Below are 144,179 nucleotides of genomic sequence, written 5' to 3' on the forward strand. Positions count from 1 at the left end.
CTAGACCCCAGAGGAAACCTAGAAGACGGACGCATTCCTTACGGACAGGTGACTTCTCGGAAGAATCCGTATCGTAGATGTAAGTGAGGAACAGGGAGGAGTCGTGATTCAGATACTGAGCGATGGATTTAAAGCTCGGAGGTAGGGATGGCTTAAGTGTCTCGATCAGAGAGCTTGTTGAGGCAGGTAATGACACGCTGTTTGAGATCCTTAGTGGAAGCATTTTGGGGTGGAGTCTGGGATGATCGTTCCAGTTAAGCCATTGTCGAAGATGGAAAATAATGGGCGTTGGAAACCCACATTTGTGAGAGGTGGGCTCAGGTTGAAACCAGTGGCACAGCTGATATCTCTACATCATCGTTGTCGGACTTCTTTGACGTTCCTTCGGACGGTTAGTTGAGATGCTCGTCGGTTGCGTAGGTTCGTCTTACTGACTCTGAAGCTGCAATTGAAGATATCATCGCTACAACATTCAGATTTGAATCGAATCGTAGCCATGTGGTTCAGATACGCCTCCAAGCTCTAAGATGATCAGAAATTCAAAATAGTGCTATGAAGGGAAAAGCTTGTGACAGAGGACAGAATGATAAAACGAGTACTCTTTAACAAGTTTCAAGTTCAATGCTTTCTGCGCCAAATGTAATAGCAGGGTAGCCTCTTCTCCTAACTCCAAACGGTATTAATTAGAAATCCTGGCCCTTGAAATCATTGGAGGTTCCCATGAACCTCTCTGGTTCAAAAACTTCTGGGTTCTCCCATGACTCCCGATACCTTCCCATTGCGCAGGCATTGACGAAGATCTGTGCTTTCTTCGGAATGTCATACCCATACCCATCTGTGGTTATGTGTTCCATTGATTCTCTTGGGACTAGTACTGGAAGTGGTGGACGCAACCAGAATCTCTCTTTGATTACAGCCTTCAAGTAGTGAGCATTTGGGCCAGATCATCCTCTGTAGCGCTTCTTCTGTCCCCAACGATACTTCTTATTTTAGCCTGTGCTTTTCCATCACTCTTGGGTTCATCGTCAGCTCTCTCATACCCCAGTCCAGTGTTATGAACGTGGTATTTGTTCTGTAGCAAACATATCCTAAAATCACCAACAACTATTTGTATCTTTGCTTCCCTTCCGTGCATTTCAACCTCTGTGAGTGCTCCGACGTTTCTCCATCTTCAGTGGCCGGTACTCACCGGACTGAAGTCCTTACTGGATATCAATTGGAAAAATCCAAGAAAAGAAAAGGAAAGGCCATCATAGATCGGAAAGGGGGTGGTTACCGATAGCGTCTGTGCAGTGTTAGTGGCCTAACTGAAGAAGCCAAAACGCTCGTCGAGGGGTCATTAGACGAAGAGGGTAATATTGGGTTTAAAAATAATTACGCGTCACGTGGTGTCAATTGTAGAACTGAGAAATAATAGTGGAGTTGCAAAACAATAGTTAAACAGGGATATTTTAAGAAATTTGCCCTTTTTTAAGGGGGAGAGTAAAAAAATTATAGGTTCCAAGAGTAGACCATCGAACCAACCCCAAAAGTATAGGTTCCAAGAACTGACCTTCACAGGGTTGGCTCCAAGTTTTTCCATGAACCAAAGGGAAAATTGTCATCCCTAGGAGAGAGACTTTACTTATATGGATCCAATCCTTTTGTATACAATGTAGAGGGGATTTATTAATTACTTTTACCAAATCGATATTAACTCCCTTATAATTAACATTTTGCAAATAATGATATCTAATAAATAAATTTTTAGGATTCCAACTCAATGTTTTAAGACTTGGATTGGATTAAAAATCAGAAATGCTTTATGAGTTCGGTTTTACTAGTTAATTGGGACCTGGAAAGCATTGTTTTAAAAATCAAACCAGATTGGATGATCGAACTATTTGACCTAGGAACTGGTTGTATATTCGTGTCTGTTTTTAGGTTTGACCACTTTTTTGAGAAAAAAAACCATTGAATTGATCAGAGAACTATTGGTCCGAACACTTGAAGGTTGAAGCACTAAACCTTCTACTCAGGTAGGGGTGCAACTTGGGTGAGCCCAACCCAAGCCCAAACTAGCCCAGTCCAAAATTTTACACAGGTTGGGCTTGAATTTTTGGTCCTCAGGTTGGGCTCGGTCCAAGAAGTCAAGATTTTTTACTTTTTAGGCCAGACTCGGGCCTAGCCCTTAGGTAGCCTGAGCTCGACCCAACTATACACATTTGTACATACATACATATATATATATATATATATACATAAATATTTACATATATACATAAATGTATGTAGACATATTTGCATAAATTTACATATATATGCATAATTTTTGAGTGGGTTCATTGACCAACTCAAGCCCGAACCCAACCCAAGTGCATCATATTACAGTGTGGGCCAGGTTCGGGTTGGGAAAATTGGGCTTAAACTCAGGCCCAATCCAAGCTCGGGCCTTAAGCCCAAATTTTAAGACCGGGCCTGGGTTGACCATAAACTCGACCCAACCTACTTGACTTGCACCCCTAGACCGTTCGATGTAGACGATCAAACCACTGACCCAAAAAACTAGTGATAAAAGCGGTTACATTTCCAGGTCGGTTTTTAAAACCTTGCCAAAAAGGCCACCAATTTCCAATTTTTTACTATCCATTGTCGGTCTAGATCGAGTCTTAAAACATTGATCCAACTTGGTTCCATCACTATAACAATTTAGAAATTTTTGCTAAATATTATTTTTAAGAAAAAATCGTATATTTTTAAGTGCTAGAATACAATAACGTCCTTTTATATTTTATCCTTGAGCATAGCTGGATTGGTTGTCAGCATCCCAATTCAAAGTTGAGTGTGGAGAATTTTAAGCTGGATCCCAATTCAAATTGGTTGCCAGCATCCCAATTCAAAGCTGGATCGGCTGGCCCATTCTTTGTCGGACTTAGACAGGATTTTAAGCTTGTGGACTCAGGCTCATGCCCAAAACACTATGCCCAACTTTTCTTTTTGCCAGACTCGAGCTTTTTGTTAATTTGTTAATTTGTTCTTCTTTCTCTTTTCTCAAGCCATTATAAGATCTTTATGTATTTTTCGGTTTTGAAGTTATTTAATATAAATAAGTCAGTTTTATTGGTAAGTAAAAATCGAAAATCTTTTTGCCCAATTTGAAGGTCGGGCTTATGGCTTGGACCCGGGCCTGGGCTCGGGCTTAACAAGTTCTGTTGATATGGAGGCTAAGCTCGGTCCGAACCCGGCCCGTGAACAGGTCTACATAGAAGACAGAACAGAACCGGTCTGCGGGTCGTCCGGTCGGGCTCTGAAAGTCTGAATGACTCATGACTACACTTGGAGTTTAAACCTTAGAGGTTTCAGTTTTCCAGAGCTCGAGCTCTGTGAAATTGTGATTGAAAAACAGTGAGGAGACAGCCAACGAATAATGATGGGCCGTCGAACATCCGATGCTGTAAAGATTTCTATCCTCTTCTCCTTTCGGGCAACCAAAGGTACCAACAACCAACCACCCTCTCTCTCTTTCTCTCTATGCCATTCTTCGTGGTTTACTAATCCTATTGCTGGTTTGCTCCAGTGTTTTCAGGTGAACCCTTAGCGTATCCATCTCCGGCTTTCTTCTCTACCAGCATAGTTGGCGAAACTCCCATTCTCGTTAGTCTCTTTTTGACTGTAAATAAATGTCCCTAGTGCTTCTGGGATTAAAGTGATAATTTTCCTCGGCATTTCAATTGTGTGCAGGTTCGAGATTTTATTCGTTCTGCATTATATGATCCTAATCATGGGTATTTCTCTCAAAGATCTGGGGTAGTCGGGATGCTCGAGAAAAGCATCAAATTCAATCAGCTAGAAGGTACTCTACACATTTTCCATTTTCAAGCTTGTGGTATATCTGTCTCTTTCTACTTTGTATATTTGAATACTAAAACCATAAAAGTATTTCCTGTTACATGCTTGAATGTGACTATTGAATATTAACTCGTCCTAAATATTTAGAAATGCCTAAGCTAATAATTGGGGATCTTTTGGTCTGATGGTTAACCAAGTTACAAGATTGGGATTTTTAGATGCCTAGATGGTATTGGACTCCTCTAATATGCTGATTGGGATTGTACCTACTACCTAGAACTTGATTTTTCAGCATGATGGTTATTTGACAAAGATTTGGAACCTGGGAGAAGCATGATGAGTTTAATGACAAATAGCTTGACCTTGAGGAGGAGGTTACTTTTACTTAATTAGACGGAAATAGCAAGTAAATGTTTGAATTATCTGGATTGAATTAAGACTAGATTTAGGTAGGATCTATTAGGTTCAAGTAAATATTTTACTTCTTATATATGTAGATGCTATATGGCTGAAAGACAATAAAGAAGCATAATCTGAATTGAGCTCTAAGTTTGTGAGGCCCCCATCCTTGAAGTGGTTTTTCCATCTTGTTCTTCTTGTTTTTGCTAATATAATTTATCTTTTATAAGAGAGGATCTTTACATAGCGTCCTCCAATATACTGATTGAGATTTTAACCAGAACTCAGCTTTTCAGCATTTATTCTTATTTATTATTTATTGAGGAATTCGATTACAAAAAAATGAGTGTTGTAGAAGTGTGAAAGTGGAGATGGATTAATGGAAACATAGGAATGACAGGATCAGAAATGAAATTATTTGAAGGAGCCTAGGAGTAGGGGTGCAATCGTATTGAGCTTGAATCGAATAGTTTGGGCTCAAATTCAATTAGGCTTGGAAGCTCGCAATCCTGGCTAGATATATATACACGTATATACATATATAAAATAAAAAAAGATAACATACAGGAAAATAGAGTTTGAATTGACCTCGAAATTAGGTTCAAATATAGGAGTATTTTAGTTGAACCAAGCCAAGACATGCTGAAGTTCGTCTTGGTTTAATTGCACCCCTACCTAGGAATTGCCCCAACAGGTGGTAAAATGAGAAAAGTAGATTTATATGATATGGTCACATTCAGAGACCATGTACAGCACCTATAAGAAGAAGTGTAACGTTACAAGTTGAAGGGGCTAGAATAGCTAGCGGCAGACCAAAAGGGGCATTGATTGAAGTTAGGGATGGCAATTTCTACCCTACCCAGTGGGTACTTGCCCCTACCCTACCTGACGGGATGGGTTTTTTTGCTTGAAGGATGGGTTTTGGGGCGGGTACGGGCAGGGTACGGTATTAGGCTAAACCCGACCTCCCCGACCTGCATATTGTTGGAAAGCATATAAATTTTATGTACCAAGTGTTGAATTTAATAATATTTTGAATTTTACGTGAAAGATAATTGATAGTTCGTGTGTTTTATACATATCTTAATCAAATAATTGGAAATTTTGTTGTTTATTCGTGTTATTTTACTTATTTATTGCTTACAAGAAATAATAGGAAATTAGATACGGGATCTAAATCCAACCCTCCCTATCTTTGAATGTGGGGAGGGTAGGGTCAGAGAGGGTTTTGCATTTTCATGTGCAGGTAGGGTTTGGATTCTCAAAATCCAACTCACTATGGGTTTTGAGGCGGGTACGGGTTGGGAGGTTTAGGGAGGTGGGTAGGGTCTAGAATTTACAAAACCCTCCTTGAACACGTCCTGTTGCCATCCCTTATTGAAGTAGTAAGAAATGATTTAAAGGTTCATAATTTGACAATGAATATGGCACTAAATAGAACAAATTGCGGAATCTATTAAACAATGAGTTTATGCAACCCTGTGAAGGTCAAGTGGAGCTCCTGGAAAAAAGATTTGAGGAAGGGGAAATTAAGGAAGCAATTTTTTCAATGGATAAATCTAAAGCTCTGGGTCCCGATGGTTTATACAATGGTTTTCTATCAAGATTGTTGGGAGATAATCAAAATTGATTTGGTCAAAGCATTCAATGAACTCCATAGCAGGGGTAAAATTAGCTCGGGGATGAACTCCACTTTCATAGATTTGGTCCCTAAGAAACCAGGTGCTACCCATCCAAGGGATTTTTGACCTATCAGCCTAGTAACCAGCATATACAAGATCATTGCTAAGGTTCTATCCCATAGTGGCCTGTTGCAAGTTGTGAAAAAAATTGAAAATATTATGAGAGACTTCTTGTGGGAACTTGGGGAAGGGAAGAAAGATCACTTGCTTAGTTGGGAGAAGGTGATAAAGTTAAAAGCAAAAGGGGGGGGGGGGTCGGGAATTGGAAATTTGAGATTAAAAAATAGACATTGTTGAGTAAATGGCTATGGAGATTTCCAAAAGAAGGTCAAAGACTTTCACATTAAGTGGTTGCAAGTGTGCATGGGCTGCCAAGCAACAGATTGGATGCTGGTTGTCTTCAAAGAGCTAACATGTCTACTCCTTGGAAATCCATCCATGACTCTCTTCCTATCTTCCTCAACCACATCAGGTATGACTTGGTCTCGGGTCAGAAGATTAGGTTTTGGGAAGATATTTGGCTCGGGGAGTCCCCTTTGAAGGAAACTTTTCCCTCCCTTTACACTCTTTCCAATCTCAAAGGTAGACCAATGTCAGAATTTATTTGTCCCTCTCTCCTCTCTTGAGTTAAACTTGGGCTTCACTAGAAACCTTAGAGAATCTGAAATTCCTAGTGTGCCTGCTTTACTTACATTGCTGTTGGGCTCTTCACTTGTAAATCTGAAATTCATGTTGAGCTCTTCGCTTGTAAATCTTTGTTTAATTCACTTGTAGCCTCCCCTTCTTCCCATTCTCCTTCTTTCCCTGTTAAGGAAATCTGGTGTTCCCCCATTCCTCCTAGAGTTAGTGCTTTCTATTGGGAAGTGTATCACGGCTGCATTAACACATATGGTGAGCTCCAAAGGAAAAGACCAAACTGGTGTTTGTCCCCAATTGGTTCTGCTTATGTAAATTAAATGGTGAGACTGCACTTCATTTCTTAATTCCCTGCCCCTTTGTCGGCTTGGAAGGATTGTTTAGCCCTTCTAATTGCAGTTGTACAAATAAAAGAGGCGGACTAATGTGGAGATGTACCAGGGCAGCAGTGGTTCGGACAGTCTGGGAGGAAAGAAATTCAAGAATATTTGGGGATAAGGAGAGAAACAAGGAAGCCTTGATTGAGATCATAACCCTAAGGGTGGCTCGTTGGGTTAAAGCATTGGATTTGTTTTTAGACTTTTAGGTCAATGATTTTTTCAAATCTTGGGGTTAAGAAGAGAGGGTACCTCGAGTGTAATTTGTAAACTTGATATTGAGAAAGCATATTATCATGTTAACTGGAATTGCTTGGATCTGGTGCTGGAGAAAATGAATTTTGGGCAGAAATGGAGAAACTGGACCAGAGTATGTGTTAAGACCCCAAAATTTTCTATCCTAATTAATGGCCAATCTATGGGGTTCTTCGGTAGTTCTAGAGGTTTGAGGCAGGGAGACCCACTTTCCCCCTTGCTGTTTATCTGTATCATGGAAATCCTAACTCTTTTCAGTAAGAAGGCTGCAGATAATGGGTATTGGGATGGATTTGCAATCTCTCCAGGAAAGGAAAAAGTTAATATCCTCCAGTTTGCAGACGATACCTTATGTTTTGTTGATGCATCCCCGATTTAGTTGGAATTAGTGCTTGGGATTATGAGTTGGTTTGAAGTGGTGTCTGGACTCAAAGTTAACTTGAGTAAGAGTCAGATCATCCCAGTGGGTCTTGTTCCAAACTTAGAAGAATGTGCAGAAGTGATGGCTTTCCAAACTGCTTATCTCTCGGTTAAGTATTTTGGCTGCCTCTTGGGGCTAAATTTTCTTCTTCTGCGACTTGGGTTTCAATTATAGAGAGAATGGAGAGAAAATTGGCTTTTTGGAAGGCAAAATATCTTTCATTTGGGGGCCGAGTGACACTGATTAAGAGTACTCTTTCAAATCTTCTTACTTACTTCCTTTCTCTATTCCCCATCCCAATCAAAATAGCAAATAGGCTGGAGCAAATCTAGAGGATTTTTTTATGGAGGGGATGGGAAGAGGAAAAGAAGATCCATATTGTAAAATGGGAGCAAGTGTGTCTCCCAAAGAAAGTTGGTGGGCTGGGAATAAGGAATTTGAAGAAATTTAATTCTGCCCTTCTAAGTAAATGGTTATGGAGGTTTGCCACTGAAAGAAATGCATGGTGGAGAAACCTTATTGCGGAAAAATATGGGGTGGAGTGGGGTGATTGGAGATCCAAGTGTCCTCGTTCTAGAGGGGTGAGTTCTCTATGGGCAGGTATTTTGAAGTACCTTCCTATCTTCTTGGAAGGGATCAGATTTAAGGTGGGAAATGGGGAAAGAATTTAATTTTGGAAGGATCTCTGGTGTTCAGAAGTGTATTTGAAAGAAGTTTTCCCTCTTCTGTTCCAAGTCTCTGTAAATCAGGATTCTTCTATAGCTGAGAATTTTAATGCATCAGGTGATTCCATTATTTGGAATCCGCTTTGCAGGAGGAGCTTGTTTTATTGGGAGGTGGAAGAGTATGTGGCACTGTTGGGTTTGCTTCAAAATCAGATGATTGATTTAAGTTTGGAGGACGAATGGAGCTGGAAATGGAATGCAGATGGTTGTTTCTCTGTTAAATCTATGTTTCTCAAGCTGTTTAGTTCAGGTCAGGAGAATTTCCCCGCCAGGCAGATTTGGAATTCAACTAGCCCCTCTAAGGTTAATTTTCTGGTTTGGACAATGGTTCTTGATAAATGTCTGACTAGAGTTAATCTGGAGAGACGTGGTATTCAGATTCTGGATATCTCGTGTGGCTTGTGTGGTACTCTTGCAGAAACTACTGAGCACTTGTGTATCCATTGCCCAATTTCTTCCTATGTCTGGGGGCACTTTCTTAAGGCCTTGGAAATTAGTTAGATAATGCCAAATTCAGTGAAGGAGCTGCTGAACTGTTGGAGTATTGAGGGCCTCAGCAAGAAAGGAAAACTGGTTTGGAACACCATTCCGGCAGCTGTGCTTTTGTCTATTTGGACTGAGAGAAATAGCAGAATTTTCTGTTGTAAAGCTAAAAGCTTAGATGAAATAGTTCAGAGAGCTGTGGGCAAGTTATTTTCTTGGGTGTTGGTGACGGAGGAATTTAAACATCAGAATTTGTGTCTTTTATTTTGTTCTCAGCCTTGGATGAAATTGTAGTCTGATGTGGTCCCAGGCAGCCTTTAATGGCATGGGCTTTATTATAATGTTTCTTTGATGAATAAATTACCTTACATTGATCAAAAAATAAATAAATGACCTTACCTTTTACAAAAAAAAAAAAATCTTGGGGTTAAGAGATTTTACTCCTCCCTCCTGTTGTATCTTCCTTTTTAATCTCTTTATTAATAAAAGTTTCTGTTATTTATAAAAAAAGTTGCTTCATTTCCTAGAAGACAGATAGCAACAGTGGACTGGTGGTTGGCTGAAGCTGAATTTTGATGGGAGTTGTGTGGGCAATCCTGGCCCCTCCAGAATTGGAGGTGTAATCAGAGATGAGGAAGGAAATATACGTGCTTTCTTCTCAGGTCCAATTGAGCAAGGTAATTTCTGAAGTTGAGAAAGCCAAAGAATTGGGTATTGAAAGAATAATTATTGAAGGCGACTTGAAAATAGTTGTAGAATGGCTAAAGAAGGGAGAAGGAATATCTTGGAATCTAAGGAATGTTCTTAGGCGTTTCAACTGGTTCTCTAGGGGCATGTTTATTCAGGTTAATTGGGTTAGAAGATTTGCCAATTGTCTGGCAGATGGTCTAGCTAAGCAAGGGGTTCAGAGATAGAGTATTTTTGGGCTCTGCTGTAATATGTTTGGGGGGTTTAGACACTTGGTGTCTTCTGTATTTCCACAATGTCTTGTTTCTCTACTTTCTTTTAAAATTAATAAATTCCTTTTGAGTTACTGATAAAAAAAAAGAACATGCAAGTATTATTTGTTTAAACATTTACTTATATCTGTTTCTTCATTAATGAATTTCTATTTTTTCTTTATTTTCCGGTAACGAGTAAAACTTTTGTTAATTTGTAAAAAGAATGATTTAAGTACAAAAATGCCAAGCATCCCTATGCATGGGCAAGTCAGCATCTGCCTATCCTACTTATAGTAGTTATCTTAGAACTGAGCCCAAAAGAATTGATCCCTATGTATATCCCTTCTTTGGCCAAACTTTTTTCTGGTCTTCTGACCCACTGAAAAGTCTGATCAAGTATTTAACTTCTCTTTGAATCTGTCTGAACTGCCATATTGCTTATTCTGTTTCCAACCAAGTTCTCTGATCAATGAATTCTAAGTTGTTTTTGATAAAAAATTTAGGTTTGCAGTGCTGCATAGTGTCAATGATAGATAAGAATATGTGCTTTCTGTTAGTTGTACTTCTTTATTTATTTTTTTATTTTTTTGCATTCTGAAATTGAAATGAACAATGTTACTTATTTGATGTTTTCTTATGCTCCTATCTGCAGTAGGTTTGTTTTAAAGAAATGTTATCATAAAACTGTAACTGGATTATATAAAGCAAACATGTGATTGTTTCCGCAATATATCTCCGTTTTTTTATGTATCCTACCTTTTTGCTGTGTTTCAGGGAGGAAGGCTTACATGCGGCACTTGGATAAAATTTACAAGCAACATGACATAGCATGGTTTACTCCAGTGGAGCTTTTTAAGGTAGTTTCTGTTTGCTTTGAATGAAATTCCTGTTAAATGCATTATGGTGGAAATTTTCTATTCAGATGTCACCCAAAGTGTGAAACCATATGCTTTGAAGTTAAAGAGCCCAAGGTCTTTTTGTCCAAACCCGGATACAATTGCAAAAGCCCCAACAAATATCACGAATATCCCTCCTACCAAATATGAGAATAGAAAAACAGGAAACTGCAGATCCACCACCCTTCCAACCCCTGCCAAAAAAACACAGAAGAAAACACCCCAATGAGATATGCAATTCAAGCTTTATCCATTTTCTCCATGTATCCACTGTCCAAAACATAGCTTGGAACTTCTCATCTGAGAGACTCTCTTTGTCTTCTTCCCCTTCTTCTTTAGTCACGTCCCAAATACTCCCAACTTTAACCTGGCAAAAGCTTTTGAGACTTGCATCATTTGATTAGTTTTCTGTCTTCTAAATCTTCTAACTGCATTAGGAATTTTCTCCATCTTCGTATAAACCTTCCTTCTATCAATGATTCTTTCTAATTCAAATATTGCATTCTTTTCAAAAAATTGAGCTGTTTTCAAACCTTCTCTCCTGACCTTTCCCTCCCCTACATCTCCATCAACCTTCACAATCCCATTCTCCTCAGCCCTCCCAGAATCAGAACCACCCACCTCAACGTCTGAGTTTAATGTCCCTTTATCCTTCTTTTCAACTGAGCTCTAGACTCTTCTTCCACCTCCCTAAAAGCTTCCTTTGCAAAATCCTCCACCCAAGAAGAATAATCCCAATATTTTACTAGTCTTCACCTCTTTGTTCAGAACCATTTTCATATCCACGACTCTCTCAACTTTGTGAGTCTCATCTATGACTACTTCTTGCTCCTCTGCAGCTGATGTTTCTCCACCCTCATCACCTATTTCCCCAACATCTTGCAAAGGTCTAGTTCTGCATTTTTGTTTCCTTTTGTAGACTCTTGGCCATGGCTTTCCTTCCTTTTCCTCCTCAACATTCTTCTTTACTGTTTCACTATAGACCTTGCGATCAACCTCTTCCAACTCGATCCCTGTTCAGAATTCTTTCCTCTCTCCCCTCTTCCATGACTCTTCTCCCCCAACCCGTTCTCCCTTCCAATCCCTTCTTTTTCAATTTCTGCCACTTTCATTGATTTGGTATCAGCTTCTCTAGCTTTGTCATCATCTTTTGTACTCTTTTTCCTACTGAAGACACTCCACAGTCTTGGTTTCCAACCTCCCCACTCTGACTTCCCCCTCTAGATCTTCCCTAACTTCTGATTCGATACCTCCTGCGGAAGGCATAGATCGTATAGCTAAAGATTTGGACCAGGCATTGGAGCTCATGTCATTGTGATGGGGATCCTTAGCATCTCGTTTTAAATTTCTAAGAGAAGACTTGCCAGGATTATCCAGCGAGTTGCTTAAAGTCTTAAGAATTCCACCTGGTTCAGAGCACTCACCCCTGATACCCGACCCACTAACTTTTCCTGAATTATCACCTAGCCTAAATTGGGTTACACAAGGTATCTGCAATTAAAAAATCCGCCAGTTCCATCATTATCACCTAAGCTACTAAGATGTATCCTAATGACCCGAAGCACACCCTAGTTTGTTAGATTGAATCAATTTTTTAAAACTTGGAGGAATAATGCGAGGTGTTCCACTACTTGGAGGCATGAGGCATAGTTCTGAACATAAGAAGCATAAGCCTCCCGAACACAAGGTGTAAGCCTTCTAAAGAGGAGGATGCCTCCTAATCCTTTTGCATGTGCCTCAGGGTGTTTTGGGGGCACCTTGCCTGGAGACTTGTCTCTCGGCATGCACCTCCCACACCTTTTAAAACATTGGATTGAATTTAACCATGGTTCCCATAATTGGGCAGAATGGCTGATAATCAGGTTGATGAACTATCAAAAATATTCAGGTAATTGTGACAGGGTTGGATTCTTCTTGTCAATGAGTCTTTTTGCCATTGTCTAGTTGAAAAAGGATGTTATTAATGGCTTATATAATGTTCTGAAAATTGTTATTATACTGTATATCCTAAACTAAAGGGTTTTGAATCAAATTGAGGGTAGGCCTTGGTGCAATGGTTGGGTTGCTCCATTGCAACCTGGGTGACCAGGGTTCAAATCTTGAAAACAGCCTTTCTGGTTGATTTCATAGCCAAATGAGGAGTTGATAGAGAGCATCTATTCTGGGGTGTAGTGGGAAACTTGTAAAAACTGTATATATAAGAAGTGGGGAGTCTAGATGTCAACTTCTCAGGGTGCATTACACCTATACTTGTACAGATTTCTTATTTTTTAAAAAAATTGACTGTTACTGTTAAAAATGACATTAAATTTCTTCTCAAAAATTGCAAATCATCATATCTAAATGACAATAGTATTTTAAATCTATTAATTACAATATTTGCAAAATTAATTATAATACAAAAAGTATTTAATACATGTAGAGAGAGTAGTTATAGAAAAAAAAGAAGAAACCTATTTTTCTGTTCTCTTCTTTCTTATCCTCTTTCAAAGCCCTTGAATATTTTATATTTCAATAGTAAAACCTTAAAACAACCATAAGTGATATATATGATATGCAATAGATGTATGATGTCTCCACGTAATTACTAATAAGATGCAGCTATAGCATTAATATCATAATAAGGTGTCTGTCTTGTGATTTTTTGCTTTCTACAAGGGTGACTTACTGACTTTTTTCATATAAGTCAAGGCACCTAGTCACCTAGGTAATGCCTTGAACAACTTTGTCTCTTCTTAATATTCTTGAAGGGGTTTTTTAAGATCCCACTAAACCTGATAGCAGGGTATGGACTTTGTCAGCCTCTGGGATTTTTTTTTCTTGTGCATCCTACTTTAAAGCTCTAGTCCAACCATCGGATCAGTTAGGGCAGCCCTTTCCGGTAAAGGAAGTTTGGTGCAAACCTAATCCTCGAGGGTCGAGAGTTTTTGCTGGGAAGCAATCCTGGAAAGAGTCAACACTTATGATCTACTTCAGAGAAAGAGGCCTAATAGCTACTTATCTCCTCATTGGTGTGTTCTCTGCAGGGCTGAGGGTGAGACTGATTACCATTTACTGATTTCCTGCTCTTTTGCTAATCACATTTGGGAGTGGTGTTTATCTCTGTTTGGGTGCAGGTAGTCACCCCCATTAGATGTACAAAGTCTATTTTCGTCCTCCATGTTAAGCTGGTCAAAAAAAAAAAAAAGAGGAAAAGTCATGTGGAGATGTATCAGGGCTGCTGCATGCTGGACTATTTGGGAAGAAAGGAATGGGAGAGTTTTTTCAGATAGAGAAAGAAGTCTTCCAGATGTCCTGGAGGTAGAGTTGTACGTTGGCTGAAGTCCTTGGATCTATTTAAAGATTTCTCAGCAGCTGATTTGTTCAGAAATTGGAAGGAAATTGCAAGCTCAGCCCCAGCTAAGGATACTTCCCTACCTAATTGAGGTTGTTAGAATACACAAATCAGGGGTATTTTGGTCATTTGGGTTTATCTATCTGAGAGTGAAAGGTCTATTTTGTTTAAGTTTAAGTTATGTGTCCCATCACTTATGAGGGACAATATGGTCTTTCTTGTAATTATGTTATTGGAGATAAATACAAGTGGGTCGGCTAGAGGTGGACTGATTTTTCCTAATCTGGCCGAACCCTTCTTCTTCTCTTATTCTTCTTCTCCTCTTCTTCTCTACTTTAACCTAGAATCGAATAGGGGTTTCACATGGTATCAGAGCAATAAAACCTAGTTCTCTTTTCCCTTTTTTTTTTTCTTTCCTCACTGTTTGTCTTCTTCCTGGGTTCGCCACCAACTATTTCAGCTTTTTCGATTTTCTTCTAGCCTGAGTGGAAGCTCGACAAGAGGCCAAAAAGGAGTGGTCGTTTTGTGGTTTTGGAGGTGAGTATGCCTCCAGTTACTGTGGTGGTGGTCGTTGAGGTTGTGTACTAGATGCCCTCTATTCTGTGATACGAAGAGGGCTGTTTGTGGACAGGTATGAGCAGTTCTGTTTTTTGCCCAAATAGTGGACTGTAAATGCTGTGTTTTGGTTCAAAATATTTTTTTTGTGGAGGTTTGAAGTAATTAGTATGCATATCAGCCTTGTTCTTCACTGTTTTTACCTCATGTGTGCTGAAAGTAGAGTTTTTCGACTGCTGAAGTTCACGACAGCAGTGGTGTGGTGGTGGTTGTACTGTGTTGAATGGTGTGTGGGTGATTCTGAATAGTTGAAAGTGAAACCTTGTGTCGTGTGGTGGTGTTTATACTGATTTTTGTGTTTGGTTTAATGGTTGAGTGACTTCAGCCCTTGTATTTGGTGTGTGAATGGTTCTGCAGTGTGCAGTACAGGTGTTTGATTTAATGACTGAGTGATTTCAGTTTTTGTATTTGATGTGCAATGTGTATTTGAAGAAGTTGGTGGTGCTGAGAGTGAGATAAGTTTTGTGAAGTGTGTGAAGTTGTGCTGAATATTTGAAGGTGAATTAGTTAAGATGGCATCGATTGGAGATGAGAATGACAATAAAACAGGTGTTATGATTTCTCTAGATTACCTAAATGTTCAAATGACATTTATTAAGTTGAATGGTGAGAATTATGTGTCGTGGGCAAAATCTGTGGAGGTGTTTTTAAAGGCCAAGAAAAAAGTAAAACATGTGAGAGAGGAGAAACCCTCCTCTGATTCTCTGGGGTTTAGTGACTGGGAATAGGAAGATGCACAAATAATGACATGGCTGTGGAATAGCATGGAACAAAAAATTAGCGTGAACTTTATGTTCCTAGATACAACTAAAGAAATCTGGGATCATGCTAAGAAACTGTACTTCGGCAAGACAATACAACTAGGTATCAGTTGTACCAAGAGTACTTTAATATGAAGCAGGGCAGTCAAAGCTTGGAGGAATACTATGCAAGTCTGAGGAATATCCAAAATGAGCTCAATGTGTATCATCCTCTGACACAGGATGTTCAGATTCAGCAACAACAGCGTGAGCAACTTGATGTGACAAGGTTTCTGGTGGGTTTGAAGGCTGAATATGAGACTGTCCGTGCACAAATACCGGGGGGGTTTGCTCTTCCCTCACTTGAAGAAGTTTTTGCTCGTCTCAGGAGGACATCTTTTGAGTCTATAGAGCATTCTTCTCTCTCAGACAGATATGGTTTTGTGGTGACTAGAGGGGGAGGCCGTGGAAATAGAGGTGGTGGTGGACTTCCAGGTAACCGTGGTGGTCCCATGTTTAACCGTGCTGGTGGCCGGAGTGGAGGTCGGGACTTAGGGGGAGGTTGTGGTAAAAAAAGAAGTAATGCCCCTAGGAAGTGTACACACTGTGGATTAGAGGGTCACACGGTTAATTTCTGCTATGATTTACATGGTCCACCCAACACTTGGGCTAACCATGCTGTGACTAAGGGTAGTGGTACAATTACTGAAAGTCAGCAAATTGACCCGATTCCCTCCACATGTACTGGTGCTTCTGGGAAGGAGATGGTCAATGTACCCCGTGCAGTATATGAGCATTTCCTTCAGACATTTCAGCAGAACACAACTACCCTTGCCCATTCAGGTATGGCTTGCTTGGCTTCCAAGCCTTCACCCTGGATTATTGACTCCGGAGCCTCGAACCATATGTCTGGGACTCCTAATGTATTTTCTTCTCTTTCTCGGTCCTCCACATCTCAAACAGTTACTCTTGCTAATGATTGTACATCTCCCATCTATGGTGTTGGTGTTGGTGATGTTGATCTCTCCTCCTTGTCTTTATCATTTGTTTTATATGTTCCCAAGTTCCCCTTTAACCTTATGTCTGTTAGTAGATTAACCAAGTCACTTAATTGTTCCATAACCTTTTATCTCTCTTTTTGTGTGTTTCAGGATCTCAAGACGGGGATGAAGATTGGTGGAGGGCATGAGGCAGGTGGATTGTATTACCTTGATGGTGGTGGCCCTCCAGTAGCTTTTCAGTCTTCTCTTACTCATCTTCAATGGCACTGCAGACTTGGTCATCATTCTCTCAAGGCTCTGAAGTTGATGGTTCCTTCTTTGAGTCATCTATCATCTTTGGATTGTGAGTCATGTCAGCTTGGGAAACATCATAGAGTCTCTTTTAGTCCAAGAGTTGATAGTTGTGTCTTGAGTCCTTTTTCTTTAGTTCATTCTGATGTCTGGGGTCCGATCAAAGTGATGTCATACAATGGCTATAAGTATTTTGTAATTTTTGTTGATGACTTTTCAAGGATGACATGGATTTATCTTATGAAATATCGCAGTGTGAAGTGTTTTCTATTTTTCAAAAATTTTATGTTGGAATACGTATCAAATTTGGTGTTCATATTAAAATTCTTCGCTCCGATAATGCCAAAGAGTACACCTCAATACCATTTCAGCAATACTTGGAGCACCATGAGATAATTCATCAAACTTCTTGTGCCTACACCCCACAACAGAACGGTGTGGCTGAACGGAAAAATCGACATCTCCTTGAAACTGCTCGGTCTTTGATGCTTAATATGAATATCCCAAAGCATTTTTGGAGTGATGCTGTCCTCACATCTTGTTTTCTCATCAATCGGATGCCCATGTCCATCATTGGAAGTCAATCCCCCTTCTCGGTGTTGTTTCCCACATTGTCTCCGTTTCCTCTCACCCCAAGAGTCTTTGGATGTGTTTGTTTTGTTCAAAACTTGGGGCCTGGTTTAGACAAGTTAGATGCACGAGCTACTAAGTGTATTTTCCTTGGCTACTTAAGGACTCAAAAAGGGTATAAGTGCCATAACCCTAATTTCCATAAGTCATTTGTGTGTTCCGATGTCATCTTCTTTGAATCAGTTCCTTTTTTCTTGGATACTGTGGTTTCTTCTCCTTCCTCCGTAGTTCCTCTTCCTGTCCCTGTTGCGGATCCCCTTCCCGTGGTTCCCATTCCAGTTGCAGATTCACCTCCCATGCCAGTTACTACTGAGAGGCCACCAATCAAACACGTGTATACTCACAGAAGAGCACCGGCCTCTCCTCCAATTCAGCCCTCGTCGACAGATCCTGTCATTGCTTCTTCTCCCTTAGACCTTGATCTTTCTATTGTCCTGCGGAAAGGTAAACGCACTTGTACTTCTCATCCTATTTCACACTATGTTTCAACTGCTCACCTTTCTGCTTCTCATCGCAACTTTATATCATTGCTATCATCTGTTTCCATTCCCAAGACTGTCCAGGAAGCCCTTACCTCCCCAGGGTGGCAGCAAGCCATGGAAGAGGAACTCTCTGCTCTACAACACAATCACACGTGGGAACTGAACTTACTGTTCTTCTTCCTGGTAAGCATGCTGTTGGGTGTAAGTGGGTCTACACATTGAAGTATCTTCCAGATGGCAGTGTGGAGCGATTGAAGGCCAAGTTAGTTGCCAAGGGCTATTCTCAGCTATATGGTGTGGACTATATGGAGACATTTTCTTTTGTGGCTAAAATTGGTTCAGTTCGGGTGTTGATTTCATTAGCTGCTATGTATGATTGGCCTCTTGTGCAATTGGACATCAAAAATGCTTTCCTACATGGTGATCTCATTGAGGAAGTGTATATGGAGCAACCGCCCGTGTTTGTTGCTCAGGGGGAGGATGGTAAGGTTTGTAGACTCAAAAAGGCAATTTATGGACTGAAACAATCTCCACGCGCATGGTTTGGGAGGTTCAGTGAAGTAGTGAAAGAATTTGGGGTGAAACAGTATCAGGTAGACCATTCTGTGTTCAGCCATGACTCAAAAGATGGGAAAATCTTGCTGGTGGTGTATGTGGATGATATTGTCATAACTGGGAGTGACAGTAACGGGATTGATAGGCTGAAGAAATTCTTACAGGACCACTTCAATACGAAAGATTTGGGTAATGCTGAAATACTTCCTGGGAATAGAAGTTGCAAGGTCAAGGCATGGAATTAACTTATGACAAAGAAAATATGTTCTTGACCTACTTGAAGAAATAGGACTGTTAGGTGCTAAACCAACAGAGACTCCTATGGAACTTAATGTCAAGTTGAGTGTTGATGCAGGTGAAGAGTTTGATGATCCTGGAAGATACAGGAGGTTGGTGGGAAAGTTAAATTATTTGACTATTACCCGACTAGATATATCATTTGCCGTGAGTATGGTGAGTCAGTTTATGCAACATCCTTAGATTCCTCAGTGGGAAGCAGTTCTAAGAATTGTTAGGTACCTGAAGGGTGCTGTAGGTCGTGGTTTGCTATACCGAAGTGGAGGGACTCTTGAAATAGTAGGGTATACAGATGCTGATTGGGTTGGTTCTATATCAGATAGGAGATCAACTACAGGGTATTGTACCTTCCTTGGTGGCAATCTTGTAACTTGGAAGAGCAAGAAACAAACAGTGGTGGCAAGGAGTACTGTAGAAGCTGAGTACAGAGCTATGGCTCATACCACATGTGAACTAGTATGGTTGAAGAACTTGCTACAAGAGATGGGGTTCTCGATTGACAAACCCATAAGACTACACTGTGATAACCAACCTGCTGTTCACATCTCTTCCAACCCAGTCTTCCATGAGAGAACCAAACATATTGAGGTCGATTGTCACTTTGTGAGAGAGAAAGTGAAAAGTGGAGTGATAACCACATCTCATGTGAGCTCAGGAAATCAGTGGGCAGATCTCTTTACAAAGGGATTGTCTCGGGGCAGAGTAGATTATATTTGTGACAAGTTGGGACTATATGACATATACTCTCTAGCTTGAGGGGGAGTGTTAGAATACACAAATAAGGGGTATTTTGGTCATTTGGGTTTATCTATCTGAGAGTGAAAGGTCTATTTTGTTTAAGTTTAAGTTATGTGTCCCATCACTTATGAGGGACAATATGGTCTTTCTTGTAACTATGTTATTGGAGATAAATACAAGTGGGTCGGCTAGAGGTGGACTGATATTTCCTAATCTGGTCGAACCCTTCTTCTTCTCTTCTTCTTCTTCTCCTCTTCTTCTTCCCTACTTTAACCTAGAATCGAATAGGGATTTCACAGAGGTCCTTCAGGTATGGAGGATGTTCTAAGAAATGAGGAGAGTGTGGTAATTGCTCTTTTTTCGGGGCCAATTGGAATGAGTGATTCTCTCTGTTTCAGCTGTTCTTGAAGGAACTCAAAGGGCTAATGAACTGAATATCACCAAACTGGTTATAGAGGGAGATTCTAAATTGGTAGTTGACTGGCTGAAAGATGATGCTGCTAGTTTTTGGAACTACAACAATGAGAAGAGGAAATATAAATGGTCGACTAAGGATATTGAAGTGAAGCTGAACTGGGTTAAAAGGAGTGCTAACTCCTTTGCCGATGGGTTAGCCAAACAAGGGGTAGCTAAGGATTCCTTGTTCTGTGCTCTCTTGTAATTTTATTCTCTTTGTTATTTTATCTTTGGGTGGGAGAGTTAAGAGAGGTTATCTCCCCTAAATCTGTATCTATTTCTCCTTTTTTAATGAAAGTTGTGAGTTATTGATCAAAAAAAAAAAAAAAACTGAGAAAGAAATGATGTATATCAAAATATGATAAGATAAAATATATAAACTCTAAAATGAACCTCAAGTAAATTGATTAATCATAACATGGCTATTTGTTAAAAAAATTTCTGATTCATTTAACTAAACCTTTTTGTATTATTATTATTATTATTATTTTTTGTTATTTGTTTTACCTAAATCGATGAAACCTAACCTTTTCTCACTACTTAAAAATAGATATACATTAAGGCTGTGTTTGGCTTGAAGGAAATGGTAGAGAAGCCTATACAAGGCTTTTATATGTTTCCCTTCCTTTCCCTACCTTTTCCTGTAAACCAAACACAGCCTAAGAGTGAAAAGCAGAAAAAAGTAAAGAAATAAAAAGAGATTTCATATACCAATCTGGCCATGCAAAAGCTATTGTTTAACTCTATAAGTGTACTAGAAACCCATCATCAATGGTTTTGTCTCACTTGGTTCTGAATGTGCTCTAGGTAATTCCCATGAATTCTTTTAGAACATAGGACTGGCATTGTAGTTTAGTCTCTATATTTTTCCCCATTGCCTTGTTAAAACTTACAAGAGAATCATTTCTCCGAAAGTATGGTGCTTTCTTTCTATAGGCTCTAGAAAAGCAAATTCCATAAGATTGTGGTGCCTTCTAGAGAATCCTGTTCTGGCTGATCTTAGAGTATTTCTGATCACCTTGGAGTTTTGTTGTTTCACCATAGATAGTTAATGAAGCTAAATGGTGTTTACTCTTTGGAATATAATTGCTTCTTTCTAGGGCTGATCATTCTTGGCCTGGCCCAGAAACCCAGCCCACAAATTTCTGGGCTTGGGCCCAGATTTTTGTGTACAGCCCAGCCCAGGCCCAGGCCCACAATATATATATGTATTATTTTATATTAAATATAAAAGTTTTACATTTTATTTTAACATATAAATAAATATTTATGAATTGAAATGTATTAACACATGTCAACAATTGAGTAAATTCAAGTATGAGAATTGTCCTCTTAAGCAAAACCTTATATAGGTGAAGGCAAAGCCTTCATTCTCATTCCCTAACCAATGTGGGACTTGGAAAAACACTCATTGGTTGCACTAATTATTTAGTGTTGTTCCAAGTCCCACGCTGCTCAATAATGAGAATGAAGGCCTTGCCTTCCTCTATAAAAGGATAGATAACCCAAGCCAATTCAAGTCTAACAATTGAGTGAGGCTCATGCCTTGTTTTTTGTGCCATAGGCCTAAAGCCTAGCCAGCCAAATTTAACTTTGGCTTGTGTAATTTTTTTGTATGTATTAAATTTACATATTACTTAATTTAGAATTTTAAATAAATTAAATTTTATTATTTGATTTCATGGGCTTAAAGTCTTTACTCATTAGGCTTGGAAAGCGCGTAAGCCTGGCCCAGGCCCGTGTAGGGCCTGGCTTGGGCTTGCAATCTAGGCCTGGGGTGCAGGCTGATCCGGGCCTGGGCCTAGCTTAAAGCCCTTATAATTGGTGCTAACCCAGCCTGGCCCGGCCTATGATCACCCGTACTTCTTTCCCTAGATCATGCTTTTTTTTTTCAAAGAAAAAGGTAATGTATTCATAGAACAAGAAACTCTAAGATCATCATCATCATCAACAGAAAATAACCAGTCCAAATACAGAGAGGGACTGTACAAATGAATGAATGATAGCAAGCCAGGTGAATCAGAAGAAATACAGTAGAAACCATAGATCATGTTTCTCATTTTATACATCTTTTGTGCAGCCCTGGTATGCCCACGGGATTGCAGAAGCGATAATGCGTACTGCTAACCTCTCAATTCCTTTACAGGTAAGCACCTAACTTAATGAAAATTTTACTTTCTTAATTGTGTTGGTTATAAGTGGATCTTCATATTTGTTTCAGTTTTGATTTTATATTTTGAACTTATCATTTTGACAAAGCGGCAAATTTGACATTTGATAGCATAGATGTTCTGTACTTCTATAAGATAGGTCTAAGCATATTGTCTTATCTTTTTTTCCTGCCTGGTTCTTTAATTGTTCTGCATGTACTGGTGTATTAAAAGTGCCATATATCTAGGTTATATTTTTACTTCATTCATCAAAAGGTCACATTATCCCATCCTTCACTTCATTGGCTCATTGTATCTAGACAATGACTTTGATCTTTCTACCATGTTTACTCAGATATATGAAATTGGAGGTGGATCGGGAACCTGTGCGAAGGGCATTATGGATTACATAATGTTGAACGCACCTGCGAGAGTTTACAATAATATGACTTACACGTATGTGAATAACTTGTTCCTTTGTTTACTTAGCAAATTAAACCTTTTTCTGCTTTTATTAGGCTTGCCCATTTAATTCACTTGATGCCAATCCGAGGCTTGTCAAAGGAGCAAAGCCTTGAATATTAGAAATAGTACCAGACAGGTGCTTCATGACACTATCTACTTAAAACAGGCTCTGTATCTGTTCTCAGGTTGTACACTTTCAGAAAAGCACTGATAAATTTGAGCTTCACGTATTGGAAATACCATGGTTTAAATACATGGAAGCAACAGCTTCTCAGGAATTCAAAGTTTCAAGTATTGTGGAGATTTTTTCTCACTGAAATTATATTACTAAATCTGTGGACAATTCTCTTAATTTTACTTAGAAAATGCATTTCTCATTCTCCATTGATGGAGTTAACACCAGTAACATCTTTGCAAATTTGATTTTGAACCCATGTATTTATTTCTAAATTCTTTGCCCAGCTATAATAATTTTCTTTTTTTTTATATTCTTTACTCATATATAGTGGCCATTGCTTGGTGCAATGGAAAAATCTTTGTCTGACAAGCATGACAAAGCATGTTTGAGTCTAAGAGTGGCTACTTTGTTCCAAAGAAATGCCCAAGGTTAGGTCTACTCTACATCCAATCTACCCCTCCCAAGACATTGGATAGCCATGATAATCATTGGGTAAATGGCCCTTTTCATTCCTGGTAAAGCATGTCCTTCTCTGTTAAAGAATATTTCTATTAATTGCAGCTCAGTAGAAATTAGTTCTTCACTGGCGAAGAAACAGATAGAAACTGTTGGAGAAGTCCGTAGTCACTTGTCGAGGTTTACAGTAGAATGCCGTGATGCTGCTGACAGAAGTGGATGGGGTATGTCAACTTTAGCTTCATGCATATTTTCAAAACTAAAAAGTTTCTTTGAATTCATTGCTTCTCCAAATTACACTTGCCCCATTTATCAAATACCTTTTGAATCTTTCACCCATGTGATAAGATGTTATATCCTTAATTCTCTTCAGACAGTAACTATCTGTAGGTCAGTTAAGTACAATTTCTTACTTAACCGAAATGGTAAATATACTTTATATTTAATTCTAAACTACCACATAAATGAGAACATGTGTATTGCATAAGAAAATAACAAATTTACTCAAAAATTAAAATGGTTGTCTGGAAGGAAGGGAATGAACTCCTGCCTCTCTCTCTCTCTCTCTCTCTCTCTCTCTCTCTCCCTCCCTCCCTCCCTCCCTCTCTCGCTTTTCATTTTCTCTACCTTCTTATTTTGATTGATGATGGAGGTTCATAATCTGTTTGTGGATGACTGCACTCATTTTACTATCTAGAGAAATTCCACATGCTTGTATTTTTCACAAGAAAATACTCATGATTTTGACCAGCCAGATCAGAACTCCCAAATCCGATGGTGCATGGGAATATTTTGACAAGGACATTAAAGCTTATCTTGAGGACCCTGACCACACACTCCACAGCAAAATAGAGTCCTTGAAAGCAAAAACCATTATTTAATGGAAGGGTCTTATGAGCATGCATTTGTTGAAAAAATATGGGGCTGAGGGAGTGCTTACTATTTCCTACTTGATTAATTTTTGCCATCTAGAGTTCTTCAGTTCAAGGATCCTCATCATTTTCTCTCTCTTGACAATCCCTGGTTTAATATCCTTTTACATGTCTACTTATTTCTATGGTGTAGGATGGGTTGAATTAGGAGTAGAACCTGTAGTTGTAGTGGCAACCAGCAGGAAAGAGAATTATAAGCCAAGAAGAAAATAGGAAGAAATAGAGAATGCACCAAGATTTAGTTTGGCCTAGTAGCCTACATCCATGGGAAGAGAGGGAAAAATAACCATTATGAGAACAAAAGATACATGATTGACCTCAGACTCACAACAAAATGTCCACTCTAACACAACTTAATCCACACAACAGATAACTTAAATAAGCAAAAAACCCAATTATATCAGAATTTCACACAAGCACCTCTTCCTCCCATAAATACGTGTAAGTCCCCAAAATTGATCAACATTACAAATATACCCCTATTATCTTCCAACACCCTTCCTGAAAGAAAACCCAAATACAATATATCTCTCTACACCCTCCCTCAAAATCAAGGTGGGGAAACCAGCTTGAGTTTTTAAGTAAGGATGTTGAAGCAACCTCCATGAAAATAGGTGTAGTATTGAAGTAGCAACCATGAAACTTGAGATGTTGTAGTAGCCTCATAGAGACCAAAGTTGGATGTTAGAAAGCTGAATAAGGTAACAAAGTGATATGAACTCATGTCAGAAGGCCAGAATAGAGCTAAGTCATGATCTAATAATCATCAAACTGAAGCTGGCCAATGGAAAACCAACACATATCATGTCAAAGGATTGAAGCTAGCCATTAAAAGGCCAATCAAAATCATTGAACTGAAGTACCAACCATGCCAAACAACTAGATTCGTAGAAATGCTAACAAAATTATTTAAAGGAGTTGGCTAGTGGAAAGCCAACTATGGTGAACTCCATAAACCAAAGTAAAGAATTAGAGTTGGGCAACGGAAAGCCAACTGTGAACGCCATAAACCAAATTAAGGAATTGGAGTTGACCAGTGGAAATCTAACTAGATAGAGTGGATCAAAATACCAGGTCACCTAAGGAGATCAAAACTCCAAGGATTTCGCCAACAATAACTCAAAACTGATGAGCATAATAAAGGATCATTGCTGAAACATTTCATCAAACATCTTCCATGCAAAACATTTATAAGGTAAACAAACCAAATAATAATTGATGGTCAACGGATCAAGGTTTAAAATGTCGATGTCGGTTGTCCAAATATAAGAAACATGTCGGAAATGTTGGAAACATCGTATGAAAATACTGTAAAAATTATAGACATGTTGGAAACATTGTAAAATATGCAAAATATACAATGATAAAAGAAGCATAGGCACAGTTTTTTAAATTATTATCTTGTTCCAAATCATCCTCTTCTTCCTCCCCCTCCTTCCTCCTCATTTCCCTCTTCTTAAGGAGGCTTATGCCTCTTACATTCTGAACTACACCTCACGCCTCTAGGTAGTGGAACGCCTCGTGTCACCTCCACATTTTAAAACATTGGTGAAGAGTTGGTGGTCTGCTTGTGATAAGGAGGGGACAGGGTCCCATATCATGGCAAGAAAGCTTAAAGAAGTGAAGGATAAGATCAAGGCCTGGAGAAGCTCAACCTACAGAAGCATTGAGAGGAGAGCTTTTGAATATAATTTTGGAGGTGGACACCAGGGAAGAAAATGGTAGTCTTTCTTCTTTTTTATTTAATAAATTTTATTTTACTATAAAAGAAAAGGAATAAAAGGGTAGTTGTCCTAAAGAAGAGAAGTAAAAGAGAGCAAAGGCTAAGGCCCTCTACAACAAGGAAGCATTAAATGTAGAAATCAAGTGGCACCGGCATGCCAAAGTGTCTTGGTTGAGGGAGGGAGATGGCAACACAATTTTTTTTTCACAAACTTTCTAATTCCAGACACAGAGAACTTTATTTCAAGCCTTGAAACTGAAGATGAAAGAGTTGAAGGTGAGAAGGAGATTAAAGACACCATTACAGGTTTCTACAAGAAGATTTTCAAAGATCCTCAATGCAATGGACCCAATGTGGAAGTTGACCTGTTTGACAAAATCTCTGATCAGCCCAAGGTCCACCTTGAATGCCGATTTGATGAACAGAAGTGTGGGATAGATGCTGATAGGGCCTCAAGTTTGGACTGTTTCCCCACCTCCTTCAAAAAAATTGTTGGTCGTTTATTAAGGGGGACATTATGACTCAGGTTCTCACATCAATGTAACCTTGAAGAGGAGCCTTAATGTCACTGCCATTGCCCTTGTTCCGAAGAAAGGTGGTGCTTTCCAACTGAAAGATTTTAGATCAATAGTTTCACTGGGAGCTTTTATAAAATAGTGTCTAAAGTTTTGGCAGAGTGGATGAAACTAATGCTACATATTATTTCATGTTCTCAAGGTGCTTTCTAGTTTCTTCCTTGGCAGACAAATCTTAGATGGGATTCTCATTGCTAACAAGATAATTGACTCCAGGAATTGTGATGGTACTCCAGGATTGATTTGCAAATGGTATGTGACCATGCCAATTAGGGCCATGCTGATAATGTCTTCCAGAAAATGAATTTTGACAGTAAGTGATGTACTTGGATTAAGGTGTGCATATCGATCATGAGCTTCTCCATCTTAGTTAATCTGCCCCCAATTTTTTTTTTAATAGTCAGAGAGGCCTTCAGCAGGGGATCCCCTATTCCCCTCCTATTTATTTGTGTTACCAAAATTTTGGCCAAATTCACTAAGGGCTTATTCGTTTCCTCCTCTTATCTCTTAAGAGGAATCTTTTAACTTTAAGAGAAAAATGGTTGTTCGTTTCCTCTTATCTCTTATCTCATAAAGTGCAATCATACAACTTTTTGTTTTCCAACGATACCCCCAAAAAGACAAACAAAAACTCTAATATATGGGGTCAAAATAGATATTTGATAATTTTCAGAATTCAGAACAACATTCTCTACATTTAGAGTTCAGAGGAAAGAAAAGTTCACCAATACCAATATACCTCTTAATGTAATTATTGCACTTTCAGATGTCAAACTTCAGAGAAAACGAACAAGTCCTAATTGAGCTACAGGAGCAGGGCTGATTTCAGGCTTTAGGGCAAACCTGAGTAGCAAAGACCAAAGAGTTCATTCTCCTCCAATTTCATGACATTTTTTCGAGATCTTGTAGAATTGTAAAGTTGTACACTAGCATTCTGAGACCTATTACACTATTTTTTAAAGAGAAGAAAAATACTTTTGATAAATTTAATAATAATAATTATTATTATTATATAGCAATATAAATTTAATTTAATGATAATAGGAGTTCAAATCAGGATATACTTAGGGTTTGAGACCAAGAAATAACTCAAAATAACCTCTTCCTTACCTTGGTTCAATAATCTAAAATGAGGGAGAGATTGAGGAGGATGTTGCCTATAGAATTAGAGTAGGATGGGCAAAATGGATAGGTGCATCTGGAGTGTTATGTAATAGGTGAAAACCACTTTGGCTAGAGAGAATGCTTCATAAAATGATTGTAAATGCTACAATGCTGTATGGAGTAGAATGTTGGGCAGGATTCATATAGTCAACCCCATATAATTGGGACAAGGCTTAGATGATGATGAAAAATATTTCCATTACCTAGAGGCGTGACACAGTTCAGAATGCAAGAGGCGTAAGCCTCCTTAAGAGGAGGAGAAAGAAGGAGGAGGACGGGATCTCATCTTGTTTTCTTGTTTCATTTTTATGAAAAATATCTTGTATTAAGAAGAATGGAGATGCATAACACTAGCTGAAAGGGGAGTCCTGTTGAGTTTGGTATTAAGAAGAATGCCTGTTATTATAGATTTCTTATTGGTATTTTATATATTTATTCCTTGATTTGTAATACCTTTGGTATCTACCACTAGATTGATAGTTGTGATACTTTTGCTTTTAAACAGGGGATGTGAATCCACAACCATGTTGGGTTATTATGCTTGAGGTACATACTCTATCTTGAGCTATTTCAAATCTATGGTATGGTCTTTATTCTTGGTGTTAACCTGTCTACCTGTTTAAGGACAAACTATATTTCAATTTGCCATTAGTTAATCTAGAAATTTAAATTTCTGAAATTGCTTAATGGAGTATGGTCGCTGCTCCTCACTTAGTCCTTCATTCTATGTTGCTTTGTGAAATATGGAGCATCTTTTTTTTAAAGGTTTGAAGTGGAGAATCTGTTTCCCAATAAAGTACATGAAATTGTAATATAGGTGCATGCAACTGGATTGGGTCTTCAACAGCCTTTTTTGGTTAATGCTTATAATATGGCCTTACTGAAATTTTAGCTTAAAATAAATTGAAAACTCCAATTTGCAATATTTGGTTAGATCTGTTGAATGGATTTGAAATTTGATTGGCCAAATTTAAAAAAATTTTCTAACCCAAAGGCCTTAGCTATGCCCTCATCTCTTGTCAATATGTTGCCATTCCATTCCAATTTCAGCATTGAGTTTTTCCTCTTTCTCCCAATTGCTAACATATGAAAAAAACTGGTAATACCATCCCCATCCCTTAGCCATTGACATCTAAGTAACCTCCTCTTTTCTTAAAATGGCTTCTAGATCCCTTTTCAACCCCCATCTCTCTTTCCTATCTTCCGAATTCAAACTTCTCTCAACTTCCATACCATTCATCTCCTCTATTCTACCGAGGATTTCCTGTTTTCTTTCTTCGATCCTTCCAAAAATCTCTTTATTCCAAACCTTAATTCTTGCTTTCAACATCTGTAGTTTCTTATAGAATCTATAACCCTTCCACCTGAACTCCACTTGATCCTCCTCCCACCACTCCCTTCACCTTTAGTAAGAAATCAGGGTGCAATAGCCACATATTCTCAAATTTGAAAAGGCAAGGGCCACCTCTCCCCCCCACCCCCACCCTCTCTTAGGATAGACTTATTAGGCAATGGCCTGAAATTGGTCTAGTAGAAATATGCTGAATTCAAAAATATGAACATAAAAAGTAGTTTCTTGAAGAGAGAAGGAAGAGAGAAGGAGAAGAAGAGATCTTGAAAAGAAAAGAGAGCAATAATCTGGCCGCCCCCTTCACTTATTATTTATACTAAAAATATAAGAGCAGTACAAAGATAACTATGCCCTTTTAGGGTGGCATTACATAAAACAGCATATATAAGACTCAAAAACATAATAAAATTTGGACTCACATAACTACTGTGGTCCCCACCTCCTATCTACCAACTAACATAAAACATCTACTCATAAAACAACACAAAACTGATTAATCTTCAACACTCCCCCTCAAGTTGGGAGTAAATGTCACACATTCCCAACTTGCGTAGATCATGTTCAAACTTGTTCTTTGCCACCCCTTTAGTGAGAATATCAACCAACTGCAACTTTGAAGAGATATAAGGCAAGCAGACTTCTCCGGCTGTTACCCTTTCTCTTATGAACTATCTATCAACTTCAATGCATTTTGTCCTATCATGCTGAATTGGATTGTGGGCAATATTGATTGTAGCCTGATTGTCACAGTACAACATCATAGGTTCCTCTGCTTTCACCCCAATCTCACTAAAAAGAGATCTAACCCAAAGAAGTTCTGAGACACCATGAGCCATGGATCTATACTCAGCCTCTATACTTGACCTTGCCACAACCGTTTGCTTCTTACTCTTCCATGAGATCAAGTTTCCACTTAGAAAGGTACACACTCCTGATGTAGGCCTCCTGTCATCTAAGCACCCTGCCCAGTCTGCATTTGTATAGGATTCTAGCTTCAGATTTTCATGATTTGAGAAAAGAATGCCTCTGCTAGGTTGCTTTTTCAGATATGTAAGTATTCTCTCAATAGCTTCCCAGTGCTGAACCCGAGGTGCATGCATGTAGTGCCTCACAACACTGGCAGCATGGGAAACATTTGGTCGTGTCATACACAAATATAGCAGTCGGCCCACCATTCTTTGATATCTCCCCACATCTTTTACCAGCTCACCATCCACAACATTAATTCTATGATTTGGATCAATAGGAGTGTTTGCTGGTTTGGTCCCTAGCTTCTCAGTCTCCAACAGTATGTCAAGTATAAACTTTCTCTGAGAGATTAAGGTCCCATGCTTGGATCTTGCAACTTCAATCCCCAGGAAGTATTTGAGTTCACTAAGATCTTTGATCTCAAATTCTTGCTGCAATGATTTTTTGAGATCATCGATCTCCTCTAGATCATTTCTTGTAACCACTATATCATCCACATACACAATCAGAATTGTCACCATAGCATCTCTCCTCTTTACAAAGAGGGTGTGATCAGACTGGGTTTGAATGTACCCAAAACGGATAAGTTCCCCTCTGAACCTATCAAACCAAGCCATAGGTGACTATTTTAGGCCATACAATGATTTTCTGAGTTTGCACACCTTTCTTTTACCAACATTTTCATAAAAACTTGTTGGAATGTCCATGTATGCCTCCTCCTGTAAATCACCACTGAGGAAAACATTTTTAACATCAAGTTGAAACAAGGGCCATGAATAGGTGGCTGCCAGAGATAAAAGAATATGAACTGAACTCATCTTATCTACAAGTGCAAAGGTTTCCAGATAATCAACACCATAGGTCTGAATATACCCTTTTGCTACCAACGTTGCCTTATACCTCTCTATCTTGCCATTGAACCTGTACTTTATAGTGAATACCCATCTACATCCAACTGTCTTCTTGTCTAGAGGGAGATCAACTATTTCCCAAGTTTGATTTTTAACCAAGGTCTCTATCTCTTCTTGCATGGTTGTTTTCCACTCAGGTTTGGAAAGAGTCTTAGTGACATTTCTAGGTATAGACACAAAACCCAGGGAAGAAAGGAAAGCTCGGTAGGAGGGTGATAAGGCACTATAGGAAAGATGGTGTGGTTGGCTCCTACACTTTGTTGTCCATTTGGAAGGCTAGAGCTAGTTGTATCTTTCTTACTCATAAGCTGTCTAAACATCTCCAATTTTGTTCTCATTGCTGCTACTGCAATGGATTCCCAATCAGTTTGGGAAAGAAGGGCCGAAGAGTCTCCTGTAGTTGCCACATTTGCATTTCCCTTCTTATTCCTTATCCGGGCAGGCATAAGATTTGGATGAAGCTTCCAACAAATATCCCTATTTTGCTTAGGCTTCTTACAATAATCACACACCAAGTCCTTCTTATCTTCCCTTCTAGTCTCACTACTCCCCCTATCTCCATTTGGCTTAGGTTTGGTTGTACTAACCATAGCCGACTAGTCAATCCCAAGCTGTCTCAGCATGACATTCCTACTGCTCTCCTCTCTAGAAACAAAGGCATAGTTTTGAGAGGGTGTCACACTCTCCCTAGAAAGAATATGCTGCCTAGCAATGCCAAATTCAGGGTTCAGCCCTGCCAAGAACTCAAAAACCCTATTTTTCTCTACCAGTTTTTGATAGGTTGCTACATCATTTACACTTTCCCATACCACAATTTTTAAGTGATCTATTTCCTGTCAAAGGGTTTTTAGCATGGAGAAATACAAGGTAAGGGGTTTTTCTCCCTGTTTTATGCTTATCACCTGATTCCTTAACTAACAAGCTCTGACTACCTTGTGCTTCTAAGAGTAGGTTTCAGTAACTCCATCCCAAATCTCCTTAACAGTATTAGCCATAGGAAATTTTTTCCAATATGAGATAACATAGAATTACACAGCCAGGACATTACCATGTAATTCTCCTGCACCCATCGGGAAGAATCTGTATCAGGTTTCTTCTCCTCCCTAGTGATGTATCCTAATTTTCCATGGGCACCAATAGCCATCTTGGCTGATTGTGTCCACTCTAAATAATTTTCACCATCAAGTTTTACTGTAGTAATGATTCCAAACCCAAAAATATCACTACTACCTCCAACACCCAGTCCCATGGTACCAGTGGATTTTACCTCAGTACTCCAACTCTCCATCTTATTTCAAATAGTTCAACAGTAAGAAAAAAGTAGATTAGAGATCTTCCAAAAGCAATTCAATATCACACACACAGAAATCAACCCTTCTAGAAGAAGAAAACCCTATTTGGAGAGAAATCGCTCTCCTCCCCACGCCTCCCAACAGAGGGAAGAGTGATTCGATCACTCTAGGAAGCTCAGAAAATTCCAGAAACTTAATCACCATCTTCAGAATAACAAAAGAAAACTAACAATACCTGGGCTCCCAAGATCAGATAAAAAACAAAGAGTCCGACTTTTTTGGGACTCTTCCCTCTACTCCAGTTCTTCCTGATTTTGATGCCAAACAGTAGATCACCTTCCTGATGACTAGATCCCACCAAAAAATCCAAGAACCAAGCAATCTATAGCAAATCGATCAGCCCTTTGTTACTTCATGCAATCGGCCGATCTAGGGCTGCATGAGAATGCTTCAAGAACCCTAGCCGAGGCTCTGAACCAAGTAGAAATATGCTGAATTCAAAAATATGAACAGAAAAAGTAGTTTCTTGAAGATAGAAGGAAGAGAGAAGGAGAAGAAGAGAAGAAGAGATCTTGAAAAGAAAAGAGAGCAATAATCTGGCCGCCCCCTTCACTTATTATTTATACTAAAAATATAAGAGCAGTACAAAGACAACTATGCCCTTATAGGGCGGCATAACATAAAACAGCATATATAAGACTCAAAAACATAATAAAATATGGACTCACATAACTATTGTGGTCCCCACCTCCTATCTAACAACTAACATAAAACATCTACTCATAAAACAACACAAAACTGATTAATCTTCAACAGTCTCGGTAGTCCTGTGACCACTAATCCTCACCATTCCATTTTCCAATCAGTTGTGAAAAGGAATCTGTCTAACTTGCAGCAAGTGGGGACTTCTTGAATATTTGACTAAGTAAAATTTTCCCTTTGAATAGGTAGGTCCTGCAACTCAAAGGTTTGTACAAAGAAGTTAAACTTCCTCATACTCAATGTAATCTGATGGTTTGGGTTGTTTGATTCACTTAAGAATCTTATGACATTAAAATCTCCCCCCAAACACCAAGGACCATCCCATAAACCTCTCACTGCTGCTAACTCCTCCCCAAGTCCCTCCCTTTCCTTATAAGAGGTGGGTCCATACACATTAGTTAAAACCCATTCCCAATCATCCACTCTCCTCTTTAGCTTTATGGACACTGAATACTTCCCAAATCCCAATTAACTCCTCAGTACACTCCAATTCTACATTTTTCCACAAAGTTATAATTCCCCTTGATGCTCCCCAAGATTGTGCGTATGTCCAACTTACATCTCTAGCTGACCATATACTTCTCACCCATTTCCTATCTAATTTGGACAGCTTAGATCCTTGAATAAACACAATGTCTGGTTTTTCTCTTCTCAACAGATCCCTAATCACTCCCCTCTTTCTTGAGCTTCCTAACCCTCTTACATTCCAGCTTATCAATTTCATGGACACCAAAAACAAATGCACCCTGAGTAGACAATTCCACTCACCATTTCTTCCTCTCCTTTCTTCCAACTCTCCCTTTATCATAATCCACCTCACTTAACTTTTTCTTTCTCTGTTTTTTTACTCCATCACCTCTAATGTCTAAACCTAGACTCCTCTAGTTCAGGTCATCCTGTGCCAATAGATTTTTTTCTCACTAGCATATAATCTCTTTAAGGTTACATTAGTTTTCCTCCATGAAAGGTTTAAAATGTTGGTGTTAGTGGAAATATTGGTCATCCAAATATAGGAAACATGTTGGAAATGTCAGAAATATTGTAAAAATTATAGACATGGTGGAAACATTGTAAAATATGCAAAAATATAGAATGATATTTTATAAAATGATAAAAGAAACATAAACAAACCTTTTTAAATTGTTCTTCTTCCAAATCATTAAACAAAGCTAAGAAACTAAGGTTATAAACAAAAGTTGTCCTGTGAACCTTAAGATTCAAAGCTTCATGATAGAATGAGTTAAAGAAAAATTTGAACTATGTAAATGGTTGTAATAGATCAATTAAATAATCTATTACACAAACAAAAAATATTATTTTACTTTGTGTTTCATGTTTGAAATGAATATTAAGCTAGCTCAAAGTGGTAATCATGTAAGTTAAGCAGGAAATAATATTGTTACTCTGCATATTTACAATATTGTCACCAACTTATGTTATAATACTGTCTCTTGTACTCCACAGTGTTGGTAGTGTTCACTGGGAAATATGTTGATTCCAGTAAAATTTCATGTCACTATCCATGGAAGTGGAGATGTGAATATGTCATTGAAGCCATCTCTTGTACTCCACATAGTGCTGGTAGTGTTCATTGCGGAATGTGTCAATTCCGGTAAAATTTTGTCTCGCTACCCATGGAAATGGAAATATGTTGTGGAAATATTAGGGAAATTAGGGACATTTTAAACCATGCCTTCTTGGTGAGGTACACTTGGAGTCGAGATGGTGATTAAACGATTTCTTGTTATAGTACCAAAAACTGGTACGGTGGAATGAAATTTGCCTTTGCTAGGAATCCTTGTATTTCAACAAACATCTCCTACATGTTTCTGAACATATATTAGGTATATTTTGTTTTTCATGCAAACACAAATAACCTACTTACCTTTGCATTTACAGGTGCTTGATAATCTTCCACATGATCTTATCTATTCCAAAAATCAAGTTTCTCCCTGGACAGAAGTCTGGCTTGAAAAGAGACATGATAGGTATGCAATGCATAATTATATTTTGACACCTTGCATATTTGTATTTTTCAGTCATTAACAGATCAGTACCATTTTATTTATTTGTGAAAATGAATCATATATTACAAGAGTACAGTACACTTCCTCGTATAAGCAACTTCTTTTTTTGATAAAAATTGACAGAATTTGTGTTGAAAATCACAACAGAGACCTGGCTTGCCCAAAAAAGCAACTAGTGCAATACAAAGAAGCAACATAGAAGTGGCCATACATAACCATGACAACAATAAATACCTAGTTACAATAGGGCCCGTGGACCTGGCATCCTGCAATCACACCCTTGTCTAGTTACTCCTGCCCTGGCTAAACTATCACTAGGGAATTGACTGACCTGGGAATCCACCTGAACAGCAGTTTAGGCTTCTACCCAACAAAGAGGCTTCCCAGACCAAAACCTCATAAAAGCAACTTTACTGAGCCTCTTGGTTCATACATCCTTTATCTCACTTTCTAAACACATCCCCTTGCTACTTTGGTAGGATAGGGCCCTGGTACATGTTAGTGCAAATGTTCAATATTCTGTTTGGTTATGACACCATATTGCATCGCATTATTCTAATCAAGAATCTTTAAATGTCATTTGTTTGATAGGGGTGAGACTTACCTCATCCAATCAGAAACAGGAAAAGAATTATAAGTGAGCTCAATATAACTGATCCCTATAGACCCCTTGCTTAGCTAGATACTTAGCTATTCAATTAGCCGATCTCTTCTCCCATTGTACACTCACTATCATATTTCTGGTTAACCATTTAACCTTCTTGATTTCATCCCTATAACCCCAAATAACAGTCCCCAGCTTCTGTAGTAGTGTAGCCATCCCACTGTTAGACAGTTTTGTATGCCCTTAGCTCCAATCAGTTTGATGTACTTATGACATTTATTGTAAATGAATAAAGTGCATATTTGATTCATATTCCTGTGGTGTGTTTCTGTGTAGTACCCTTAAACCGGACACTTATGAGACTCGTGTTAGTTTAGAACGTTCACAGCCAGTGGGTTGGTCTGGGGAGACCTATCTTGACAAGGCTGACACTGATGTGCCGCCAAGTCGGTTGGGGTGGCCTGTCTCTACCACCAGGGTGAGACCCGAGGTACATTCAATGTAGGATTAATTGAATCTTTGAACCGGACCAGATTTTCAGTATTGCCCTAGACCTTAGAGATTGATGGGCAAAATAGGAAAGTTACACCTGACCCCTAGACTCGAATATGATACTGCACTAGGTGTCGGATTGGGCTGTCTTTGATATGCCAATCAGTGAGATCCTTAGCAGGGGTAAAAAACTAGATATGTTGGGACAGTTTGAGAATTCATCTGAGTGGGTGATCATAATGACAGGATCAGCCCCTTTGTCAAACAAAGGTAATGATTAGGGATGCACTCTCTCTGATGGAAACCAAGACTGCCGGTAGCCGATTTCAATCGTTGAGATTTGTTTTGCAAAATATATTTTATATGAGATTTAAAAGTATATATTATGGTTTCCAAACGTTTGCAAAATGTTTAAATTCTCGAGATCTATGTGAGTAGAGAGTGCAGCACTGTTCCTTGCAGCCGAGGGAGAGGTCATCTCTTGTCGGACAGTGTTTGATCATTATGGGCTGAGAGGTTAAGTGTAAGACCATTTAGGGTAATACCTGATGGGCTAATCTTGCATTTGCCCATAGTCCCTGGGTGTTACAAGGTGGGTTGGCCCAGGGACCACTTAGGGTAAGTGTTGGGCCCATAGAGCCCATGTGATGGGTTTCGGGGGGTGCACTGTCCATAACAGTGTATTTGGCTAGGCCTTGTAACAAAGGCTGGGCTGAACCCATGTAGCTGATGGGTAGATCAATGTTTGGGTCTCACGCCATACAAGGAAGCCCAACAGGGTAGTAATTTGAAAGGCTAAGTGAGCACATAACCTTATTGGGCCTGAAGCCCATTTCGAACTGGGCTCATTTGATCAGTTAAATAAGGGGCGAATTTTGAGATTGGATTAGCAGATAGGATTGGGCCTTAACCCTATCCACTCAGAGAGTCCAGATCTAAATGTGATTCAAATCTGGAAACCTCCTAATGAGATTAGGAGAAGGCTAATCTAATCTGCAAATAAGATAAGGGTTTACCCTTATCACTTAAAGGGAATTCTGATCCAAATATGATTTGGATCAGCAACTCCTAATGGGATTAGGAGCTGATCCTTTTAAGGTTATAAAAAGAGGAGCGGGTGACAGCCTTTAGACACAACAAGATCACCATCTGTGTTCAGAGCTGAAATCACAAAAAAGAGAGAATTCAGCACATCTACGAAAATTCTCTCTTGCCGCCTCCTTCCTGTCGTCGACACACCTACCAGTTCGATCTCCAGATCAGTGGGAGAAATCAAGATTGGATCTTGATATCAGTTCCTTGTGAAGGGATTGATAGGAAGCTATGCTCACGTGCCGTCCTGCTAATTCTTGCGAAGGATTAGGTTCTTGGGAAGAACACTGCTGATTCTGCTCCATCCTGCACTGTACCACCTTCAGTGGAACCAGTCTTTGAATCCTTCCTTGGGCGTGAACACCTTCGTTGGGAGATATTGTTTCTCCGTATCAGGTAATATCTCTCTCCTATTGGTTTTTGTTCAGATCTGGTTCGGTTCTTGGTTCAAGATTGTTCTTTGAAATATATGATTTTTCTAAAATAGGGAATACGATTCCCAGTAGGATGGAGAGAAATTTTTGAAATTCGCCCATTCTATTCCGCAAGATTCGGGCGTCCATACGATGGATATCTCATCCCTTCAGTGGTATCAGAGTCATGTTCAAATCTTGAACCGAATTGGATCAAATCTGAACCTGCGCAAATGGGCAGAAGGCGTTCTACCCGATTTGCACAGATATAAGGTTTTTCTGGAAAATTTGTTCCAGTTAATGGGCGATTAATCTGAAATTAAATTTTATAAATCTGATTATTATTTAGAATTGTTCTTTATAATTTTCTTGATTTTTGGGCTGTTCGTACACATGGAGATCGAAATCTTGATTGGCGCAGGGAACCTGCGCTTTTGTAGTTTCTTGATTTATTTTATTACATTTGGTTTGTAAAATAATTTTTTTTTAGAGTAAATGTATAGGCATTCGATCTGATGTAATTATAATAGAAATTAGGTTTTCTATTTGTTTTATTTTGGATCGAAGATGGCGGCACAAGGAAGGAGATTTCGCAAATGGGAAAATCGCTATCTGCAATTTGCAGTTTATGAAACTGCAAACTGTAACCTCTGTTTTGTAGGATGGATTGTACGAACAACCCTATCTGACTGATTCTTGATTTTCTTTTATCAGTATTTAATTTCAGATTAATTTCTTGAATTAAATCTTTAATTAAAGATCAAACCCTAGACCCATTTGAACCAGATTTGTCCAAATTGGTTGGACCGAAACTAGGGTTCGATCAAGGCTGAATGTCAACCCTATTTCTCCCACCTATGGGCCTGAGGATTGATAATTAATTGAATGTTTAATTCAGCCCAACCTGTAAAGGCCCAGTTTTAAATTGTTAAAACTGCTAAAAGCTCGCTTCGCAAATAAAGCTATATGGACCAAATTTGCTAAAAGCTCGCTTCGCAAATAAAGCTATATGGACCAAATTGATCAACCCTAATTTTGGCCCATATACCTAGATAATATTAATGGTTAATATTATGGGCTTTAAAATGGGCTTTACAAATATTAATTGATTGGATCAATTCTTTCCTGCATGTGATGTATGGATATGATGTGCTACGTTCATGGGCCATAAGTGCTTGGCCCATTCTGATTCGATAGTGGCTCTTGCGTACGCCATGGCTGAATGCACATCATTGCCATGGTGTCCCTACGGGTCATTGGATGACCTCCCTCAGTGGTGGGCCCCACACCTCCTGAAGAGGATACGTGCAGAACCCTAGCCGTTTTTGGCCCACCAAAATCTGGCTTTATGAAAGTCAGTGAGAGCCCTTTGGTTTGACCTAAATCAAACTAGGACCTAAATCATGCTAATGATGTGCACTCACATGCAAATATGAGTGCATGTGATAGGGAGATTCATGTGATGAACTCTCTAAAGGCCTTCCATCATTAGCATGAGGATGGGTCCTTCAGTAATGAGGAACCGCACCAGAAAATGGGCTATCCATTTGCTTTTGGGCTTGTCTAAGTGTTTCATAAGATGATAGGGGCGTCATAGACCGATGTGGGAGGGGCTTCACCAGAAAATGGCAACTCTCTCACGGTACCTTGGCGTTCAAGAATATGATGGGTGAGCACTCACTGGACAGAAATGTTTACCTGAAAACGGCTCTGAACCTTGTCTTACAGAGGCTAGAGGGAAAACTCATATGATGAGTGGATATAATCCTTCACAGAAAGGTGGTGGGGTTTTGCAGCTGAAACAGTTGGCTCCATGCACCCTATGTGGTTTATCACATTTTCAGAGACAAGTAGCTGTCTCCGTCACAGAGACTGCATAACTGATGTGAGTAGTTCTAAGAGAATGCATGTACTGATTGATAACACTGACTGCATAACTGATGTCTGGTCGGGTGAGACAGATATAGGAGTTTTCCAACCAACCGTTGGTGGGAAATCACATAGGGTGCGTGAAGCCAACTGTTTCAGCTGCAAAACCCCACCACCTTTCTGTAACGGATCATATTCACTCATTGTATGAGTTTCCCTTTGGCCTCTGTCAGACAAGGTTCAGAGCCGTTTTCAGGTAAAACTTTCTGTCCAGTGAGTGCTCACCCATCATATTCAGGTTACGCCAAGGTACCGTGAGAGAGTTCCCATTTTCTGGTGAAGCCCCTCCCACATCGGTCTATGACGCCTCTATCATCTTATGAAACACTCTGATAGATCCAACAGCAAATGGATAGCCCAATTTTATGGTGCGTTTCCTCATTACTGAAGGACCCATCATTGTGCTAATGACGGAAGGCCTTTAGAGAGTCCATCACATGGATCTCCCTATCACATGCACCCATATATGCTGGAGAGAACAAAATTACGTCCTAGTTTATTTTAGGTCAAACCAGAGTGGCTCCCACTGACTTTCATAAAGTCAGATTTCTGGTGGGCCTTAATCGGCTAAGGTTTCCGCACGCGTCCCTTTTCAGGGTTTGTGGGGCCCACCATGCAAGGAAGGGGTCATCCAATGACCTTAGGGGACACCATGGCAATGATGTGCATTCAGCCATGGTGTGCGTAAGAGCCACTAACGATTCATCATGAGTCAAGTGCTTATGGCTCATGGTCGCAGCATATCATACATCCACCCATCACATGGAATGGAAGAAATTGATCCAATCAAAATAATTATTGTAAAGCCCATTAACCAGCCTATTTAAAACATAACATTAACTATTAATGCTGTCTAGGTGTATGGGCTGAATCGCAGTTAGCAGTTCGGTCCATATAGCTTTTCTCACAAGAGTGGGCTTTTGCAGTTTTAACCCTTTAAAACTGGGCTTTACAGGTGGTTCGAATTAATCCCTGAAATTGAACATTAGATTTGGAACAACAAATGTGAGAAAATTGGACTGAAAACAGTCCCCTTCGAACCCTAGATTCGGTCCAAACAGTTTTGGTCCAATCTAGTCCGAAATTGCCCGAAACTGATTTTCACAATTCAAGAGTTAATTCATGAAAGATCTGAAATTAATAATTTGATTTTAGACAATCATAAATCAAATATGGACTGTTCGCAGCACCTGCAAAACAGAGGTTAATTGCTAGGGTTGTAGTTTCACAAACTGCAAATCGCAGAATGCGATCTCTCCATCTGCAAATCTCCAGCGCCGCCTTCTTCTTCAATCAAGAAAATAAAAAATTACAAAAATCCTATTTCTATTAATTAATTACATTCTTGATCAAATCCTATACATTTAGTCTAGAAAAATAAAAGAATAAAATTATTTTACAAACCGAATTGAATGAATAAAAAAAAAAGAAGAATTGCGTAGACCATCTGCGCCAAATCTGCACTTCGATGTCTAGGTTTGAACAATCCATTAAATCAAAATAAATAAAGAGCAGTTCTAAATAAATTTTAGATTTAATAAAATCAATTTCAAATCAATCGCCCTTAACAAGAAACAATTTCTTGAAATAAAGAAAATAATCTGCGCAAATCTTGGTAGAAAAACTTCTGCCCATCTGCGCAGGTTCAGATCTGATTTTCTTGGTTTAAGATTCGAACCTATGGCTCTGATACCATTGAAAGAATGGTAGGATCCATCGTATGGACACCAAAAAGGTTGCGGAATGAGTGGGCGAATTTCAAAAATTTTCCTACCTTCTTCCAACTGGGAATCATATTCCCTAAATTTAGAATATAATATTCAAGGATCCTACTTGAACCATAATCGAACCAGATCTGAACCAAAAGACAAGGGAGGAATTATACCTGATCCAGAGAAGCAGTATCTCCCAAAGTTGGTGTTCACGCCCAAAGAGGACACCAAGATCCGCTCCTGCTGAAGATGACACAACAATCTGTGGAACGGAACCAGCAGAGTGCGTCCTACACACTGAATCTTTCACAAGAATCCTCTGGAAACACTGAGTACCAAATCTTTTCAGTTCCTTCTACAAAACTGATATCATGAACTGATTTCTTGATTTATTTTCTTCAAAGATCGAATCTTTTCAGAGAATGGCGGCGGCTGGAGGACAACTCCTGAGATGAAGATGGCGAAGATTGCTTCTCTTCTCTCTGGAGTGTATGAGATCCTATCTCAATTCGCAGTAAGTTTTCTTGCTCAAAATCCTAGGTTCGAATTCTGTTCATCCTCTTAGCATTTCTCCTCTTTTTTCTTGATTAAGAAATCTCCTAATCCTATTAGGAGTTATCCCAATCCAAATCAGCATCTGGATAGGGGATGATCTTAATCCTATCTGCAGATTAGGTTAGCTTACTCCTGATCTTATCAGGAGATTACATTATTCAAATTTGATTCGAATTTGGTCTCCTGGAGTGGATTAGGTTAAAGGCCCAATCCTTTTGCTAACCTTAATCTCAGATCCACCCCATAAGTGGGTGATCATATCAGCCTAGTCCGAAATGGGCTTTTGGCCCATTAAGTAATCAGTGCTCAATTGGTTTCCAATCTGCTGCCCAGTTGGGCTTCTTTGTATGGCGTGGGACCCAAGCATTGATCTACACACCAGCCACATGGGTTCGGCCCAGCCTTTATTACAAGGCCTAGCCGAATTCACTGAGAAGCCCAGTGAACCCCTGAGCCCATCACATGGACCCTATGGGCCCAACACTTACACTAAGTGGTCCCTGGGCCAAGCCATCTTATAAAAGCCTAGGGATTGTGGGCAGGTGCAAGATTAACCCATCAGGTATTATCCTAAATGGCCTTACATTTAACCTCTCAGCCCATAATGATCAAGCACTGTCCGACAAGAGAGGACCTCTCCCTCGGTTGCAAGGAACAATGCTGCACTCTCTACTCACATGGATCCTAGGAATTAAAACCATTTGCAAACATTTTGAAACCATACTTAAATATATATCATATATATAAATTTTGCAAAAACAAAATTCCAACGATTGAAATCAACTGCCGGCAGTTTGGTTTTCATCAGAGAGAGCGCATTCCCGATCATTACCTTTGTCCGACAAAGGGGCTGATCCTGTCACTATGATCACCCACTCAGATGAATTCTCAGACTGCCCCAACATGCCCAGGTTTTGACCCCCACTAAGGATCTCACTGATTGGCATATCAAAGACAGCCCAATCCGACACCTAGTGAAGTATCATAATCGAGTCTAGGGGTCAGGTGTAACTTTACAGTTTTGCCCATCTATCTCTAAGGTCCAGGGCAATACTGGAAATCTGGTCCGGTTCAAGGATTCGAGTAATCTCATACTGCACGTGCCTTGGGTCTTACCCTGGTGGCTGAGACAGGCCATCCCAACACTTGGCAGCACACCAGTATCAGCCTTGGCAGGATATATCTCCCCAGACTTATCCAATGGCTATGAAAATTTAAAACTAACACGAGTCTCATTAAGTGTCCAATTTTAGGGTCTTACACAGAATCATACCATACAACATGAATCAAACATGCACTTTATTTACACTAAATGTCAAAAGTACATCAAATCAGATTGAAGCTAAGGGCATACAAAACTGTCTAACAGCTCCCATTTGCACTTAGTTCCAATCCGGTACAAGCCAGAGTCCCATACTTTTCACGTGTTTCTCAAACACCTTCTGTGTCAGTGGCTTAGTCAATGGGTCAGCCGCATTATCCGCTGATGCTACCTTCTGAATTAGGACGTCCCCTCTACCAACGATCTCTCGTAGTACGTGGTACTTTCTCTAGATGTGCTTTGATTTCGAGTGGGCCCGATGCTCTTTAGCTTGGGCGATCGCTCCATTGTTGTCACACAACAACGGGATTGGTGATTTGCTGGACGGAATCACTCCCAATTCGTGAACGAATTTCTTCATCCACATGGCTTCCTTGGCAGCTTCACTTGTGGCAATGTACTCGGCCTCGGTTGTGGAATCTGTAGTGGACCCTTGTTTGCTGCTTTTCCAGCAAACAGTACACGATCCTATCGTGAAAACATATCCAGATGTAGACCTTCTATCATCCGGATCCGACTGGAAATCGGCATCTGTATACCCCTGGATCTGTAGTGAGCTACCGTTGAATACCAGACAAAACTCTTTCGTCCTTCGAAGGTACTTAAGTATGTTTTTCACAGCAGTCCAATGCTCCTGCCCTAAGTTGGCCTGGAATCTGCTCACCACATTCACTGCCTGAGCAATGTCAGGACGAGTGCACAGCATGGCATACATGATGCTTTCTACGACAGATTCATAGGGAACGTCTTTCATGCCCTTAATCTCCTCAGAGGTCTTAGGAGACATCTTCTTGGAGAGAGTGACCCCGTGCCTGAAAGGAACATTTCCTTTCTTGGAGTTCTCCATGCTGTATCTTTTAACTATCTTGTCAATGTAAGCAGATTGGGATAATCCTATTATCCGCTTCGATCTATCTCTATAGAGTCGAATACCCAATATATAGGAGGTTTCTCCAAGATCTTTCATGGAGAATTGCTGTGAAAGCCACACTTTCACCGTAGTTAACATTCCTACTGTTAGACAATTTTGTATGCCCTTAGCTTCAATCCGATTTGATGTACTTTTGTTATTTAGTGGAAATAAATAAAAGTGCATGTTTGATTCATGTTGTTTGGTTTAATTCTGTGTAAGACCTTAAAACTGGACACTTATAGAGACTCGTGTTAATTTTAAATATTCACAGCCGTTGGATAAGTCTGGGGAGATTTATCTTGCCAAGGCTGATACTGGTGTGTCACCAAGTGTTGGGATGGCCTGTCTCAGCCACCAGGGTAAGACCCGAGACACATGCAGTATGGGATTACTTGAATCCTTGAACCGGACCAGATTTTCAGTATTGCCCTGGACCTTAGAGATAGATGGGCAAAATTGGAAAGTTACACCTGACCCCTAGACTCGATTATGACATTTCACTAGGTGTCGGATCGGGCTGTCTTTGATATGCCATTCAGTGAGATCCTTAGATGGGGGTCAAAACCTGGGTATGTTGGGACAGTCTGAGAATTCATCTGAGTGGGTGATCATAGTGACAGGATCAGCCCCTTTGTCGGACAAAGGGTAATGATCGGGAAAGGCACTCTCTGATGGAAACCAAACTGTCGGCAGTTGATTTCAATCGTTGGAATTTTGTTTTGCAAAATTAATATATTTACATATATATGTACGATTTCAAAATGCTTGCAAATGGTTTTAATTCCCAGGATCCATGTGAGAGGAGAGTGCGGCGCTGTTCCTTGCAACCGAGGGAGAGGTCCTCTCTTGTCGGGCAGTGCTTGATCATTAAGGGCTGAGAGGTTAAGTGTAAGACCATTTAGGATAGTACCTGATGGGCTAATCTTGCACCTACCCACAGTCCTTGGGTTTTTATAAGATGGCTTGGCCCAGGGACCACTTAATGTAAGTGTTGGGCCCATAGGGTCCATATGATGGGCTCAGGGGTTTACTGAGTTTTTCAGTGAATTCGACTAGGCCTTGTATTAAAGGCTGGGCCGAACCCATGTGGCTGGTGTGTAGATCAATGCTTGGGTCCCACGCCATACAAAGAAGCCCAACTGGGCAGCAGATTGGAAAGTAATTAAACACTGAACACTTAATGGGCCAAAAGCCCATTTCGAGGTGGGCTGATATGAACACCCATATGGGGCGAATCTGAGATTAATGTTAGCAAAAGGATAGGGCCTTTAACCTTATCCACTCTAGGAGACCAAATTCAAATTAGATTTGAATCTGGTAACCTCCTGATAAGATCAGGAGTAAGCTAACTTAATCTGCAGATAGGATTAAGATTATCCCCTATCCAAATACTGATTTGGATTGGGATAACTCCTAACCAGGAGTTTTCTTAATTAAGAAGAAAAGAGGAAAAATAAAGAGGTGGAGAAATATCAGATTTCGAACCACCTTTTGATACACAAGGGATACCTCCTGCGAATTGAGATCAGATCTCAATTGTACTCCAGAGAGAAGAGAAGCAAGTTCAACCATCTTCGTCCCAGGAGTTATCCTCCAGCCGCCACCATTCCCTCTTGCAAGATTCGATCTTTGCAGCAAAAGGAAGTCAAGAAATCAGTTATTGACATTAGTCTTGCAAGAAAGACTGAAAAGACTCAGTGTTTAGTGTTTCCAGAGGGTTCTTGTGAAGGATCCAGTGTGTAGGACACACCCTGCTGGTTTTGTTCCATCCACAGCTATGTCATCTTCAGCAGGAACGGATCTTGGTGTATTCTTTGGGCGTGAACACCAACTTTGGGAGATACTGCTTCTCCGAATCAGGTATATTCCTCCCTTTTACCTTTTGGTTCAGATCTGGTTCGATTATGGTTCAAGTAAGATCCTTGAATATGGTATTCTAAATTTAGGGAATACGATTCCCAGTTGGAAGAAGGTAGGAAAATTTTTGAAATTCGCCCACCCATTCCGCAACCTTTTTGGTGTCCATTAGATGGATCCTACCATTCTTTCACCTACATCATTCCCAATGAGTAGAATGTCATCTACATACAGAACCAAGAAGGTAACCTTATCTCCACTGTACTTCTTGTAAACACAGGGTTCATCCGGATTCTGCTTGAAGTCAAACGATTTGACAGCAGAGTCAAAACGGATGTTCCAACTCTTAGAAGCTTGCTTAAGTCCATAAATGGATCTATTTAGTTTACATACCATGTGTTCCTGACCAGCAGCAATGAAGCCTTGCAGCTGCTGCATGTAGTTATCTTCACTAAGATCTCCATTTAGGAATGCGGTTTTGACATCCATCTGCCAAATCTCGTAGTCATGGTACGCTGCTACAGCTAGTAGGATCCTAATGGATTTAAGCATGGCCACGGGCGAAAAGGTTTCCTCATAGTTGATGCCTTCTTTCTGAGTGTACCCTTTCGCCACCAGACGAGCTTTGTAGGTCTCAATTCTGCCATCGGGGCCCTTCTTTCTCTTATAGATCCACTTGCAACCAATTGCTTTTACCCCGGAGGGCGGATCTATTAGAGTCCAAACTCCATTGGCCTCCATCGAGTCCATCTCAGCTCTCATGGCCTCCACCCACTTCTGGGAATCTATGTCCAACATAGCCTCCGCATAAGTCACGGGATCCTCCTCACTAGTCAAGGCGGACCAGGATTACCTGGTCATAACCATATCTGACCGGTGGCCTGGATACCCGAGTGGATCTTCTAGGTTAGTTACTACCTGGAACTTGTGGGACATCTCCCACTGCTCCTGAGCTCTCCTCATCAAGGACTATTTCTTGACGATGGGTGTCCAGGATGTAATCCGTCTCTAAGAACTAAGCATTTCGACTGCAGAACACTTTCTGTTCACTTGGGTCATAGAATAGATAACCCACCGAATCTTTTGGGTAGCCTATAAATAGGCAACGATTGGTCTTGGATTCCAACTTGTCCGCACTCGTTCTTTTAACGTGCGTAGGACAACCCCAAATCTTCAAGTGTCTTACACTTGACTTCCTTCCGGTCCAGAGTTCATATGGAGTTTTCGGAACCGATTTGGTTGGAATCCGATTCAGCACATAGATAGCAGTCTCTAATGCATATCCCCAAAAGGATGTGGGTAATTCTGAGCGTACGAGAAGTGACCGGACCATGTCCAACAAGGTCCTATTCCTCTTCTCTGAAACACCGTTAAGTTGAGGTGTAGCAGGAGAAGCTAATTGTGACACTATCCCGTTGACCTTCAAGTAGTCCTTGAATTCATCAGAGAGATATTCGCCACCTCGATCCAATCGAAGGGCCTTAATTTCTCTCCCTGACTGTTTTTTGACTTCCTGTCTGAACTCTTTGAACCTTTCAAAGGTTTCAGACTTATGTCTCATTAGGTACACGTAACCATACCGAGAATAATCATCGGTAAATGTAATGAAATACACGTAACCATACCGAGAATGTTCAAGAACCCGTGAAGGAACTCGATTAATGAGATACACTGCTGTGAGAATAGCATCGCCCAAGAAACGGATAGGCACATTGGAGGTAAACATAATGCTTCTAGCCACCTCCAAAATGTGCCTATTCTTCTTCTCGGCAACCCCATTCTGCTGTGGTGTATAAGTGGTGAATAATCCCATGATCAAGTAGATAAGAGGCTAGTGGCTTGGTAAAGTATTCTTTCGCATTGTCAGATCTAAGGGTTTTGATTTTGACCTCGAACTGGGATTAAATCATCTGATGAAAGGTCTGGGTCAGAGCAGGAACCTCATCTCGAGAACACATAAGGTAAACCCAAGAAAAACGGGTATAGTCATCAACAAACAACAAGAAATATCTGTACCCCCCCCCTCCCACCCATAGAAGAGATGTGATATAGGCCCCAAACATTGGTGTGCACAACATCAAAAGAATTACTACTTTTATTACTCAAGGAATAAGATGTTCTACAATGCTTTGCAAGTTCACAACTCTCACATCTCAAATTTGACATCTGAATTGACTCAAACAAATTAGGAAACAAACTCTTCAAAGATCGAAATGATAAATGACCTAACCGATTATGCCAAAGCATAACTGGACTAACAGACTGAGAAACAAAAGACTTCTTATCTTCATAATCTTTCCAATGAGAACTCTCTCCAAGCAGATAGATTCCATTCGCCTCACGGCCAGTCCTAATCACCTTCATTGTCTCCAAGTCCTGAAAAACACATTGGTCAGGGAAGAAAGTTATTGAACAGTTCTGATGTTTTGTAATACTACTGACTGAAAGCAAATTACTATCAAGCTTAGGGACATGCAAGATTGAGGATAAGGAAATGGTATTAGACAACTTGTTGTCTCCCTTGCCAAAAATTGGAACAAGGGAACCATCAACAATGGACACTTTATCTCTACCAGAAGATAAGTGATAGGTAGTGAACAATGATGGCGAGCTAGTCATATGGTCAGATGCACCCGAGTCTATTACCCAACAATGTTCAGTGTTACCTGGAGTTGCAGCATGGTAAGCTGAGGCCCGATTACCTGAATGAGCAAAGGCTGATGTGGCAGGAGCTGATGATGACTGAATGACTGAGCTGAATTCCCAACCTCCTTTTCCATTTGTATTAGGGCAGCCCGAACAGCAGATAGGGTGTCTAGGGGCGTGCCTTTTGTGCCCGATGAGGATGCAAAATCAGTATTAACAGCCATATGAGCATTACCCCTTTTGTTCCATAGCTTTGCTGGGACTAGATGAGGGTGCAGCTTCCAACATGTGTCTTTAGTATGCTTGGGTTTCTTGCAATGTTCACACACTAGATCCCGCTTATCTTCCTTCTTCATTTCTCTTTCTGTATCACCCCTAGACTTAGGTTTAACCGCTGCCAGGGCTGGTGGGAAGGGCTGATGCTGAAATGCAGTCTCAGACATATTACCAGAATTGCTAGTCCCAAAAACACCTTCCCCCTGATTCTTGAACTCCATTCTTGGTTAAGAATCAATAATCAAAAACTATTAGAGCTACTGTAATAGAAAACAACACTTAAACAATTGATCACAGTCAGCCTAGGTCTTCCACAAACAAGGGAAACATAATTCTGTATGAACTCAGTTCGGATCTGATCTGAAACCAATCGACAGTTCTGAATTTTATGGTGAACCCAGTTCAGATCTGATCTGAAACTAATCGATAGTTCAGAATATAAGCAGTCCATATCTTGATAAAGGTTCTCACCCCCCAAAACAGGCTTTGAAGCCGAAACAAGTCTAGAACTCACTTAGAAAACAATCTGGAATGCTGAAACAGATTTAGGGTTTGATCGTAGGGTTAAGGAAATCTTTGTGAGAACAGAAACAATGCTCAGCCGCACCTTCCAAATAGGTTCACAGTCAAATCTGGTCATAGGGTTAAGGACAAACCCTAAAAAAAAAATCAGAGAACTCTGATTGCCTCTGAGAAAATAAAGGAGAGCTTAGCCGCTCCTCCTAGATAAGTCCAACCTATCTTTGACTGATGACGATCTCAAGGAAAGATAAAAACTTACCCAGAAAACTCTGATCACCACCTTCAATCTTGGCCTGAACCCTAATATTGATCCTTTTAACCTTCTCTGATTCTTCCTGATTACCAAAACACTCTCCAAGCCTCTACAAGCCTTCAGACTGCTGCTAAATCCTTCTGGTAACCTCCAAGAATCAGCCAACGAACAGTTCTTTCTAAGCTTCCAGCCCTAGGCAATTCTCATGTGGTCGGTTGGACTAGACACACATGAGAAACCCTAGATTGGCTCTGATACCAAGTAGTCGATCAAGACTACAATCAGTCTTGAATCTAAAAGTAAAAAGGTTTCAGATGGAGAAAAGAAGAAGAAGAAAGAAGAAGAAAAGAAGGAGAAGCAGAAGTACACAAGGGTTTTAGAAAAGAGAGAGAGGGACTGATTAATGAATCTGCCGCCCCACTCTTAATATATATATGTTTACTAATTGTAGAAAAAGGCAGAATTGCCCTTAATGCTTACATGGCAAATAAACTGAAAGCTGAAGTGCTGTAGCTGAAGCAGTAGAGGAGAGGAGAAGACCAAGAGATGCTGTGAATGTCGAATTGTTCTAACCCAGTCGACAGTACTATTATTTATATTAAAGTACAATACAATATTACATGAAATGACTGGGATGCCCCTGATTAGTGATGGGACACCCAGACAACTTAAAACACTAAACAGACTTAGGCCCATTAACACAGGCCCAGTACACAACAATTTAAACTCAAATACAGGCTAATAAGAACTCTTATCAGCCGAACCATCAATACATACAAAACCTTCAACCTAACACTCCCCCTCAAGCTAAGCATGGATATCAATCATGTTTAGCTTGCCAAGAAGGTCCATGAACTTTGCTGCAGCCAACCCTTTAGTCAATACATCTGCAATTTGCATCTCAGATGGAGTATAAGGAATGCAGAGTTCTCCCGAGACTATTCTCTCTCTAACAAAATGTCGATCAATTTCAATATGTTTTGTCTTGTCATGTTGCACAGGGTTATTTGCAATGTTGATGGCAGCCTTGTTGTCACAATACAGTCTGAGAGGACCCTCAGATTTAATGCCAAGCTCATTAAGAAGGGTCCTGAGCCATAGGAGCTCAGCAACCCCGTGAGCCATAGCTCGATATTCTGCTTCCGCACTTGATCTAGCAACTACATTCTGCTTCTTACTACGCCATGTGACCAAGTTCCCTCCCACAAATGTGCAATATCCTAAAGTTGATTTTCTGTCTCCAACAGAACCAACCCAGTCTGCATCAGTATAAGCTTCAATTTCAATTCTATTGTTTTTCCTTAATAGACTTCCCTTCCCTGGGCAAGTCTTCAAGTACCTGAGAATCCTTTCAACTGCTTTCATATGAGGGATCTTTGGAGAGTGCATGAATTGACTGACAACATGTACAACATAAGCAATATCTGGCCGAGTAAGAGATAAGTATATCAGCTTCCCTACCAATTTTTGGTATCTCTCTCTATCACAGTAGTTCTCCCCTATTGATTCTTGTAGGCCATGATTCTGTTCTATTAGAATATTTGCTGGCCTATACCCCATCATGCTTGTTTCCTCTAGGAGGTCAAGAACATACTTCCGCTGACATATGTAGCAACTTCAATCCCAAGAAAATATCTCAAATGGCCCAAGTCTTTCATCTCAAATTCCGAAGCTAAAACCTCCTTTAGTCTTTTTATCTCTTCCAAGTCATTCCCGGTAATCACCATATCATCCACACAAACAATGAGTGCCGTAAGTTTGCTATCCTGTCTCTTTATGAACAAAGTATGATCTGCACCACTTTGAGTGTACCCCACTTTCTTCATGGCCCCACAAAGCCTCTCAAACCATGCACGAGGAGATTGCTTCAAACCATATAATGCTTTCCTCAGTTTACACACATTTCTACCAAAGTCATAGCCTGGTGGATGTTCCATAAATACCTCTTCATGAAGATCACCATTTAGGAAGGCATTCTTCACATCCAGCTGATGAAGTTCCCATGAAAAATTTGCTGCTAGTGACAATAGAACCCGAATTGTGTTGAGCTTTGCTACTGGGGCAAAGGTTTCTTTGTAGTCAATTCCTTCTTTTTGACTTAACCCCTTTGCCACAAGTCTGGCCTTGTACCTTTTAATGGACCCGTCCTCCCTGTGCTTTACAGTAAACACCCACTTGCACCCAACAGTGCCCTTCCCCTCTGGTAGATCCACTAATTCCCAAGTTCTTGCTTTCATTAGGGCTTTCATCTCTTCATTCATAGCTTCTTTCCCGAGTACCTAGAAGGAACACGTACAGAGGAAAGAGCAGACACAAAGGAGTGATAGGCATGAGATAAATGTGAGTAAAAAACAAAATCAGCAATGGGGTGCAGGGTGGTACAAGAACGGATAGGCTTACGGAGAGCAATAGGAAGATCCAAATCAGAAGTATGTAAGTCAGAATTACCTTGGATTGCAGAGACAGATTGATCTGAGTCCAATTGGTTGCTGTCATGAGGTTGAGGGCCCTTTTTCCTTTTGTTGTATGTGAGTATCTCTTTCTGTTGCCTACTGGAGCCTTTAGGGACATCTACAGCATCAGGAGAAGTAACCGGCACAGTGGGAGCCTCACTAGGTTGACCCGGAATGCCACAACTAGGAGTAGTAGAAGAGGATGGAAGGCCCGAGGCAGATAGAGGAACAAAAAAGGAGGGAGAATGAGAATCCTCTTCCATCCCACTAGTCTCCCCTTGAAGAGGATTCTGAGAAGACTGAAAATAGGGTTGAGACTCAAAAAAGACCACATCTCTGGTGACATACTTTCTCTTGGAGACAGGATCATAACACTTGTACCCCTTTTGTGTAGGAGAGTACCCCAAAAATATTCCCTTCGTAGCTTTAGGATCCAGCTTGGTCTTCTTTGGATCCTTCACATGTATGAAACGTATACAGCCAAAGACCCGTGGAGGGAGAGGAAAGTCTGGAAGAGTGGGACACAAAACAGAGAAAGGAGTTTTCATACCCAATACCTTAGATGGCATCCGATTTATCAGATATGATGCAATGAGTACAGCTTGAGACCAGTATTGCTTGGGAACTTTGTGCTGGAATAGTAAGGCTCGAGCTGTCTCCAATAAATGTCTATTCTTGTGCTTAGCAACCCCATTCTGCTGAGGGGTATTAGCACAGGATGATTGATGTAACATGCCAGCATCTTCCATGAATAAGTTCAAGGATTTTTCAAAATATTCAGCAGCATTATCTGACCGGAATTGCTTAATCTTCTTATCAAACTGTGTTTCAATCATCTTGCAAAAAGCCATAGTTATCCGTGGTACTTCATCCCGTCCTTTTAATAGATAGATCCATGTGCATCGAGAATAGTGGTCAATAAAACTGATAAAGTAACGGAAGCCATCAATGGAAACAATGGGTGAAGGGCCCCAAACATCAAAATGAACCAAATCAAAAGGAACATGAATTTCATTACTGGAAATTGGATAAACAGTTCTACATTGTTTTGACATTTGACATACTTCACTAAATAAACTCTGACATGAAATGCCCTTAAACAATTCGGGAAACAACATTTTTAATGAAGAGAAAGACACATGACCTAGCCTAGCATGCCACAGATGCAACCTATCTATTGACTCCATACTCATGACCGCTCCCAATCGTTCTCCTCGTCAATCTGTCCTGAAAGACACAATGAGTAGGAAAAAAGGTTATACTACAGTTCAAATTTTTGGTAAGTTTTGAAACAGACAAAAGATTTGAGGTAAGACTGGGAACATGTAGAACTGATTTAAGAGAGAGGTCATTGCTTGGGTCAACCACCCCCTTTCTAGAGATGGTGGAGAAAGACTCGTCAACAACTCTCATCTTATCCTGACCAGACAACAAATGATATGAAGAGAATAAGGAGGACATATGTGTCATGTGGTCAGTTGCACCGGAATCAATAACCCAAGAAGTAGAGTCAATAGAGCTAGTTGCACTAAAGGCAGAGACTGTACCTGATCTGACAAGAGAGGTGGAAGCAAAAGAATTATTCCTTAGACGGGCTAATGCCCGGCTAAGGACCTCTACCTCACTAGCAGTGAAGCCCAAAGCACCAACTCCAGAGGAATCAACAACCTGCCCCATAGGAGAAGACACTGTTGGTATATTCTGTGAGTTGTCACCATTGTTGTTGGTGACAAGATTCCCACTTGCCGCATGACCCTTCTGTTGTTTCTTGTCCTTTCTCAATGCAGCTGGCTTCAGGTGAGGATACAGGACCCAACACTTTTCTTTTACATGTCTCTCACCACCACAATGAGTGCACTTAAGGTGCTTCTTGTCTGGATGTCTGTTTCCCTTTGTGGAGACCAGGACTGAATGTTCTCCAAATTGTTCAGTTGGTTGAGTCTGAGAGTCAACTTGCATCTCCTTTCTCCTGACTTCTTCATTCCTCACCAGATAATAAACATGGTGTAACTCGGGCAATTGATCTCTCCTTAGAATTTGTGACCTTATACCCTCATACACTGGGTCCAGGCCAGCCAAGAACTTAAAGGCTTTGCTCTCTTCAATCTGCTTATCATGTCTCTCCTTGTCCCTGGCATTTTCCCAATCCAATATCAAGTGATGGTCAAGTTCTTCCCAAAGGCCTTCCAGAGTTGCAAAGTATGTTGCAACTGTCATATCCCCTTGCCTTAAGGCCGCAATGTCTTGATTCAATCTGTAGATTCTAGCATTGTTTTTCTTCTGTCCATTGGTCTTAGATACCTTTTCCCAAATCTTGGCTACTGTAGGAAAGTGATGAACAGTCCTGGCAACCCAAGGAGTCATAGAGGCAAGCAACCAGGACATAACTGTGGCATTCTCCTTGCGCCAAACAGCATACTCTGCACTGCTAACCTCAGGTTCCTTCTTATTCCATCTAATTAGCCTGTGAGATCACGGGAAGTAATAAAAAGCATTGAGAAACAGACCATTCCCTGAAGTTGTACTCATCCAGCAGAACACTTGTAATCTGCAAGCTGTGCAGATTAGGGTTTTCCAGATTTGAAGACCTTGCAGCAGGTCTGTTGTCCCTAGAAGAAACGTCTCCGAATACTGAAGACATCTTGACTGCAGCCTCTGTGTAGATGGCACTGTTTAAGACTAGCCGAAGTGATCACAGTGCTGAAAAAGAGACTAGTTGCAGAGTTGAAGAAGGTTCTAACAGCTTGCAACACTGTTTCGGACTTTCCGAGACAGTCACAGTTCTGAAGCAGTTCAGTTACAGCAGCAAATGAGGGGTTCTGGGCTGGTAACCGACCTGAAACTAAGGGCTCTCCACCACTGTGCTATGCAGATTTCACTTGAGCTTCGAGTACTGCAACTGTAAAGAGAGTTCTCCCCCTTATGGCTACTGCTAGGACTACTGAAATCAGTCCTCAACTAGGTCTGTCCTATACAGACCTTTCTTAGTAGCCGAATAGCTACTATTTACTAGAAACAGTCTAGTAGGACATCAGCGTCTGGGTCTTACTTCCCTTGCGCCCTACAACCAAGGGAAACCCTAGGTTCGAACCTTGTTTTGTTCTCCTACAACCCTAGGGTTTCACAGCAGCAACCCAGAAAAAAAGAAAAGAAAGACAGCAAGAGAGAAGAGATGGCGTCGGCTGTAACCAGGAAGGTGCTTAAAGCTCTGATACCATGAAAGCTGAAGTGCTGTAGCTGAAGCAGTAGAGGAGAGGAGAAGACCAAGAGATGCTGTGAATGTCGAACTGTTCTAACCCAGTCGACAGTACTATTATTTATATTAAAGTACAGTACAATATTACATGAAATGACTGGGATGCCCCTGATTAGTGATGGGACACCCAGACAACTTAAAACACTAAACAGACTTAGGCCCATTAACACAGGCGCAGTACATAACAACTTAAACTCAAATACAGGCTAATAAGAACTCTTATCAGCCAAACCATCAATACATACAAAACCTTCAACCTAAGATAAACTAATAATAAGATGAAATAACAAGCTGTCTGAAATAACTACCAACTTACACTGACATAACTAACAAAGAGTACATGCTGTGCTGTCATACGAACATAGTGGGAACCACAGCCATGGGGCCCACATCAGTGTTGTCTACAGGATTCTTTGGACTTATTTTCAACTGTCAATTTCAAATTTACAAGTAGTAGTAGCTAAACATATCCGCACTTAGAATATAATTCTTCTTGGGAATGCATTGCACTTGCCGTGAGACATCACCCTAAAGGAAAAGCTCTCAAGAAAACTAAAATGGAGAGAAAGCAATGGAAAGGCCCTGATAAAACTAAAACTGAAAAGAAGGATCAGTCAAAAGGGAGGCTTTAGAATGACTATAAAAAACACCACACAAAGGGTCTAGAAGATAAATGGTTGTTCCCACAAAATAAATATACTTCACAGAAATCAACTTGGTCAGACCACGAGTCAACTCCACAAAACAAAATCAAACACCCCAAAAATGGACACTGAGCTAAGATCCAATCAAGCTATCAGTAAAGTTCGTAGTCTATTTCATGGAATATCAACCACTTGGAAAAAATGTTTTAGAAATATCAGAAATTTTGTATGGTTTTTTTCAAAAATTTTATAAAATTGTAAATATTAGTACATGATATTTGTTTATATTTTTAAAATTATAAAATGAATACTCTTTTAAATGCTTCATCATTAGAAAATGATAAAAGTTATACTTTTAAATAACTATTATATGGTATCAGCTGTTGATATTTTGGATTTTTTGTTGTATTATATTATTTTTTTAATAAAAGTTATAATTCATATTGAATATGCTTTGTTTATCCTTTCATAAGAGTGTTAATACTAAAATGTTGATTACCTCGATTACCTTTTATTAAATTATGTTAATTAAAAATATTTTATAAAGGAAAATAAGAATGGGAGAATCATCAATAATGATAAGATAAACTTGCAAATATAAGTGATTTGGAAAGAACAAATTCATTTTATAACAAATTATTTGAATGATATCAATGTACATGTAAATTGAAAACATTACATTTGATATAATCACAAAGTAAGCCTTGTTGAGAAAAATAGAAAGATTTTAAAGCATTGGAGAATATTTTGAGATATATTTGTTAATATTTCATGTTAGTACCCATAGAACTGGAAATATGTTGTGGAAATATTGGAAAATATATATACATTTTAAACCATGGGCATTAATGGATTTTGGAAAGAAAATTTTTTTTCTTAATGGGAGGTGCTGGTCAAGTGGAGGAATTAGGTGTATGAAGAAAGAGATTGTTAGGAGGGTGAAAAAAATGCTTTCATCTTGGGACTCGAAATCTGGTTATGCTCCTCAAAGAAGATAAGCATCTAATGCTTGGAGATATCCAGGGAGAAGGTTGATAAAATTTAACAATGGTTGCTCCTGAGGCAACCTGGGACTTTCAGGAATTGGATGTGTTTACAGAAATCATTTAGGAATTCCCTCAGAGAAGAATTTGTTGCTTATTTTCAGGGGCTTAAATTGGCCTTGTCATCTGTATGGAATAGAGTGATGGTTAAAAGAGTTGCATTGTTTTTAGGTTTCTTTTGAGAGAAATAAAGGCATTAGCTTCTTACCTAAACAGATAGTTTTGTGGAACCTTAGATGCTAATTCCATGGCAGGTTCTTTCATTAGAGAAGTATTAGCATAGCAAGGCTTGAGTGGGAGGCTCTGGGTGGGGGAGGGGGGGACACTAAGTCACCCCTACTTGGTTGGTAGCCAATAGGGGGTTACAACTTTATGCTGGATTGCCTTTTTCTTTGTGGATCAGCAACAGAAATTTCATTTAAGTAGATCATGTTAACAATACAATTCAGTGCTGGATAGCATTCTGGTCTTCCTCTAATTTACAATGAAGTCCATATTACAATTCTCCCAGAACATCTCCTAAAAACCCCTTAAATTATGGTGTTGTTCCTTAATATATTTTAGTTTGCCTTTAGCAGTCAAGTTCACTTCAACTGATTTTACCCATGGTACATAGTTTATAACATTGAGCTTAACTGAAACCATTTGGACAGCCATGAAATCCGGCTGTAACACAATACTTGACTTCACCTCACTCCCAGAAGAGGCCATATCAACAATAAAACAATTTAATATATCCTTTTCACTTAATTCCACCACAGTTCAGTGAATTATTCCAGTCTTTCAAAAGACAGATTTCAGTGAATTACTCTTGTGAAAAGCTAGATTAGAAGCAATCTTGATAGCATTGGTGTTGTTAGCATAGAGAGGAATAGAAGTAGGAAGATGAACACCAAGATCCTTACCCTCTATTCCACTTCTATAGATGATTTGGAGACCATTTTATGAGGGAATCATCCATAAAGACACCACCTATTCTCTACCCTCTTACTACACCCTCCCTGTCAGCTTTTGAAATCAATCTACTAAACACATCAGCTATTAAAGTAAATAAGAAGGGTGACACAGATTATTTAATATTGAATGGAGGAGAGTTGCAGATTATTTAATATTGAACCTGAAAATGAAGCATGAGTTTATTGTGACTCCCTTTGATAAATGTAAAGCTGTAGTTGATTTTGGGGAGAACAGAGTAGACCTCTCGGTTGTCAACTTCCAGACTGATCTTGGGACTGTCACAGCATTCAAATGGAATCCCCTCTCTAATGCCAAGAACTTCTCGATTGAAGATGGGGTTCTGATAAGGATAATAGGGCTGCCATTCCATCTGTGGAGGCAAGAAGTTGCAGAGGCCATTGCAGTGATGTGTGAAGGGAGATTGGATGGTGCTTACTGGGGGGACCTCCACTCTGCGGCTATTCTTCTCAATGGAGTGAGGCCTGAAGATATACCAAGAAAGGTGGAGATTAGAGTGGAGGGAGTTTTCGTGTCAGTCTGGTTGGCTTCCTCCATTGAAGCAAGCTTGTGGAAGGAAGCAAGAATGGAGGGAGGAGAAGAGGTGGAGGAAGCAGCTGTACGTGGAGGAAGCAGATTGGAAGTCTCAAAAGAATCTGGGTCTTACACTAAAATGAGCCAACAGCTTTTGGGGAGTCATAAAAACAAGGGTTTTTTGGAAAGTCAGAGGCTTAAAACACAAGTAATCCCTCTGACATGCAGCAGGTCTTTTTCACAGGTGGTTGGGAACAATGCCACGAAAAGTTTTAAGGTTGGGGAGGGCAATAAAGAAGAGGCAAGTTTTAAGAAGCCAGCTTTTGGGCCAACAAAGAAACTGGGTGAACTGGGGGTGGGTCGAAATGGTGGGCCTAATATTCAGGTGGGATCGGACAAGAATGCTGAGCCTGTGGACCCTCTTATTTCTCCTGGGCCAAGGGAGAGAAAATCTTATTCAGTTGGGCCCAGTTTTGAGCCCATTTCTAAGAAGCCAAGGTCACATGATCACTTAAGTCCACACGTGACCACATGGAGGTCACATGGTCACTTAAGTCCACACGTGACCACAGGGAGGTCACATGGTTACTTAGGTCCTCATGTGACAGGGAGGTCACACGATCACTTATGCAGCACGTGAACAGTGGGAGGGAACCTCTAATAGACGATGTTAACCGTCTATCATCTTCATCCTCGAGTTCTTTTGCTCGTTCTCGAAAGGGAGGGCAGAGTCAACTCTCGAGTCTGGGTAGTCTCGATCCGTGCACAAGACAAAACTTGATAGAAACAGGAAGCTTGAATACAGAGGTTCTGTTCTTAGAAGAAGAGGGGACTGTTGCAGACTATTCCAAGGAAGAAAGAAGTACAGGAGGCGCTGCAAATCCTAGACAGCTCCTTCTATCTCAAGCTGAGGAAGTCAACGTAATCTCTCAAGGCTCTCGGGATTTAAATGGAAAAACTCAACCCTCTCTATTGAACTTGGATAAGGATGAACCAGAAAGGGGAGTACTGGAGTCGGGTCTTCAAGGGAGTAAGTTAGATGTTGCTGTTAACTTTACCATGAACACTTTACAAAAGTTCCCTTGTAAGGAAATGACACCAGACCCGGTCGTCTTTGGCAAACAGTCCAGTCCTAGCTTCTCGAATGCTCTCCCTAACCAATCAGGTATGATTATCAGTTTATTTGTGGATACTAACCATTGTGATATGCCTGAAACAGATGTACCAGCATCCCATCCAGAATGTACGACAAAGTATGCTTAGAGGTGGAAGAAGGGAGAGTTGGGGAAGGCAATCTTGAAGAAAAGAGTAAAGAATTAGATGAAGCTTGGAGACTGATTTGCACAGAGTTTGAATTACTCAAACAAAATGAAGAATATATGGATGGGTTCAATGAAGTGGTCATGGGTAGGGGAAAGGAAGGGGATGACCTTGTTAGAGGAGAACTTCAGACCTCATTAGTGGAGGTTTTTGGTGAGGGGGATCAGGCTGAAAGGAGTGAACAGGTGGAAACATTCAATAAGAAGAGGGAGGAAAAAAAAGAAAAAAGAAAAGAAAAAAAGGTCAGAGGTGGAAAGATTAATTTGTGACATAGAAGGGAACTTAGAGTTTAGTGGTAGAGGAGATAGGAGAAAGGGATTGAAATAAGGAGTTGTGGTTTAAGGTTGAGGGTGTTCTATTGGTTTGTGTCTATGAGGATAGTTAGGGGTTTAGGGAGTGCAAGGAAAAGGAGGGTGATTAAGGACTTAAAAGGGAAAGGCCTGACATTGTTATGTTGCAAGAAACAAAGTTGTTAGATCTGGATAGAAGATGGGTGAGGAGTGTGTGGAGGTCTAGAGTAGTAGGATGGATTTCAGCCCCATCTTGGGGAGCCTTAGGGGGGATTGTCACACTTTGGAAAGATGATGTAGTAGAGGTAGTGGAGGAGTTAATAGGGAGATTCTCAATTTCCATCAAATTTAAGAATGTAGAGGATGACTTCACTTGGGTGTTAACTAATGTCTACGGTCCCAATAATTATAGAGAAAGGAATGACATGTGGGAGGAACTGTATGCAATTCAAGGTTTATGGGAAGGCCCATGGTGTTTGGGAGGGGATTTTAATGTGATAAGATTTTCTGAAGAAACTAATAACTCCCAACAGACCATCACAACTAGCATGAGAAAGTTTAATACTTTATTGCTGATTGTGAGTTAAAGGAGATCCCACTAGTGCAAGCTCGATTTACTTGGTCTAACTTACAGGAAGTGCCCTTGTGGTCGAAGTTGGATAGATTTATCTTTAATGTTGACTGGGAGAACTATTGGGGAAATTTGGTGTCTAGAGCTTTGCCTAGGGTGACCTCGGATCATTGTCCTATAAGAATAGGTGTGGAAGATTTTGTCAGTGGACCTAGACCCTTAAGGTTTGATAAAATGTGGCTAACCCACCCGAATTTTGTGAATAAACTAAAATTTTGGTGGAATGAGGAATTGAGGGGGACAAAATGGAAAGGGGTAAGATTTCACAAGAAACTATAGAGGATAAGAGCCAAAATAAAAGTTTGGAATAAGGAACATTTTGGAAGACTTGAGGAGCAAAAAGTGAATCTAATCTCTAGGATATAAGAGTTGGATGAAAGAGAGGCTCAATCTAGAATGGAGGAGGGGGAGAGAGTTCTGAGGGGACAATTGAAGAAGGACCTAGAAGAGGTCCTACTGAGGGAAGAAATAAGCTGGAGGCAGAAATCGAGGCTTAGATGAATTAAGGAAGGTGATGGGAATACTAAGTTTTTTCATGATGTAGCAAATGGGAGGAGGAGAAAAAATTTTGTGTCTAAGTTAGAGGTAGGGGAGAGGAATTCACTAACCAGGATGATATTTCTAGGAAGTTTGTGGAACATTTCAAATCGATTTACAAAAGACCCTTGGAAGAGAGGACAAAAATTGAAGGGATTGATTGGTCAAGGTTGGAGGAAGATCAGGTTAGGTGGTTGGAAAGAAACTTTGAGGAAGAAGAGATTAGGAAGGCAGTGTTTTTGATGGACAAGTCCAAAGCTCTAGGACCAGATGGTTGTACAATGGCTTTTTACCAGGATTGTTGGGAGGTGATAAAAGATGATCTTTGTGAGGTTTCTAATGAGTTCACAGAGAAGCATATAGTCAGTCGAGGCATTAATTCCACATTCTTGACCCTAGTTCCAAAGAAAACTGATGCTCTCCATCCTAAAGATTTTAGGCCAATTAGTTTGGTGACTAGTATTTATAAAATCCTAGCCAAGGTCTTGTCTTTAAGGATTAAAGGAATCCTCCCCTCCATTATTAGTCAGGCTCAAGGGGCTTTCATCCAAGGGCATCAGATAATTGATTAGATTCTAATTGCTAATGAATGTGTAGAAGAGATGAAGAGGTCCAAGTAGAGAGGCTTTGTTTGTAAGCTTGATCTGGAGAAAGCCTATGATTTGGTGGACTGGCAGTTCCTACTAGAGGTTTTGAGGAAGTGTGGGTTTGGGGAAAGATGGTGTAGTTGGATGATTAGTTGTGTTAGCTCTTGTCACTATTCCATCCTAGTAAACGGGTTGGTGAGGGATTTTTTCCAGCTAGTAAGGGAATCAAACAAGGGGACCCACTTTCACCCTTCCTCTTGTTAGACAGTGTATGCCCTTAGCTCCAATTAGAATGATGTACATTATGACATTTAATGTAAATGAATAAACTACATATTTGATTCAAGTTATTATGGTGTGTTTTTGTGTAATACCCTTAAACTGGACACTTATGAGACTCGTGTTAGTTTAGAATCTTCACAGCCGTTGGATAGATCTGGGGAGATTTATCCTGCCAAGGCTGACACTGATGTGCCGCCAAGTTGGTTGAGGTGGCTTGTTTCAACTGCCAGGGAGAGACCTAAGGTACATGCAGTGTGGGTTTTCTTGAAACCCTGAACCGGACCAGAATTCCAGTATTGCCCTGGACCTTGGAGATAGATGGGCAAAACTGGAATGTTACACCTGACCCCTAGACTCGACTGATACTTCACTAGGTGTTGGATTGGGTTGTTTTTGATATGCCAATCAGTGAGATCCTTAGAAGGGGTCAAAACCTGGGTATGTTGGGACAGCTCGAGAATTCATCTGAGTGGGTGATCATAGTGACAGGATCATCCCCTTTGTTGGACAAAGTGAATGATCGGGGATGCACTCTCTCTGATGGAAACTGATGATGCGCAATCCGGCCGGTCTTAGCTGTCAACGACCTTGCCTCTGAACTGAGTAGCAGGGAACCTGAAACGGAGGAGATGAGGAAGCTCTGGGGAGAACCCGGTGTAAAGGCTCTGAAGCTTAAGTTAGAATCCTTCAAAGGCAAGATAAAACCAGATAGCGCAAAGTTTGCATACCTCCTCTCTAGGGGTGGAGAGCCTTTTATAACCACCTCGCGCACTCACTCCTAGACTTCTGTCGGGTCGGGAATGATTACTTCCGTGCTTCTGCCAGTTCGGGCATCATTGCCTCTACTGGGGCAAAACCGTCACTGCTTTTTTTTTCGGAGCCGTCTCTGTAACTGGAGATGGCAGTGGCAGGTGGCCGTTGAAGTGCGGCCGTCAAGCGTCAGATCCCAAGTCAGTCAGGTGCGCCGCCCCTGGATACGGACTCCTTCGGTGTCAGGTACGGTGTGGTTCGTCCAGTTCAATGCTTTGGAGGCGAAGTGCCTGGAGCGGTGCGCAAGGCAAAGTCTTGAGTTTGGATAGGGGGGTGTCCCGAACTGTCATGAGACGGGCCAGTTCGGGTCTTTGCTTTGTGTGACGGTGCCAAAGGGAGGGTTCGGGCTCCTCGTAGGGAGTTCGGGCTCCTCGTAGGGAGTTCGAGCTCAAAGTAGGGAGTTCGGGCCCCTTGTAGGGAGTTCGAGCTCCTCGTAGGGAGTTCGAGCTCTAAGTAGTGAGTTCGGGCCCCTTGTAGGGAGTTCGGGCTCCTCTTAGGGAGTTGCTCCTCGAGGGGAGTTCGGGCTCCTCTTAGGGAGTTCGGACCGCTGGTCCTTCCCCTTTGGTGTTTTGTACCCTCGGTATGCTGTTTTAAGTGCCGAGCTACTTGTTTTTTGCCACGTGGCGTGATTTGCGAGGTCGGGCCAAATCTTCCTTCATCAATTGCCCCCCACTCCTCGTGCTAAGGGTCTTGCCTTGGCACGGGGAGTTTGCTAGGTGTCAGGTAGATTTGCCCTGCACTTTGAATCTTGGTTCTGCCGGCGCGAGGTGCGTTATCAGGGTTCCTTGGGCTTCTTCGAGCGTCCATTAGGCGGGAAGCGCGCCGGCCTGCCTAAACACTGATAATTTTGGCAGCGTGCGCTTTGTTTCGAAATTTCAAAAAAGCGCGCCACTTGGGGGGCGCGGTAGCGGGCGTCTTTTCAAATTTGAAAAAGACGTGCTGCTGCCGTTTTTACTGAGACGTGCACTGGCGTTCCGTCAGTTTTGAAAAGATGTGCGTCGGCGCTCTGTCAGTTTCAGAAAGACGTGCGCCAATCACGTCTCGGTCTCGGGGGACGTGCGGTCAGTGCGCCTGTAGGCCGTCGGATTGGCTTTGATCTAAGCCATTGCCTTTCGGTCACTGTGAGTATAAATAGCGGGGGGGGACCCCAGTTGTTGTCACTTCTGTATTTCTCTCGAGCTCGCGTCTGAGTTTCAGCTCGCATCCAGTTCACGTCCAGATTTTTTCAGTTCGCGCTCAAGGTCTTCCGCTCGTCCGAGCTCCTGTGGTCTATAGCCTTTGTCCGGGTGAGTACTTTCCTGGGTCCCATCTCACTCCCCGATGTCTAGCTTGGATGGCTCAGATAGTCCTTTCAGCGGGTTTGATGCAGGTTCTACGAACCGAGTTGCATCCCCCGATAGTCCTAGCGAGCCGGAGGTAGAGCTCGAGGGAGAGTTCGAGCTTGTAGGCCGAGGCGCTTCGGGTAGTTTGGTGTCCACCTCTCGCCGGGGTCGGATGTTAGACAAGTTCGGTCCTTCGACCATGACACCCGAGGGGCTCCAATCTCTCATTACCTACTATAACTTGCTTGGGGAGTACGCTTATTTCATACCTTCGGGTAGCTTTCCTTGGGAACACGGTCCTGAGGAGATCGTGATATTCCGGGAGCAGCTCACCGCAGGGCTGCGATTGCCTTTCCATCCCCTCTTTGTCGAAGTCTTGAACCACTTCGGCGTGACGGTCGGCCAGCTTCACCCGAATTCCATTCGAAACTTGGTGGGGACAATGTCCTTATTTTGTGAAGAGAGCTTTCCGTTGGACTTGGGGATTTTTTCTTCAATCTTGATGCTTAAGAAGCAAGCGGGTCTTCTCCCCAGGCGTAGGCGGGCTTATTACCTGTCTCCTCGCCCGGGCTTTAACCTTTTACATGAGCTCCCCAACAAGGTCCCAGCATGGAAGCGGGGACTATTTCGGGGTGCGAAGTGTGCTGGGGTGGCCGTTTCAGACCGGGTGGGGGATGGCCGCTCCTGACTCCGGGGTCATGCTTGACAAAGAGACGGCAAAGGGCCTCCGGCAATGGGCGCGGCTTGGGCTGAAGTGTCAACAGTATCTGACGGAGGCCAAGCTCATTGCAGCCGGCCTGAGTTCGGGTAGGTTCTTTACTTAGAGATTCTTATCTTACTGTCTTTCTTACTTTTTACTGATGGCGAACTTTTCACAGGTGCGATGGATTCTCGAGGGACCCGGGGTGGGCACTTGTTTCAAGGTATGAAGAGGAGAAAGCGGGTTGCCAAGCGAACTCGCACCGAGATGCCCCGGGATGCGGAGCCCGAGGTGCCGGACTATCAGCCAAAAGATCTGCCCAGTGAGCCCGAGATGGTCCCTCCAATGCAGGAGCCGGCAAGGGGCCCTTATGTTGAGACTACCTACACAGGGGCTCCTACATACTCCGGTGCTCCTGCTTACTCCGGGTCTGCTCATACGCGAGCTGGGCCCTCGGGCTTGGGGGCCCGGGGGATTTTAGGAGTGTGTTGTCGCCGACCCATGCTCTTCAAAAAAGGAGGCTATTTTTCCCGAGGAGGTCGCGGCGTGGACTGATCTCCCTCTACATCAAGTGGCCTGCCGTGCCGTTACCCATGCCATGGTGGTAAGTGTTCTCCCTTCTTTAGAGCTCTTCGGTTTTTGTTTTGTTGGTTCTTTTGATCACTCGGTCCCTTTTGGTAGGTGAATTCTTCTATTCACGCCTTGGCGGCTCAGGTGGAGAGGAGCTCGAGGCAGGCGCGAGCTGCCAAAGAGGCTCGTCGCGCTGCCGAGGAGGCTACTCGTGCTGCCGAAGAGACTGCTCGTTTTTCACGGATTAGGCATGCGAGGTCTCAGAGAGATGCCGAGGCCATGGGAGTGGTGGTGAAGCACATGACAAACTTGAGGCTGGATCTGCAGCATCAGGTCGAGTATCTTCAGGAGGACATCAGGGAGAGGACGCAGATCTTTTCTCAAGGTATCGAAGATGCCAAGAAGGCTGTCGACGAGTACATTGCTTCGTCGGGCTTTGATGATCTGATGGTGGATTCATACAGGAGGGGTTTTAAACTAAGTCGGTGGATGATCCGGAATACGTACCCCGAGCTCGATATTAGCGCCATATCCACTTCGCGCATAACTCAGGAGATGGCCAATGCTGCTGACGGTGAGCCAGACTCTGAGGGCGAGGCGGGGCCTTCGGGTATTGTTGAAGTGCCTTCTGATAATGAAGAAATAGCTTCGGGCTTGTAAAAAATATATATATTTTTTTTGTGTACTACCTTAATTTTGAAATGGAATGACTTTTGCTTAAGTGCTGGTTGATTTTTCTCTCGAATTGAGCATATTTGCCGAACTAGTCATACGTCCGATCTGTTTCCTGTCCGGGCTACCGCACTTGCGTGGCCTGTTTTGGTGGTGATTTTATCCACTTTGTTTGGCGGTCTATAGGTAGTATTGCCTTAGGTTTACAATGTTCCATGCTCGGGGTACTTGTTTTCCCTCTAAGGTTTCAAGCTCGTATGCTCCCTCGAGTGCTTTCTTTACTCTGTAGGGTCCTTCCCAATTTGGTCCGAGTTTTCCAACGCCGGGTTCGGGTATCATGATCTTATGGAGAACCAGGTCGCTGACGCGGAAGCTCCTCTTCTTTACTCTGGCGTTATAGTACCGAGCTACCTTTTGTTGGTAGGCCGCAGTTCGGATGTGCGCGAGGTCTCTCACTTCATCCAGTAGGTCGAGGTTGGTGCGTAACTCGTCTTTGTTTGTCTGCTCGTCGTATGCTTCTAGTCACAGGTAGGTACTTCGATTTCCGTCGGGATTACCGCTTCGGTGCCGTAGGTGAGGTTAAAGGGGGTCTCTCCTGTGGCGGTTTTTTCTGTGGTTCCGTGAGCCCATAGAACACTTGGTAGCTCGTCCGCCCACAACCCTTTAGCTCGGTCTAGTCGCATTTTCAGTCCGCGGAGGATGGCTCTGTTCATTACTTCTGTTTGACCGTTTGCCTGCGGGTGTGCGACCGACGTGAAGTTCTGATTAATTCCCATACTTTGGCACCATTCTTGGAACTTGATATCCTCGAACTGTTTGCCGTTGTCGGAGATCAGTACTCGAGGTAGCCCGAAGCGACATACTATGTTCTTCCAAAAGAAGTTCTGTATGTTTCGGGCTATAACTGTTGCCAGAGGTTCAACTTCTATCCACTTTGTGAAGTAATCTACTGCCACCACTAGGAACTTTCTCCCACCTGTTGCTGGCGGGAATGGCCCCAGAAGGTCGATGCCCCATTGTGCAAAGGGCCATGGACTGGTGAGGTACTTGAGGTCGGCAGCAGGCTGATGGTGGATATTGGCATGCTTCTGACACTTGTCTTATCTTCTGACGAGCTCGACGGCTTCCGTCTTCATCGTTGGCCAGTAGTATCCTTGTCGAAGTGCCTTTTGAGAGAGGGCTCTGCCCCCCAGGTGTCCGCCGCACAAGCCTTCATGAGTGTCGCGGAGTACGAGCTCGGCTTCGGCAGGTTGCAAGCATCGCAGGTAGGGGAGCGTGTAGGATCGTCGGTACAACCGTTCGTCTATTATGACGTATTTGGCTGCCTGGCGCTGCACCCTCTTGGCTGCATTGCGGTCCGCAGGGAGGGTTCCATCTAGCAGGAAACTCGCGAGTGGGTCGATCCAGCTCGGCTCTGCTTCAAAGACGGGAGCGACCTCTTCTGCCCCATCGAGAATGCTGGCCGAGGTAAGTCCTCTATGTACACGGTTCTCATGGCGTTGTGACTCGTGTTGGCTAGCCGGGGCAGGGCGTCGGCCTCAGTGTTCTCTGACCTCGGGATTTGCTTGATGAAGTGTGACTGGAAGTTGAGTAGAGCCTCCTTTACTTTTGCCAAGTACGCAATCATAGTGAGCTTGCGTGCTTCGTACTCGCCTGTAACTTGGTTGACCACGAGCTGGGAATCACTGCAGATAACTACATGCTTTGCTCCAACCTTCTGTTCTAAGTTCAGCCCGGCTATCAGTGCCTCGTACTCCGCCTCGTTGTTGGATGCCGCGAACTCAAAGCGTAGTGTGTATTCCAACTTTGTTCCGCTCGGGCCGCGTAGCACTATTCCAGCCCCGCTGCCCTGTTGGTTCGAGGAGCCATCTACGTGAAGGATCCAGGGCTCCTCATCCTAGTTCGTGTTTGGTCTAACCAGGAGGGATGCTACACTGTCTGCTACTTCACAGGGTTCAGACTCTATTGGCTTGGGAGCTCCGAGCTCGCCCGAACTGGGGATCTCGGGCTCGACCGGCTTAGGGGCTTCGAGGCTAAACGTGCACTCGGCAATAAAATTTGCCAAGGCTTGGGCCTTAATAGCAGTTCTTGGCTTGTACTGGAGGTCGTACTCGCTGAGTTCGATGGCCCATTTCGTCAGTCGACCGGAAACCTCGGGTTTGAGTTAAACTTGTCTCAGAGGTTTGTCAGTCAGGACGATGACGGTGTGAGCCTGGAAGTGCGGCCGTCAAGCGTCAGATCCCAAGTCAGTCAGGTGCGTCGTCCCTGGATACGGACTCCTTCGGTGTCAGGTACGGTGTGGTTCGTCCAGTTCAATGCTCTGGAGGCGAAGTGCCTGGAGCGGTGCGCGAGGCGAAGTCTTGAGTTCGGATAGGGGGGTGTCCCGAACTGTCATGAGACGGGCCAGTTCGGGTCTCTGCTTTGTGTGATGGGGCCAAAGGGAGGGTTCGGGCTCCTTGTAGGGAGTTCGAGCTCAAAGTAGGGAGTTCGGGCCCCTTGTAGGGAGTTCAGGCTCCTCGTAGGGAGTTCGAGCTCTAAGTAGGGAGTTCGGGCCCCTTGTAGGGAGTTCGGGCTCCTCTTAGGGAGTTGCTCCTCGAGGGGAGTTCGGGCTCCTCTTAGGGAGTTCGGACCACTGGTCTCTCCCCTTTGGTGTTTTGTACCCTCGGTATGCTGTTTTAAGTGCCGAGCTACTTGTTTTTTGCCACGTGGCGTGATTTGCAAGGTCGGGCCAAATCTTCCTTCATTAGAAACCAAAACTACCGACAGTCGATTTCAACCGCTGAAATTTGTTTTGCGAAATATATTTATATAGAGATATACATATATATATATATATATATTTATATATTATGGTTTCAAAATGTTCGCAAAAGGTTTTAATTCCCGGGATCCATGTGAATAGAGAGTGCAGCACTATACCTTGCAGCCGAGGGAGAGGTCCTCTCTTGTCGGGCAGTGTTTGATCATTATGGGCTGAGAGGTTAAGTGTAAGACCATTGAGGGTAATACCTGATGGGGCTAATCTTGCATTTGCCCACAGTCCTTGAGTGTTTATAAGGTGGCTTGACCCAAGGACCATTTAGTGTAAATGTTGGGCTCATTAAGAGCCCATGGTGATGGGCTCATGGGTTCATTGTCTCCTACAGTAAATTCGGCCAGGCCTTCTAACAGAGGTTGGGCTGAACCCATGTGGCCGATGTGTAGATCAATGTTTGGGTCCCATGCAATACAAGGATATCCAACTGGGCAATAGTTTGGAGGTTAAGTGAGCACATAGACTTAATGGGCCTAAAGCCTAATTCGACCTGGCTTAATGAGATTAATTAAAGAGGGGCGGTTCTGGGATTTAAATCAGTAGATAGGATAAGGGATTGTCCCTATCCACTCAGAGAGTCCAGATCCAAATAAAGATTTTGATCAGGAAACTCCTAATTAGATTAGGAGGGTTGATCTTTATCTGCAGATAAGATAAGGGATTATCCTTATCTCTTTAGAGAGAGTCAAGATCCAAATACAAGATTTGGATTAGGAAACTCCTAATGGGATTAGGAGATGCTCTCTTTAAAGGCTATAAATAGAGGAGCAGGGAGAACCTCCAACACACAATTCAGTTCAGAGGTTACAAAGAGAGAAGAACCTGCAATTCGACTGCTCCTGTTTTCTGCTCTCTCTCCTGCTCTTGCCGCCATACCAGTTCGATCTCCACTCTGGGAGCGATCAAGAAAGGGTTCTTGATATCATCTTTTGGCAGAAAAGGTGATCTGAAGTCGTGCTCATTCGCCCTCTATCAGATTCTTGCTAAAGAGCTATCCTACTGATTCTGCTTCATCCTACACCGTGTCATCTTCGGTGGAAGCAGTCTTTGGATTCATCCTTGGGCGTGAACACCTTCATTGGAGGTTACTATTACTTTGTATCAGGTATAACCCTCCACTCCCTTTTGGTTTCAAATTTGGTCTAGTTTAGGTTCAAGATTGATCCTTGAAAATGCAGTTTTCTAAAATAGGGAATGTGATTCCCACATGGGAGAGAGAAATTTTTGAAATTTCTCCCAACCTACCTGCAGGGTTCGGCCATCCATATGATTGGTCTCTCATCCCTTCACCTCTTTACCTTGGTAGCTGATGTGTTTAGTCGAATTATCACTAGGGCTGATAGGGAAAATGTGATAAGGGGTTGGAGAGTAGGCACAAACCGAATTCCAGTCACTCAACTTCAGTTTGCAAATGACTTGATGATCTTCTGTAAGGGAGGTTTCGGTGAGAAGGTGAAAATTTTGAAAGAATTGATTACAGTTTTTGAAGGAGTCTCTAATTTGAAAATCAGCCTAGGAAAAAGCTGCATAACCGTAGTAAATTTAGTTTTTGGGGCGATTGCAGGCTGTCTTGAGTGCTCCATTTCCTCCTGGCCTTTGTCTTACTTAGGGCTTCCGTTGGAAGCAAACCCTAGGGAGAGTAGGTTCTGGACCTCAGTCTTGGAGAAGTTAGAAAAGAGACTAGCTGTTTGGAAGAAAAATTATATCTCTTTGGGTGGGAGGATCACTTTGATAAAAGTTACCCTCATGAATCTACCTACCTATTATCTCTCTGTCTTTAGGATACCGTCTAGGGAAGCAAAGAAGTTGGAAAAATTGATGAGAGATTTTCTATGGGAATCGGGAGAAGGTAAAAAAGACCATTTAATTAAGTGGGGGGTTGTGGGTAGAAGCAAAGAGGAGGGAGGATTAGGGCTCGGGAATGTGCTTAAAAAAAACTCAGCTTTGTTAGGGAAGTGGTTGTGGAGATGGCCTTTGGAACGGGATAGACTCTGGCACGAAGTAGTGAAGAGTATTCATGGATGTTCAGAGAATGGTTGGGATGCTGGTGCATCAAGGAGGGCTAACCTAGCCACACCTTGGAAAGCAATTCACAAAGTTCTTCCGCAGTTCCTTAGCTGTGTTAGGTATGATGCTTGTTCAGGTAATTCTATTCGGTTTTGGGAGGACATTTGGGTTGGAGATCTCCCTTTGAAAGACCTTTTTCCTTCATTATACTTTGTTTCCTTGTATAAAAATGAGGTGATCTCAAAATTCCTTCCGTCGAATTTATTCTTACCAACTTTGTCTTGGGATTTTGGTTTCCGTAGAGGATTAAGGGATGAGGAAATTGAGTGTTTGTCTACTCTTTTATGTCTCCTTGATAAGGTTTGGTTGGATCCCTCGAAACCCGATAAAAGGATTTGGGCCATTCACCCCAAAGCATCTTTTTCTTGTGGTTCCTTTTTCAAGTTCCTCTGCCAATCTCCCTCTCAACAGAGTTTCCCTTTCAAAGAAGTCTGGTGTAGGCCGGTCCCCCCAAGGTTATGGCTTTGTGTTGGGAAGTGCGGCATGGTAAAGTAAACACGATGGACAACCTACAAAAGAGAAGGCCCGTCCTTTGTATTTCACCAAACTGGTGCATTCTTTGCAATCTCATGGTGAGGATTGTAATCATCTATTTTTATCTTGTAGTGTCACTGCAAAGCTCTAGGCTTGGCTTCTATCTTTGTATGGGTCTAGTTGGGATATGCCAGCAGAAGCAAGCACAATCTTTAACCCTTCTTTCTTCTCTTGGCCCCATAAAAGAGGAAGGAAAATGTGGAGATGCTCACGAGCAGCATTTTTATGGACAGTATGGGAAGAAATGAATGCCAGAATCTTCCAAGAAAAAGGAAGAAGCAGTCAAACCTTAAAGGACTGCATTTTGTCCAGGTCTTTACATTGGTTAAAGACTCTAGATTTATTTAACCATTTTACTTTTGCTGATTGTTGGAAGGATTGGAAGTTGGTAGCAAGCTGTTCCTCCTACAAGGGAAGGGTAGTGACTAGCTGGGTCCCCCCTCCTCTTGGTTCTTTGAAGCTGAATTTTGATGGGAGTAGCCAAGGTAACCCGGATCCCTCTGGGATGGGAGGTGTACTGAGGAATGAGGCTGGAGAGGTTGTCTTAATCTACTCTGGCCCATTAGGAGTTGGAAACTCTATCCGGGCAGAACTGCTAGCTGCAATACAAGGAATACTTCTTGCAAAAGAAGTGGGCGTAGAGCAGCTTCTGATTGAAGGAGACTCTAAGACAGTGGTGGACTGGTTAAATAATCCGGAGGATGTCACTTGAGGCTACAAAAATGAGTTAAAGAAATTCAAATGGCTGACAAGAAATATGTCTATAACAGTACAATAGGTTGGGAGATCAGCTAATGCTTTTGCTGATGTCTTGGCAAAACAAGGGATAAATAGGGAAACATTGTTCTGGGCACAATTGTAACTATTGTTTTAATTTCAACATTCATGTTTTCTCTGTTGTAGTTTGTGTATTTGCTGTTTGGAGAGGCTGCTCCTCGTGCCTCTAAGGGTATCTTCTTGTATCTATTCATTATTTTAATGGAATTGATGTTATTTATCAAAAAAAAAGTAAATAAGAAGGGTGAGAGAGGGTCTCCCTACCTAAAACCCCCATAAGCTAGACTGGGGAATATGTTGATTCCAGTAAAATTTCATATCGCTACCTATGGAAGTGGAATGGAAATATGTCATGGAAACTATCTCTTGTACTCTACTTGGTGTTGGTAGTGTTCATTCGAGAATATGTCGATTCCAATAAAATTTTGTTCCGCTACCCAGAGAAATGGAAATATGTCGTGGAATATTAGGGAAATTAGGAACATTTTAAACCATGGTTGGCCATGAAAGAAAGCATTCTTCACATCCAACTGATAAATGGACCAAGAGTGCACAAGAAACAGAACCAAAAGAACACGAACTATAGTAATCTTGGCAACTAGGGCAAACGTCTCTTCATAATCAATACCATATTCTTGTGTGTTCCCCCAAGCAACAAGATTGCCAAGTGCTTTGTAGCAGTCTAGGGAGTCATTACACTTTAGCTTGGTAGTGTAAAGCCATCTAATCCCAATAATAGAGGCATCTAACAATGCAAGAGTAAGATCCCAAGTGTCTTTCTCATGTAAAGTATGAACCTTTGCATCCATGGTTTTTTTCTAGGGAGGCTACTACTGGATTTCTGGTAGGAGCGAGGAATATCTGTAGAAGATAAGACAATAGACAAGGAGCTATAGTTTGAAAGAAAACCATAATAGTCAGGAGGTCTAGAAATACAATGACAAAGTGAAATAGAAGAGAAGGGGAGTCACAAGCGTAAGGAATAAAGCATGTAACCGCTTGCATGAGAAGACAAGAAGGTCCTTCACAACAAACGGAGGTGGAGTGGAACATCTTGTGAATATCTTGTGAATCAAAATTCTACAAAACAAAAATAGACAATGTAGAAAATCTAGCAATTCTAGCAAAAAATGAGATATACTCAAGAAAAATATTACATGAGATACAAATACGGTGAATAGAGGGATCATAACAAAGAAATCCTTTGTGGTCAAGATTGTAACCCATAAAGGCACACATGGAAAATTGTGCAGACAATTTAGAATATTCACGACCAGGAAGATGAACAAAGAACACACATCCAAAAACATAAAACATAGATAAATCTAGAGGATGACCAAACAACTTCTAAAAGGGAGACATATTACCAAGAACAGAGAAAGGAATAATAGTTAATCAAAAACATAGTTGTATTGGCTGCCTCTACCCAAAAGAAGATGAAGCATGGGACTCCTCCAATAATGTCCTCACAACACTAAGGATATATTCATTCTTGTGCTTGGACATACCATTTTGTTGAGGAGTATCTGGACAACTTCATTATACTTGTATTCCATGGTTCTTCAAATAGGATAAGAAGTCTCCATCAATATATTCTCCCCTTGAATTTGAACAGAGAATACGCAGTTGTGGTTGAAACCAAACTCATACCATAGTATGGAACAACCGAAATGTTGGGAACACCTCTGACTTGTGGCGAAGAAAGTATATCCATGTGTACCCAATACAATCATCAACGAATGATACAAAGTATTTGTATCTGTTGTAAGGCTTATTTAATTGTTACTTTATAGTTGTTGTTAGTAGGCTGACTTCTTAAGATACTGTCAGTTAGTTACTTGTCTTTTTTTCTTATTAGTTTGGTTCTAGGGTGTGCCGCCAGGGGCATACTTGTAATTTCTATTCTCTTTTATTAAGTTAATATAAATAGAAAATTGGCGGCTGCCAGAAGCACCTTTATTCCTCTCAATCGTATCTCCTTTTTTTCTTCTCTTCCTCTCTCTCTCTTTCTCTCCCACTCTCCATGAATCATTACATGGTATCAGAGCAGGTTTTCTAGGCTGTAAAAGACCTACGATCCCTACTGTTTTGAGCAAGGTTCCCTTCTTAAAAATCTTGGACGTGGAAGACAAGGAAACCCTAGTAGGTTATTGGCGGAAACTCTAGTAGGTTACTGGCGGAAACCCTAGCAGATTTCTGGTGGCACTTCCTGTGTTTTTTTCCTTGGTCGTAATACAAAGGAAACCCTAGTAGGAGAAGGGCGATGCTGATACAGACTCCCTGCCTTCTCTGTTCGATGCTGTGAAGTCGATTTCAGGTTAGCACCTTCATACAAGTGCTGAACAGGTGTGTTCTTTGTGTCTGTCTTCTTTGGCTGATGATGTGTAGGGCTTATTCCTTGGTTATATATATATTGGTTTGGATGTTGGATTGTTAGACTGTATGAACTGCAGTCGGACTAATAGTAATGTCTGCCTTGGTTGTGTTGAACTGATTACCGGGCTGGTTTAATGACTGAATCTTCTCAGAGTTGATTCCAGCAGTGTCTTGTTCTCTTCCTCACATCTTAGAAGTAAATTCCTTGAGAGTTGGTATTCTATTTGTGGCTGCTGTGTAGTTGTGTGGTGTTTGGACTGTTTTTCAGCAGTTTCCGATGGCAAACTATGAATCAACTTCATCGGGGGTTACACCAACCCGTAGCACAGCGGGTATGGGAGGTGAAAACATGATTTTTCCCATGCCAATTACTCCTTTAAATGGTCTGAACTACCTGGAGTGGGCTAAGAGTGTAAAACTCTATGTAACGGCAAGGGGTAAAGCTGGTTACATTAATGGAAGGGTGAAAGAACCCAAGGGTGAGACAGCAGAACATGATAGGTGGGACCAAGAGAACAATATGGTGATGTCTTGGCTCCTCGCAGCCATGGAACCTGATGTAAAGAACTTTATGTGGGCAGACACCGCTAGTGAGATTTGGGAACAAGCCAAAACTACCTATTCTGAGTAAAGGCATTATGCCAAGGTTTACCAATTACAAATTGAATCTTCAACCTATAAACAGGGAAACCGTAGCTTGTCTTCATATTATTCAGCCCTTACCTCCATATGGAAAGAATTGGATCATTATCAGGCTATAGAGTGGAAACATGATGATGATGCTAAGGCCTACAGGAAGCTAGTCTTTCAGCAACGTGTGTTTGCCTTTTTGTTGGGACTGAACCCTGCATATGAACCGTTGAGGGTTCAGATTCTAGGAAGCAAAGAATTCCCGACAGTTCACGAGGTATACTCCCTTGTTCAATCGGAAGAAACCAGGCGGAATGTAATGGTTACAACTGAGGGGGAGCAACAAGTTGCTTTGGCTGCAGTGAATAATAACTCCATGGGGAAGAAAAGTGACACTAAGAAGACTGATGATAAAGATAAGTTGTTCTGTACCCACTGTCGGCGTTCATGGCATACATGTGACACTTGTTGGGACATCCACGAGAAACCTAAGTGGGCAGTGAAGAATCAAGAATAGGGTAAAGGTCAAGGTCATCAGAAGAAAATGAACACAACTCAGAATGCAGCACATGTGGCAAACCAAGATACTCAGGTTGCCAGTAGTACCCGAGACCACCATAATGACCCCAAGGAAGATATAATGAGTTCCTTCAGAGAGTACCTGGAATCTTATGGTAGGGCTCTGCGACAAATTGACAGCTCAGTCACTGGTACTCCCTCTACTTCATTTGCATCTACTTCAGGTAAAACAACTTCTACATTCCATGTCACTCCCACGGATTCCCCTTGGATCATTGACTCAGGGGCCTCCAACCACATGACCGGTAAGACCAACTTGTTTCAGTCTTATAGCCTTTTGTCAGGAAGGGATAGAGTGAGACTTGCAGATGGTTCTTTTTCCTCCATTGCAGGCCAAGAATCAATATCTCTTCCCCATGGCCTTAACCTGAATTGTGTATTGCATGTCCCTCAACTTCCTATAAATTTGCTTTCAATTAGTAGCATTACAAGCTCTTTAAACTGTAGTGTAACCTTTTTTGCTGACTCATGTGTTTCTCAGGACCTAACTTCTGGGAGGACGATTGGTAGAGGGAGCCTAGTGGATGGTCTCTACATTCTCGACAACAAAGTTGGTCTCTCGGTGATATCCTTAGAGTCACATAGTCAGTCAAATAAGAGTCATATTTTTTTGTGGCATAGTTGTTTAGGTCATGCTTCTTTCAAAATCATAAAGTCTTTGTTTCCAGTTTTATTTAAGTCATGTTCAGTGTCAGAGTTCCAGTGTCCAACGTGTCAGTTGAGTAAACAATGTAAAACAACTTTTCATTCAAGTAATAATAGATCAAATGTTCCTTTTCATGTTGTGTATTCTGATGTATGGGGGCCTACCAATGTAGTCTCTGAGGGCGGATATAAGTAATTTATCACATTGATCGATGATTACTCTCGCTATACATGGGTAATTCCTATGCGTAGTAGAGACGAAGTTCCAAAGATTGTGAAAGATTTCTAGATGATGGTATTTATGCAGTTCCATGTTGAAATACAGATCTTCCAATCCGATAATGCAAAAGAATACTTCCATGGGGAGCTCAATGAGTTTTTTGCCTCCCACGGATCTATTCATAGGAGCTCATGCACCAGAACACCACAACAGAATGGTGTTGCAGAAAGAAAAAACAGACACCTTCTTGAGGTAGCTAGAGGGATGATGTTACACATGAATGTTCCAAAAACGTTTTGGGTGGATGCTATACTTGCAGCAGCTTATGTCATCAATTGCATGCCCTCCAAAGTGCTGAACTACATGCCCCTCATCAGTTATTGTACCCTCAGTCTCCTTTATTTTCCATTCCCATGAGAGTCTTTGGTTATTGTGCCTTTGTCCATGATTTGTCTCCATCTCGAGGTAAGTTAGACCCTCAGTCCATTCATTGTGTCTTTTTGGGGTATCCCTCCTCTCAAAAAGGGTATCGGTGCTTTGATCCCATTAGTAGTAAGTTCTTTGTGTCTATGGATGTGTCCTTTGAGTCTGAGCCATTCTTCCTTGCTTCTCCTCAGGGGGAGAGTAGTAGTGTGGAAGAGGAGAAGCAGGTCCAAGTATCTCTTCCTTCTATTCCAGACCTTGCTCCCTTCCGTGTCTTCCAACATACACGTCGTAGAGATCAGCGGTGTGATAGAGATATGGAGCAGCCAAACACTGAGCAACCAACACCATTAGACTCCCAGGAGGTAAGTCCACTCCCTAACCCTACTCCTATTGTGGATGACCTTGACATTCCTATTACCCAACGAAAGGGAGTTAGGTCATACACTACCAAACACCCCATTACCCATTTTGTCTCCTATGATCACATTTCCCCCTCATACTAAGCCTTCCTATCTGTAGTTAATTGCATCCATATTCCCAGAAATGTTGCAAAAGCCTTAAAATGCCCTGAATGGACAAATGCCATGAAGGAGGAGATTAATGCTCTTCACAAAAATCAAACTTGGGAATTGGTGGATCTTCCAAAGGGGAAAGACCCCGTGGGGTGTAAATGGGTGTTCACGGTCAAGCACAAGGCAGACGAAACAGTTGAAAGGTACAAAGCAAGATTAGTAGCCAAATGGTACACACAAGTATACGGGGTTGACTATGATGAGACTTTTGCTCCAGTAGCTAAGATGAACTCAATTAGGGTTCTTCTGTCTTTAGCTGCTAATCTTGATTGGGAATTGCATCAATTGGACATAAAGACTGCTTTTCTGAATGGTGACTTAGAGGAGGAAGTATACATGGTTCAACCCCCTGGATTCTGTGCCAAAGGAAGTGAAAATAAGGTGTGCAAGCTGCGAAAGTCACTTTATGGCTTAAAACAGTCTCCTAGAGCTTGGTTCAGTAAGTTTCACATGGCAGTTCAACAGATGGGCTTCAAACAATGTCAGTCTGATCATACACTTTTTGTGCAGAGATGTCAGGAACAGGTTGCTGTACTGATAGTGTATGTGGATGATATCATCATTACAAGAAGTTGGAGCTCAGAGATACAGAGCTTGAAACAATTCCTTACAACTAAATTTGAAGTGAAAGATCTAGGTCCCCTGAAGTATTTCCTTGGGATTGAAGTTGCCCGCTCAGAAAAGGGTATCTGTATCTCTCAAAGGAAATACACCCTTGATCTATTACAGGATACAGGCAATAGGTCCCCTGAAGTATTTCCTTGGGATTGAAGTTGCCCGCTCAGAAAAGGGTATCTGTATCTCTCAAAGGAAATACACCCTTGATCTATTACAGGATACAGGCAAATTAGGTGCAAGGCCGACAGATACTCCCATGGATGTTGACCACAAGTTAGGTGACTGTGTTGGTGAACCTTTGAAAGATGTGAAACGGTTCCAAAGGTTAGTGGGAAAGCTGATTTATTTGTCCATGACCCGTCCAGATATTGCCTATTTCGTTGGGGTCCTAAGCCAGTTCATGCACTCTCCTAAGAAACCACACATGGTGGCAGCAGAGAGAGTTCTTAGATACTTGAAGAAATATCCTGAGACAGGACTACTATTCAGTAAACACAATCACCTAAAGGTGGAAGTCTTTACAGATGCTGATTGGGCAAGGGCTGTGGATGACAAAAATTCCACAAGTGGGTATTGCACATTTGTGGGAGGAAATCTAGTGACCTGGAAAAGCAAGAAACAAAGTGTGGTAGCAAGGTCAAGCGCTAAAGCTGAATATAGAACTATGGCACATGGGGTGGCTGAAGTCATTTGGCTAAAGAATCTTCTAGGGGAGCTTGGAGTTGTTCTTCATAGTCCTATGTCCCTTTACTGTGACAATAAGGCTGCAATAAACATCGCCAGCAACCCTATCCTACATGAGAGGACCAAGCACATTGAGGTGGACAGACACTTCATAAGGGAAAAATTGGAAAAAAGGGAGATTTGCATCCCTTATGTCAACTTCAAGGAACAACTTGCTGATGTCCTCACAAAGGGGCTTCCATACTCGCGGCACAATGAGTTATGTGACAAGTTGGGCATAATAGACATATTCAGCCCAACTTGAGGGGGAGTGTTGTAAGGCTTATTTAATTGTTACTTTATAGTTGCTGTTAGTAGGCTGACTTCTTAAGATACTGTCAGTTGTCTTTTTTTCTTATTAGTTTGGTTCTAGGGTGTGCCGCCAGGAGCATACTTGTAATTTCTATTATCTTTTATTATGTTAATATAAATAGAAAACTGGCAGCTGCTAGAAGCACCTTTTTTCCTCTCAATCGTATCTCCTTTTTTTCTTCTCTTCCTCTCTCTCTCTTTCTCTTCCACTCTCCATGAATCATTACAGTATCCAAGCCAAGATGTGACAGATGCAGTCTAGACATCACTATGTATAATCTTAAAGGGAGAGGTAGCATGCATAGACATGTGAAGAAAAGGTAAAGTACGACTCTTATTTGAACAACAAGAAACACAAGATATATCAAAGGTCTACAAGGAAGGAACTTTATTCTTAACAAAACCAGAATCAAACAAAAACTTTAATTTCTCAGCATGTATGTGACCCAAACATTTATGCCACATGTATCAAACATCATTTTTGTGACTCAAAAAAGAACTAGAAGTCGAGGAACTGAAATAAGTTGATGATGCTGCTATTTGAGACTTCTCAAACTCCAATGCAAAGAGACAACCCAGCCTATGCCCCTTCCCTTTCACCTTCCCAGTGTACCAATCTTAAATCAAACAACCCTTGTGAGAAAAGGTGAGAATGTTACTTTCATCAATGAATTTGCCAATAGAAATGAGAATAGTAATGAGATTAGGAACAGAACAGTCTTGGTAAGAGGGAATGATGTAATAGGTGATAGCTAAAGTATAGACCATTGCTACCAATGATGTTTAATTTTTCACCATTGACGGTAACAATATGTTTATAATGGGTTTTAGTAAGATTACTTGGTTGGTTAGGATAGGCTCTTGTCATATGGTTGATAGCTCTAGAATCAATGACCCAAACATGAGAGGGAGAAAAACAATAACTAGAGAGAACTCACTAGATAAACCAATAGCAGAAAAAGCAAAAGAGATAGCAAATGTTACCAATTGTCAAAATGCAATGTTAGCCCCATAGTTTGATCCATCAAGTTTCACAGGAATAATATCAACTCTATTCGAAGCCATTTCAGCAAAACAACAATCAGAAAACAGAAACAGCAGGGGAACCAAAGGCAACCAGGAAGATAAAATGAGACATCTTTCAGTCAACTCAAGTCCAAATAGTTGTAGAAGTATTCCAGCACTGAGAGGAATCAACACCTCCCCCCCCCCCCCCCCCCCCCAAAAAAAAAAAAAAAGAAAAATCCACCAACTTGAACTAGCAAGCTTTCAGTGTTGACAGTAAAAACAAGGTAAGTTCCAGGACTGTCGAACAGAAAAAGGGATAAAAAAACCCTTAAAAACTGATCTGAAATCAAAGCCAAGTAGATGGGATGATAGATGACCCTAGGGTGACACCAAATCCAAGAGCATAGGCTGATTGGATTAGCCAAATGAGAGAAATCAAAGATATACCAACCTGTTTAGGAGTACTCGAACACATATCTGAAAGTCTTTGAGAGAACCTTTCAATCTGGAGAAAAGCCTAGATCATGAGCTGGTATAGAAGACCTTGTTAACAGCTGTTATTTTTCTTATGTATAGTACTGCAGGTGTACTATTATACTTTTACTCTTTTATTTTAGTTGTCGTCGTCCTAGTATATATATTAAAAAAGCTGCGCCGCCAGCAGCATCTTTTGCTCTCAGTTCTCTCTTCTCTCTTCTTCCATTCTTCTCTCCTGCATAACATGGTATCAGAGCGGGACTATCAGATCTGAAAGGAGAAGTCGAGTGAACAATTTTTTTCTTCTTCGCACCAGATTTCCAGATCTGCCGCCCTCATCTGCTGTTCGGCTGATTGAAGATCTCAAACACTGAAGTAACTTCTCTCTCTCTCCCTCTCTCATCTTTTTTTCTGGTCGTGTGCAAGGGCAGAACCTATACTAGGTCTGCTGATTGGATGTGAGGTGATCAACACCTCTTTCTTTCCTTTTTTGTGGGGTCGACTGATCCCTGTGAAACTGTAGGTCGTGAAGACCTTTTTTGTGTGCTGCAACAGCAGCTTTTATGGTGAACTGAGGGTCAAAAAGTGACCAGTACCTCTTGTGTGCTGCAACAGAAGCTTTTATGGTGAACTGAAGGTCAGAAAGTGACCAGTACTTGTTGTAATAGCAGTCCTGTTGATGCTGTAACAGCACCTGTGTTTTTACAAATGGAGGTGTGTTTCTGAAGAAATTTTTTTTTTCGTTCTCCCTCACTCGGTGTTGAATTTCTTTGAGGCTATGTACCACATTTAAGAGTTGTTTTTACATCCGAAATCATGAGTGGTGAAGATTCTGCTACATCCGGTGTTTCCTCAATGCTGAATGGAATGAGTGGGAGTGTGGACCTATCCTTTCCCATGGTTGTTATTCCTCTTGATGGTTTAAATTATTTAGAGTGGTCAAGAGGGATCAAGTTGTACATCACTGCAAGGGGAAAGATATGTTATATTAATGGGAGAATCAAAGAACCACATTTTGGGAGTGCTGAATATGACAGATGGAACTAGGAAAACAGCATGGTCATGTCTTGGCTTTTGGTTTCTATGCAACCTCAAATAAAAAGGAATTTCATGTGGGCTGAAACGACAAATGAGATCTGGGAACAAGCAAAATCAACATATTCAAAACTGCGACACTATGCAAAAATCTACTAGCTACAGGTAGAATCGTCTCAGGAAAGGTGTTGGATCGTGCACTACTAAACACCCCATTTCCCACTTTGTTTCCTATGAAAACATTTCACCCTCTTTTCGAGCCTTTCTCACATCCATTGACAGTGTCCCTATCCCTAAGAATGTGGCTGAAGCTCTTTTAGTACCTAAATGGACAGATGCCATGAAGGAAGAAATTAATGTCCTTCATAAAAATGGCACATGGGAACTTGTAGATCTTTCTAAGGGAAAGGATCCAGTTGGATGTAAATGGGTGTTCACAATCAAACATAGGGTTGATGGCACGGTGGAGAGGTATAAAGCTCGTTTAATGGCAAAGGGGTTTACACAAGTGTACGGAGTTGATTATGCAGAGACTTTTGCACCCGTTGCCAAGATGAACTCCATTAGAGTTCTATTCTCTCTTGTTGCTAATCTTGACTGGGATCTACATTAGCTTGATATCAAGAATGCATTCTTGAATGGTGACCTTGAAGAGGAAGTTTACATGATACAACCCCTTGGTTTTTTCAAGCTCAAGGCAATGAACAAAAGGTGTGCAGGTTAAAGAAGTCTTTATACGGGCCGAAACAATCACCGAGAGCTTGGTTCAGCAGATTCCATGCAGCAGTTCAACAGAAAGGATACAAGCAATGTCAATCTGATCACACATTGTTTGTGAAAAGAGGAGAAGGTAAAATTGTTGCTTTGATAATATATGTTGATGATATAATTATCATCGGTGACTGGAAGGATGAAATCCAAAAGTTGAAGAGTTTTCTTGCCACACAGTTTGAAGTAAAGGATCTAGGTCCTCTAAGATACTTCCTAGGAATTGAAGTTGCCCGCTCAAAAAGAGGGTGAAGCCAGTTGATTCCCCTATTGATCCTAACCATAAATTAGGTGACAGCCAAGGTGAACCTATCAAGGATGTGAAACAATTTCAGAGACTTATAGGGAGATTGTTATATCTTTCTATGACCCGCCTAGGCATTTCTTATGCAGTTGGTGTCCTTAGCTAGTACATGCATGCCCCTATGACCACTCATCTTGAAGCAGCAGAAAGAATCCTCTGATACCTTAAAAGGTTTCCAGGTGCTGGCTTGTTGTTTCAAAGGCACGAACATTTGAAAGTTGAAGTGTATACTGATGCAGATTGGGCAGGATCCCTAAATGACAGAAAGTCAACTAGTGGCTACTGTACCTTCATAGGAGGAAATCTAGTTACCTGGAGAAGCAAAAAGCAAAGTGTGGTAGCTAGATCCAGTGCTGAAGCTGAATATCGAGCAATGGCTCATGGAGTTGCTGAAATTATGTGGATAAAGAATCTGTTAAGTGAGTTGGGTTTTCCAGTGGACAGACCTATGACCCTATTCTGTGATAACAAAGCAGCCATAAACATTGTTGCTAATCCTGTGCTACATGATAGAACTAAACACATCGAAGTCGACAAGCATTTTATCAGAGAGAAGGATATCATAGGGGAAGCGTGGACTCCCTATGTTAACTCTGAGGATCAACTTGCAGACATCTTTACAAAAGGACTACAACACTCACGACATCATGATTTATGTGACAAGTTGGGCATGATTGACATCTATGTCCCAACTTGAGGGGGAGTGTTAACAGCTGTTATTTTTCCTATGTACAGTACTGCAGGGGTACTATTGTACTTTTACTCTTTTTTACTTTAGTTGTTGTCGCCCTAGTATATATATTAAAAAAGCTGCGCCGCCAGCAGCATCTTTTGCTCTCAGTTCTCTCTTCTCTCTTCTTCCATTCTTCTCTCCTGCATAACAGACCTGAGGTCCAAAGATGTTGTTGTCCAAAACATGAAACTATACGTTGTTGCTGCCCAAGGAAGAAGATCAGTACTCCTACAAAAACTTAACCAAATCAGATGTTGTTTGTAGGTTAATAGATCAGGTCTAGGCAACACTAGATCTAATTATCTGAAAGTTTGGCTTCAATCCAAGGTTTCCTAAGAGAGATCTAATAAAATCTCTTCTGCTGGTTGCGCAAAGCAGACTGGACAGAAATTAGGGTTGATCAAAACAGCTCAAAACAGCCCTAATCCCATTCACCCAACAAAGAGGGCAGTAAACCTTAATAGGATGATAGGATTACTACTTTCATTGAGGATTGAGAGATGAGATAATAGATCAGAGAGCATCCTGCTCTGATACCATGTTAACTTTCCTAGCCGTAACAATGGAAAAGCTCAAAACAGAATTAAGGGTGTCAAGAATCAATTAACCTCCACACCCAAAGGGCCTTATATATATTAGAGATACGTACAACTACAATTACAAGAAAGCTCTTATAGGGCTGAAAGAAGAAAAAAAAAAGAACATAAGGTATAGGATACAACAGGGACTATACTAGTATAATACATCAAAATTAACCACATTTTACCCCCCTTCCTACTGTTCACATCCTAACATCCCTCACCTTTCTACTAAAAAAAAGTGTACATCCCTATTGATTGGCACTACATTACCAACTCCAGTACCCCTTACACTAGGAGTACCACTCAAACCTCAATCACCACCTTGCAAGCCATTATTTTGTTTTCTCTACTCCGATATGTTAAGTAATCATGTGTTAGTTCATTTTTCATTTTCCATTTTCTTTTTAGAGCTAGCTATGAATAATCACGGACAAATCCCTCTTAAGAAAGATCCATCCATGATTTTTATGGACTTGATGTTGGACAGTTTTTGTATGCCCTTAGCTTCAATCAGTTTTTGATTTACTTTTGTTATTTAATGTAAATAAATGAAGTACATGTTTGATTCATGTTGTGTGGTATACTTCTGTGTAAGACCCTAAAACTGGACACTTAATGAGACTTGTGTTGGTTTTGAATGTTCACAACCATTGGATAAGTCTGGGGAGATTTATCCTGCCAAGGCTGACACTGGTGTGCTGCCAACTGTTGGGGTGGCTTGTCTCAGCCGCCAGGGTGAGACCCAAGGCACATGCAGTGTAGGATTATTTGAACCCTTGAACCGGACCAGATTTCCAGTATTGCCCTGGACCTTGGAGATTGATGGGCAAAAACTGGAAAGTTACACCTGACCCCTAGACCCGATTATGGTACTGCACTAGGTGTTGGATTGGGCTGTCTTTGATATGCCAATCAGTGAGATCCTTAACGGGGGTCAAAAGCTGGGTATGTTGGGACAGTCTGAGAATTCATCTGAGTGGGTGATCATAGTGACAGGATCAGCCCCTTTGTTGAACAAAGGTAATGATCGGAGATGCACTCTCTCTGATGGAAACCAAACTGCCGGCAGTTGATTTCAATCGTTGGATATTTGTTTTGCAAAATTTATATATATGATATATATTTAAGTATGGTTTCAAAATGTTTGCAAATGGTTTTAATTCCCGGGATCCATGTAAGTAGAGAGTGCAGCACTATTCCTTGCAGCCGAGGGAGATGTCCTCTCTTGTCGGGCAGTGCTTGATCTTTATGGGCTGAGAGGTTAAGTGTAAGGTCATTTGGGATGATACCTGATGGGCTAATCTTGTACCTGCCCACAGTTCTTGGGTTTTTATAAGATGGCTTGGCCCAGGGACCACTTAGTGTAAGTGTTGGGCTCATAGGGTCCTTGTGATGGGCTCAGGGGGTTCACTAGGCTCTCCAATGAATTCGGCCAGGCCTTGTAACAGAGGTTGGGCCGAACCCATGTGGCTGGTGTGTAGATCAATGCTTGGGTCCCACACCATACAAAGAAGCCCAACTGGGCAGCAGTTTGGAAGACATTTGAGCACATAACCTTATTGGGCCTAAAGCCCATTTCGAACTGGGCTGATTTGATCAATCACTATTAAGGGGCGGATCTGAGATTAGGATGAGCCCAATGCTTATCTAATCTGCAGATAAGATTAAGAAGAGTTCTAATCCAAATACAAATTTGGATAAAGGCAACTCCTGATATGATCAGGAGATCTTTTTCTTAATCATTAAGCAGCTGGAAGAAACCCCATTGAGAATTACAACAATTTGAACCCTAGGGACACAGTATACACAATCTGCAGTTTTGAGATAGGATCTCAGAAACCCTAGAGAAGAAAAAACCAGTTCGCCACCTTCTCAGTTTCCTCCAGTTGCAGCCGCCACCATCTATCACAGTTCATTTTTCTTTGTCAGAGAAAGATCAAGAAAAGTTCTTGATATCAGTCTTTGTTGAAAGGCTTATTTGGTTTGGTGCTCATTGTCATCCAAAGGATTCTTGTGAAGGATTCAGTGTGTAGGACGCACCCTATTGGTTCTGTTCCACAGTTGTTGTGTCATCTTCGGCAGGAGCAGATCTTGGTGCCTTCTTTGGGTGTGAACACTAACTTTAGGAGATATTATTTCTCTGGATCAGGTATAATCACTCCCTTTTCTTTTGGTTCAGATCTGGTTTGGTTCTGGTTCAAGTAGGATCCTTGAATCTTGATTCTAAAATTAGGGAATGCGATTCCCAGTTGAAAGGTAGGTAGAAAATTTTTGAAATTCACCCTCTCATTCCGCAACTGTTTTGGCATCCATACAATGGATTCTACCATCCCTTTCACTTGAAACTCTCTCTCTCTCTCTCTCTCTCTCTCTCTCTCTCTCTCCTTTCATCATATTAATTTATACTTCAAAATATTTCTGATCCAAAATTGAATTACCTCTTCTATATTAGGGCCTGGTAGGCCTTATATTGCTTCTATATTCAATCATTGTCTTCCTAGTTATTGCTTGAATCATTTCTTTTTTACTTTCTGATGGATAAGAATTTCTTTTGCTTGTATTATTTTCTTGCATTTTGGGATGCTTTAATTAATGACAATGGAATAAGAATGGACTGGTTTAGCATCCAAATTTTAGTTAATCACTAATATTTTTCATTTACATGGGTAAATGGAAGCTGGAATAAATTTTCAGCAACAAAGGTTTATTCATGTAAGTTCTTGAAGCCCTGGATAAGTGACACTAATTTGATTTCTCCTGGACATTCTTGATGTATTAAATTCTTTTGTTACTCCCTTGCTTATGTTCTGGTTCAGGCTCTATTTTTTTTTTACATGAACAAGAAACCTCAAGATGAAGGACTGATTGTTTTTATACCAAATTGATATAGGACTTCCAGCCAGTGTTGCATGGGCTCTCCTAAATAGATGTCTGTTGGACATGCATCATAGTCTGGCACCCCACTAATTCTTGAGGATACTTCTACATTACATAGAAGAAAATAATCTCCAAAATTCATTATCTACGTTTTTGCAACTTCACACACACACATAGATTGTCCATTGGGCAACAATGTTACTTACCTCAAATGTTTTTTTTTTCCATGGTAGCTCATGCCTCTCTGAATTGTATAAGCCATTAAAAGATCCACTAATAAAGCGTTGTGTCGAGATAATAGAGATGGACAAGGAACATGTCTCTATTGGAAGTAGTGCAGTTTCAGCAGCAAGAAGCATTTGGTCAAAAATTTTTCCTAAGCCTCGAAGGTCTTGGATACCAACTGGTTGCTTGGTAATGGAACCTTCTAATACTTGTTTTTTTTTTTTTTGAACTTGTGTACTTTCAGAATAAAATTCATCTTGAATGTGCAGCAACTTCTTGAGGTTCTACATGGGGCTCTACCAAAAATGTCTCTAATTGCATCTGACTTCAGTTACCTTCCTGATGTGAGAATAGCTGGTGATAGAGCTCCTTTAGTTTCAACCAAGGTATATTATCTTTCTTGCTCATAGTTATTAGATAGTTTCTACTTATTAATCAGTTTATTCCTTCTATCAGAAACCAGAAATGAAGTTTAGGTTTCTTAATTTTAGCTTGCTATTCTCTACTGAAGTTTGTGATTTTAGTATCTACTCAGCTTTTCTTTCCATGGATTTGGTAGCTGTTCTGCCTTTCTTTTATGGGACAGCCCTTGCATCTCATTCCCTTTTCTTACTTTGATGAAAAGAAAGAACAATTCTCAATCTCGTATGAAGAAAACCATCAACTTACAGAAGAATAAGGATCTCATCTATAAACTTAATTATTTTCGAATTTGTTTCATATCTCTGGATTCTTTACTCTAATAGAATTATAAAGGCTGTGATTCTGCCTTCGTTTTACATTAACAATTTTGTGTTGTTGGCTTTTGGTAGACAGATTTAACAAGTATGATTAACATTGTTTCTTTTAACTCTCCAGAAAGATGGCAGCAGTTTAGATCATAGCAGCTACATTGATGCAAAGGTTTGTCTTTTTACCTTCCTTTTCTAATTTCCTCTCTGTTTGGTTATTTTTTATTACATTTCCTAATCTTCTTTTTTTCCTCTCTTGATAATTGATTAATGGTGAATGCAATGAACGCAAGATTATTTTCTTTATTGATAGCAATGCAGATTTCTTTCTCATCCCAGCTATGACTTAAATAATTAGTCCTTTATGGGTTTACTGTTACTGCCATGAATGCCTGACTTTTTATTCATGAGAGCATTATGGATTTCATTCTGATAGGGACGAAAACTATCAAGAAGTGGTGGTGAGATGGCTAAAGAACAATCATCAAGGAACTTGGACTCATAGATCTTCAAACGACTTGGTTGATTCTATGGCCATACAAGGGGCAGAAAGGGTTTGGTTACTCTGGGGGGCATTTACTTATAAATGAAATGTTTTGGACAAACTAAGGGTCAAGTGGTGTCTCCCAGCCAAAATTTGGGATTCTTTGCATGATTTGCTTATAAACCGTTTTTCTATAATCAGAAGGTTACCAATAAAAAAAAATAATTGGAAATTACTATCAAATACTTGTCCATGTGTAGCTGCAGCGGAACTCTTGTAATTTTACATTTTATATAAAATAAAGAACAGAGGGTGGAATAACCTCATGTAATTGGCACACAAGGAATTAATGAATGGCATCGGCAAGCATACAAATGACCTGTTTTCAGGTAAAAAAAAAGGCTCTAGGTTCTGATAGAACATGAAATATCTGGGTGTTGGCTGTTTTCTTACCACTCCAAGCTGACCCAGCCTAGACACAACCCATTGACGACAGTATTTTTGTTTGAGTTTTTTTTTTTCCAGAATTTTTAGGGTGAGGGCCTTTTGTGGCTAGCATTCCTGGATAAGATATTGAGCATTAATCATCTTAGACAGGTGGTGTAGCCATTCTCTATAAATTCATCATGTGCCAAGATAGTCTTAATCCGTGTTTATAATCTGATCCATTGCAAAATGACATTTAGGGGATCTATGATGTTATTGTGGTGTCTTAGAAGCTCCATATTTCCTTTCAGGTGATTCTCCTTTGATATCCTAGCCTGGTTTTTTGTGTCAAACTGGTTTGACATTTGGATGTATAGAGTGGTACACTTTAAAGCTGTGCTTGCAGGGAAACTCTTCTCCTTTTCTTATTGACCATTAGTTTGACAGATAACTTGTTTCTTTTTTCTGGTTTTAATTATTTGGGAATTTATTAAGGTTGTTTTGGGTTTAATATAAGTGGTTACAGATGCAAAACTTGGGAAGATAAAAACAATAATTACAAAAACACAGGATATATGATAAACATAAAATGCTGAAGCATAACAAAAATAGATGGAAGTTCTTATCGTCTAATTCACAATTTATTCATCGAGTTTTGTTTTTAACATTTATTGGCATTTGAGTTACAATTTTATCATTTTCAAAAAGAAAAAAAAAATCAAGTTTTTATTGTTTACTTTGTAAAGTATTTCTTTATCATGCAGTTATCAATAGTGCTACTAAAATTTCCCATACCCTTTATCTGCAGTGATTTTATCTCAGTGATTAGTTTTGTAATATATCTTTAAATTTGATTTGAATTGAAAATATTTTCTGCCTACTGGATCACATGACATTACTAAATATCAAATACACTAATGCAATGATATTCTCCTCTTAAGTTGGTGTTCTTAAAACATGCTCATAGTAACCTAACCTTGTTCCCAAGGTCATTGTTGTATCATCTTGCTAAATCATGTCCCAGTTTTAGGTACTAAGATAAAAATCTTACAAGTTGGTCCAGATATCCCATGCTAGTTCCTAAGGTTTTCAAGTCTTTCCTTGTGGCAGGGTGATGCTGATATATTTTTTCCAACAGACTTCTGGATCCTAGAACGCATGGACCATTACTGCTCTGGATGGATGAAGGTGCAGAAAGACACGTCATCAAAACAGGGGAAGAAGAGAAGAACAATTATTGTGAGTTATATTCTCCCCTGACTGAAAGTTTGAACTCACACCAAGAAGATATGAACATTGAAAGTAAATAAATTTAACATGATGAATTAGCTATTTTACAAAATTGTCAGGAATAATGGCTTTCTGAAAGAGGGCAGGGTTTATTCTATTGATTTGTACCTTCTCAAAATACCATCTATATATAGTGGAAGTGATACTTTCAAGAGTTTTATGCAAGAAAAAAAAAAAGATAAAAAAAGAGATCTAGTAACCCCCGAGTATTTACTCACATTTCTCCTCCTTACTGAGAAGAAACTCAGCTTGTAACTCCTTTTGAAGGGAAAATGATTACATTCTTTTCACGAGGTATTAAAAATGTTTGCTTTGCTTAAAATTTTTGTCACAAGTAATATTTATTTTTCCAAGTTCTTAGTTGGTAATTTTCTTTTCATTTGATGGTATCATTGTATAAATACTTCCTTCAAAACTGCCTCTCTTTCTGTAGCTTGATACAGCATCTTTCATGGAAGAATTTGGCCTCCCATCAAAGACAAGAACCAAGGATGGGTACAATCCACTTCTTGATGATTTCAAGAATACCAAGTTTTACCTTAGTGTGCCAACACATAATACCAAGTAGAGCAGATCACTGACATTTTTTACTGGAAAGCATATCTTCAGGCAATTCCCAACTTTTTTCCAGGAAAGCATACATGTGGATATGCAAAAGTGTTTATGTAATTTAGCTTCAACCATTGGAAAGACGATCCAGTTTTAAGACACAATCAGTTGGGCCCGGTTAATGGAAAAGCAGGAGCAGAGTTTCTTTGTTTTTGTTAACAGATACTGAAGGCAACAGGTTTTCTGATGTCCAGTGAATGCTCGAAATGCACATAAGCATGGAGAGGATGAGTGTATTTTTTTTCAAATTTGTCAAATGTCGGTTGTATTTATTTAAAATAACGATTACCTTAATCCATGTATTACGTATTTGAAAAGAATTTACCATTAGAAGTTCAATTGATTGGATCTTCCAATTTGCATTTAGTGTACAGGCAGTAATTTGTGCATGGCTATGTGCAAAATGGAAAAACAGGAAAGGGAATAACTCATTCTTGGAACAATATACGGTGCATCTGCTGCAGCATGCAGCAAAAGACGTGGACCAACGATATCTTTGGTTCTTGTTTTGTTAAATGTGAAAGTACACTTTCTCAAAAGTAAAACATCGTTAACGTAACTGTTTTGAGTTTTGGATTTAATGTGCAGCCAATGTTGGTGAAGGCACCTTAAATTCTTGTGTGGCTGCTGCATTCAAACATTGACTTGTCATCAATGTGTTATACTGCTATTGTCCATTTTATTTTTCCTTTACTAAACTAACCCTCGTCCAACTATATGGAGGTTGGTTAGCTGAATATTGTTAGATATTGAACCCTTAATACCAAACCGATATCAACCTATCCTCGTCATTTTTCCCTCGAGCTATAGTGCCCTTGCCCAGCTCACAGAAGGAATTTGCCGAAAGGTAACTTAAGTATTCTCATTCATGTCCACCTCAATTAAAACATTACACACATATATAGGCCATGGCCACATGATCACAGGACAAAAAAGGAAAATTAAAGGTTGTTATAACATCTAATGATTTTTGGAATTTTCTTTGCCAATTAATTGTTTCGTCAAAGCATGGCCTCTAAAATTCCTAACATCTCGTCCTTCGAATGTCTAGTCAGATGGTCCCCTCTGCCACGTTAGCTTCTTCCTCGATGCATATCATTTTATGCACAAATTCATCACACCCGACTTAACCCACATTCTCAGGCTTGCTAACTTTAAATTGAGCTTGAATATCAACAACTTCTATTTATTTGGATACAACAGAAAATTTCAGTAACCTTTACTATTTTAATGATAATTCCACACTAGTTGTTTTGAAGGTAGACACAGATTTTCAATGCTACATACTTGTAATACTTCAATGTAGAAACTTTAATCAAACAGAACTGTAATTTATCCCAAATTTTTAGATTACGGAAGTTATGAAGTTCTAGTCTTCTAGATACAATAATGTCAAGCACAAAGCACAAAGATGAATCTACTCTATTATGTATATACCATTTGATTACTTTCATTTTGTTCTTACAATAAAAATTATGTTAATAGAATGCCATTTTATCCAACCTTAATTTTTAAAATGAATTTTATTAAAAAGTATTAGGACATCAAAGGTTATTTTATCAGAAAATTGGATATCCGCACTTTACAAAAAAAAGATAATATTTAGAAAATGTGCAAATTTATATTTATTGACTCTTAGGTATGTTTTTACATATTTAAAGGTTATTACATAATTATAGTTAATATTCATTCAATAAATTTATTATTTTTTATATTTATAGGGGGATGATATTGAAGTCAAAATTTATAGTGCAGAAATTGAATCATTTTGGAATGAGTTAAATGAGGGTATAGCATATTGCATTTGAGGGTTGATGATTGATTGTGCTGATTCTATCTATATCTTAATGTGTATTAATATAAAATTGCAATTCACTAAAAATACAAAAATTATCTATAGTATTGACAACTGTAAAGAAATCCCCTTAGACAAGTACAATTTTGTTAAGTTTGATCATATTCTAGAATATGTAAACAAAAAGGTTTTTATAGATATATTTCAGTTTATTCTTTTCTTAAATATATTAAAAAATATGTCTTTTTTCTAACATTTGTATCTAACATAGATGTCATTGAAGCAATCATTTGTGTAGGTGATACTTATCTAGTGTATCCAAATTAAAAAGAAAAAAAGAAATTCTTTTATTAGATCAATAGTGTGTTTATTTAATATGCTTTTGTATAGTGTTTAATATTTACTTATTTAAACATTTTTTATTTGTGATGAAATGTTTAGTTGATGACATGTTGATTCCAATAAGGTTCATTTTGTGGGACAAATTTGCATATATTGTTCATTTCTGTACTAAAGAAATAAAAAAAAAATTATAATTGTCATTGGAAGTTGTGTGAAAGTAATCCTTTATAATGGTAACATTAAATTTATTTTTCTTGAATAATATAACCTCTCTTCTTACATGTTAAACATTAGCCTACATCCTGATTTTTTGTGTTAAAAAAAAAGATTACAAAACACTTATGAATTAGAGCCCACTTGTGAAATAGAACCCTTTTGAAATGCATTGATGCCAAACACCCACTTTGAGAGGAAAAACTTTTGCTGTTTGTAAAATACAATCTAAGTTGTTTTGGGAGCCTGATGTAAATGGCATCTCCTAATGAGTGTAGGTCAAATAATATTCGGAAAAATACGGGCTGGCCTAATGTAGATTTTTTATTCAAACTACAAAGCTATAAACATTCAGAAGGTCCAAAAACCACACTCTATGCACCCATATCTACTTGTGAATTGGCATCAATTCCAAGCTGGAACCTACCCCAAATGTACTTTGAACCTACAAATTCTGACCCTGGGGTTATCGGTCATTCTCCCAATAATATTTATACTTGATACTTTTTTAATTGAAAAGACAAATGAGGATCTGAATTAGTTAAGGTGTAATAAATGTGCAAAGGCTCCCAAAATAGCGTTGGCTGTTTTTTCCAAATAGCAAAGTGATCTCACATGTGTACTCTTTGTGGGTAAAAAAAAGTTGACTCTTTGTGCACTTGGCACGTGTAAATTTTTTATTTATTTTTTGAGTAAAGCGGCACATGTGAATTTATTGCTTACAAAAACATTTTCTCTGAAAACCAGACTAGATCAACCAATTGAACCGATCGAATTGTGACCTAAGACTTATGAAAAAAATCATAAAAAACCGCCCACCCATCTGGATCAACTTGGGACCGGCCAACCAAACAAAACTTAAGTCTTAATTTACTAACCTAAATGCTTAATTATTGTCTTCCACCACCCCTATTGCTCTTGACAATTGACTAGTTCTACCCCTGTTATTATCATCTATTAGTCTTTGTCAAAATCCATACACACAACACACTACATGAGGTATAAATTCTTTTTAAAACCCAATATTACCCTTCATGCTTCTCCAACCCGAACCCTGACTGTAGCTGGCGGCACAACTGTTCCACTCCCTGTCTAACTTCGATTTGATATTTTTAATTTTTTTTTTATCACTAAAAGATATAGAAGAAGGAGATCAAGAGAGTTGATTAATGAAGTTACAACGATTAATGGAGTTGCAATAATTGATGGGGTAGTTGATGTTATGCCAAATGGTTGACTGCTATGGCCGCCACTGTTCCGTCTCCAAATGGTCGACCACCATGACGAAGCTGCTGCTATTGTTGTCGGTGGTCTCTAAGTAAGTCGAGGCTATTGATTGGATTTAGGGAATAAAGGCAGGACACTTCCACTGTTCCATCTCCAAATGGCTCATCGCCATGATGAAGTTGTTGTTATTGCTGTCGGCAGTCTCTAAGTAGAGACTATCTGTTAGATTTAGGAAAAGCGATTTAAGGAAAGCTAGGACGCTTCAGTGTTTCGCGAATGGCTGACCTCCATGATGAACAAGAAACAAGAAAGGATGGGGGGAGTACAGGTCGAGACTCATGCTGCACATAGCAATAGATACAGTCCAAATCTCAGACCTCTGGTCCGGAAATGGAGTTTAGTTGGCCGATCTGCACATCACAACTCAAACTCATGCCGCTGCGAGAAGAATCGACCTCCGGCCGGTTCAAATACTTTGAACGTTCAAAACAGGGGAGGATGGTAAGAGAGAAGACATGAAACAAGGAAGAAGGATTTTTCTCTTAAGGGCAAAAAAGACATTAAAACAATAAAGGTAGAGTTAGTAAATTAAATAAACAATAGGAATAATTTAAGAAATTTGCGCAAAATCAAAAACCACAAACCCCCGTTACTCTTTCTCTTTCGTTCGAACTCCAGCCATCACCGAACATCGCCTCCTCCACCGCTAGCAACAGTCGGGACTCGCTGCCTCGCCGCCTCGCCGTCGACCGCCTCAAGCAGTAGCCGGCGACGCCAGGTACTCTCTCTTCTCCGGCGGTGGTCTGTTCACCGCCACTTGCGTGACAGTGGTTCCTCTATTCTCCTATTTCCTTCTCCTTCTTCTCCTCCTCCTCCCACCGCCTCACGCCTGTTTCTGCAATGTCCAGCAATTTATTTTATTTTTAATTTCTGAATTCGAAAGTTTGTTAATTTCTTTTATTTTAAAATTTAAATATTTATTTTTAATTTATGAATTCGAAAACTTGTTAACATTCATTAGTTTTGTTTACAGGTTTAGTCAAATTCGATTGATCTTTGTTTCATGCTTCCAATTCACCAAATTCTTGCACAATAGACAAGACGACCCACCTACTTGTTCAGTTCCAGGTTAGCTTAAGCCCCCCTTCAAAGCTTGGAACAAAAATGCAGAAATAGTGAAATTTAAACTTCAATAAATTGATATTATATTTTGAATTTTGTAAAAATAAATTAAACAATTATATATTATAATTTAAAAATTAGGATAAATAATTGTGTTTAATTTATAATTTTATACTATTTAATTTGTTAAAATTGAGCTTTAAACTTTGTTTGTTGATGTATTTGTTTAAATTGTCTTAACTTTGAAAGATTGAATTGTTATTTTATTTTTATATTGAATTATTTTGAATTAGTTTTTTTTATATTTAGTATTTTTTTGAATATATGTATATATTATTTATTACATCAGCATGATTCGACCTCTAATTCAATCTCAAGTTCTCGACTGAACCTTTTAACCCGTGAGCCTCTGCTTACCGGGTGGATGTCCGATCCGATTTAGGGATGTCAGTGGATTGTATAAAGTGGTAACTGGTAACCCCCACTGATGCCTACTTTAAACTTGTTTTGGGTCAGGTTGATGATAAACCTGTGCTAGACCCGACCCATTGACATTGCGTCGTTGAAATATTTGTGTATATAGGCTTGATTGATTATAGTTTACTGTATATGGGATGGATTGGGCCAGCCCTTTTGGGTTGGTGCAACTCTGGACCGGGTTGGTTCGATTCAAACCCACAATGAACCTGATACATTGACATCCCCTTTTCATTCATGATAAACCTCTTTGCAGAGTAACCTTTCAGGTTAAAATGGAGGATACGCTGCCGATGGAGTTTTCTGTACCTGAAAGCATCCTACAACCATTGCTTATAGCTGCAAATTCGTCTCGTTTAGACGAAGCCCTAGAGTGTCTCCTAGAAGCAGCTAGAACTGCCCATGGCCGCTCTGACCTCGCTTCCCACAACATTCTCCTTGTGGGTCTACAACTCTCTCAACTCCTTTCTAACTCCTCAGCACCTCACCTTCTCGCCTTGTCTCTCAGACTACTCAGGAACCTCTGCGCTGGAGAAATCGTGAACCAGAACTCTTTCATCAACGAAAATGGTGTTAAGATCATCTTGCTTGCTTTAAAGTCTGTAGGGTTAGGTTCCAATCCGGATTATGGAATCTTTCGTATTGGATTACAGGTTCTGGGGAATGTCTCCTTGGCCGGAGAAGAACATAGGTCTGCAATTTGGGGTCAGTTCTTCCCTGTTTGGTTTGTGGAGATTGCGAGTATTCGAAGGCCTGAGATTTCTGATGCCCTGTCTATGGTTCTGTACAACTGTTGTAATGGAAGCCATGAACGCATTGGAGAGCTTTGTGGGATTCAAGGGTTGCCTATTGTAGCGGAAATTATCAGGACTGCTTCAACAGGTTTGCTTTTCTTTGCTTTAAATGTGTGATTTTGTTATATGGTTCTTTGCTTTAACCATGAACTGTAGTCTCTACATTCTTATTTCTTAGTTATTCCATTTTGCAAGCCAAATATGAAAATTGGGTCTTTTATATTTCCTCTTTTATTTTGGTTTTTCCAGTTGGATTCAGAGAAGACTGGTTGAAGCTGCTTCTTTCGAGAGTCTTCTTTGAAGATAACCACTTCCCTCAATTGTTTTCTAAGTTAAGCTCAGCCCAGTCTACCATTATTGGTGGTGATGTTGATCATGGTGATTCCCTTTTCACAGCTGCTGAGGTGTTCTTGTTGAGTACCCTTTCAGAGGTTTTGAATCAGAAAATTGAAGAGATTATTGTTTCAAATGATTTTGCATTTTGTGTTCTTGAAATACTGAGGAGATCTGTTGTAGTCATTGATTCTTGCTCAAGAGGCAAATCTGGTCTTCCAACGGGTTTTGCCACAATTGATGTTCTTGGATACTCAATCACCATTCTAAGAGATATTTGTGCTCGGGAAGATATGAGAAGTTCTAAAGAAGAAAACTCAGTGGATGTTGTCAGTACCCTATTGTCTTCTGGGCTCATAGAACTGATGTTAGATTTGCTTCGTGACCTTGAGCCACCCGCAATAATCAGGAAGTCAATCAAGAAAGTAGAGACCCAAGAAGGGCCATCATCTTCTGATTCACCAAAGGTTTGCCCCTACAAAGGATTTCGAAGAGACATTGTTGCAGTCATTGGCAATTGTTTGTATCGAAGGAAGTATGTGCAAGACTTAATTAGGAAGAACAATGGAATTCTTTTGTTAATGCAACAATGTGTTACTGATGAAGATAACCCCTTCTTGAGAGAATGGGGCATCTGGTCAATAAGGAACTTATTAGAGGGAAATGCAGAAAATCAAAGGGTAGTAGCAGAACTGGAGCTTCAAGGTTCTGTTGATATTCCTGAAATTTCTGGTCTTGGTTTACGGGTAGAGGTGGACCAGAAGACTCGGCGTGCAAAGCTGGTCAACGTTTCCTGATTTATGATTCTTGGCACTAACTATAATTAGAACGTGATTTGATGGGGCTCACTAGAGGCCTTGAAGTGGGTAAACTATACTCATCTGACATAATGTTCTGATTTGATCCTGTAATCTTCCTTGTTGCTGGTTGCAAATAGCAGTCGTAGTGTTGTACACCTTTTTTTCTTGTTTTTTTAGTTATTGAACTTTTATACTTTGTGTCTTCTCACATCTAGTTGAAAAACAAGAATATACAAAGATGAGTTGACAGCTTCACATGAATATAAATGTTTACACTTTGATGATCAGACGAAACTTTTATAACTCTTCATCTTAGGAGCTGGGGAGTTAGCATAGACCGGCTGAGAGTTAAAGGCAATGGCATTATTTCTTTTACATATTGTGATTGGTGTTGTAAATGAAGAATGTAGTCTGCTCATGGAGATTTCCTGTCTTTTGGCCCAGATTTTGGTGTCACAGTTTCCTGTCTTTTGGCCCAGATTTCCTTTTTAATGCTATTTCAAGAAAGGCCCTGTAGTTAGGACACCAATGGTGTATTTATATTGTTATACTGTCTAGCCATGTATAGAATAGTTTGACTCCCCAATGTTTAGATCAAGATGATTTGTTGATTCATCAGATACATCAACAACGAAACATAGAAATGCTACTTGATATATTTTTTTTAAACTTAAAGGATCATTCACAATGGTTTGCACTTTGGAACCTGTCAAATGTGGAACAAGACTTTAGGATAAAGAAATGTAAAGGCTTCCCCCCATTGAAGCACAAGAAATGTAAAGGCTTCAGATCTAATTGAAGCACAAGAATATACAAAGACGGGTTGACAGCTTCACTTGAATATAAATGTTTACTATTATAACTCTTCCTCTTAGGAGCTGGGGAGTTAGCATATACCGGCTGAGAGTTAAAGGCAGTGACATTATTTCTTTTGGATATTGTGATTGGTGTTGTAAATGAAGAACGTAGCAGTCTGCTCATGGAGAAACTTTTCTACCAAACTTGTCTATTACTGTATCTTTTTCCTTAATTATTATGGATGAGAAGCAGGTGCAAATAATTGATTATTGGGTTTTGAGGATTGTATCAGAAACCAGAAATGAAGGTTAGGTTTTAATTTTGGCTTGCTATTCTCTACTGAAGTTTGTGATTATAGTATCTACTCGGCTTTTCTTTCCATGGATTTGTTAGCTGTTCTTCCTTTCTTTTTATAGGACAGCCCTTGCATCTCATTCCTTTTTCTTACTTTGATGAAAAGAAAGATCAATTCTCAAAACTCATATGATGAAAACCATCAATTTACAGAAGAATAAGAAAAGCAACTTAGTTGGGCCTTATCTATAAACTTAATTATTTTCAAATTTGTTTCATATCTCTGGATTCTTTACTCTCATAGAATGATAAAGGCTGTAATTCTGCCTTTGTTTTATGTTGTGTTGTTGGCTTTTGGTAGACAGATTTAACAAGTATGATTTACATTGTTTCTTTTAACTCTCCAGAAGGATGGCAGCAGTTTGGATCATAGCAGCTATCTAGATGCAAAAGGTTTCCCTTTTCTATCTTCCATTTCTAATTTCCTCTCTGGTTATTTTTTATTAGATTTCCTAATCTTCCTTTTTTCCTCTCTTGATAAATGATTTATGCGAATGCAATGAATGCATGATTATTTTCTTTATGATAGCAATGTAGATTTCTTTCTCGTCCCAGCTATGACTTAAACAATTAGTCCTTTTAAGGGTTTACTGTTACTGCCATGAATGCCTGGCTTTTTATTCATGAGATGGCTAAAGAACAATCATCAAGGATCTTGGACTCATAGATCTTCAAACAACTTGGTTGACTCTATGGCCAAACAAGGGGCAGAAAGGGTTCGGTTACTCTGGGGGGCATTTGCTTGTAAATGAAATGTGGTGGAAAAACTAAGGGTTGAGTGGTGTCTCCCAGCCAAAATTTGGGATTCTTCGCATGATTTGTTCATAAACCATTTTTCTATAATCAAAAGGTTACCAATAAAAAAATAGAATTGGAAGTTACTATCAAATACTTGGCCATGTGTAGCTGCAGGGTAACTCTTGTAATTTTACCTTTTATATAAAATAAAGAACAGAGGGTGGAATAACCTCATGTAATTGGCACACAAGAAATTAATGAATGGCATCGGCAGGATTACAAATGACCCGTTTTCAGGTTAAAAAAAGGTAGGTTCTGATAGAACATGAAATATCTGTCTTTTTATTGTTATGTTTAAATACTCTCTTAATAAAATATTAGGGGGTGGAGTAAACTCATGTAATTGGCACACAAGAAACTAATAAATGACATTAGCAGGCATACAAATGGCCTGTTCCTCTCAGGTAAAAAAAGGCTCTGGGTTCTGAGTTAATCTAGCCGTTTTACATGGTCTGAGTATGCATTTTGATTCCTGATTATAAATGTTCATCAATGTTTACCTGTAATGCTTCCATATAAGATGTCTAAGATTGTAATTTTGTAGGGGATATATAAGATGTTTTGGTAAGAGAGCAAGAGAATTAATAGGTTTATTGTCAAATATGAGGCTAAAGGTCCATCTTTTATAATTGGGTCTTATTGTTCAGTTACAATAAGCCCAATAATAATAGGGTTACTTCTGTGTCTATTATTTACAGGCCCTATAGGTTCTGACCCAGCCTAGACACAACCCATTAACGACAGTATTTTTGTTTGTGAGTGTTTTTTTTTCTAGAATGTTTAGGGTGAGGGCCTTTTGTGGCTAGCATTTCTGGATAAGATATTTTTTTTAATCAATAACCAAGAATTTCATTAAGATTAAATAAGAAGTATGCATACAAGCAAAGGGAGGTAAGCTATCTTAACTCCCTTGCAAACAACAAAACAAAATTACAGGATTAGAAATGAGCCCAAAACAAAGAATCCCTAATCACCCCTTGCTTTGCTAACCCCATCCGCAAATGAATTAGCAGATCTCTTCACCCAACTGAATTTTATTTCAATATCTTTTGCCAGCCAATTAAATTTTTTTTCCTTTCATTGCTGTAATTCCACATAGCAGTCTTGTCTTCCTTTAGCCATCTTACTACCACCTTCGAGTCCCCTTCCATTATTAGTCTCCTAATGTTCAACTCCCTTGCACTTTGAACTCCTTCCAAGGCTGCCATGAGCTCAGCCCTTAGTCACCCTCTCCAATAGGGCTTGAGTAGATGGCTGAAATAATCCCCTCTTCATTCCTGAATACTCCCCCAATATCCACCTCAGTGGTGTGTTCTTTGTAAAGCGGATGGGGAGACTAGTTTTCACCTACTGGTGTCTTGCCATTTTGCGAGATTAATTTGGGAATGGGCTTTGTCCTTTTTTGGTTGCAGTTGGAACCCCCCATCAGACTTGCAAGGCCTTTTTTCCCCTTCTTTTTTCAAGTGGCGGATAAAAAGGGGAAGGACAATGTGGAGAGGACTAAGGGCTGCAATGCGTTGGACACTTTGGAAAGAAAGAAACTCTAGGATATTCTCAGAAGCTCAGAGAGGAGCAGTAGATCTAAGGGCTATCATTCAATTTAGGGCGGTACAGTGGCTGAAATCTTTGGAGCTTTTCACAGATTACACTGTGGATGACTTGTTGAGGAAGTGGGGTGAAATTGCAAGTTGCACACAAACTAAGTCAGTAATGTGTGTGGTTTGGACCCCTCCACCTAGTGGTTTCGTGAAACTAAACTTTGACGGGTGTAGCAGGGGAATCCAGGACAATCAGGGATTGGGGGTGTTTTTAGGGATGAAAATGGGGTCATTTCTGCCATGTTCTCAGGCTCAATTGGAGTGGGTGACTCCCTTAGATCTGAGATCTTTGCAATTATGGAAGGAGTCCAAAAAGCTAAGGAGTTGGACATCAGGAAACTCTTAATTGAAGGGGATTCAGAGGTGGTGATAGGGTGGCTGCTTAAAGATCACAATGGTTTATGGAAGTACAATAATGAGAGGAGGAAATTTAAGTGGCTGGTGCGGGAAATGGAAGTTAAGATATGTTGGGTTAAAAGATCGGCTAATTCCCTAGCTAACAGTTTAGCTAAACAAGGGGTAGAAAGGGACTCATTTTTTTGGGCCAAGCTGTAACTGTAGTGTGTTTTCTTTCTTTCTTTCTTTCTTTTCTTTTTCTTTTTTTCCTTTTCTTGAGGTTCTTTGTTGCTCTTGGAAGATAAGCTTGTTTGTCTTCCTTTTGTAAATCTTCTATTGATGATTTAATGAAAGTGTTATTGATAAAAAAAAAAAATTAAGTTTTAAGAAGCCCAAGGGGGGAGGTATCCAAGAGGGACTTGTGTCCTTTTTAACTTCTCAACAAGTCATCCACAGTGAAGTCTGTGAATAAATCCAGAGATTTCAGCCAATATGCCATCCTAATGTGAATCAACTCTATCAGGTTCTCAATGCTTCTTTCTTGTTCTGAAAAAATTCTTGATTTCCTTTCTTCCCATAAGGTCCAACACACCGCAGCCCTTAAACACCTCCACATGATCCTTCCTCTTTTCATTGGCCAGCTGAATAAGGAAGGGGAAAACAAACTTTGCACATTCATTCGAGGGTTCCAGGTACACCCAAAAAGTGAGAAAAACCACGCCCATACAGTTTTAACATAGCGGCAAAATACCAAAAGGTGTTAACCAGATTCCCCATCTGCCTTGCAGAGAATACACCTATGCAGGGATAAACAAGTCTTGGGTCTCTATCTTTGAAGCAGATCACTTGTGTTGATTCTTTTCAGGAAAGTTTCCCAATAAAAACTCCCAACCCAAGGAGGAATGGGCTTGCACCAGACCTCTTTAATAGGGAAAGACAAACCAGGAAGAGCAGGTTGCTGAGTTAAGGTTTTGAATAGAGATGCACAAGAGAACGAGCCCGAGGGTGAGGGGGTCCAAAATCTGCTGTCCTCCTTTGAGGGATCCAAGAAAACGTTTTCAAGTATGGCCAAAAGGTTCGAAATGTTACCCAAATCTGTATCCCTGACAGCCCTTCTCAATCCCAAATTCCACCCAAATCCTGAGGCAAAATCAGAAGGAACTAGGAAGGAAGAAATGGTCTCATTTTTCAAGTCAGGGAGAGCATACAAAGAAGGGAATTGGTACATTAAGAGAGTATCCCCCACCCAAGTTTGTTCCCAAAATTTAATGAGATTTCCTGAGTTCAAATCATACCTGACCCAAGGGGAGAAAACTGGTAGAAGGTCATGTATGGCTTTCCACAGAGAAGCACTAGTAGTCCTTGTCAGAATTCCAGGATCCCAGCCATTGTCCTCCCAACCATAAATGCTAGCCACTATCTTAGCCCACAACTTATCCTTCTCTAAAGGGAACCTCCATAACCACTTCCCCAATAAAGCCATATTTCTTTTTCTTATATTTCTGATCCCAAGACCTCCTTGTTTCTTGCTTCTAGTAACCACTTCCCACGCATCCTATGGTCCCACTTTTCCTCTCCTAGCTCCCATAAAAAGTCCCTCATCAGCTTTTCCAATTTCTGGATAAGATATTGAGCATTAATCTTAGTCATGGTGGTATTGCCATTCTCTATAAATTCATCATGTGCCAAGATAGTCTGAATCCGTTTATAATCTGATCCATTGCAAAATGACATTTAGGGGATCTATGATGCTATTGTGGTGTCTTGGAAACTCCATATTTCCGCTCAGGTGATTCTCCTTTGGTATCCAAACCTGGTTTTTTGCATCAAACTGGTTTGACCTTTGGATGTATAGAGTGGTACACTTTAAAGTTGTGCTTGCAGGGAAACTCTTCTCCTTTTCTTATTGACCATTACTTTGACTGATAACTTTTTTTGGGTTTTAATTATTGGGGAATTTATTAAGGTTGTTTTGGGTTTAGTACAAGTGGTTACAGATGCCAAATTTGGGAAGATTAAACAATAATTACACAAACACTGGATATGTGATAAACAGAAAATTCTGTAGCATAACAAAATTGATGAAAATCCTTATCGTCTAATTTACAATTTATTCATTGAGTTTTGTTTTTAACATTTATTGGCATTTGAGTTACAATTTTGTCATTTACAAAAAGAAAACAAATTGAAGTTTTTACTGTTTACTTTGTAAAGTATTTCTTTATCATCCAGTTAGCAATAGTGCTACTAAAATTTCCCATACCCTTTATCTGCAGTTATTTTATCAGTGATTAGTTTTGCAATATCTTTAAATTTGATTTGAATTGAAAATATTATCTGCCTACTGAGATCACATGACATTATTAAATATCAAATGCACTAATGCAATGATATTCTCCACTTAAGTTGGTGTTCTTAAAATATGCTCATAGTAACCTAACCTTGTTCCCAAGGTCATTGCTGTATAATCTTGCTAAATCATGTCCCAGTTTTAGGTACTAAGGGTAATAATAATCTTGCAAGTTGGTCCAGATAGCCCATGCTAGTTCCTAAGGTTTTCAAGTCTTTCCTGGTGGCAGGGTGATGCTAATATATTTTTTCCAACAGACTTCTGGCTCCTAGAACGCATGGACCATTACTGCTCTGGATGGATGAAGATGCAGAAAGACATGTCATCAAAACAGGAGAAGAAGAGAAGAATAATTAGAGTTATATTCTCCCCTGACTGAAAGTTTGAACTCACACCAAGAAGATATGAACTTTCAACATTGAAAGTAAATAAATTTAATATGAGTTAGCTATTTTACAAAATTGTCAGGAATAATGGCTTTCTGAAAGAGGACAGTTTATTCTATTGATTTCCACCTTCTCAAAATGCCATCTATATATAGTGAAAGCAATACTTTCAAGAGTTTTATGCAAGAAAAAAAAAAGATAAAAAAGAAAAGATTTAGCAACTCCTGAGTAAATTAGTCACATTTCTCCTCATTACCGAGAAGAAACTCAGCTTGTAAACTCCTTTTGAAGGAAAAATGAATACATTCTTTTCACGAGGTATTAAAAATGTTTGTTTTGCTTAAACTTTGTCACAAGTGATATTTATTTTTCCAAGTTCTTAGTTGCTAATTTTCTTTTTATTTGATGGTATCATTGTATATATACTTCCCTCAAAACTGCATCTCTTTCTGTAGCTTGATACAGCATCTTTCATGGAAGAATTTGGCCTCCCATCAAAGACAAGAACCAAGGATGGGTACAATCCACTTCTGGATGATTTCAAGAATACCAAGTTTTACCTTAGTGTGCCAACACATAATACCAAGTAGAGCAGATCACTGACATTTTTTACTGGAAAGCATATCTTCAGGCAATTCCCAACTTTTTTCCAGGAAAGCATACATGTGGATATGCAAAAGTGTTTATGTAATTTAGCTTCAACCATTGGAAAGACGATCTAGTTTTAAGACAATCTGTTGGGCCCGGTTAATGGGAAAGCAGGAGCAGAGTTTCTTTGTTTTTGTTAACAGATATTGAAGGCAACAGGTTTTCTGATGTCCAGTGAATGCTCGAAATGCACATAAGCATGGAGAGGATGAGTGTATTTTTTTTCAAATTTTGAATTTGTCAAATGTCAGTTGTATTTATTTAAAATAATGATTACCTTTATCCATGTATTACGTATTTGAAAAGAATTTACCAATAGAAGTTCAATTGATTGGATCTTCCAATTTGCATTTAGTGTACAGGTAGTAATTTGTGCATGGCTATGCGTAAAATGGAAAAACAGGAAATGGAATAACTCATTCTTGGCGAAATATACGGTGCATCTGGTTCGTGTTTTGCCACTGAAAAGTAAGACATCTTTAACGTAACTGTGATAGGAGGGGCGCACCTGGTACCCGTGATCTCTCACACGAGCGGCAACGGCCTGATAACCTTGCTCTGCCATAGGGGATACCATGACCATGAAGGAATATTATCAAATCCATTTGGTTCAGAAAATAGCAGCCACTCATGCACAGCTTTAGTTATTTACGCATATTGATCACTTGCCTCTCTGGCGTAATCGTTTTCTGTTAAATATTTCTTATAAATATCATTATAGTATGAATGTGAAGGGGAGGAAAAAAGAACTCACATCTTTATCTCATCTTTCTAGAGCTTCCCTCACGTTCGAAGTGGGGCAAATTCTTCCAAAACCCTATCAATTGGTGCTGCTTTCATTCCGTTCTCTGCCTCCATGGCTGAACAAGTCGCAGCTGGTGTTCAAACCAGATACAAAGTATTAGAATATGCCATTGAAGAACTACGTGCTTCTTGCACAGACCACTAAACCAAACTCGACAACATCCAATCAACCCTCAATGAATTGGTCCTTCGCCTTCCTCGCCCCGACAAGCCCATCATCATTCTTCCTCCTCAATCGATTTCCTCATCTTTTGCTGCCAACTCCTCCATTTCCGTTTGTCCCCTCTGCTACAAAATCTCACACTCCAACCCCCATGACTGGTTCTTCCAGGCTGAGCTTTATTTCAACTTCCATCGTACCCCGGACGACCAACGAATCGACATCGCCTCTTTCTTCATGGCCAACCAAGCTCTTAGCTGGTTTCAATGGATGCACTGCAACCAACAGCTATCCACTTGGACCAATCTTACTACAACACTGGAAGAACAATTCAGACCGTCTTCCTTTGTTAATCACCAAGCCACTTTGCTCAAGCTAACCCAAACCTCCTCAGTCTCATATTACCAATCCCGCTTTGAGATCATTTGCAACCGCATTGATGACCTATCCCCTCAAACAATCCTTAATTGCTTCATCTTTCCACTTAAACCCGAAATCCAACAGGAGCTTGCAATCACCAAACCTATCACCATCTCCTTTGCCCTCTCCTTTGTAAAACTAATAGAGGATAAACTATCATTTGCCCCTGTTATTCACCCCCCAGCCAATCGCCGCCCTCAACCATCTTTCCCTCCCTCTCCCTCCATCACTCTCCTTCCATCTTCGAACACCAACTCGTGACCCTCTACCTCATCCTTACCCCCCTCTACCAAACCACCACTACTGAGCCTTCCACCTCCTCTTCCAAACTTACCACCCAACATTCACCGCCTGACCCTTGCAAAACAACAAACATGACAGACCCAATGATAATGCTTCAACTCCAACAAAAAATTTTGTCCTGTACATAAGTGTAAAACCCCACAACTCCTCCTCCTTCCTGATGAGGAGTCTGATTCCCCCGACCTTGATTCACCAGCTTCACCTAACCCCGACATCAACCCCCAACCATCACCTAAAATCTCATTTCACGCTCTCCACGGTAATGATTCCCTCGTACCCTCCGCTTACTTGCGTTCATCTTTTCCCACCTCATTTTTGTCCTTGTCGACTCAAGAAGCACACATAACTTCCTACATCCTCGAGTCACCTCGTTTCTCCACCTTCCTGTCAACCCCTCCACTTTCTCCTCAGTGACTTTGGCAATGGCGCCCAATTCCAATGCAAAGGAACGTGCCCCTCCATCACCCTTCTCATCCAAGGTACTCTGGTCCCTGTTGATGTTAGACAGTTTTGTATGCCCTTAGCTTCAATCATTTTGATGTACTTTTGTTATTTAGTGGAAATAAATAAAGTGCATGTTTGATTCATGTTGTTTGGTTTAATTCTGTGTAAAACCCTAAAATTGGACATTTGTAGAGACTCATGTTAGTTTTAAATGTTCACAGCCGTTGGATAAGTCTGGGGAGATTTATCCTGCCAAGGCTGATACTGGTGTGCCACCAAGTGTTGGGATGGCCTGTCTCAGCCATCAGGGTAAGACCCGAGGCACATACAGCATGGGATTACTTGAATCCTTGAACCGGACCAGATTTCCAGTCTTGCCCTGGACCTTGGAGATAGATGGACAAAACTGGAAAGTTACACCTGACCCCTAGACTCGATTATGACACTTCACTAGGTGCTGGATCAGCCTGCCTTTGATATGCCAATCAGTGAGATCCTTAGTGGGGATCAAAACCTGGGTATGTTGGGGCAGTTTGAGAATTCATCTGAGTGGGTGGTCATAGTGACAGAATCAGCCACTTTGTCGGACAAAGGGTAATGATCGGGAATGCACTCTCTCTGATGGAAACCAAACTGCCGGCAGTTGATTTCAATCGTTGGAATTTTGTTTTTGCAAAATTAATATATTTACATATATATGTACGGTTTCAAAATGTTTGCAAATGGTTTTAATTCCCGGGATCCATGTGAGAGAAGAGTGCAGCACTGTTCCTTGCAGCCGAGGGAGAGGTCCTCTCTTGTCGAGCAGTGCTTGATCATTAAGGGCTGAGAGGTTAAGTGTAAGACCATTTAGGATAATACTCGATGGGCTAATCTTGCACCTGCCCACAGTCCCTGGGTTTTTATAAGATGGCTTGGCCTAGGGACCACTTAATATAAGTGTTGGGCCCATAGGGTTCATACGATGGACTCAAGGGGTTCATTGAGATTTTCAGTGAATTCGGCTGGGCCTTGTATTAAAGGCTGGGCCGAACCCATGTGGCTGGTGTGTAGATCAATGCTTGGGTCCCACGCCATACAAAGAAGCCCAACTGGGCAGCAGATTGGAAACTAATTAAACACTGAATACTTAATGGGCCAAAAGCCCATTTCGAGGTGGGCTGATATGATCACCCATCCATGGGGCGAATTTGAGATTGAAGTTAGCAAAAATGATTGGGCTCTTAGCCTTATCCACTCTTAGAGACCAAATTCAAATCAGATTTGAATCTGGTAACCTCCTAATAAGAATAGGAGTAAGCTAACTCTATCTGGGAAAGGGATTAAGATTATCCCCTATCCAAATACTGATTTGGATTGGGATAACTCCTAATTAGGAGATTTCTTAATCAAGAAGAAAGGATGAGATTTCGAATGTACCAAGAGGGAGAGAAATCATTTTTCGATCCAAGGGGTTTTGGTAAGCAAGAAGGGTTCCTGCGATTTGAGATTAGATCTCATACTCTCCAGAAAAGAAAACAATTCAGCCTTTTCGTTTCTGGAAATCTCCTCCTGCCGCCGCCATCTACATTATTGCAAGATTTGATCTTTGCAGAAAAGAAAGTCAAGAAACCAGTTCTTGACATCAGTCTTGCAAGAAAGACTGAAAGAATTCAGTGTTTAGTACATCCAGGGGATTCTTGTGAAGGATCCAGTGTGTAGGACGCACCCTGCTGGTTCTGTTCCATCCACAGCTGTGTCATCTTCAGCAGGGACAGATCTTGGAGCATTCTTTGGGCGTGAACACCAACTTTGGGAGATACTGCTTCTCCGGATCAGGTATAATCCTCCCATTTATCTTTTGGTACAGATCTGGTTTGATTAGGGTTCAAGTAGATCCGTGAATATTGTATTCTAAATTCAGGGAATATGATTCCCAGTTGGGAGAAGGTAGGAAATTTTTGAAATTCGCCCCACCCATTCCGCAACCTTTATGGCGTCTATCAGATGGATCCTACCATTCTTTCAGTTGAGTTTCATCTCCTTCCCATCTCCAGTGCTGATGTCGTCCTTGGTATTCAATGGCTCAAAAAACTTAGGCCGATTACCACCGACCATAAGGCGTTGATGATGTCCTTTTGCCTCAGTTGTGAGCCCATTACTCTTCATGGAATTCCGTCCCCTACGCGATCGTCCCCAGTTACCCATAACCAACTTCAATGCCTTCTTACGACCCAAGCACATTACTCTTCCTCTCCCCAATTCCCTTCCACCGTCACCCTTGACATTCTCCACCTTCTTCAACAATCGCAACTGCTTTTGCCACCTCGAGTCACTTACCTCCCCCCCCCCCCCCCACCCCATCGAACATCACATCACCCTACAACCAAACACCACCCCCATTAATGTGAGGCTCTACTGATACCCCCACTTCCAGAAGGACGAGATAAAGTGGCAGATTCACGACATGCTATAGGCAGAGATTATTCGTCACAGCACCATTGCTTTCTCCTCCCCAGTTCTCCTCATTAAAAAGAAAGATGGATCATGGCGCTTTTGCATCGACTACCGTGCTCTCAATGTAGTGGCTGTAAAGGATCGTTTTCCCATTCCAACTGTTGATGAACTCTTGGACGAGCTCTACAGTGTGAAATATTTCTCCAAGATCAACCTACACTCGAGATATTTTCAAAATTGTCCATGAACCAAATATTCACAAAAATGCATTTCGCACACATGAGGTCATTACAAGTTTCTTGTAATGTTGTTCGGGTTGTAGAGGCTTGTTTAGACCATTTTTGTAGAGGCTTGTTTTGGTTTTCTTCAATGATATCCTCATTTTAGTTCTTTGTTCACCTCCAACATTTGCACTCGGTGTTCTCTGTTCTTCACCAACACCAACTTTATGCAAAATTCTCCAATTGCTCTTTTGGTCAACTTGAGATCGAATATCTAGGCCACCTTATTTCAGTCAAGGGTGTTAAAGCTGAACCCCAAATGATTGATGCCATGCTTTCATGGCCACAAACCTTCTTCTATCAAAGCTCTTCATGGATTCTTGGGACTCACTGACTATTATCAAAAATTTGTTCACGGCTATACTTCCAATGCCACTCCTTTGACTAATCTCCTAAAGCACAATCAATTCCAATGGAGCCTTGCGAAAATGGAGGCTTTCATTGCTCTCAAAACTGCTATGGCAACAATCCCTATACTGGCACTTCCTGATTTTACAATCGAGACAGACGCATCAACAATAGCCATTGGGGTTGTCCTCTCCCAGGCCCATCATCTCATTGCTTTTTACAATGAGAGACTCGGCCCTCAACTCCAATCTGCCTCTACTTATGCTCGAGAAAAGTATGTTTTTATTGCAGCAATACACAAGTGGCGGCAATATTTACTCGGTAGGAAATTTACTATTGTCAGCAATCATCGCAGCCTTCAAGAGCTCCTTCACCAAACAATCCAAACACCAAAGCAGCAAAAATGGTTGACAAAACTATTGGGGTTTGAATTTACAATCCAATACAAACCCAGTATTTCCAATACAACTGTTGATGTGCTTTCCAGGTGGTCCAAACTGGCTCTCTCTCTCTGTTCATGGCACCTTCCCAACAACGGGTGGTTTTTTTATGACATTCGCCAAGCCATTGCCACAAACCCTGAGGCCCAACAAATATTACAAAGGCTCCACGATCAGCACGAAGACTAATCAAGTTATATTGAGCGAGATGGCCTACACCTATATAAAGGAAGACTTTTTGTTCCTACAACAGCTGATTTCCGCTTACGCCTCCCGCGAGAATTCCATTCCTCGCTCCAAGGAGGACATTCTGGCTATGCCAAGACATTGAGTCTGCTCTCTTCTTCTTTTTATTGGTCATCCATGGCCAAAGACACCAAAAGATATGTTGCAACTTGAAACATTTGCCTCTGGAACAAGTATGAACCATCAGCCTCCAAGGGTCTCTTGTAGCCACTTCCTATCCCTTTGCAAGTTTGGGATGACATTTCAATGGATTTCATCCAAGGTTTGCCTCTTTCCTAGGGCAAGAACATGATATGGGTAGTTGTCGATTGGCTATCCAAGTATGCACATTTGTGTGCTCTCCCCACAACGATCACAACCACCAAACTAGTAGAACACTTCATCCAAGAGGTGGTCTAATTGCATAGTTTTCCTAAGTCTATTGTTAGTGTAGGGGCAAGATCTTCCTAAGTAATTTCTAGCAGGAACTCTTCAAACTACAGGGCACGCAGCTGAAATTTAGCAGTGCCTACCATCCCCAAACGGATGGCCAAACAAAGGTTCTCAACAGAACCTTAGAAACTTATCTAGGGTGCTTTGTGGGAGATCAACATAGGTCTAGGGTGCAACTACTCCCTTGGGCAGAATATTGGTACAATACCTCCACCCATTCTTCCATTGGCAAAGCCCCATTTCAAGAACTTTATGGACGATGCCCACCATCTCTAGTTGATTATATCAGTAGTTCCACATTAGTTGCTGCTCTTGACGATCATATGTGTCACCACAATGCTATCCTCTCACTACTCAAACATCATCTCACCTATACTCAACTTCGTATGAAGAACCAACTGGACAAGCATCGAAAGGATAAAGAATTTTTAGTTGATTCCTGGGTCTACGTTAAGCTTCAGCCCTACCAACAATCATCCATCGAAGCTTGCTCCTCTCACAAACTCTCAAAATGCTATTTTGGTCCTTTTAAAATCTTGGAAAGAATTAGCCCTATCGCCTATCACCTCCAACTTCCTTCCACTATAAGGATACATCTAGTCTTCCACATTTCCATTTTAAAGTTATGCCCAACCCTTCCATAACAGTCGTATTACCTCTCACGTCCGCCATATATGGCACCCATCCACTCTATGCACCTAAGCAGGTTTTTTATTCACAGAATGTCAAGGTGAACCATCATTGGCAGACCCAACTTTTGATTAAGTGGACTAGCATTCCCATTGAAGATGCTACATGGGAACCATTGACTTACATGGTCCAACAATTCCCTAACCTTGACCTTAAGGGCAAGGTCCGCCTTGTAGGATAGGGCAATGATAGGAGGAGCTCACCTAGTACCCATAATCCCTCACACAAGTAGCAACGTCCTGATAACCGTGCTCTACCACAGGGGATACCACAACCTCAAAGGAATATTATCAAACCCTTTCGGTTCAGAGAATAGCAGCCACTCATGGGCAACTTTAGTTAGCTATGCATATCGATCACTGTGCCTCTTCAGCGTAACCATTTTCTGTTAAACATTTCCTTTAAATATCATTACAGTATGAATGAAAATGGGAGGAAAAAATAATTCACATCTCTATCTTGTCTATTTGGAGCTTCCCTTACACTCGAAGTGGGGCAAATTCTTCCAAAACCCTATCAAACTGACTTATCATCAATGTGCTATATTGTTATTGTCCAATTTATTTTTCCTTTACTAAACAGACCCTTGTCCAATTATATTGAGGTTGGTTAGATGAATCTCGTTCCACCTTTCCACTTTGCTTAGTCCTATATCAATTGTTATATTTTGAACCCTCAAACCATTTCTCACTGATAAGTCTAAAGTAAGGAAAACACAACACCGGTTGTGAGATCACAAAATACAAGTGGAATGGCCACAACTCTGTTTCAATATACCCGTATCTACCATATCAACCAATATGACCTAATACTGCATGTATGGATTAATTTGGTCATTTTTTTAAGTTTTAATATTTCGTTCACCATCATCATCATCTAATCCTTGTGGGTAATGGCCACATGAATCATGTGTTGCCTTTCCGTTGTGCTCAGTGCCAAAACACTTGTTATTTCTTCCATCCATGTCCTTTTTGGTTTGTCCCTAATTCTTCTAGGAGTTCGGATATTCTCCTCACCACCTAGCGCCTCGCAAAGTCCTCACAAAATGTGAGGACACCACGTGTCCCCAAAATCATGTGAATTAGCATACATGAGTGGGCTCCATTCCGTTAGCCCGCCCCCACCCCCTCCGCAAGTCTTACTTCTAATTTTCTATTCTATCTCGCTAAGCCCCTACTAAACCCTAGTGCCCTCCACCAGTTGTAGTGCTTTTTCCGACGGATGACAATTTCACCAGTGACAATACGAAGTCTCCCTACAATAATCGACAAAACGAGACAGACAACTCTATTGATTTCTCTGTTCCTGCCTAAACTCTCATCCCTATTCCTTTTCACGAAGGACCCAAACTAATTATAATATGCTAGCACCATGACCATTATGGCATTATCAATTCAGTTGCATTTGGATGGTAATCTTTTTGTATGAACAAATTAAGAATTAGTGGGATATGGCAAATTAAGAACTAGTTATTCAACAAAAAAAGGGAAAAATTAGACAACAAATTCTAAAGTTGTTGGTCTCTATATAAAAATAAAGAGAAGTTGTTGGTCTCAATGAACAAACTTTCTAGAAATAGAAAACACTCTTCGAACTAAAAAACACCACATTCATTCGAAGCGGTTTGGAAGAAAAAAAAAAGAGAGAAACAAAGAAACCCAACATGAGATTTTTCAATAGCCTTTTATTCTTAGGATTTTGGAAGATTTACCTATGTTTGAATTGTCAAAATCGAGTTGCCCTGTCTATTCTCGCTAATGACATTAATCCCCGCTAGAGAAAAGGTTTGGATCCTAACAAGAAGAGAAAAGAGGATTTGGGTCCTTCATGAAGAGAAAAGAAAGAGTGATGAGAGTTTGGACAGGAAAAGAGAAAGCAGCAGAGTTGTTGGAGTCTCGTTTCAACGGTGATTGCAAGGAGCCTTCATATTGTTGTCGGCCGCTAGGGAAAGCACTGCAACTGGTGGAGGGCACTAGGGACTAGGGTTTCATATTTTGATTGCCAGAAAGAAAACAAGAGAGGTAGGGGGAATACTCGGGCGGAGGTGGGAAGCATGCTAACAGAATAGAGACTAACGGCTATTAGGCTCCCCACTCGTGTATACTAATTCTCATGATTTTGGGATGCGTGGCTTCCTCACGTTTGTGAGGACTTTGCGAGGCACCAAGTAGTGAGGAGCAGATCTGGACTCCTCTTTTAACCCCAACTCCATCAATTTTTTTATTCTATTCAAATTCAATTTTTTTCACATTTTTTAATTATCGTTGTATCTCATTAACTTCTATATTCAAGATGTTTAAATTCAAATTGGTTATCGTCATTAATTCTTATTATTTCTTCTCTGGTCAACTCATCATTAAATTCTCCTATCCACAACTATTTTAAATTTCCCTAGAAAATTATAAATAGGAGAATACAATTGAAAGACAACAAATCCACCAGCACACCACACTTTAATTACTTGTCATAATTGGTTAGGTTAGCATGATAAGTGCATGATAAAAACCCAATATTGTTTTTATGAATTAGCTATACTAGGTGTTTTAAAAATTAAAATTACAAATCGAATAAAGCCCAAAGATATTAGTAGAGCATACATAGGGTCAGGTTGGCTGAACCTGATACCAACTTGATGTAGTAAGATGAATATATTCTGATGCAATAGATGTCAAGCAGTAAGATGAATCTATTATGAAACCAACTTGATGTAGGCTGAGGGAAGAGTCCCTCAAACTTTGTAATAGAGACTTGATGCCTGTCAAGGTGCAAATTGACTAGCAATATATAGAAGGATTAATCTCACCCATCACTATAAGAAATGAGAGGGAGAGGAATCACTCAACACCTTTATCAAGTCAACCACTCAATGTAGCCAATCCACATGTGTTTGATTGGATGAAGAATTACTCAATCCAAAAGAAAAGAATATTATAGATTGCTGAATCAAAACACCAAGAAAGGAACTTATTTTGGCATAACTTGATGAGAATCAATAAAAGAATATGATAGATTGTTGAACCAAACAATATATGACCTGCATTAGTAGTTTCCCTTGTCTCTTTAATATTATTTTCTGAAAACATATTTACTAATAAAGTATATGTATTCATAGATAGGTCCTATATTCAAGGACCATCCATAAGGAACTATAATAATAATCAAGAAGTGCAATGGAATAAACAATTTCCTTCCCAATGAAGCATTTGAGAGGCAATGAATTTCATTATTAATTACCAATTAGAATCTAGCCGTGACATTCATTGTCAAATGCTTACCATTTAAAGGTCTTTACTTAGGTTCTACCATGGTTAGACGAAAGTGTCCAACCACCTCTTGATTTTTATATCTAAGGCCCTATTTGGTTTATGGTAATAGAGGTTTGGAATCGGAATTGAAATGGGCTATTCCGATTCCAATTGTTTGGTTGGGTGGAATGGGAATCCCTATTGGAATGTCATTCTCCCATTTGAGAGAATGACGGTTCCCTCCCTCTCGCTTGGGAACGAAATCCCATTCTTGTTGATTTCAATCTTCATTCTCCTTCCTGTCTGAACCAAATATACTATGGAAATAGACCATCCCGATTCCGATTCTGATTCCAAAGGATTTTGATTTTGATTTCAATTGTGTCTGTTTGGTTTGCAGTCGGAATCAGAATCGGATCCAGAATTGGAATCAGAATGGTCCATTCCCATAATCTGTTTGGTTAAGACAGGAATGAAAATGGGAGTTAAAATCAGCAGGAATGGGATTCCTATTCCGCCCAACCAAACAGTTGGAATTGGAATAGCCCATTCCGATTCCGATTCCAAACCCCTATTCCCATGAATCAAACGGGGCCTAAATCCTAAATCTTACACCCTCAACACCTAAACCCTAAAATTTGAGTGTAAAATGCATTTCCTCATGTCCTTCAACCAGGTAGGAGCCAATATTTCCTCCCATTCAAAAAGATATTAACTTCTACATACTTAGCCCTCTTAACTTTTGTCAACCCCCCCCCCCCCCCCCCCCCCCAAGTTCTGGATTCCAGCACTTTATATCCCTACCATTAGCAATATATTAATTTATTTCATAAAATATTCCACTAAACATTTCTTAAACCCAAATCACCTTTATGTTATATTATAAGACCATTTTACTCTTTTCACTTAGTTTTTCACTTGTTTCTCTCAACTTTCTTTCATCACCAACTTCATTTGCGTGTTCGTGGGCTAGGAGGCAAAGTGCTAGAGTCTATAAGTTGAGGGGGCTAGTGTTAACACCCCATAAGTACAGGGTTGCTATCTTTAGCATAATTAATTATAAAATGAATAAAGTTAACTAAGACTTAGCTAAGAAGGAAACCATACCTGCAATCCAGCAGCTCATAGAGTTGCTCAAGGAACCAAATCCTTTATTGGTATTATTTGGACAGATGAGCCTCGTGAATGGCTCAAGGAGTTTCGTTTTCTTGAGTTTGGATTTGATTATCTCCTTCTATTAATTTATGTTTTCCCACAGGCAAGTGAAAATGATGATATTCAGATGTAAATGGGCAGGCCTTCAGATTCATATCATTTTGAGAAGTATAGAAATTGCAGGATTTGAGTTGTTTCTTTTGGTTTTACTTCACCAATGATTATCACCTTCCACCCAAATTAGTTAGTCTTTCATAAAAAAAAAAAAAAATCCAATCTAAATAGTAATTGCAGAGAAAAAGGCTTTGTTGTAGCTTCAAATTTTGGATTTTTCCATCATGTGACTGTTCTGTATCAGAACCCACCACAATTACTCCTCTCATGAGATGCGTGATCCAGCAGTAATATTCCTCCATTACTTCATATCTACTACCAACATACATTATCAATACTGTCCCAACCATTCATTACAGTCATACATTGGGAACATCTCTTCATGAATGATAACGGAGATGTCTCCAATGTTCATAATATGCAGCTGCAGTGGCCTGGCCTGTTGGCACAGGGTTGGAAGCGTTATATTGGTAATTGGTCCATACCCCTGACCACCGATTGCAAATGGACACAGCCCCAAGCTTCTTCCATAAATTCTAACTTCTCTATAGTTCATGTTTAGTCATGTTAATCCCTAACAAGAGCTTCTAGAGGCATCAAACTTTTGGGCTTTTGCTTTTCCAGTGGTTTCAGAAATGAAGAAACGAAGAAAAAGGCTCAGAAATGAAGATATGAAGAAAAAGCGTATGTTAGATCACTTTTAGTCAAGGTTTTTAAAATGGAACTGGACAACGAACTGGTCAGGGGTTCAGTTCCCAGGTCAAACGGTCCGACCGTTCAAACTGAATGGATGGTCCGTTCTAACAAAAAAATAAAAAGAAAATAAAAACAGTTCAAACGGTTCGACCTCCCAGGTCAGCAGTTTGCTAACCAAATCAACGGTTTTTGGGAAAATAACTACTCTAGGGTAAAACAAGTGACCGATTCCCAGTTTTTCTGATCCAACCATCCGGTCCGGTCCAGTTTTGAAAACCATGCTTTCAGTCATGGTGAAGTGAGTCTTACTAGCACTTCTAGAGCTCTTTCCTTTTTTCTTTCTTCATCTCTATTTTCTTCTTTTAGTGAGAATTATAGAATGCATCCATGGGTGTGGTGTGGTTCAACCCACACAGTTTGTCTAAACAAAACAAATCCATATTGTGGTGTGATGTGGACTAATCCAAACTAAAAGATTTTTGATATGATAAAATAAATATCAGACTCTAGACAGATTAGGATTACATCAGACTGGTAGATGGATTAGGATTATCCTCCTTCTGTTCCAAAGTAGGACTCTGTATTAACATGGCCCTCTCATGCATTATCCATTACATGGATAAGCTCTTATACATGTAATTAATGGATAATCACCTTAACTAACCGATTATTGTTTATCTCTTTGTAACTCATATCATCTACCACTCTTGATCTGTAATTGTACTTATCATTTCTATTCCTTGTCTCTTTTCTTTTGTATATGTTCTCTACATCTCGGCCTCTCGAGTCCAAGGAATGTTGCTCCTATTGGCCACTCTCGTGATGTCTGGTACAAGTTTCACGATCAGATGAGGCACCCTCCCTTGGCACCAATCCGCTGACAGTCACAATGGAACAATATAATCAACTAATCCAGCTTCTCTATGAGGTTAAGTCTCTTCCACCTACTGCTAATCTTGCTGGTATGTCCTCTCCCTTACCTCCTCCACCTTGGCACACTACCACTCGCCTTCTTACCCTTTCCGATGTGTTTTGTTTACCAAGTTTTAAATTTAACATACTTGCTCTCTGTTAGTAAACTTACTAAATTGTTTCGTTACTTTTTGTCCTGATCAGTGCTTGTTTCAGGACCTCTTGACCAAGACGGTGATTGAACTGGATAAGCAATCTACACACAGGGACACCCACCCACTGGACCCCTAAATAAATTTAGAAATATTTTTTCGAACCACTGTTCACCTAATGAATCTCATTTTTCTTGTGGTATTTGCCATATTGCAAAACAAACCGGTCTTATTCCTTTTCTTCATAGTTCAATTTCTCTCAATTGTTGATAATTATACTTGCTCCACCTGGGTGTTCCTTATGCAATTTAAGTATGATACACTCAAATATTTTGAATGTTTTTTTAACTGCATTCGAACCCAATTTGGCTACACCATCAAATCTATCTATACAGACAACGGTTAGGAATTTTTTTCGCAACCCATGCAGCACTCACTTTCTGACATCCCACAGGGCACTCCATTACCACTGTTGTTTTTCATCCCCTCCAACAAAACGGGGTTGTCGAATGCAAACACCACCGCCTACTTAATTTCACCTGTGCCCTCCGTTTTCAGTCAAGTCTGCCTCTTGCTTTTTGGGGGTGAATGTGTTCTCACCGTAACCTACCTAATCAAATGCAAACGCACTCCACTCCTACAGGGGCCGTCGTTACATCTTCATTGATTACCCCCATGGTCAAAAGGCTTACAAACTATATGACCTCCTCAACCACACCATTTTCACAAGTCGCAACCTCATTTTTCATGAAGAAGTCTTCCCTTTCTCCTCCATCTCGTTCCCTTCCACTCCAACACTGGTTATTCCTTGGCTTGTTACCGAGGTCATTCTTCTCCCATCCCACTATGAGTGCCTATCAAACTGCCTTCACTTGACCCCTCTCCATCATTGGCACCTCACCCACCTTCTGACACCATACCTACAAACCCTAAACTAGGGGTGAACATGGGTCGGTTTGGTTCAGTTCCATGGTGCACAAAACTTGAAGCCAACCCTATAGGGGTCGATTTCAGTTTTTGGAACCAAAACCTACCCTGTGAGGGATGGTTCCAAGGTCGATTCTGGCCTTAGCGGTTCCAGTGTCAGTTCTAGGGTCTACCCGTGGAACTTGTCCTTCTTCAACAACTTGATTTTCAATAATGATAATATATAGTTTAAAACTTATATTATCTTTATTGATTAAATTAAGTAATTTAATATGTAGATTATCATAATAAATTAATATATGGTTGAAATTTTGTCATTATAATTTAAATTTTATAAATAGTACCTTTTACATTATTTATTATACACATACAAATATTAGAATGAAAACAAATGGTCAAATCACTTAACTAACTCAATGGTCAAGTGAGACCATGGCTTTTATAATCATGAGTGGTTGGGCTCAAATCTTCACATCTTTAAAAATATTTTGGGGTTTATTTCAAAGCAAGTTTGGTTCCAAGGCCGATTCATCGGGTGGGTTTGAGTAGGGTAAACCTCTAGACCTTGGTGGCGGTCGGTTTCCAGAATTTGGAACCAGACCCTACCCCCAACACCCAATCGGCGATCTACGAGAGAACGACATCCTCCACGGTATCTTTGCAATTATTGTTTCTCAATTCGCTCACCATCGGTTCCATACAAGTTCACTTACATCTCTAACACAATTTCTTACCATCGTATCTCTCCTTCTCACCTTGCACTCCTTTGCTCCATTACTACTTACACAGGAAAATCAAACCTAGACAATTATTGACTTACCCTCAAGCAAACATGCTATTGATTGTAAATGGGCTTATAAAAGTATAATTCAAATGGCTCCATTGAGCATTACAAAGCCCGGTTTGTTACCAAAGGCTTCACCCAATCCAAAGGGATTAATTAACATGAAACATTCACCCCGATGGCCAAAATGGGCACAGTGCCTTCTAAATGTTGCCATCATCAAAGGCTGATCCGTTGATCTCTTAATTGGATATAAACAATGCCTTCTTGCATGGAATCCCCGATGAAGAGGTGTACATGCAACTCCCATTGGGTTTTACCACTAAGGAGGAGAACAAAGTTTGCCACCTCCAAAAATCTCTATACGGATTGAAGCAGGCCTCCAGGAATTGGTTCTCCAAATTCTTCAATGCTTTCCTAGAAGCCAAGTTCACCCAACCAAAGGCCGACTACTCAATTTTTGTCCTTCAATCTGGTACTTCTTTCACAGCCATATTAGTGTACATGGATGATATTTTAATTGCCGGTAATGATCCCACAGCTATCTATATGTTCAAACAGTTCATCCATTTCAAATTTCATTTAAATGGCCTCGACCCACTTAAATATTTTTTAGGTATTGAAGTTGTTCAATCAAAACATGGCATCTTTCTCAATCAATGTAAGTACACCATGGACATTGTCTCTGATACCGGGCTTCTTCATGCCAAACTAGTCAAGTTTCCTATAGAGCAAAACAATACTCTTGATAGGGATGATGGGCCTCTCATGCCTGACCCCTCCATATATAGTTTATTCTATCAATTTTCATTGGAATGCAGCACTACAAATACTTCGCTACATTAAAGGGTCCCTTGGCCATGGCATCCTTCTCTCTTCTCATAGCTCTCTCACCATTCATGTCTATTTCGAAGGTGATTGGGGCGGTTGAGCTTCCACCGCCATTCTGTCAGGTTTTTGTGTGTATCTTGGTGATAGCCCAGTCTCCTGGAAATCGAAGAAGCAAGCTACCATTTCTCATTCTTCCATTGAAGCCAAATATCGCTTCATGGCTAGCGTCACTTGTGAAAACCAATGGTTACATTACCTTTTGACTGATCAAGTTTGGGATCATCCCTCACCAGATCGGCTCTTCTATGACAACAAAGCAGCCATATCTTTTGCTAAAATCTTGTGTTCCATGAGAAAACGAAACACATCGAGATTAACTGTCAGTTGGTTCAAGAAAAGGTCTAATTTGGACTGCTACAACTCACTCACATATCCTCCTCTCAACAAGTCGTTGGCATCTTCACCAAGGCATTGGGATATTGAGACAACTTTCACACTCTAGCATCCAAGTTGGGGAGGTATTCACCGTCTTCTCCCCAACTTAAGGGGGAGGATTAACATGGCCCTCTCATGCATTATCCATTACGTGGATAAGCTCTTATCCTTTATCCATGTAATGGATAAACACCTTAGCTATCCGATTATTGTTTGTCTCTTTGTAACCCATATCATCTACCACTTGATCTGTAACCATTATTCCATAGTCCTTAGCTATCCGATTATTGTTTTTCTTCTTGTACAGTCAAACAATATAGTGAATTTTATCTCAAACCATTATTTCATAGTCCATATCTCCAATACGCCCCCTTAAACTCAATGGTCTGGCAATAACGTTGACTTTGGCCTTGAGAGAGAGAAACCGGATACTTGGTATGCCTTTAGTGAATATATCGGCCAGCTAGTAATAAGAGGAAATATGCTGAACTGAGAGAGATCCATTTGTAACCCAGTCAAGTATAAAATGATAGTCCACTTCAACATGTTTAGTGCAAGCATGACAGACTGGGTTGACAACCAAGCATGTCACACCTATGTTATCACACTATAAAACCGGGGGGAGAGGGCATCTGAATATGTAACTCACATAATAGAGACTGAAGCCAAATGAATTCAGTAGCAAGATTGGCAAGGGCTCTAAAATTCAGCTTCATTACTGGAGCGAGCAATGGTGGGTTGTTTGTGGCCTACAAAGAGGCTAAGTTGGAGCCAAGGAAAATGGCATGACTTCCAATAGAGCACCAATCATCCTGGCACCCCGCTCAATCGGCATCATAGTAATCATTGATAGAAGAAGACGAATCAGCATGAAAAATCAATGTATCACTAATTGTACCTTTCGAATATCTTAGTATGCATTTAACAAAGTCCCAATGAACATCTGTTGGAATCTAAAGAAATTGGTAGGCCTTGTTGATGCTAAAGGTAACATTCGGTCTTGTAGTGGTAGCATATTAGAGAGAGCCAACACTGCTACGATATTCAATGGGATCTTCAAGAGGAGTACCATTGTACTTGGAGAGAGAGAAGTTTAATGGTATGGGAGTGGAGACGGGTTTACACCCTTCCATCATCTTTCACCAATGCAGAATATTCAAAATATATTTTTGTTGTGAAAGGTAGAGTCCCGTAGAAGCCAATTCAGCTTTAGTTCCCAAAAAATAGTAAAGAGTGCCAAGGTCTTTGATGGTAAAGATGGCGACAAGTTGTGAAATGAAGTGAGAAATAACTTTTGCATTGTTTCTTGTGACTAGTAAATCATCCACATAGATAAGAACAAATAATGAGATGCAATTATTATGATAAATGAACAGAGAATGATCAGAATTTGCTGCTTTAAATCCTATGTTGCGAAGGAAGGAACTTTGTTTGGAGAACCAAGCTCGAGGAGCTTGTTTGGGTCCATATAATGCCTTCTTGAGTTTACAAACATAATTAAGGAATGGAGGATCCTCAAAACCCTGAGGTTGTTTCATATACATCTTCAAATAATTCACCATCCAAGAATGCATTATTTACATCCAACCTAGTCCTAACCCAAGGTTTAACCCAACATCTTGAACTAGGCTTGGGATTGGATATATTGATTTTCGTAGCCCAATTTCTATGTAGAATATCTTGATAATATGTAGATATATATATCACAAAATGTTGTAGATCAAATTGGTTGAATTGGGCTTGGGCTACCCAAGGTCTCAACCCAAGCCTAATCTGAATTTAGGTTAGACTTGAGTTTTTTGGCCTAAGTCCAACTTGAAATTGAAAATTCAAGCCCAACCTATACAAATTTTGGTTGAGTGGGTTGGGCCCAGGCTAGGCTTACTCAAGCTGCACCCTTAATTCCTTTTGCCTCAAATTCTTTTAACAAAGCCCATGCATCGCACCGATCCCCACTAGCATGTATATATATATATATCATGGTTTGACTCCTTTGTCCAACAAGCAGAAGTGAACCGATGACCTGTTACCTAGAGTTAAAAGCTATTCAACCTCTAAGATAGTTTTTAAAACATTAATTGATTTTATTTGTTGAGTGAAGTAAATAATATTTATTTTAAAAATCAATTTAATTGATTAATTAACTGTATTTTAAATAGTAAGTTTTTTAGTCTATTAATATAATTAATCATTGACTATATCCATCAATATAATTAATTTTTATTAATAATTGTAATTTAATTAATATATATAATGTATCAAATATTATAGTTAAATTGAAATGGATATTAATATACATAAAAGTTAATGAATTTAATACTCTCAGTAACGATTCCTAATTAATTTGTGTTCAACAACCCCACCATAATATACATAAAAGTTGATGAATTTTTTCTGTCATGAAGTATTTTTGAATTACTTCGCTATCAAGAAACAAAAGAGCTGAGAAAGCAAGTAACTAAACCTACTAAACCTGCTATGCCCACGCTTCGTATTGTCCCGCCGGCGATCGTCGACGGAATTCCCCTGTTCCAAGAACATGAAGCTTGTCAATCTTTCTCTTCGTCGGGCATCAATTTCGTAATAGGTTTTCCAATATCGATTAGGAGTCACGATTCTCCTGCTTCTTCTTTTCAGAATTTAGAGGTGAAATCCTAATTTGTTTTGAAGTTCTAGTTGCAGACAATCAGGGAGTCCAGACAACTTCTTTATATATAGACTTTCACAGAAAGACAATTTACAGGCCTCGACAGTTGATAGACGTCCTAGTTTTAACCGTTGCTGCCATGGAGACGTTCAAGAGACTATCGATGGCTGAGAAAGAGGCCGACCTTCGATTGATGCTGATCGCAAATGTCCATCTCGGGGCGAAGAATTGTGACCTTTTCATGAGAAAGTACGCATTGAAGCAAACATCTGACGGTAAGATTCTCTCTCCCTTCTCCTCCTTTCTTCTCTCGGTAATAGAGCAGGCTGCAGGCTTTCTTAAGCTTTACACAGTTTCCTTTTCTCTCAGGCGTCTTTATCATCAACCTCAAGGAGACATGGGAGAAGCTTGAGCTCGCAGCGAGGATCATCGTTGCCACAGAGAACCCAGAAGACGTCGTCGTTCAATCTTCAAGGCCGGATGCCCAGGATGCTGTCATGAAGTTTGCAGAGCTCACCGGTGTACACCCAGTTGCCGGGAGACGCTTCTTGCCGAGCACGTACACGAACCATTGCCAGCCTGCGTTCAGAGATCCTCGTCTGCTCATTGTGGCAGACCCTAGAGCTGACTTCCAGGCAATGGAGGAAGCTGCTTCACACGGCAACGTTAGGATTGTAGCGTTCTGTGACACTGATTCGCCGTTGAACTACGTCGGAATCGCCATCCCCGGGAACAACAAAGGGAAGAACAGCGTTGCATGCTTGTTCTGGGTGTTGACCAAGATGGTTTTGAGGATGCGTGGTGTAGTTCGGCTGGGGAAGCCATGGAAGGTCGCTGTTGATGACTTCATCTGCAGAAAGACTGAGGTGGTGATCACCAAGAAAGAAAATGAAGAAGGGGAAGATGTTGTTGAGTTTCATTTGGATGCTTAAGTTGCATCAGCCATAATTCCTGCTCAGTTATATTAATTGCTGTTTTCCTTTCTCTTTAATGCATATTTATTTATGAGTTCTGTATCAGAAATCTTGTTTGTAATTTTCATGGCAGCTGTTAAAATTCAACTAAGTTCACTGATTAGGAATTAGGATCATGGAATTCTGTGTTTTTCTTTCGTTTAGGGAGGATTAAGACCCACCCAAATTCTAATAGTAGGCTCAGTTTGAACGCAAATTAAAGACGGATAATTTTTACTTTTACTATTCTTTAATTTAATTCTTCCTGTTTTTTTTCAGAAGTTGCCATTAATTACTTGGCTTTTTTTTTAAATAATTCATTTTAAATCTGCTGATTTCGTGGATTTCGTGTTGCCACGAAATTTGAATTCCATGTAGCCCTAAATCCAAATAAATAGCCATGGTTCTCATGGATACCTTTTAGAATTCTTGCCTTGAATTCCAAGGCAGGTTATTTTCAAAATGAAAACCCCTTTTATGATTGTAGTTGGATAAAATACATAAATTGTTAGAATTGTTTTGTTCCTCAACCCCAATAAGACCCATATCCACTAGTTTATCTATTCGATAAATTTAATTTGGATTGATTTCCATAACAATTTAAAGGGAGAATGACTAATCAGCCCAGATCAGAATTTTATAGCCAAAGTACAGGGGGAATGCATCTTGACCATGAATTGATGCCAAATTCACGTGCAGGATGTAGTTTATAGGGGGGAGAGGGCTAGTAGTAGGGGGGGCTGGAATTCAGAATTCTGCATCGTGTGTATCCCTACTTTTCCACAATTTAAACTAAAAATAATCAAAATCTTATATATATGGTATATATATATATATAGAGAGAGAGAGAGAGAGAGAGAGATGACCCTATTTTTATTGGAAAGTGGAGGGAATAGAGGGGATAAAACATATATTTAGCTAATTAAGGAGAGATGTTAAGTTGTTATAGAAAGTGAGAGACGTGAGTTGTGGGGGGAGGGGGGAGAACCCAATGGGAAGAAAGAGGGATGAAGAGAGAGGGTGCTGAGATGACAAATCGGGAGTGGTGGGAAGGGGGAGAGGAAAGAGAGTCAAGGAGAATGCAAGGTTGAGATAATGGAGCAAGGAGAAGTAAGGTGATGTGAATTGTCTTGCAATGCACAGGATGTAGCATCACTCCTTGTCCCTCACCCCCGTAAGTCAAGACACTATACTCCATCCCTGCCCCGACCCTAGTGGCGGTCTGGGGTCTAACCTTTTGGGTGAGGCACCCATTCCCCGATTCCCCATCGGGGATGGGGAATCCCCAAAATTTCCCCACCCTAAGGCAACCACCTAAAATAATCTAACTTATGTATATTTTACAAATAGGAATATGGAAATTTTGGGGTATTTTAGGAATTGGATTATGACAATTTGGGGGTATTTTATAAATTAAATCTTCGGATATGAGGAAACCTTAGAGATATTTTAAAAATCAATATTGAACCATTGGATATTTTACTAATTTACCATTGGGGTTTGAGGAATTATATGCAAACCCCATCCCTAATTTGGGGTAAAAATATTTTTCCTATCCCCACTCCATCTCTGCCCCATCACCGTTTAAGATTTGAGAAAACATGCCATGTTAGGTTTTACAAGGAAATTGGCCATCCCTACAATTCTAATAGTTTTCTATAACTAATTAACTAATAGTAAAGTAAATAACACTAAATTACAATATTTTATGATAATTTCCAAAAAAAATTATTGAAATTGTTATTAATTAGTAGTAATGTATAGTAAATTAATTAATTACAACAACAATAAATTAATGTAGATTATTTATATTTTAAGCCTAAATTATTTACTATTAATCAAAGTAAATGTAATTATGATAAATTACATTATTTTTAATTAAAGTAAACCATTTGTTGTTAATTAATATAAAACCAAGTATGGTCAAAGTTAACCAAGTGGTCTAGATCGGTGTGGATAGAGTTAATAATTATCCTAAATTATTTAATAATTATTTATTGAAATAATAATAATGGATTGTTATTTAAATAATTATGAAACAATTTTTGATAGATTAATTTTCTAATTTTTTTAATAATTATTTAGTTTTACAAAATATTTTTTTCATAGATTAATTTCTTAATTTTTTCATTACTTATTTAAAAAAATTATTTATTATTTTTTAAAGAGTTTCCCTAAATTACTTGATAATGGTTAACTATAATTATTGATTTTATAGAAATTAGTAAATTGCACTAATTAGTAATATCTTTTATCAATAAGCTATTATTGTAAAAATTTAATGAAAATTTATTAAATTACAATGATTAATGTAAATTATGCTTGACATTGAAATTTTGAAAATTTATTAATAACCAAAACTTATTAAATAATGGATGATTTCTGAAGTAATTATTTCATAATATCTGGTAGAATATTTTCCTAAAATTTTTAATAATTTTCATAACTAATGGATTATTTAACAATATATTATTATTTAAGAATAGATTATTTAACAATAATGGAAGATGCCATGAGTATATAGGAAACATCGAATTCCCCTTATTGAGCTAATTAAGGAGAGAAGTTAGGTTGTTATAGAAACTGAGAGACGTGAATTGTGGGGGGAGAGAGAGAACCCAATGGGAAGGGAGAGGAATGAAGAGAGAGTGTGCCGAGATGGCAATTCGGGAGTGGTGGGAAGGGCAAGGAGAAGAAAGGTGACGTGAACCGTCTTGTTATATATATATATATATATATATATACTAGCGGGGCCCCGTGCATTATTAAGCGAAAGCCAAATAATAGAAAGTGTCATTTACTAAAATACCCTTATAGTTTCATGGATTTACTAATATCTACCCTATAGTTAAAATTTTACTAAAACACCACTTATAATTTGCAATGGATTTAATCAGTCTTTCATTAGATGATAGTGGAAAATGACAGTGTTGACCCTAATGTTCATTTAAAAAAATTAATCAAAAGAAAATAAAATAAAAATACCATTTTTGCCCTTTATAAGACATAGGCAACCACTATTGGCTATATTTGGTTAATTTTGCTTTTTGTACAAAAAAAAAGTGTTAAGGGTATTTTTGGAATAAAAAATCATGGGCCTAATAGCAAAACAAACACTCCTTAATGAAAGGTTGATTAAGTAAGTAAGTTGTAAAATATATGGGATGTTTTAATAAAATGAAAACTATAAGGTAGGTTTAAGTAAATATGTAAACTATAAGATGTGTTCTAATAAATGACCCTAATAGAATCACATAAGAGTACAATTGCTTTATATTTTCAACTTTTTAAATAATTAATAATTATTCATATTTTATATACTACTTTTAATAATTTTTTTATAATACAAAAATAACAATAATTAATTTCAACTAGGTTTATTCATCAAACTGATGAAACCGACTAACCCGATCAACTTGACCCGAGCTGGTCGGTTTCTAGTATTTTAGGTCGGCTTTGGTTCAAAAATTTCCCAACTCGACCAAGTTGGATCAATTTCACTTTAGCCATTTGTAAACCAACCAAAATCGAACAACCTAACCATGGATATATATTAATATATTAAATTTTAAATATAATTTTTAATATGGAAAGTGAGAAATTTCCCATATTTCTTAGTCTTAGAAGTTTTATATCATAAATCTAATTTTAAATTTTTTTCTAACATTTACACTATAATTTTTAAAATTTTATTTTATTTTTAAGTTTAAATCTTTTGAACTGACTGACCAAACCAAAAAAATCAACCCAAAACGGTACAACTTGAGTGGGTTCGTTTTCACAAAAAGTCAATCGGTTTCAGATGACCAACTCCCCAACCTAACTAGGTCAATTTGGTTGGCCAAAAAGCCTACGACCAAACCGAACCAACTATTAAATTAAAATTAATTTAATCTACGATAATTAATGAAAATTTATAGAAAGAATACGTAATTATAAAATACAATAAGTACTAAAAATATATTAACTTAGTCAATAAATAGTATAATCTCAAATAATATTTTAATCTCTAATAAATATTAATCCATAAGTTATAACAAAAACATAATAAGTACAATAAATTAAGTTCAAAAATTTCACTAATAGTAGTTTAATCTCCAATAATTATTGAAAGCTTTCTATTAAATAACAAAACAAAATAATTTATACATAATCATTGAAAATACATTTATCACAAAAACAATAAATAATTACTAAAATGCAATAAATATTAATTTTAGTATATATAATTATATAATAAATACATATTAAGAGTATAAAATTATTATTATTAAATATTATTTTTTTGGAAGTTATTTTCTTGAATAATTACTTCATATAAGTGAAATTAGTTATTTACAATATTATGTAAAAATATTAAATTATTATTAATTTCAATATTATGTCACAATTAATTTTCTACTTTTCAGAATACTTTTAAATTTATTACATAGTTTATTTTTTTAACTATTTAAAATCTAGTTATGTTAAATATTCTGTTATTTAAAATACCCAATTATTTAAATACTTAAATAATATGTAAAATATTTAAATTTTAAACTATTAGTTATTGATGGAATTTAATTATCCATAAAATCATAACTTATACTATTATTTCATAATTTCATTATTAATTTTGTAATATATTAAATTATTATTAATGTCAATATTATGTTATAATCATTTTTCTGCTTTAAAGAAATTTTTAAATTTATTACATAATTTTATTATTTTAACTATTTAAAATCTAGTTATGATAAATATCTCGTTATTTAAATAATCTATAAAATATTTAAAGTTTTTTGTTATTTGAATTTTATTTATTTAAATCTGTTACATATTATTAAATGTTTGAAAACATTTAAATTGATGACCCGGAAAAGCATAATTTAAATTGTTAGTACATAATTTCATGAAATATTTTTGTAAAAATATAAAATTATTTATTAGATAATTTTGTTAATTTAACTATTTAAAATATAGTTATGATAAATATTTAGTTATTTACATATTTAAATAATCTATAAAATATTTAAACTTTTTTGTTATTTGAATTTTATTTATTTAGAGATATTACATATTATTAAATATTTGAAAAGCGTTTAAATTGATAATCTGAAAACACTTAATTTAAATTGTTAGTACACAATTTTGTGATATATTTTCTAAAAATATATAATTATTTTTGTATTTTCAATAAATATTTTAAAGTTATTATATAATTTTGTTAGAATATTTAAATAATTCTTCAATTTTTTAATCCAAACTTTCTTTAGATAGATATAGATAACGTAGGGCAGAGGATAAATAGGAATTAGAGGTAATTTAGGAGAGAAACACTCTACTAAATTAGAGATAATTGTGGAGATAAATAGGAATTAGAGATAATTTAAAAGATAAATATGAATTAGAGATAATTCTAGAGAAAGTGGGGGAGGTAGATCTTTATCATAACTATATCACAAAATTATGTACTAACAATTTAAATTATGTTTTTTCGAACCATTGATTTCAATGTTTGTCAAACATTTAATAAAATGTAATAGCCTTAAATAAATAAAATTCAAATAACAAAAAATTTTAAATATTTTATAGATTATTTAAATATTTAAATAGGTAGATCTTTATCATAACTAGATTTTGAATAGTTAAAATAACGAAATTAGGTAATAACTTTAAAAAAAATCTTTAAAGCAGAAAAATAATTATCACATAATATTGAAATAATAATTTAATATATTACAAAATTAATAATGAAATTATGTAATAATAGTATAAATTATGATTTTATGGATAATTAAATTCCATAAATAATTAATATTTTACATATTATTTAAGTTTTTAAATAACTAGGTATCTTAAATAATAAAATATTTAACATAATGAGATTTTAAATGGTTAAAATAAAGAAATTTTGTAATAAATTTAAAAAAATTCTAAAAAGTAGAAAAATAATTATAACATAATATTGAAATTAGAAACAATTTAATATTTTTACATAATATTGTAAATAACTAATTTCACTTATACTAAGTAATCATTCGAGAAAATTACTTTAAAAAGCATAATATTTATTAATAATAATTTTAAACTCTTAATCTGTATTTATTATATAATTATATATACTAAAATTAATATTTATTGTATTTCAGAAATTATTTTTTTGTGATAAATGTATTTCCAATGATTATGTATAAATTTATTTTCTTTTTTTATTTAATAGAAAACTTTCAATAATTATGGGAAATTAAAATACTATTAGTGAAATTTTTAAATTTAATTTATTGTACTTATATATATTGTATTTTTGTTATAACTTATTGAATAATATTTATTAGAGATTAAATTATTATTTGAGATTATACTATTTATTGACTAAGTTAATATATTTTTAGTACCTATTGTATTTTTGTTAAATATTCTGTTATTTAAAATACCCAATTATTTAAATACTTAAATAATATGTAAAATATTTAAATTTTAAACTATTAGTTATTGATGGAATTTAATTATCCATAAAATCATAACTTATACTATTATTTCATAATTTCATTATTAATTTTGTAATATATTAAATTATTATTAATGTCAATATTATGTTATAATCATTTTTCTGCTTTAAAGAAATTTTTAAATTTATTACGTAATTTTATTATTTTAACTATTTAAAATCTAGTTATGATAAATATCTCGTTATTTAAATAATCTATAAAATATTTAAAGTTTTTTGTTATTTGAATTTTATTTATTTAAATCTGTTACATATTATTAAATGTTTGAAAACATTTAAATTGATGACCCGGAAAAGCATAATTTAAATTGTTAGTACATAATTTCATGAAATATTTTTGTAAAAATATAAAATTATTTATTAGATAATTTTGTTAATTTAACTATTTAAAATATAGTTATGATAAATATTTAGTTATTTACATATTTAAATAATCTATAAAATATTTAAACTTTTTTGTTATTTGAATTTTATTTATTTAGAGATATTACATATTATTAAATATTTGAAAAGCTTTTAAATTGATAATCTGAAAAAACTTAATTTAAATTGTTAGTACACAATTTTGTGATATATTTTCTAAAAATATATAATTATTTTTGTATTTTCAATAAATATTTTAAAGTTATTATATAATTTTGTTAGAATATTTAAATAATTCTTCAATTTTTTAATCCAAACTTTCTTTAGATAGATATAGATAACGTAGGGCAGAGGATAAATAGGAATTAGAGGTAATTTAGGAGAGAAACACTCTACTAAATTAGAGATAATTGTGGAGATAAATAGGAATTAGAGATAATTTAAAAGATAAATATGAATTAGAGATAATTCTAGAGAAAGTGGGGGAGGTAGATCTTTATCATAACTATATCACAAAATTATGTACTAACAATTTAAATTATGTTTTTTCGAACCATTGATTTCAATGTTTGTCAAACATTTAATAAAATGTAATAGCCTTAAATAAATAAAATTCAAATAACAAAAAATTTTAAATATTTTATAGATTATTTAAATATTTAAATAAGTAGATCTTTATCATAACTAGATTTTGAATAGTTAAAATAACGAAATTAGGTAATAACTTTAAAAAAAATCTTTAAAGCAGAAAAATAATTATCACATAATATTGAAATAATAATTTAATATATTACAAAATTAATAATGAAATTATGTAATAATAGTATAAATTATGATTTTATGGATAATTAAATTCCATAAATAATTAATATTTTACATATTATTTAAGTTTTTAAATAACTAGGTATCTTAAATAATAAAATATTTAACATAATGAGATTTTAAATGGTTAAAATAAAGAAATTTTGTAATAAATTTAAAAAAATTCTAAAAAGTAGAAAAATAATTATAACATAATATTGAAATTAGAAATAATTTAATATTTTTACATAATATTGTAAATAACTAATTTCACTTATACTAAGTAATCATTCGAGAAAATTACTTTAAAAAACATAATATTTATTAATAATAATTTTAAACTCTTAATCTGTATTTATTATATAATTATATATACTAAAATTAATATTTATTGTATTTCATAAATTATTTTTTTGTGATAAATGTATTTCCAATGATTATGTATAAATTTATTTTCTTTTTTTATTTAATAGAAAACTTTCAATAATTATGGGAAATTAAAATACTATTAGTGAAATTTTTAAATTTAATTTATTGTACTTTATATATATTGTATTTTTGTTATAACTTATTGATTAATGTTTATTAGAGATTAAATTATTATTTGAGATTATACTATTTATTGACTAAGTTAATATATTTTTAGTACCTATTGTATTTTTTTCATTATCAATATATTTTCAATATTGTGTACTTTTGCTATAAATTTTCAATAATTATTAGAGATTAAACTATTGTTATTTATCAGAGATGAGACTATTAATTTAACTAAAATTTTGAGTGTTCATGAGTTGGTTCAGTTCGGTCGTAGGCTATTTGGCCAACCAAATTGACTTGGTCAAGTTAGGGAGTTGGTCAGCTAAAATCGACTAACCTTTTGTGAAAATCAACCCACTCAAGTTGTGTCATTTTGGGTCGATTTTTTTGTTTGGTCAATCGGTTCAAAAGATTTAAACTTAAAAATTAAATTTAATTTTAAAAATTATAGTGCAATTATTACAAAATAAATTTAAAAATTAGATTTATGATATCAAACTTTTGAGACTAAGAAATATGGGAAATTTTTCATTTTTTCATATTAAAAATTATAATTAAAATATAAAATGTTAATATATATCCATGGTTAGGTCATCCGATTTTGGTTGGTTTACAAATGGACAAAGTGAAATTGATCCAATTTGGTCGAATTGGGAAATTTTTTAACCAAAGCCGACCTAAAATTCTAGAAAATCGACCAACTCGGGTCAAGTTGATCGAGTTGGTTAGTTTCATCAGTTTGATGAATAAACCTAACTGAAATTAATTATTGTTATTTTTGTATTATAAATAATTATTAAAAGTAGTATATAAAATATGAATAATTATTAATTATTTAAAATGTTGAAAATATAAAACAATTGTATACTCACATGTGATTCTATTAGGGTCATTTACTAGAAAACATCCTATAGTTTTACATATTTACTTAAACCTACCTTATAGTTTTCATTTTATTAAAACATCCCATATATTTTATAACTTATTTACTTAATCAACCTTTTACTAAGGAGTGTTTGTTTTTCCATAGGCCCATGATTTTTTATTTCAAAAATACCCTTAACACTTTTTTTGTACAGAAAACAAAATTAACCAAATATAGCCAATAGAGTGGTTGCCTATGTATTATAAAGGGCAAAAATGGTATTTTCATTTTTATTTTCTTTTGATTAAATTTATTTAAATGAACATTAGGGTCAACACTGTCATTTTCCAATGTGATCTAGTGGAAGATTGATTAAATCCATTGCAAATTATAAGTAGCGTTTTAGTAAAATGCTAACTATAGGGTAGATTTTAGTAAACCCATTAAATTATAAGGGACATTTTAGTAAATGACCATTTCTATCATTTAGCTTTCGAGGAAGTTAAGGAATTTTCTTCATTTTATTGAATTTTTTTTATTCCATGTCATTTTTTAATCAACTAATGAGAGACTCTCTCTCTCTCTCTCTCTCTCTCTCTCTCTCTCTCCACCACTTATCCCCCACTTTCTCCTAAGTTATCTATAATTCCTATCTATCTCCTAAATTATCTCTAATTTAGTAGAGAGTTTCTCTCTAAACTATCACTAATTCCAATTTACCCTCTCCCCCACTTTTTATCTATTTGTATCTAAAAAGAGTTTGAAACAAAAAATTTAAGAATTATTTAAGTATTATAACAAAATTATATAATAACTTTAAAATGTTTATTAACAACACAAAAAATTATAATAGATTTAATAATATTCATATTATTAAAAATTATATATTTTTGCAAAATTTATCACGAAATTATGTACTAACAATATAAATTATAATTTAATGGATTATTCAACTTGAATGTTCTTAAAATAATCAAAATTTAACATTAAAAATATTATTTAAATATTATAATAACTAAACATCTTAAATAAAAAAATACAAAAAATAGCTAAATAGTTATATAACAAAATATCTAATATTACATAATAACTTTAAAATAAGTAAAATTCAAATAAACAAAACAATTAAGTATTTTACATAGTACTTAAATATTTAAATAACTAAAAATTGTACATAATGAAATGTTTAACATAACTAAATTTTAAATAGTTAAAATAACGAAATTATGTAATAAATTTATTTTTTTTAAATTCAATAAATAATTAATATTTAAAATTTTGTAAATAACTAATTTCACTTATATCAATTAATAAATATAGAAAAATTATATATATACTAAAATTACTATTTATTGTATTTTCAGTAATTATTTGTTGTATTTTTCTGATAAATATATTTTCAATACTTATATATAAATCTATTTTTATTTTTTACTTAACAGAAAATTTTCAATAATTATTGAATATTAAACTACTCTTATTTAACTTTTCATATTTAATTTATTGTACTCATTGTATTTATTGTAGTTTTGTTATTATTCTAATTATTGTATTTTCTTGACTGATTTAATATATTTTTAGTGTTTATTGTATTTTTAACTATTCTAATTATTGTATTTTATTAGTTATTTATTATATTTTCAATATAAATTTATTTCAATAATTGGTGATTAAACTCTTGTTATTTATTAGAAATTAGACTACTAATTTAACTAAACTTAGTAGCGTTCACAGGTCGGTTCACTTCAGTTGCAAGTTTTTTGGCCAATCAAATCAACTTTGTTAGGTTGAGGAGTTGGTCACTCAAAATCGACTAACCATTACTAAAAACCAACCATCCCAATACTAAATTTAAAATTTAAATTTAAAAAATTACAATGGTATTATTAAAAATAATTTACAAAATTAATTTTATGATATATAATATTTTAGACTAAGAAATATAGGAATTTTTCCACTTTTCTATATTAAAAAAACATATTTAAAATATAAAATATTAATAAATATACATGGTTGGGTCTATTCAATTTGGGTCGATTTATAAATGGCCAAACCGAAATTGACCCAACCCATTTGGGTTTGCTAAACTAAAGTCAATTGGAAATACTAGAATAGAAAACCAACCAACTCGAGCCGGGTTGGCCAGTTTCATCGGTTTGATGAACAACCCTAGATGAAATTAATTATTATTAATTTTATATTATAAAAAATATTAAAAGTAATATATAAAATATAAATAAGTATTAATTATTTAAAAATTAAAATATAAAATAATTGTATACTCTTATGTGTTTCTATTGCTTAGCTTTAGCTCAACAAAGTCCGTGCATCACATGGGTCATATATATATCCTTGCTCTGACCATTACCCCAACCTTGCATTCTCCTTTACTCTCTCTCTCTCTCTCTCTCTCTCTCTCTCTCTCTCTCTCTCTCTCTCTCTTTCTCTCTCTCCACCACTCCCAATTTGTGACCTCAGCACACTCTCTCTTCATTCCTCCCCCTTCCCATTGGGTTCTCTCTCTCTCCCCCCACAACTCACGTCTCTCACTTTCTATCAACCTAACTTCTCCCCTTAATTAGTTGAATATATGTTTTACTCACTTCTATCTCTAATTCTCCTCTATTCTCTCCACATTCCCATAAAAATAGGGTCATAATTTATTAAGATTTGGTTTTCCAAATCAAACAATATTTATATCTATAGACTTGATTTCAAGCAAAGAGAAGGGAATAAGGGAAACTCAATGCTTTTTATATCTTCACGGAATCTTCCATTATTGTTAAAATAATATATTCTTAAATAATAATCTATTGTTAAAAATCAATTAGTTATGAAAATTATTAAAAATTCCAAGAAATATTCTACCAAAAATTATAAAATAAGTATTTCATAAATAATCCATTATTTAACACATATTAAATAATTTAATAATCTACTAAAAATTAATAAAATTCCATTATTTAATATTTTTTTGTTATTAATAAATGTTTAAAATTTCAACGTTTAGCGTAATTTACATTAATCATTGTAATTTAATAAATTTTCATTAATTTTTTACAACAATAATTTATTGATAAAAGATATTACTAATTAGCATAATTTACTAATTTCTATAAAATCAATATTTATAGTTAACAATTATAAAATAATTTAGGGAAACTATTTAGCTAATATTCCATAATTATTTTTTAAATAAGTAATTAAAAACTAAGAAATTAATCTATGAAAAAAATATTCTCCAAAACTATTTCAATAATAATCCATTATTATTATTCAACTAAATAATTATTAAAAATTTAGGAAAACTAAATTAGGAAATTAATCTATCAGAAACTGTTTCATAATTATTTAAATAACAATACATTATTATTATTTAAATAAATAATTATTAATTGATTTAGGAAAACTATTAAGTCTATCCACACCGATCTAGACCACTTTGTTAAATTCGACCATACCTGGTTTTACATTAATTAACGACAAATGGTTTGCTTTTAATTAAAAATAATGTAATTTACCACAATTATATTAATTTACTTTGATTAATAGTAAATAATTTAGGCTTAAAAAATAAATAATTTGCATTAATTTATTGTTATTGTAAATAATTAATTTACTATACATTACTACTAATCAATAGAAATTTTAATAGTTTTTTGAAAATTATTATAAAATATTGTAATTTATTATTATTTAATTTACTGTTAGTTAATTAGTTATAAAAAAATATAAGAAATGTAGGGATGCAATTTAACCTATAAAACTAGGGTCCTACCCTGCCTTGCATTCAATGGAGCATGTTTTCTCAAATCTTAAACAAGGATGAGGCAGAGAGAGAGTGGGTATAGGGAAAATATTTTTGTCCCAAATTAAGGATGGAGTTTGCATATAATTCCCTAAACCCGATGGTAAATTAGTAAACTATCTATAGATTTAATATTGATTTTTAAAATATCTCTAAGTTTTCCTCATATTCTTATAATCCTAGGATCTCATAATTTCATTTATAAAATACCCCCAAATTGTCATAATCAAATTCCTAAAATACCCCAAAATTCCCATAATCCTATTTGTAAAATATCCATAAATTACATTTTTTTAGGTGGTTATCTCAAGGAGGGGTGCCTCATCCTGTGCATCGCATGGGCCCATGCTAGTGTGTGTGTGTGTGTGTGTGTGTGTGTGCGTGCGCGCGTGTGTGTATAATGAATTAAAAGTAACTTCCACAATACCTGAAAGTTGAAGACATGGCTACTCGGTAAATAGGGTACATTTAAACCCAATATTTTAAAAATCAACCCAGAATCAAAACCACTTTGGCCACCGGTTTTTGGGTCAGCAGTTCAATCATATGCTCTAAACGGATCAGCATGTTGTAATTTAAAAAATAAAAAATAATTAAAATGAAAACGGCTAAAAATCATTGTTCGAGATGAATGGATTGACAATTCAACTGCCTAGGTCAGTGGGTCATTAACCAAGTCAACAATTTTTAACAAAAGAGTGTTTCATGGGTGAAATGGAACCGGTTGTCTAGCTGATTTCCGGACCGAATGGTCCAACCATATTAGAATCAGTTATAAATGGATCAAATTCGGATCACTCTCAACTTGGTAGCATTTAAATTTGAGATATAATTTGAAGCTCTAGTACTAGAGATATTGTAGCTTCTCCACCATGTATTCTCAATTATTGGGGTTGGGTCTAATTTGTCGCTTTAATGCAAAAAAAAAAAAAAAAAAAAAGAGAAATAAACACATATTATAAAATGGCAAAAGTGGTAAGAGCAATTTTTCTAATATACTAAGAGGTGGCAATTGACCATATTTTGTCTAAAAAGGGGTAAATTACATATTAACACCATGTACTTTGGGGTAGTAACACTTATCTCTCTTAACTTTATTTGTGACAAACACCCCCTAAACGTTCAGTTTCAACACTTTTCCCCCCTATTAGTATTCCATCAGCTAACTTAGAAAAAGGTTCTCATATAACTGTTATTAAACATTTCTAAATTCCTAAATTACCCTTCCCTTAATTTGTGGGATCATTTTGCACTTCCTCTTACATATTTGTATTCACTTTTGTTTCTTTCTTCTTTTTTCTTACCCTAAGTGGGCATGAAATTGAGAGAGATGATGTATTTTCACCCTACCTGATTTTTGTCATTTAGAAATGCCATCCACTTCTCCATACAAATCTGAAAACAACATTTTAGTAAACTAGTAAATACGCATGTGTATTGCATGTGGTAATTTTAAAAGGGATAAATAATAAAAGTATGGTGTGCTAGTGTATATAGATTTTAAATTTCATTTTCATTGTTAATAAAAAATACTTTTTATTTGTCATATTTATTTTTTTAATATGATAAATATATGATCTTAGAGATGTGCACAATTTTTTGTGTTTTCTATATTTTTTATTTCTATCTATTTTTTGAGTTTTATTATATAATTATGACACCATGTGCAAGCCTATTTGACTTGAAAAGAAAAGACAAATTCATTTTTGGGCAATTTTAAATTTTTTATCCCATTTACATAATTAATTCTAAAAATAATTCTTGTTTATTACGTTTATTTTTGTTTGATATGATCGTTTATAATATCTTAGACATCTCAAAATTTTCTATAAATTTTATGTATGTATCGTTTAATTTTTTGTATTCCTATCTATTTTTTAAATTTTTATTATTTAATTATGACATTGGTTAACTCACTTACCCAAAAGATCGGATCATAATGGTGCAACTCAAGTAGGTTGGGTTGAATTTAAGCTTAACCTAGGCCCAACTCTATGCATTGGACCTAAGGCTTCAAACCAAAGTCAAGTCTAATCTATTCAACTTGGGCCCAACCTCCAACCTACATTGAAATTTAATGCACTTGGATTAATTTGGACTTGGGTCTATCAATTAGCCCCATGACAAAATTTGACATAAAATGTATGTATGCAAATATGTGCTATATATGTATTTATGATTGTAAGTATATAATCAAGCTTGACTTTAGCTACCTAAGGGAGGCTTGGGCCCAATCCAAAAAATAAAAAAGCCCAAACTTTTGTACCTACGCCTAGGCCCATCAATGATAGCCTATCTAAAATTACAAAGTTAGGTTGATTCGAATTCAAGTTAAGACCACCTAATTTGCCTCCCTATGAACCATTGACCATTAATTAGATGAAAAAATAGTTTTCTTTTTAATTTAGTTTAGTTTTTAATTCTATTTCAATCATTAATAAAAAATAACTTTTATCTATGACACTTTTTTGTTTAATATGAAAAACACATAATATTAAATATGCACCCAAATATTTTTTAACAAAATTTCTATGTTTTTAATAATTTTTGTGTCTATATTTTTTAAATTTTTATTATTTATTTATGATATCATGAGTTGATCCATTTGACCTAAAAGGTTGAACCGTTGGCCCACCACTTAAATAGAAAAATAGCTTGGTTTTTGGGTTAGTTTTAAATCTCGTATTTCATCTCCAACAAAGAAAAATACTTATATTTAGCATGCTTAATGTTGTTTGATATGATAAATAAACAATATTACAAATGTGCCTAAACTTTTTCACAATTTTATTATAATTTTGTAATATCTATATTTATATTTATGTGATTTAACTATGAGAAAATTAGTTAACCCATTTAACACCGAAGATTGAACTATTTACTTGTCACTCAGACAAAAGGGTGGTTTATTTAATTATTTTTAATGTTGGTTTTGAACATAGGTTTTACATTATTAAAAATATTATATATAGATTTACTTTGTTGGATTTATTTGTGAGAAACAAAATACTTCAAATAAAGTATATATAAGGAAAGAGAATAAAAATTATACCTTAATAAGAGAAAATTTAATGAAGTGGAAAGTAATAGTACTTTAAAATAGTGTTTTCAACCCGTCGTTGACTTGGTTGGTTGAACCACTCAAACTGTCACTCGACCAAGATTCTAGGTTCTATTTGAGTAAAACTCAGAGAAATGTCAAATATCGTTGACTTTGTAAAACCCATCCGACTTGAACGATTGGACCATTGATCTGATTGACCTAGTGATCGGATCACGGTTTGCATATTAATTGTGTATGCAAACTTTAGGAGGCCATAACTTTGCACTTTAATGTCTGATTGAGGTGATTTATTTTTTTATTTTGGGTAAATTTTCGAAACCTATGCGTTCCAACCCAATATTTTTGTGAACCCCCCTTGTCCTTAAATTGCAATTTTTAATATTTTTATAAATAAAAATTAAAAACTAAGTTAAAAGCATAAATTAAATATAAAATAATACATATATCATATCTAAAATATAATTATACATTATTTATTGATAAAATATGTTTTTGCACATATATATACTTGAAATATACAAACACTGATGTGGCATGGTTTAAACCATTTGATCCGGCCGGTCGAACCAATGACCCGTGACCTAAAGGAAAAAATGGTTCGGCTTTTGGGACAATTTTTAAAACATGGTTTTAAATTACACTATTTTTCCTACATAATTAAAGAGGGATTAAATTCATAAATAGGGGTGTTTAGTCAAGAAAAGTCCACAAAGCTCATTTATTTAATGTGCCTAAAATATAAGATTTAATAAAAGGAAATGAGACTTAATACTCGAATATAGGACTTAATGATGAGAAATATAATGAATTTAATAAAAGTAATAGTTCAAATTATGTTTTTTGCCCTCATAAATATAAGAAGACCAAGTTCAAAAAGTAAGGGTATTTTAGTCAAAAAATCCAAAATCTAGACCTCATTCACACTTTTAATAGTAATATAGATTAACTTATTCCATTAATCCACTTAACAGGGAGGGGGAAAGTGTTGGAATCTGAAAGTTTAGGGGGTCTTTGTTGCAAATGAAAGCTTAGGGGGCTAAGTGTCACCACCCCCAAAGGACAGGGTGGTAATCAAGTTACACATTAACTTGAAAAGATGGATTGTGATATCCATAATGTATTCATGTAGTCTTCTCTGTTGGAACTGATGGCCTTACCCAAGAGGAAGTGAATTAGGTAAACAAAAAAAAAAAAAAAAACTTGAACTCTTGAAAGAGGTAAGTATTAGCACCCAATTTTTGTTCGAACCCTTCACCTTACCTCTTTGTACCCTCCTTTTATACCCCAAAACTTGGAAACACAATCAAATCAACTTGAGACTTTCCGAAACCTAAAGTTCCCTCTTTTGACACAATCTGCAGAACAAATAAGAACCTTAAGGTCAACATCAACACCCAATCAAACATGACCCCTAGATTTAGGAAACTATAACTTAGTTACACATTAATTTTCATGACTAAACTCCAAAGCTCCACCATTCATCACACCATCTTCCTTTTTAACGGCCATGCTTTACGTGATATTCAAACTCCGACTCCCCAAAACAAAATCCAACACATCCATCACTAAAGACCACTAGGATGCAATCAAATAGCAGACTCCACTATAAATCTATGACGATCAACCTTGAAAATACAAAGATTCCATGACGACCCTGAATGACTAAAGCTAGAAGACTAAGATCAATCATTTCCTTCTCATATCATAACCATCCACTTGACTCATCACCTTAATTTGTACCCACACGTAAAAAAATAAAAAAAAATAAGAAAAAAACTATCGATCAGGTTCAGACTTAAATTGCTCTGTTTTTTCCCAAAACAAGTAGGATTCCATTTTGGATCTTCTCATTGGATAGTGAACCATAAGCCAAAACCTTGATCTAAACCAAATCTTCCAATCCACACCTATGATCAAAAATCCATAACTTTCATCAGATTCAGAATGTCCAAAAATGCCTACTCATCAAATTTCATCCCAAAATTCCCTCGTTAACCCTTTTATCAAGATATGATTCTATTTCAATAAATCTCATTAATCCGAACTTTTCATCTATCGATATCCATCATACCGACCCCATTTGACCAATCAGACCTCACCACTATATTCAGAGACACAAGAAAAACCCTAGCACATCAAATTTCATAACCTACTCCACCCATTTAATCGTTAAACTAGAAAGAGACTATTTTGACGTGCTAGATTAAATCGCCACATTAGTTGTCCCAAATCGAAGAAAATCTTTCACTAAAGAGGAAAGCTTGACTGAGCACCATTTTCTTTAAAAAATCTTTTTGAAAAAGTTGTCTTGAATCCCAAGATCTCTGATTAGGCGAGATTCAGACATGTCCCTCTCCCTTTCTCTATAAATAGGAAAGAAATCAAGCTCTAAGGGGAACTTTAGAGGGACTTAAGAGAGGAAAATGAAAGAGATCCATGAAGCATTCCCAACTCCTATATGTGCCGCCCCATTCACAAAAAAATCCCCAAGCATTTGAACTTGAAACTCCAAATCCGCTCATTGTGTTTCAAATTTAAGATTTACACAACATCTCCAAGATTCTAATTGTTTTAGACTGATTTGAGCTCATTCAAGCCCTCTCTTCATTCAATCCAACTATTGGAATCTTAGTAAAAATGCTATATACAAGAGGTAAGCCTCTCATGTCATCTTTTAGCTCTGATTCTGATTTCTAGGTTGCTTGAAGTTCTAACACCTTGGAGAATCATTGTTCTAAACTTCTTATAGACTAAGGGGGCATTTGATTGCACTTTTCAGACATCTGAATCTGAAAATGATGCTTTTCAGATACTCACACTCGTTTGGTTTCTCCTCTTAAACTTGATCTGAAAACTTTAGAGAATAGGTCAGCTCTTAGCACACTCAGACGCATTACAGAGCCAGTGCATAGTCAAAGCTACCCTTGCAATATTTTGGAAAAGACGCGCACTACCCCCCATAACCCCAAACCCAAAAAAACTAGTCATTTCCGTGTTCTCCTCTCTCTCTCCCTATCTTCCCGCTTCCCGCCACTCTCTCTCTATCTATCTATCTATCTATCTTCCCACCACCGCCACTGCAACTTGTAGTGGCGGTTCTCTCGCTCTCTCGCTCGCTCGCTTGCTCTCTCTCTCTCTCTCTCTCTCTTCCTGCTTCCCGCCACCGCTGCTACAACTTGTAGTGGAAGTTCTCTCTCTCTCACTCCTTTGAAAAAAATGAATTAAACAAAAAAAATGCAACTTAAAATCAATAGGT

The 144,179-nt window shown here is 38.4% G+C and overlaps 3 protein-coding genes across 17 annotated transcripts; all 3 read left to right on the plus strand.

Annotated features, from left to right (window-relative positions):
- The first annotated feature begins 3,289 nt into the window (after positions 1–3,289).
- On the plus strand, positions 3,290–91,135 carry LOC104586024 (NADH dehydrogenase ubiquinone complex I, assembly factor-like protein (DUF185)). Its single transcript, XM_088896869.1, has 14 exons — positions 3,290–3,473; positions 3,557–3,633; positions 3,721–3,832; positions 10,522–10,604; positions 21,863–21,928; positions 22,288–22,388; positions 23,137–23,255; positions 27,931–27,971; positions 34,610–34,698; positions 87,238–87,418; positions 87,499–87,615; positions 88,088–88,132; positions 89,981–90,109; positions 90,594–91,135. The coding sequence occupies exons 1-14, from the start codon at positions 3,407–3,409 to the stop codon at positions 90,726–90,728; spliced, it is 1,362 nt and encodes a 453-aa protein (XP_088752995.1). The 5' UTR covers positions 3,290–3,406; the 3' UTR covers positions 90,729–91,135.
- Positions 91,136–94,400: 3,265 nt separating this feature from the next.
- MEE50 (ARM repeat superfamily protein) lies at positions 94,401–105,492 on the plus strand. 15 transcript variants are annotated; one of them, XR_016081479.1, is made up of 6 exons: positions 94,401–95,124; positions 95,380–95,474; positions 96,202–96,827; positions 96,989–97,938; positions 99,372–99,417; positions 104,336–105,492. XR_016081479.1 is itself a non-coding variant. In XM_088896872.1 (4 exons), the coding sequence occupies exons 3-4, from the start codon at positions 96,221–96,223 to the stop codon at positions 97,867–97,869; spliced, it is 1,488 nt and encodes a 495-aa protein (XP_088752998.1). In that variant the 5' UTR covers positions 94,401–95,124; positions 95,380–95,474; positions 96,215–96,220; the 3' UTR covers positions 97,870–105,492. The 15 variants fall into 15 exon arrangements, 3 of the variants coding, with proteins under 3 accessions (XP_088752998.1, XP_088752996.1, XP_088752997.1); XR_016081480.1 differs by having other exon boundaries at positions 104,364–105,492; XR_016081483.1 differs by having other exon boundaries at positions 104,948–105,492.
- Positions 105,493–123,807: 18,315 nt separating this feature from the next.
- On the plus strand, positions 123,808–125,199 carry LOC104589387 (small ribosomal subunit protein uS2-like). The gene is made up of 2 exons (XM_010247697.3): positions 123,808–124,317; positions 124,412–125,199. Exons 1-2 carry the CDS (start codon positions 124,182–124,184, stop codon positions 124,972–124,974), a joined length of 699 nt encoding a protein of 232 aa, XP_010245999.1. The 5' UTR covers positions 123,808–124,181; the 3' UTR covers positions 124,975–125,199.
- Positions 125,200–144,179: the final 18,980 nt, after the last annotated feature.

Source organism: Nelumbo nucifera, chromosome 1 (genome assembly GCF_055504915.1).
Source record: "Nelumbo nucifera cultivar China Antique chromosome 1, China Antique-T2T, whole genome shotgun sequence".
Taxonomy (NCBI): Eukaryota; Viridiplantae; Streptophyta; class Magnoliopsida; order Proteales; family Nelumbonaceae; genus Nelumbo; species Nelumbo nucifera.

Bases quoted from the DNA above. Each gene is read 5' to 3' on its own strand.
- LOC104589387 (XM_010247697.3), top strand. From the start codon at position 124,182: ATGGAGACGTTCAAGAGACTATCGATGGCTGAGAAAGAGGCCGACCTT. The intron at 124,318-124,411 runs GTAAGATTCTCT...CTTTTCTCTCAG, and splicing joins ATTGAAGCAAACATCTGACG to GCGTCTTTATCATCAACCTC.
- MEE50 (XM_088896872.1), top strand. From the start codon at position 96,221: ATGGAGGATACGCTGCCGATGGAGTTTTCTGTACCTGAAAGCATCCTA. The intron at 96,828-96,988 runs GTTTGCTTTTCT...TGGTTTTTCCAG, and splicing joins TATCAGGACTGCTTCAACAG to TTGGATTCAGAGAAGACTGG.
- LOC104586024 (XM_088896869.1), top strand. From the start codon at position 3,407: ATGATGGGCCGTCGAACATCCGATGCTGTAAAGATTTCTATCCTCTTC. The intron at 3,634-3,720 runs GTTAGTCTCTTT...AATTGTGTGCAG, and splicing joins TTGGCGAAACTCCCATTCTC to GTTCGAGATTTTATTCGTTC. The intron at 10,605-21,862 runs GTAGTTTCTGTT...TCTTTTGTGCAG, and splicing joins CTCCAGTGGAGCTTTTTAAG to CCCTGGTATGCCCACGGGAT.